The following is a 121,896-nucleotide window of genomic DNA, read 5'->3' as shown; positions in this document are numbered from 1 at the left end:
GGTGGAGTTGCAATCTACTGTAGAGATAGCCTGCAGAGCTCTATCATACTATCCAGGTCTGTGCCCAAACAGTTTGAGCTTCTACTTCTAAAAATCCACCTTTCCAGAAATAAGTCTCTCACTGTTGCCGCTTGCTACAGACCCCCTCAGCCCCCCAGCTGTGCCCTGGACACCATATGTGAATTGATTGCCCCCCATTTATCCTCAGAGTTCGTACTGCTTGGTGACCTAAATTGGGATATGCTTAACACCCGGCCATCCTACAATCTAAACTAGATGCCCTCAATCTCACACAAATTATCAACGAACCTACCAGGTACAACCCTAAATCCGTAAACATGGGTACCCTCATAGATATCATCCTGACTAACTTACCCTCTAAATACACCTCCGCTGTCTTCAACCAGGATCTCAGCGATCACTGCCTCATTGCCTGCGTCCGTAACGGGTCCGCGGTCAAACGACCACCCCTCATCACTGTCAAACGCTCCCTAAAACACTTCAGCGAGCAGGCCTTCCTAATTGACCTGGCCCAGGTATCCTGGATGGATATAGATCTCATTCTGTCAGTAGAGGATGCCTGGTTGTTCTTTAAAAGTAATTTCCTCTCAATCTTAAATAAACATGCCCCATTCAAAAAATACAGAACTAAGAACAGATATAGCCCCTGGTTCTCCTCAGACTTGACTGCCCTTGACCAGCACAAAAACATCCTGTGGCGTACTGCATTAGCATCAAATAGCCCCCGCGATATGCAACTTTTCAGGGAAGTTAGGAACCAATATACACAAGCAGTTAGGAAAGCAAAGGCTAACTTTTTCAAACAGAAATTTGCATCATGTAGCACTAACTCCAAAAGTTTTGGGACACTGTAAAGTCCATGGAGAATAAGAGCACTTCCTCCCAGCTGCCCACTGCACTGAGGCTAGGAAACACTATCACCACCGATAAATCTACAATAATCGAGAATTTCAACAAGCATTTTGCTACGGCTGGCCATGCTTTCCACCTGGCTACCACTACCCGGCCACCAGCTCTGCACCCTCCGCTGCAACTTGCCCATGCCCCCCCCGCTTCTCCTTCACACAAATCCAGACAGCTGATGTTCTGAAAGAGCTGCTAAATCTGGACCCCTACAAATCATCTGGGCTAGACAATCTGGACCCTTTCTTTCTAAAACTAGCCGCCGAAATTGTCACAACCCCTATTACTAGCCTGTTCAACCTCTCTTTCGTAACGTCTGAGATCCCCAGAGATTGGAAAGCTGCCGCTGTCATCCCCCTCTTCAAAGGGGGTGACACTCTAGATCCAAACTGTTACAGACCTATATCCATCCTGCCCTGCCTTTCGAACGTTTTTGAAAGCCAAGTTAACAAACAGATCACCGACCATTTCGAATCCCACCGTACCTTCTCCGCTATGCAATCCGGTTTCCGAGCTGGTCATGGGTGCACTTCAGCCACGCTCAAAGTCCTAAACGATATTATAACCGCGATCGATAATAGACAGTACTGTGCAGCCGTCTTCATCGACCTGGCCAAGGCTTTCGACTCTGTCAACCACCGCATTCTTATTGGCAGACTAAATAGCCTTGGTTTCTCAAATGACTGCCTCGCCTGGTTCACCAACTACTTCTCAGATAGAGTTCAATGTGTCAAATCGGAGGGCCTGTTGTCTGGACCTATGGCAGTCTCTATGGGGGTGCCACAGGGTTCAATTCTTGGGCTGACTCTTTTCTCCGTGTATATCAATGATGTCGCTCTTGCTGCTGGTGACTCTCAGATCCACCTCTACGCAGACGACACCATTTTGTATACATCTGGCCCTTCATTGGACACTGTGTTAACAAACCTCCAAACGAGCTTCAATGCCATACAACACTCCTTCAGTAGCCTCCAACTGCTCTTAAACACTAGTAAAACGAAATGCATGCTCTTCAATCGAACGCTGCTGGCACCCGCCCACCCGACTAGAATCACTACTCTCGACGGGTCTGACCTAGAGTATGTGGACAACTACAAATACCTAGGTGTCTGGTTAGACTGTAAACTCTCCTTCCAGACTCACATTAAGAAGCTCCAATCCAAAGTTAAATCTAGAATCGGTTTCCTATTTCGCAACAAAGCCTCCTTCACTCATGCTGCCAAACATGCCCTCGTAAAACTGACTATCCTACCGATCCTTGACTTCGGCGATGTCATTTACAAAATAGCCTCCAACACTTTACTCAGCAAATTGGATGTAGTCTATCACAGTGCCATCCGTTTTGTCTCCAAAGCCCCATATACTACCCACCACTGTGACCTGTACGCTCTTGTTGGCTGGTCCTCACTACATATTCGTCACCAAACCCACTGGCTCCAGGCCATCTATAAATCACTTCTAGGCAAATCCCCGCCTTATCTTAGCTCATTGGTCACCATAGCAACACCCACCCGTAGTATGCGCTCCAGCAGGTATATCTCACTGGTCATCCCCAAAGCCAACACCTCCTTTGGCCGCCATTCCATCCAGTTCTCTGCTGCCAATGACTGGAACAAATTACAAAAATCTCTGAAGCTGGAGACACTTATCTCCCTCACTAACTTTAAGCATCAGTTGTCAGAGCACCTTACCGATCACTGCACCTGTACACAGCCCATCTGAAATTAGCCCGCCCAACTACCTCATCCCTATATTGTTATTTATTTTGCTCATTTGCACCCCAGTATCTCTATTTGCACATCAATCATTCCAGTGTTAATACTAATTGTAATTATTTTGCACTATAGCCTATTTATTGCCTTACCTCCATAACTTGCTACATTTGCACACACTGTATATATATTTTGTTGTATTTTTGACTTTATGTTTAGTTTTACCCCATATGTAACTCTGTGTTGTTGTTTTTAATCGCACTGCTTTGCTTTATCTTGGCCAGGTCGCAGTTGTAAATGAGAACTTGTTCTCTACTGGCTTACCTGGTTAAATAAAGGTGAAATAAAAAAATAAGCATGCTGAAAGTCTGTTGTTAATTTGTTTACAGAGAAATAGCATTGTATTTGGTCAAACACCATTTTTTTCTGACAGTTTGTTAAGAGCTGGCAGCAAGCTCTTAGCAAGGTCTGCTGTTAGAACCAGTAAAGGCCGCTTTACCACTCTTGGGTAGCGAAATTACTTTGGCTTCCCTCCAGGCTTGAGGACAAAGACTTTCCTCTAGGCTCAGATTAAAGATATGACAGATAGGAGTGGCTATAGAGTCAGCTACCATCCTCAGTAGTTTTCCATCTAAGTTGTCAATGCCAGGAGGTTTGTCATTATTAATCGATACCAATAATTTTTCCACCTCTCACACTAACTTAAAAAAATTCAAACTTACAATGCTTTTCTTTCATTATTTGTTTTTTTTATGCATGAATACGATGGCTCACTGTTTGTTGTTGGCATTTCCTGCCTAAGTTTGCCCACTTTGCCAATGAAGTAATCATTAAAATAATTGGCAACATCAAATGGTTGTGATGAATAAGCCATCTGATTCGATGAAAGATGGAGTTGAATTTGTCTTTCTGCCCATAATTTCATTTAAAGTACTCCAAAGTTTTTTTTCTCCATCATCCATCATACAGTTTCTTCTTCTATTTTGTTGAGTTTAGTCACATAATTTCTCAATTTGCAGTAAATCAGCCAGTCAGATGTGCAGCCAGACTTATTAGCCACTCCTTTTGCCCCATCTCTTTCAACCATACAGTTTTTCAATTCCTCATCAATCCATGGACCCTTAACAGTTTTAACAGTCAGTTTCTTAACAGGTGCATGTTTATCAATAATTGGAAGAAGCAACTTCATAAATTCATCAAGTGCAGCGTCTGGATGCTCCTTATTAATCACATCAGACCAACAAATATTTTGAACATCATCCACATAAGAGTCACAGCTAAATATTTTGTATGATCTCTTATACACTATTTTAGGCCCAGCTTTTGGAACCTTGGCTTTCCTGGATATAGCCACTATATTGTGATCACTGCATCCAATGGGTACGGATACAGTAAAAATGTGATCGATACATGTGGATGATCTTGTTCCTGTAGTGTTTGTAAACACCCGGGTAGGTTGATTAATAACCTGAACCAGTTTACAGGCACTGGTTACAGAGAGAAGCTTCCTCTTGAGCAGACAGCTTGATGAAAACCAGTCAATATTCAAATCCCCAAGAAAGTAGACCTCTCTGTTTACATCACATACTCTATCAAGCATTTCACACATTATTTAGACACTGACTGTTAGCACTTGGTGGCCTATAGCAACAACCTAAAAGAAAAGGCTTTAGATGTACCAAGTGAACCTGCAACCACAACACTTCAATAACGCTTGACATAAGATCTTCTCTAAGCATTACAGGGATATGGCTATGAATATCTACAGCAACACCTCCCACATACAGTACCAGTCAAACGTTTGGACACACCTACTCATTCAAGGGTTTTTCTTTATTTTTACTATTTTCTACATTGTAGAATAATAGTGAAGACATCAAAACCAGATGGGATGGCGTATCGCTGCAGAATGCTGTGGTAGCCATGCTGGTTAAGTGTGCCTTGAATTCTAAATAAATCACTGACAATGTCACCAACAAAGGACCCCCACACCATCACACCTCCTCCTCCATACTTCACGGTGGGAACCACACATGCGGAGATCATCCGTTCATCTACTCTGCGTCTCACAAAGATACGGCAGTTGGAATCAAAAATCTCAAATTTGGACTCATCAGACTGAAGATCTCGTACAACGCTGTGTACTACTCCCTTCACAGAACAGCGCAAACTGGCTCTAACCAGAATAGAAAGAGGAGTGGGAGGCCCCGGTGTACAACGCTGTGTACTACTCCCTTCACAGAACAGCGCAAACTGGCTCTAACCAGAATAGAAAGAGGAGTGGGAGGCCCCGGTGTACAACGCTGTGTACTACTCCCTTCACAGAACAGCGCAAACTGGCTCTAACCAGAATAGAAAGAGGAGTGGGAGGCCCCGGTGTACAACGCTGTGTACTACTCCCTTCACAGAACAGCGCAAACTGGCTCTAACCAGAATAGAAAGAGGAGTGGGAGGCCCCGGTGTACAACTGAGCAACAGGACAAATCCATTAGTGTCTAGTTTGAGAAACAGACGCCTCACAGGTCCTCAACTGGCAGCTTCATTAAATAGTACCCGCAAAACACCTGAGGCGACTCCGGGATGCTGACCTTCTAGGCAGAGTTGCAAAGAAAAAGCCATATCTCAGACTGGCCAATAAAAAGAAAAGATTAAGATGGGCAGTCTGAGATATGGCTTTTTCTTTGCAACTCTGCCTAGAAGGTCAGCATCCCAGAGTCGCCTCTTCACTGTTGACGTTGAGACTGGTTCTAGTACTGTATTCATTGGAAATTGAAATAAAAAAACTACAAGAACACATGCCGTCAGGTTGAAATGGTTTATTAGTTAAGGAATATCAGCGTGTTACAAATGTGATACAGCACCTTCCAATGCTTCTAACCTCAAAAAAGAAAATCGAAGCCAAATGTCTGAAACCTTTTAAAACACCACAAGAAATAAAGAAAACAGCATCTCTACAATAGTGAATTAGTCAAAACGCATTAACAAAAGACTTGGTTAGAACAAGCACAGAAGCATGGTTGTGTGTGTGTGTGTGTGTGTGCTATGTTACTAAACTGGCACTGGTTTCATTTGATGACTCAGTTGTCATGTGCGTCCGCTACTTCCTCTATTGGTAAATCAGCAGTGTATAAAAATATAAAAAAAGGCCATCATTAAAGATTCGAAAAGCAATCCAGCTTTAGTTTAAATGACAAAGCCATGATGGGAGTTACTCTTTCTTTGAATAAGGCTTCAAACTGCAGATCTTTAAATATGTGTGAGTTAAAATGATAGTTCAAAATGAAAACAAATATTCAGAATCACTTTCTAAATCAAGTCAACCCAAAGTTTTCCAGTACCATCACCCATCCAGACCAGTAGGTCCAATGTAGTCTTGAGATGACCAGAACAGTAGCTTCTTCTCTGAAAACAATACACAAACCTTTCAACTCTAAAAAAAATAAAATAAACGAAATTGCACTAAAGTGTATTAAATGTTGGCATTCTTAAGACAAAAAGGAAACTATATACAGCACGAAAAATTTTGTATGCAAATGCTTAATGTTGCTTTCGGCAACCACCCCCCCCCAAATATTCCAGTCTTCACTGAAGAACCCCTGCCAAAATGATTCCCCTTCCTCCCACTCACGTACAGAACATCACAAAACACGATTACGTCACTAAGCCTGTTAGTTTGGGAACGGTAACCCCCCCTTCCCCACACTTGACCTCTGACCCTTAACCCTCAGGCGGAGGAGGAGAGGGCATCGGCGCAGTCGCTCCACTCATCCGTCTCGGGGTCGTAAACCTCCAGCGTGTTCAGGAAGTTGTTTCCGTCGAAGCCGCCCATGGCGCAGATGACATCACCCAGCACGGCCACGCCCGCATTGCTGCGTGCCACGGTCATGCTACCCAGCATCCTCCACTCGTTGCGGGCTGGGTCGTAGACCTCAACGCAGCGGAGGGCATGGGAGCCATCAAACCCACCAACCACGAAGAGCTTCCCTAGAGAGGGGAAGAGAAGGAGAAAGTGATAAGGAGAGAGAACGGTCAGCACAAATCTGAGTAACGATTTGGATATTTCTGCCAAATTCCGAGGTTGCAACCAAAGCAAACCGCATCCCCACCCCAGTGAACCCATTACCCTCTACATGGTAATCCCCTTGAGCCTTCCCCAGTTTAGAGCAGACAATAGAATCAGAAAGCTATTTCTATGGAGAAGTCTCTTACCAGAGTAGACGGCCACCCCAGCCCCCCTGCGGGCCACGTTCATGGGGGAGATGAGGGTCCAGGTGTTGTTCTCAGGGTTGTAGCGCTCCACTGTGTTCAGGCAGTTCCACGACTCGGCACCTCCAATCACGTACATGAAGTCCTCTAGCTCACACACCGCCGCCTGGTGCCTCCCTAGGGGAACAGAGTTAACACCACACATTCATCACTTTTCACATTCACTGGCCAACTCAAACCTGTTCCAGTTCTTCACTAAGACAGTACATGCAATTAATAATAAGCACCATTACTAAAGGGTTCCACCCTGGAGACAAGTCAAAGGAGCCCCTATTATCTGGAACCTTTTTGCTCAGTGTACACTATGAGAGATATAGGTACAGTCGGTGTGTAGCAGAGGAGGCTGGTGGGAGGAGCTTTAAGAGGATGGGCTCATTGTAATGGCCGGAATGGAATAATGGAACATTTGATGTGTTTGATACCATTCCATTTATTACAATGAGCCCGTCCTCCTAAAGCTCCTCCCACCAGCCTCCTCTGGTGTGTAGCATGTGTGTGGTATAGGTACTTACTGATGTTGAGGGGAGCACAGTTGTTCCAGGTCTTGGTGACAGGGTCAAAAGCGTCACAGTTCTTCAGGCCTTTCTGCCCACAGGGGTCCGACCCTCCCACCACAAACAGCTTGTTGTTCAACGAGCAGACACCTGCGTTGCAGCGGTTGGTCCGGAGCTCTGGCACCTGAGCCCATGTGTCAGTGTGCGGATCGTACGTCTCCCCACAGCTCAGCTCGTCCGAGTGGCCGTTGGAGCCGCCCATCACGTACAGCTGACCCTATGAGAGATGAGGAGACAGAGGGGCAGGTTTAAGTCAGACAGGCACCTGTCAATCCTATGAAATTAGGGTTCAAAGGTCAGGGTGTCGTACCATGAGCACTGCCATCTGGAAGCGAGCCCTGGGAGTCCGCATGGGAGCGGTGAAGGTCCAGCGGTCGTCTTTGGGGTCGTAACACTCCACCGTCCTCAGGCACTCCTCTCGGTTATACCCTCCTGGAGACAGAAAACACAAAGAGGACACCAGGTCAGAGTCTGGGCCTACAGAGCCCTTAATATGAGCCTCTAGCTCACAGCAGGTGACTGGGGTTATACTAGAGCTGGGACAATAAACCGAAAACTACCAAACACCAACACTGCCTTCCTCTTACCGAACCATTTTGCTTACATCTGTAATTTCCTGTGATTTTTCTACACAACGTTCCTGTAGATTGTTCTAAAACCACTATTTGGTCACTGTGCACACGGAGGAGGGAGCACAAGCATATATGAGCATTGCTCAAAATGCAATTGGAGAACAAATAACGTTTTCAAAACAACTACTATTGTTCTAGTTACAGAGAGGAGAGTCACAGATTTCTGTGAGTATACAATGTATTTCTCACCTATTAATATTGAGTTCATGGCACCACTTTACAACGAGAGTAGGCTGAAGTATGGTTTTATGCGCACGCGGAGCATTTGCAGTTAATAGGCCTACATCAAGTAGTCTAGCACTGGAAAGTTTTGGGGGGTTTGTATCATTTGATTTACACAACATGCCTACCACTTTGAAGATGCAAAATAATTTTTGGGTGAAACAAACAAGAAATAAGACAAAAAACTGAAAACTTGAGCGTGCATAACTATTCACCCCCCCCCCCCCAAAGTCAATACTTTGTAGAGCCACCTTTTGCAGCAGTTACAGCTGCAAGTCTCTGGTTATGGCTCTATAAGCTTGGCACATCTAGCCACTGGGATTTTTGCCCATTCTTCAAGGAAAAACTGCTCCAGCTCTTTCAAGTTGGATGGGTTCCGCTGGTGTACAACAATCTTTAAGTCATACCACAGATTCTCAATTGGATTGAGGTCTGGGCTTTGACTAGGCCATTTCAAGACATTTAAATGTTTCCCCTTAAACCACTCGAGTGTTGCTTTAGCAGTATGCTTAGGGTCATTGTCCTGCTGGAATGTGAACCTCCGCCCCAGTCTCAAATCTTTGGAAGACTGAAACAGGTTTCCCTCAAGAATTTCCCTGTTTTTAGCGCCATCCATCATTCCTTCAATTCTGACCAGTTTCCCAGTCCCTGCCGATGAAAAACATCCCAACAGCATGATGCTGCCACCACCATGCTTCACTGTGAGGATTGTGTTCTCGGGGTGATGAGAGGTGTTGGGTTTGCGCCAGACATTGCGTTTTCCTTGATGGCCAAAAAGCTCAATTTTTGTCTCATCTGACCAGAGTACCTTCTTCCATATGTTTGGGGAGTCTCCCACATGCCCTCCTTGCCTGGTCCGTGAGTTTTGGTGGGCGGCCCTCTCTTGGCAGGTTTGTTGTGGTGCCATACAGTGAGGGAAAAAAGTATTTGATCCCAATGACAAAGAAATGATCAGTCTATAATTTTAATGGTAGGTTTATTTGAACAGTGAGACAGAATAACAACAAAAAAATCCAGAAGAAAACGCATGTCAAAAATGTTATAAATTGATTTGCATTTTAAATTAGGGAAATAAGTATTTGACCCCCTCTCAAATCAAAAAGATTTCTGGCTCCCAGGTGTCTTTTATACAGGTAACGAGCTGATATTAGGAGCACACTCTTAAAGGGAGTGCTCCTAATCTCAGCTTGTTACCTGTATAAAAGACACCTGTCCACAGAAGCAATCAATCAATCATATTCCAAACTCTCCACCATGGCCAAGACCAAAGAGCTCTCCAAGGATGTCAGGGACAAGATTGTAGACCTACACAAGGCTGGAATGGGCAACAAGACCATCGCCAAGCAGCTTGGTGAGAAGGTGACAACAGTTGGTGCGATTATTCGCAAATGGAAGAAACAAAAGAACTGTCAATCTCCCTCGGCCTGGGGCTCCATGCAAGATCTCACCTCGTGGAGTTGCAATGATCATGAGAACGGTGAGGAATCAGCCCAGAACTACACGGGAGGATCTTGTCAATGATCTCAAGGCAGCTGGGACCATAGTCACCAAGAAAACAATTGGTAACACACTACGCCGTGAAGGACTGAAATCCTGCAGCGCCCGCAAGGTCCCCCTGCTCAAGAAAGCACATATACAGGCCCGTCTGAAGTTTGCCAATGAACATCTGAATGATTCAGAGGAGAACTGGGTGAAAGTGTTGTGGTCAGATGAGACCAAAATCGAGCTCTTTGGCATCAACTCAACTCGCCGTGTTTGGAGGAGGAGGAATGCTGCCTATGACCCCAAGAACACCATCCCCACCGTCAAACATGGAGGTGGAAACATTATGCTTTGGGGGTGTTTTTCTGCTAAGGGGACAGGACAACTTCACCGCATCAAAGGGACGATGGACAGGGCCATGTACTGTCAAATCTTGCGTGAGAACGTCCTTCCCTCAGCCAGGGCATTGAAAAATGGGTCGTGGATGGGTATTCCAGCATGACAATGACCCAAAACACACAGCCAAGGCAACAAAGGAGTGTCTCAAGAAGAAGCACATTAAGGTCCTGGAGTGGCCTAGCCAGTCTCCAGACCTTAATCCCATAGAAAATCTGTGGAGGGAGCTGAAGGTTCGAGTTGCCAAACGTCAGGGTCGAAACCTTAATGATTGGAGAAGATCTGCAAAGAGGAGTGGGACAAAATCCCTCCTGAGATGTGTGCAAACCTGGTGGCCAACTACAAGAAACGTCTGACCTCTGTGGTCCTCTGTAGCTCAGCTGGTAGAGCACGGCGCTTGAAACGCCAAGGTAGTGGGTTCGATCCCCGGGACCACCCATACACAAAAATGTATGCACGCATGACTGTAAGTCGCTTTGGATAAAAGCGTTTGCTAAATGGCATATTATTATTATATTATTGCCAACAAGGGTTTTGCCACCGAGTACTAAGTCATGTTTTGGAGAGGGGTCAAATACTTATTTCCCTCATTAAAATGCAAATCAATTTTTTGTTGTTGTTATTCTATCTCTCACTGTTCAATTTTTTACATTTTAGTCATTTAGCAGACGCTCTTATCCAGAGCGACTTACAGGAGCAATTAGGGTTAAGTGCCTTGCTCAAGGGCACGTCGACAGATTTTTCACCTAGTCGGCTCGGGGATTAGAACCAGCGACCTTTCGGTTACTGGCACAATGCTCTTAACCACTAAGCTACCTGCCGTTCAAATAAACCTACCATTAAAACTATAGACTGATAATTTCTTTGTCAGTGGGCAAACGTACAAAATCAGCAGGGGATCAAATACTTTTTTCCCCTCACTGTAATATATATACACACACACACACTGAGATCATGTGACAGATCATGTGACACTTAAATAAAGTTCACCTGTGTGCAATCTAACTAATTATGTGACTTCTGAAGGTAATTGGTTGCACCAGATCTTATTTAGGGGCTTCATAGCAAAAGGGGTGAATACATATGCACGCACCACTTTTCCGTTATTAGAATTTTTTGAAACAAGTTATTTTTTTCATTTCACTTCACCTATTGGGACTATTTTGTGTATGTCCATTACATGAAATCCAAATAAAAATCCATTTAAATTACAGGTTGTAATGCAACAAAATAGGAAAAACGCCAAGGGGGATGAATACTTTTGCAAGGCACTGTATAGCCTATAGGCCAATATGCACAAAGATGTCTGGAAATTATCTGAAGAGCCAAACAGAAAACTGATAATTCTGGATCCTATTTTGACAGGTTGCACATCAAAATATAAAATCATGCATTTCCTGGATAATGTTGAAATAGCTTAACTGTCCACATTATTATTTTTTTAAATCGTTGTATTTGTTGTTATCGAGCAAAATGTACATGTATCGCAAGTTTTTCTCCATATCGGCCACCTCTAGCAAAAAATTATTTATTGCAGATTTAGGGTTATCGCAGAAAAAGTGGTTAATGTATCGCGATATGGATTTCTGTCCATGTCGCCCAGCTCTAGGTTATAACCTCCTGGAGAGGGAACACAGAGGACACCAGGTCAGAGTCTGGACCTACTCAACCATCAGCTTTATTGATCATATACAGTGCGTTCTGAAAATATTCAGACCCCTTCCCCTTTTCCACTTTGTTACATTACAGCCTTATTCTAAAATGGATGGGAAAAAATGTTTCCCTCAATCTACACACAATACCCCATGATCACAAAACGAAAAACAGGTTTAATTTTTTTTGCCAATGTATTAAAAATAAAAAACAGAAACCCCTTATTTTTGTACGTTACAGCCTTATTCTAAAATAGAATAAATTATTTTTTCCCCTTAATCTACACACAATACCCCATAATGACAAGCGAAAACAGGTTTTTAGAATTGTTCTAAAGTATTCAGACCCTTTGCTACGAGACTTGAAATTGAGTTCAGGTGAATCCTGTTTCCATTGATCATCCTTGAGATGTTTCTACAACTTGATTGGAGTCCACCTGTGGTAAATTCAATTGATTGGACATGATTTGGAAAGGCACACACACCTTTCTATATAAAGGTCCCACAGTTGACAGTGCATGTCAGAGCAAAAACCAAGCCCAGAGGTCGAAGGAACTGTCCGTAGAGCTCCGAGACAGGATTGTGTCGAGGCACAGATCTAGGGAAGGGTACCAAAAACAATTCTGCAGCATTGGAAGGTCCCTAAGAACACAGTGGCCTCCATCATTCTTAAATGGAAGAAGTTTGGAACCACCAAGACTCTTCCTAGAGCTGGCCGCCCGGGAAAACTGAGTAGTCGGGGGAGAAGGGCCTTGGTCAGGGAGGTGACCAAGAACCCAATTGTCACTCTGACAGAGCTCCAGAGTTCCTCTGTGGAGATGGGAGAACCTTCCAGAAGGACAACCATCTCTGCAGCACTCCACCAATCAGGCCTTTATGGTAGAGTGGCCAGACGGAAGCCACTCCTCAGTAAAAGGCACATGACAGCTCGCTTGGAGTTTGCCAAAAGGCACCTAAAGGACCATGAGAAACAAGATTCTCTGGTCTGATGAAACCAAGATTGAACTCTTTGGCCTGAATGCCAAGCGTCACGTCTGGAGGAAACCTGGCACCATCCCTACGGTGAAGCATGGTGGTGGCAGCATCATGCTGTGGGGATATTTTTCAGCGTCAGGGACTGGGAGACTAGTCAGGATCGAGGGAAAGATGAACGGAGCAAAGTACAGAGAGATCCTTGATGAAAACCTGCTCCAGAGTGCTCAGGACCTCAGACTGGGGCGAAGGTTCACCTTCCAACAGGACAACGACACTAAGCACACAGCCAAGACAACGCAGGAGTGGCTTCGGGACAAGTCTCTGAATGTCCTTGAGTGGCCCAGCCAGAGCCTGGACTTGAACCCGATTTAACATCTTTGGAGAGACCTGAAAATAGCTGTGCAGCAATGCTCCTCACCCAACCAGAGGATCTGCAGAGAACAATGGGAGAAACTCTCCAAATACAGGTGTGCCACGCTTGTAGCGGCATACCCAAGAAGACTCAAGGATGTAATCGCTGCCAAAGGTGCTTCAACAAAGTACTGAGTAAAGGGTCTGAATACTTATGTTAATGTAATATCAGTTTTGTTTTTTTAAATACATTTGCAAACATTTATAAAAACCTGTTTTTGCTTTGTCATTATGGGGTATTGTTTGTAGATTGATGAGGGAAAAAAACAATTTAATCAATTTTAGAATAAGGCTGTAACGTAACAAAATGTGGAAAAAGTCAAGGGGTCTGAATACTTTCCGAATGCACTGTAGATGACAGTTGTGAGTGACAGGGCTGATTTGGAGGATCTGAGACTTGAGACTGGGGACCGGTCAGTGCCAGTCTCCAGATAGAGGCTCAGTGGCTGGTTAACTAACAGCTCTATCTTGCTGCAGAGATTGTATCTCAAATGAGAATAACCTGTATAAATAAATGTTAAATAGACAATGGTTAAAATCTCCGTACCTGCAGCGATGAGCCTGCCGTGCAGGGCGGCAGTGCCCAGGCCAGAGCGGGCGTAGTGCATGGCGGTCAGCGGGTGTTCCTCCAGCTCCTCAGGCTGGGCCTCGAAGCTCAGGCTCTTCATCAGACAGGGTGTGGCAGAGGGAGAGCTCTGGGGAGAGCAACGGCCATGCAGGAAGATCACACACAACACCCCATCCAGCACAGCCAGACACAGGTAGGTGTTGTCTGTGGAGAGAGAGGGAGGAGGGGGAGAGAGAGAGGGCAAGAGCCATGAGTGGAGAGGTGATGGTAATAACTAAAGCAAAAAACAAAAGTTATTATCTTAAACGTTATTATGCTATTCATACACATTATGTTATACACCCACTCCTTGACACCTAAGGCTTCAAACATCCAACACACACACTTACTGGTGGTCTTCTCTGAGGCGATATACTTCCACTCTCTCCTGTGGGGTGTGTTGGAGGTGGAGCCGGAGGGCGAGGTGCTGCCGGAGGAGCTGGAGCTCAGCGGTCTCTGGGTGTTGCTGTTCTCACGAGGGGGCTTCTTCTGCAACAGCACAACCAACGCAGCTACAGTACAGAAACCCAGCCAGAGGGAAGAGCCACTACATCCCCCACTGGCTACTACACCAGTTGGCTGCAGAGCACACACACTCCACAATCTGGCCTGAAATGGACTAATCCTGGCTTTGAACCTGCCTTGAACTACGCCCAAACAGTATTTTAGCAGTGCTGAGTAGTCCCCCAGAAACAGTTTAAACCAGTCTACAACCCATTTAAACCATCTAAACAAGCTGAAAGACAGCACAGACTTTGACCAACGAAGAAGCAGCTACATACTCAGACAAAACACACAAAAAAATGTAGCGATCATAACCCAATATCCAGTCTACAGACTGATCTGAGAACCAGTCTACTGTGCAAGCAGGTCTGTAGTAACCCCAGGTTTTACACACTAATTGGCTGCGCCCTTGTTGCCAGGCTACATAAGGTGGAGATGGGCCAGGTTGGGCCAAGCGACACAGAGTTAAACCCAGGTAGGCCCAGGATAGGGGCGGGGTGTGTACCTGCACAAACTGGATGTGGTCCTCTGCACCAACACCAAACACCCCATGTTCCTCAATGATGAGAGCGCCATCGAGCAGCTTGTGGTCGGCTGAATAGTACAGCGTTTGCACCTGCAAGACACACAGCGACACAACACCCATGTGGCAGGCTGTCTCCATGGCAACACACAGCAGCACCCTGGCAACACGGGAGGGAGGGGGAGGAGGACGGTGGGGGAGGGGGTTGGTTGGGTGAGGAGGGTCCAGGTTGACCAGTCGTCACCGGTAGGAGCCAAGGCTTCTTTATCAACATGGACACACAGTTGAAGGAACGCAGGTGGTTACAGTAAATGTAGGGGCAGTTGCTGCTCCTGTGCATCCCTCTCCCTCCCTAAGATCTAAAAAAGGAGGAGGGGGGAGTTGGTAAAGATGAAGCATCTGGAAACGTCTTCAGTCCCCATGATCTCAACGCTTGGAAAACACGCTCACGGTTGGCTGAGGAAGTTGGTCATTATAATTGCATGGAAAAAGGCACTGCAGCTTTCCGATGTAAATCCATGAGTTATGCGTACATAGTTGAAGGCAAAGCTTTTACATACATTATTGTTTCATACAAATAGTTAATAAATAAAACTTCAGAAAATAGAGATGTTTTCAAACAAAATTACAATGGGCATTGAGATAGTGTAGAATAGAATATGCTTGAGCAGAGAACCATTTCAAAAGCCTCTTTTCGGTTATGGCTAAAATGGCCGTCATTCTGCCCATGCCCACTTAAAGGACATATCTTAGTTCTTAAAATTGGTTAAAATTAAATGCAGTTCCAAAATAAGGGGTTTGGCTATAAATAATGAATGAGATGGCACGCCTCATTGAATAGTGAATTATGACGGGTGTACCGAGTATGTGAGGGGGGGGTCTTTTCAGTGGACATGGGTTTCTGTGAGTGGGTATGAGTTTCTGTGAGTGGACATGGGTTTCTGTGAGTGGACATGGGTTTCTGTGAGTGGGTATGGGTTTCTGTGAGTGGGTATGGGTTTCTGTGAGTGGACATGGGTTTCTGTGAGTGGACATGGGTTTCTGTGAGTGCTCTCCACTGGATGTCAGTGGAATGTAAGTCAATTAGGTTGTATGCATACTTTACAAAATGTAAATACACTACCGTTCAAAAGTTTGGGGTCACTTAGAAAATGGCCAGAAACAAAGAACCTTCTTCTGAAACTCGTCAGTCTATTCTTGTTCTGAGAAATGAAGGCTATTCCTTGCGAGAAATTGCCAAGACACTGAAGATCTCGTACAACGCTGTGTACTAGACGGACGAGTTTCAGAAGAAAGTTATTTTTTGTTTCTGGCCATGTTGAGCCTGTAATCAAACCCACAATTGCTGATGCTCCAGATACTCAACTAGTCTCAAGAAGGCCAGTTTTATTGCATCTTTAAATCAGCACAACAGTTTTCAGCTGTGCTAATATAATTGCAAAATAGTTTTCTAATGATCAATTAGCCTTTTCAAATGATAAACTTGGATTAGCAAACACAACGTGCCATTGGAACACAGGACTGATGGTTGCTGATAATGGGCCTCTGTACGCCTATGTAGATATTCAATTAAAAATCAGCTGTTTCAAGCTACAATAGCCATCCATTTACAACATTAACAATGTCTACACTGTATTTCTGATCAATTTGATGTTATTTTAATTTCTTTCAAAAACAAGGACATTTCTAAGTGACCCCAAACTTTTGAACGGTAGTGTATGTGTAAGTTAAGCAGGCCTGTGTGTGTGTAGACAGATGGGAGCTCAGTGTTGCTTTGGCTGTAGAGAGAGAGGGGAGAGAGGGGAGGGAGGGGAGAGAGGGGAGGGAGGGGAGAGAGGGGAGGGAGGGGAGAGAGGGGAGGAGGGGAGAGAGGGGAGAGAGGGGAGGGGCTGCTCCTATCCTCCCTCTGTTCTCCCTGTTTCTCCCTGACTCATTACCCTGGTGGCTCAGTCTTGGCTCTTCAGTCTGCTCTCCTGCTGCTGTTAATAAACCTGGAGGAGAGACAAATCAACGGGGAGGAACGGTCGTTAGTACCGGAGCGCTCGCCTGACACACACACACACACACACACACACACACACACACACACACACACACACACACCCACCTGCTACCTGCTCAGAAAGAAAAGGGCATCAGTGAGACAGAACAGAGTGAGGGACCTGCTCACATCTTTCAATGCAAAAGAGAATAAGACCAAAAGTCAAAACACTGTGGGTGGATCCAACTGATCACTAAAACAGAACAGCAACACAGCTCTGTCTCTGCTCACCTCTAGTTTGCAGTATGCCAGGTACACTGTACTGCAGAACTAAAACATTAGGAAAGAAAAGGAGAGAAAAAGAACAAAAAAGAACCACCACAGTCCTAACACAGCGTGCCATGACCTTGGGTTTGGAACAGTGCCTTAAGACGGCCGCATGCTTCCCAGCCGAAACAGTTCCTGCATATATTATGACAACATTTTGTGATGTTTTTGTCCGTGTTGGACTTCAGGAAAGGGTTTTTCAGGAAAGGTTTTTTTCAGGAAAGGTTTTTTTGGCTGTTCGGGCACCGAATTTCTCTCTCAAGACTAGCCGAAGTCCGTAGCCGAAGTCTACGTCCCCTCGTCGGCGATTGGTCAACAGTAGGGATTCTTCAATAAAGTGCCTGTTGTCATTTAACGAGAGACGACTACTCCTCATGCACATTCTTTCACTTGAGAAGTACTGCACCAAACATCCTAGTCAGATGCAAAATTGCGAAACGTCAAAATTCATGACAGTTTTCTTGAGTCATCTTCGATTAATTCTGACTATTTTGAGGAAGTGTATACTGGCTACAGCATCTCAAAATGGACAAACAGTACCATTGGCGTTTTTTTCTCGTTTTTCAAGTGAAGGTCTTTTAAAGGAGCACACTCGTTCAGTTCGACTAGCCGAGCTCGGCTAGGCGCCAGCCGAACTGAAGCATGCAGACGACTTGTTAAAGGAAAGCAAGAGAGAAGAGAGGGAAGGTGGGGAGGTAGCGAGGGATATGGGTTGGATGAGTGCAAGCTAAACTCCAGCTACAGTACTGACCTCCTCCATCAGTCTATCCAGTTGGCCTCCGTTCTCCCACAGACTGCGCTGGACCCAGTTGAGCACCTTGTTGTAGAGCTTGCCGTTGCTGGGCAGGCTCAGGCTGTCTTCCAGCATTACTTCTAACTGTAGGCACACAGACACAAGAGGTGGCAAATCAAAAAGAGGTTAGAAAAAGCCATCTAGGATCAACCCCATCTAGGATCAACCATGGCTAGGGTGTGCTTTGGTCATACCACAAATCACAAGAAACTGAATCATTATTAAACCATCATAGTCTAGCTGTCACAAAAAAGGGTTGTGTTTCACCTCAAACTAGAGACAAAGAAGACTATTAAATCAAAACCAGTAACTGGGAAATCCAAAGTACATTCTGCAGCACCAAAGGTAATACTGCCTAGGGATGTGACAGTCATGGAATTTTGAAAGACTGTTATTGGCCAGACAAATGCGGTCATCGCAATAACGGTTTTTGTTGTTTAAGACTGACATTTTCTCCTCTCCTCCTGGCTGCATGCGCCGCCATAGAAATAGAATAGATAGAACAGGAATCCCCATTCAAGTCAATGATGGCATAATGGGTGGACTGGCGGCCATTGCGAGTGTACAAATAGGAGCAAAGCAGGAAGTGTACCCATCAATATGTGCGGTGATTTGTTGATTAAACTCAACTGACATTACAAAAATACATTTCACTGCATCAGTTACCATCATTTGAATGAACATTCTACATTACCATGGAAATTATTGCATCACAATACCATTTCAGCCATTGTGTGTGTACTCATGAGTTAACCTGTCAAATCAGCAGGGTTAGAGGTTCCAAGCCGGTTTTATTAATTATATTTCTATGTGTGTTGCGGCTGCAGGGAAGGGGTGTTGCCTAGGCAACCGAAGACTTGTTTGCTACAACACCTTGCTTGTTTCAGCAAGGAGCAACAAAGTTCCATCATGTTGTTAAGAGTTCATGTTAGCGCAGAAATTGACTTAACCACAAGAATGCCCGGCCGTCCCTTTTTCAGTCAGCTTTTTTTTACATTTTTTTTTTTTTTTACATGTACGGTTATTTTATTTTCATGGCTGTCTTCATCCATAACCGTTGGTTACACGGTCATTGTGCCAGCCCTAATAATAATGCAACTAACTGTATTTGAAGGCCCTGAGTAACAAGTTGGGTTAAAGCCACATTAACCGATGCTCCATCACAGATAATCTAAATGAACGCATTTTGAGCCAGGATCAAATACTGTATCTGTGTAAATGCAAAAATGGGAGCTAATGATTTAGATATGAACGTCCACCAAGACATTCAATAATTGTTCAATGATTAATACATATTGGGCGAGATTCAGAGCAGGAACAGCTAACATTTCTACTAAGATTATTTATCCATGTTTGTCCTCCAACGGTCAATAGAGCAATCAGTTGATGCCTTCTAGGCAAGATAAAGACCAGTATAACTACTGCAGCGAGGCTGCTCAATAGAGCTGGGACGATAAACCAAAAATTACCGACACTCAGCGTTGGACATTAACCCCCGCAACCCGCCAGATACGGGTATATTTTGTCATTGGTGGGTAAGGAGGTCTATTTCTCCAGCCATGTTGGCGGGTGGTCATCCAAAGGCCACACGTAGAAGTTAGTCGAATTGATAAGAAAGGCTACTAAAGTGTGACTTTGTCCTTGTGTTTCTTGGCCAGTTATATCGTTTTGTTCACAACCTAACATTAGGTTGTTTTCAATGTTAGATTGAGTTTGCTGCAACGGTCTGCTACTAGGAAGACATCAGTCTGAGATTTATTTCATCACAGACAAGCGAGTGCCCAAGTTACCACGGTAACGGCCAGTCCCTTAAAGTGGCCGCTGAACATTTGTCTCACCTAATGATTGTGCTTGATTGAGCATGGATCACTCCTAAAAACTTTTATTCATTAACTTTTAGTAATTTCTTATCATTAAAACACTCAAATACTTGAATTGTTCTCCTAGATTTATTTGTGTGCTTCTACATTTCTACTTAGGAGCACATCATGTACTCCTTGTAAAACATGTCAGCGTAGAGCTCTGAACTATAATAATAAATAAGCTGTATCACACTCAGCCTTTTGTGGCAGGGCAGGACCTTTGTTTTGATGTGCCCGTGGAGCGGAGCAGAGCGCGCCATTTGCAGTGAATAGGCCTACATCAAGTAGCCTAGGCGTAGCGCTGGAAAGTTTCTGTATGACATTAACCATCATTTACTGATTGATTAATCAATTAGACTACATGGCTATCGAGCAACAATATCATATTTAGAGTTAGCAATCTAGCTAAGTGTTTTGAGTTCCCACTTCCTCAGGTGGTAAATAATATAGCCTATAGGCCAAAATGCAAAAAGACGTCTTCAAATTCTCTGAAGAGCAAAAAATAAATTGTATAATACTGGATCCTATTTTGACAGGTTGCACATCAAAATATCAAATAATGCATTCCCTGGATATGTTAGATGAAATAGCTTATTTAAAATAAAATAAAAATCATAGGCTACCATCTCAGTGGTCTTACTTCGCACTGAAAAAAATAAAATAATCTAGAGCCCTGCCGCTAATGTACAGTAACTGTCCAAAAAACATTTGTAGTTTATTTATTTAGTTTACAATTTATCGCTGATTTATTGTTATCACAAAAAAAAAAAAAAGTATATTTATCGCGCTATGGATTTTGGTTCATATTACCCAGCTTTACTGCTCAACCCAACATCATCATCTAGAATATCATACTCATTTTATGAGGCTTTGCCATGTAATAATCTAAAGAAAGCACAACGGCATAAGTTAAAAAGCTAAAAACACGGTGCTTGGATTAGTTACTCAAGACCTATGAAGTTAGCTACTGTACAGTACATTACTGTACAGGCTTTTCCCATGCTTTCTCAACCAATCCTCAGGGCCCACCACTGCTTCCATACATCTGATGTATCCCAACACCAGCACACCTGATTCTAATTAACAACAGCTTGCTGATTAGTTGACTAGTTTCAGGTTCCTGGAGTTAGAATGCATCACATACTGTACATGGACCGACAGGTGGGTCCTGTGGACTGGGTTAAGAAAGGTTGCAGTAGACCATCTCTCCACCCAGCGAGAGGGGCAGAAGCTGGACCCTGTGCCCAGGGAGGGCTCACCTTGAGGCGGGGGAGTTTGAGGAAGTCCTCCTGCTCGGAGACCTCCAGCAGGTGTTCCTGGATGTAGGCGTCGATCTTGGCCAGCATGCGGCCATCTCCCATGCAGCTGGCAAAGTTACGGAAGGAGATGGCGGTCTGGGAATCCATCTTAGACAGCAGGTAGTCGCCACAGATCTGACCAATCAGAGAGTAGATAAGTGTGAAACTGACCATTGGGACTGCATTAAAAACGTACAATATGGAGTATCAGTAGTTGAAACAAGAGAGAGATCCTACTTGCTTGACTCGTTCCATCTTGAGTCTTTTGGCTGCAGAGTAGACCTCCTTAACCAACGCCTTATCTGCCTTCAACCTGTAAGAAAGACAGACAGTGTAGTGGTCAGAGGTTTGAGGTCATGGTACTTACTGGGCAGTGTAGGCGTGGTTAGGGGGTTAAAGGTCATGGTACTTACTGGGCAGTGTAGGCATAGTGTAGTGGTCAGAGGTTTGAGGTCATGGTACTTACTGGGCAGTGTAGGTGCAGTTAGGGGGTCAGAGGTCATGGTACTTACTGGGCAGTGTAGGTGCAGTTAGGGTGTCAGAGGTCATGGTACTTACTGGGCAGTGTAGGTGCAGTTAGGGGGTCAGAGGTCATGGTACTTACTGGGCAGTGTAGGCATAGTGTAGTGGTCAGAGGTTTGAGGTCATGGTACTTACTGGGCAGTGTAGGTGCAGTTAGGGGGTCAGAGGTCATGGTACTTACTGGGCAGTGTAGGTGCAGTTAGGGGGTCAGAGGTCATGGTACTTACTGGGCAGTGTAGGTGCAGTTAGGGGGTCAGAGGTCATGAACTTACTGGGCAGTGTAGGCGTAGTTAGGGGATTAAAGGTCATGGTACTTACTGTGCAGTTAGGGGGTCAGAGGTCATGGTACTTACTGGGCAGTGTAGGCGTAGTTGAGCAGGATCTCCACAGCCTCTGGGTCCAGGTCTTCGAAGGTGACATGGGACACGCCGTGAGGCTCGATGTCGCTATTGAAGATCTCAAACAGATAAGGGCTACAGCAGGCCAGCACAGCACGGTGGGCCATCAACTCATGACCACACACCTACAGGAGGACAAAAGGTCAGGGGTTAGGGGTCAAACTATACAGGTCCTTCTTCAGAGGTTATATCAATAAAAAATAAACCCATTTTCAAAAGAGAAAGTGAGTGTCAGAGACAGAGACAGAGGGATAAGGGGAGGGCGGGGACTAGAGTTGGACGATGTAATCATTTGTCCTAATGTGATCATGTACCCATAAAACATTGTGATATATGACGCTATCGCCCCTATGCAACTGTGAGAAAGAATGCTGTTGAAGGCCTGGGCAGAGGCTAAGTGCAGGCAGCGGCAAATTTTTTGTGATATTATTTTCTGGTGGTGTCTGTCTGGTGCGCACATGATGGAGCAGTGACGGTCTGATGAGGAACAGGCTGTCTTAACATAGTGAGCTAGGTTATAGGACTACATCATGATGGAGCAGTGACGGTCTGATGAGGAACAGGCCGTCTTAACATAGTGAGCTAGGTTATAGGACTACATCATGATGGAGCAGTGACGGTCTGATGAGGAACAGGCTGTCTTAACATAGTGAGCTAGGTTATAGGACTACATCATGATGGAGCAGTGACGGTCTGATGAGGAACAGGCTGTCTTAACATAGTGAGCTAGGTTATAGGACTACATCATGATGGAGCAGTGACGGTCTGATGAGGAACAGGCTGTCTTAACATAGTGAGCTAGGTTATAGGACTACATCATGATGGAGCAGTGACGGTCTGATGAGGAACAGGCTGTCTTAACATAGTGAGCTAGGTTATAGGACTACATCATGATGGAGCAGTGACGGTCTGATGAGGAACAGGCCGTCTTAACATAGTGAGCTAGGTTATAGGACTACATCATGATGGAGCAGTGACGGTCTGATGAGGAACAGGCTGTCTTAACATAGTGAGCTAGGTTATAGGACTACATCATGATGGAGCAGTGACGGTCTGATGAGGAACAGGCCGTCTTAACATAGTGAGCTAGGTTATAGGACTACATCATGATGGAGCAGTGACGGTCTGATGAGGAACAGGCCGTCTTAACATAGTGAGCTAGGTTATAGGACTACATCATGATGGAGCAGTGACGGTCTGATGAGGAACAGGCCGTCTTAACATAGTGAGCTAGGTTATAGGACTACATCATGATGGAGCAGTGACGGTCTGATGAGGAACAGGCCGTCTTAACATAGTGAGCTAGGTTATAGGACTACATCATGATGGAGCAGTGACGGTCTGATGAGGAACAGGCCGTCTTAACATAGTGAGCTAGGTTATAGGACTACATCACGATGGAGCAGTGACGGTCTGATGAGGAACAGGCCGTCTTAACATAGTGAGCTAGGTTATAGGACTACATCATGATGGAGCAGTGACGGTCTGATGAGGAACAGGCCGTCTTAACATAGTGAGCTAGGTTATAGGACTACATCATGATGGAGCAGTGACGGTCTGATGAGGAACAGGCTGTCTTAACATAGTGAGCTAGGTTATAGGACTACATCATGATGGAGCAGTGACGGTCTGATGAGGAACAGGCTGTCTTAACATAGTGAGCTAGGTTATAGGCCTACATCATGGGCTGGATAGTAGCAGTCTATCGTCTTCACAACTTGATAATAATTGCTTTATTTGCCTCCTAAAATAAATAATATTGTTTGTTCTATCCCCCATAAAGCTGTGATTGAGAATAGCCTATGCTATAGACTTTCATTCTGGTTCATTTTGAAAGCCACAACAACACCGACAATACCTTCGTCTAGAATATTTACTTTTGAGATATATTTTTTATGTTAAATAAATTAAATCTTTTTTTCAGAATCTAGACATACTCCATATTTTAGAGCACACTATAAGGAGTACAGTAATCCCTCGTTTATCGCGGGGGTTACGTTCCGAAAATGACCCGCGATAAGTGAAATCCGCGAAATAGAAAACTTTTTTTTTTTTACAATTAGCAACTATTACATGTATACAAATACAGTGACTCACGTGTAGGCCGTTTCACTGCTCTTCAGACTGGGCCGCTGCATCCTGACTGCGCTCTGCAGTGTTCTCTTCTTCTGAAGCCCGCGTGCAGGTGTGTTTGTTCGGGGAGAAGAACATAGTGATAGGCAGCTGTTGTCGCTCTTTTTTCTTCTTTGCAAAAAGATCCTTGTACACCGACATGCCACCATCGATTACGTTGGAGAACTGTAACGAACGGCTCATCAAAGGGTCCCATTCCTCAGCTACTCGCTTAAGTTCAGTGGCCATTCGCACCATGGTTGCTAAGCGACCAAGCGTTAGTCCTTCCTCCTCATCTCTCGTGTCCTCTTCTCCCTCTTCTCTTTCATCGTCGCCCATCCGCAGGTGCTTTTGTCGGTCCAGGCCGTTTGCTCGACATTATGGGTTTAGGAGATGTTCGCAATTACAAGATAATTTGGCCAACTTAATGTAAATTTGCCAAGCTGTTTTATGTACGTACACATAACTGCACGAGACGACAAAATGATAGCACAATTCGTAGCATGTTTTGATACAAGAAGCGGGAGTGAGTTTTTAGCGAATCAGAATGCAGAGCACAATGCACCAAAAAAAAAAATATGCATTATGAAAATCCGCGAAATAGCGAATCCGCGATAAGTGAACCGCGAAGTGGCGAGGGATCACTGTATAATGACAACAACATGTCTGCATCATGTACGGTTCACAGATCATAGGGTCTTACAAGAGGCATGTATAGGTCTAAAAAGGGCCTAAAATAGCCACTTTCATCATGATTTTCAACAAAACAAAAAAATATATACAAATGTCAAAAGCACAACAAAACATACCTTCCTCCCAATTCAGTTTCTATGTGAGAATTGCCAGAACAATCTGAGATACCAAACATATGTGGGCCTTCTGGCATGGAATCGCCCAATAAGAGCAAGTGAGGGATTGAGAGAGAGGTTAGTAATGTGGCCCTGCCTCTCTCTCTCTCTCCGGAAGAAAAGTACTACAACACCATTTTGACATCAACAGGAAATAGGAGAGTAAATATTGAACTCCTGTCCAATGAGATTTTATCTTAATTACACCTTCTGAATTTTCTGTTTTCCTTTTACACATCACACTAGCTTGACTGACAGGGAAATATCTAGCTTTGAGGATGGTGGATTAACCTATAGGATCAAACATGTGATTGGCTTTAGGACAACCTGTTTTGCCTTTAGCGAAGGAGAACAAGTTGTCAAAACCTGGAATCTAAAAAAATACCTCTGCATGTCTCATCCTCCCACTCCCCCTCTCCCCCTCGTGTCACAGGTGCTCCTTTATTTTTCAAGTGAGCCCTGGCCAAGGAGGATGAAAAGAAAAAGGGGAGAGAGATCTTCACGTACCTGCAGTCTCACGTCACAGAACTGTCCGCTCTTTCTCAGGGCGTTCATTTTGGCCACAGTGGAATCCAGGAAAGTCTCATCTTCAAAGATCAGATAACCGTTAGGAATCATCTTCACTGTTTAAATGTTGGGGTTAGAGCCTGACGAGTGGGGGATGGAGGACGAGGGGAGGGGACATGAAAAAAAGATTAGTATCACAGTGACATCTACATTAATTTTTTTGTGACCAACTTTTTATTTTGTTTTGTCATTTTATTTTCCCCCAAAGCATGCCTCCCACCCCTTCCCATCCTGCAAGGTTGCCCATCAGTTCCCCTCCCACCCATCAATCCCCTGAGTCTCCCCTTACATTCCCCACCCGCCCTCCCACCACAACGACCAAGGAATTGTTCATAAAAAACTTGTTTGATTAATTCATGATCACAATGAGGATTTTGATTAGGCACATGCGCATTGTGTGTGTGTGTGTGTGTGTGTGTGTGAAATCTGCCTCATGCATTAGTAATAATTGCCTTACCTAATACAGAATGACGTAACACCGGGGAGTGCTACTGGTATCAGTAGAGAACAGGGGCCAATGGGAGAGAAGACAAAGTAGACCGAGACCACAAGGGAACCCAAGTCTTCTTTACCAGCGGAGGAGAGGGGGATGCCAGTCGTCCAGAGGGGTGTGAGCCGGAGGGAGGGGGGCAGCCGCACCGATGCAAACTATCAGGCTTGAAGCGACCGTAATCAAGTCCTCAGGATCCCGTTGGCTATAGAGTCAAACTTTTTCTGTGTTGGTCATGCATTATAACCTGGAGGAGAGAGAGGAGGGACGAGAGAGAGGAGAGGGACAAGAGAGGAGAGAGAACAAGAGGAGAGAAGAGAGAGGAGGGACAAGAGAGGAGAGAGAACAAGAGAGGAGAGACAGGAGGGACAAGAGAGGAGGGACGAGAATAAATTAGTCAACTAGATTACACCAAACTGCAGTGCACACAGATAGAGAAATAGAGAGATAGGATAGCACCACTGGTTTGAAACTAAACTAAAATTAAATTACTTAAAGTATGCTCAGAGCGCAAAGGTCTGAAGTCAACCCACGCGTTGAAACCGGCATCATGGCATGTCCAGCAGGCAGGCAGAGTGACCTGCCGCAGTCAAGCACCACTGACAGTCCAGTCACTAAAATAGTCACTCAGTAGCATTAAGCCCCTCCCTCCTTCTTTCCACTCCTTCAGTGTCCCCATCTCAAGTCTTTTCCAGGCATATGGCCTTTGTAGTAAGGCCTGCCCCTCTAATCCCTGCCCCCTCCACCACGTGCCAACCAGCCCAGCCCAGCCACCAGCGCCTAATCGGTCTCAAACTAACCCTCTTCCAAGCATACCCCAATGTCTTAAGACATGCCTTCACCCTGTTACAGCTCTCGAGTAGCTAGCACACCTCAGGATCCTCCCTCATCCAATCAAAATCCACCATTAAGGACACACCCACAAGACCACAACCCAAACCATTAACTGTCCTCCATTTTATGCAGGGGCTAAAATTAACTTTAGTCCACCAGCCAAAATATTTTTCCGGCATAATTACATAAAAAAACAGAAATGGAGGACCATGCTTTCTAATGTTTCTAAAACAAGAAATGTATTAGTAAGAAGTAATGTGGTATATTGCTAAATTTCATTCAATTTTTTTGTGACCTCAATCTTTTAATCAAAATGTTCAGCTGCCCCTTTAAGGGCGGGAGGTTACCTTGGTAACCAGGCCACTCGAGTCCTGTCAATGTGTGTCTGTGTGTGTGAGACTTGAGATCTGACTAGGGCTGGTCGCTATCAGTTGAAGCAGCAGACCCAAACTAAAGTTGAAACACAACAGAGCTTGTGAACAAAACAATTTACATAGCCAAGAAACACGAGGATCTCACTTTGTAGACTTTTGAGTAAATTATACCAACTTTAATGCCAGAAACAGTGCTTCCAAAAATGAATCCATCAGCACTTCATTCACTGCGCACAGCTCACTGCCAGGCAGCGTTTCAGCACGAGGTGGGATATAAGATTCCTATTTCTTTGTGCAATTAGCAGCCATGAAACAAAACAGCAGAAATACTTTGAAAACAGCTACTGCAGCATTTTTCTAACCCTAAGTCGCACATGTGCTCATTCTTGACTTCTGACCATTTCTATTCGCGAATATAATGCTGACTGTAGAGCCCTGCAAATTGACCACCCGCCAACGTGGCTGGTGAACTAGACATCTACCCGCATTTGACGGGTGTTAATTTCATGCCCTGATCTTATGGTATGCCTTTGCATTACAACAGCTATGCTATTGGGTGGAATGGAGACATACTCCTGAGTCAGACTACCAAGCCCTTCGTGAACACGGCTATGCTATTCCACCTCTCAGTATGAATTAAATCAAGGGTTTCTCAAACTCTGTCCTGGGTGTCCTAGGTGATAAATCACAGCAATTCCAACGGTTTTATCAGTGGAGACATGGAGGGAGAGGCAGTGTAGCAGCTGCTGCATGTTGAAACCCCACACAACAGCAGGAGAAGGGAGAACGGGGGACGGCCATGAGTTCTAGAGTACTCGAACGGACGTCAAAACTCGATCTTTAACCAGAGATCACTTTTTTTTTTTTTTATACTGTAATACTATTTGGTGGAATGTGCTTTGTGGCTGCCCGAAGGGGCAAATGAAATTGTCTTTAAGCTAACTTTAATTTGCTCTAGTGTTCCATTTCTACATGTGCATTTGCGGGGAACAACTAAAAGAAACCAAGCATCACAGTTCTTCTCCCTAAATTCCCTTTCCCCTCCATGTCCCATTCACTCAATTGCGTTCCGACCGCTCCCGACACAAACGCGTGCAGAGTGCACACACAAGCTACATTGCTTGCCAAATGACAACAGTTTTATCTCAAACTCAAAATGGACTGGTTGATTGAAGTAGAAAAATGTGTTACAACAACGAACTTCAGTTTTGGAATAATTGTGTCCAGTCAATGTTTTGGTTAGGCTACTTTGCTCCATATGGAATTGTTATTCCATTTAGAAAATTCCAAAGAACAGGCAAAATAAAGTACATCGAACATCTGTATATCAAAAAGACAGATTTTGGTTTGTAACCCTGATGTGACATAGCTTTCAACTCACCAAATTGAGCCCCGTTTCAAATGATCACTCTTTGAGAATAACTGTTCTACACTTAAGATATGCATCCCTTCGCACTGGCAACTTCTTTTCATTTGGAAAAAATATTCTGTTATATTTTATTCTGTTATATTACATCATGTTTTTTTACTATAAAATAGGTGTCTTGACTGTGATAAGGGCTCTGGAAATAAGAGCGACTGTCTGCTAAATTAATAAAGCAAGGTTATACCATTGCACAGCCATAGGCTTCTACAAGCAAGTGCCACTGCTGAGGTTACTGCCTTTTGACGATTGTGTTCCACTATATAAAATAACCAGTTGATATTACAGTTTCAATTAATTTATCTTAAATGGCACTTGCTTTTTTATTGACTGAATATACGCAGTGTACAAAACATTAGGAACACCCCCTTTTGCCCTCAGAACAGCCTCAATTCATCGGGGCATGGACTCTACAAGGTGTCGAAAGCGTTCAACAGGGATTCTGGCCCATGTTGACTCCAATACTTCCCACAGTTGTGTCAAGTTGGCTGGATGTCCTTTTGGTGGTGGACCATTCTTGATACACAGGAAAACTGTTGAGTGTGAAAAACCCAGCAGCGTTGCAGTTCTTGGCACACTCAAACCAGCGTGCCTGGCACCTACTCCCATACCCTGTTCAAAGGCACTTAAATATTTTGTCTTGCCCATTCACCCTCTGAATGGCACACACACATTACATTTACATTTTTACATTTTAGTCATTTAGCAGACGCTCTTATCCAGAGCGACTTACAGTTAGTGAATACATTTTTTTTTTTTTTACTGGCCCCCCGTGGGAATCGAACCCACAACCCTGGCGTTGCAAACGCCATGCTCTATCAACTGAGCTACATCCCTGCCAGCCATTCCCTCCCCTACCCTGGACGACACTGGGCCAATTGTGCGCCGCCCATGAGTCTCCCGGTCGCGGCCGGCTGCGACAGAGCCTGGATTCGAACCAGGATCTCTAGTGGCACAGTTAGCACTGCGATGCAGTGCCTTAGACCACTGCGCCACTCAGGAGACATAAGCCAACTGGAGACATAAGCCTTGAGCCAACTGTCTCAAGGCTTAAACATTCTTCTTTAACATGTCTCCTCACCTTCATCTACACTGATTGAAGTGTATTCAACAAGCAACATCAATAAGGCATCATAGCTTTCACCTGGATTCACCTGGTCAGTTTATGTCATGACAAGAGTTCCTAATGGTTTGTACACTCAGTGTATATGGGGCAATTTAGCAATTAGGATTTGTTATCTGTAATGGTTATGATAAATTAGGAATTGTTGCGCACTGTTGGCATAGGCCTAAAGATAAATGTGCAACAACAAAAAATCCCCAGTGCGGCCTTGTGTTTTAAAAATAGATTTTTTCCATTACTACTCAAAGAAAAATCATGTGAGTACTCGGAACAGTCAAATGCCCATCCTAGGAAGAACCAGTCACCATTCCAGGGAATCTGGATATGTGTGGGGTATGTGAGATCCATTAGGCAACATGGAACTGCCTTTGCTATTTTACTGGTGTGCATGCAATATTTTAGCCAACCTAATAACTGCAATATTATAGCCAACCTAACTGCAATGTTATAGCCAACCTAACTGCTGTCACTGGTGCTGACAACTATGTAGTAGGGGACACAAGTGGCGTTGAGTGTGTGTGTGTGTGTGTGTGTGTGTGTGTGTGTGTGTGTGTGTTGTGTTTCTGACTTTCCGCCTCGTCAGGAACCTCTTCACTCGCATTCTTAAAACCGCCATTAAGGCCATATGTGAAATACTTTTCTAAAGCTTTTTATTCCCCCCCCCCCCCGACATATTGCCCTCAGCTGGTTGTGTGTGAGAGACTTTCCTCCTCTCCAGGAACCACCACTTCAGTACAACAGCAGACAACAGTTGTATATAACACCAGTTATCAGTGAAGATGCACCATTGTTTCCCACTATCATGGCAGACTGAAGAAAAGCTTTAAAAGCCTTTGGATCTCCTCGGCGTTGTAGCCACAAGCCAGCCGTGGCCTTTGAGACGATAGCGCTTAAAACGATCACACTCGGGGGAATGGAATACTCCTTTATGTTAAACTCTGCTCTGGCTAGATGGATGCAGCTGAGCTGAGCTCCCAGTCTCTAATCTTAAACACCTGAGATTTATAGAAGTAGCCAGTCAGCCTTGGCGTGCATCCTATCCGTCTCTCCTATCACACTGGGCCGTCATTCAACAAAGCCGCCTTTGAGTGTAACTAAACCATAGGGAAAAAAACAGGCTTAATCTAGGGTTTCTTGGCAGCATGGTGGCAGAGCAGAGGTAGGTAAATGATAGATGATCGTACTGGGAAGACCTGGTTGGATCAGCTTCATGACCGTCGCCTGCCTGTGCGGTCCACTTGGAACACAGTCAGGTGATTACCAGCCGTATCTGCTAATCGCTAGCCGAGGGCCCTATGAAACGCGGACGGAATCACAGAATTCAGACATTAAAACAGAATTCAAAAATGTATTTAACTTAGTAGGAAATCAATAAAATTTATTGAACTTATTAGAACATTCATTAAAAAGGCCAAAGCGTGATTTTCCTGTGTTTTATATGTACACTACCGGTCAAACGTTTTAGAACACATACCGTATTTTCCGCACTATAAGGCGCACTTAAAAGCCTTTCATTTTCTCAAAAAACGACAGTGCGCCTTATAATCCGGAGCGCCTTATGTATGGATCAATTGGTTAATTGGTTGATCCATACTGGTTGTACACGGCGCTCAAGGTGCTCTGTCAAAATGTTTCAGTATGAAAAACCAATAAAAACAATTTAATAATAATGAAATGTTTCAGTACGACTGGTAAACTACAAAGCCGCACCACTTGCAGCATTACGGTAGCCAGTACACACCGGTATTGTGCTTACTCACAGTCCCACACCACTTGTGTGTGTATAAAGACCCCAAAATGGCACCTTTCAAGAGACACGCTTACGACGCAGAGTTCAAGCTCAAGGCTGTCGGTCATGCAGTAGAATATGGGAATAGAGCAGCAGCGAGAGAATTCAACATTAATGAATCAATGGTACGGAAATGGAGGAAGCAAGAAGATGACCTGCGCCAAGTAAAGAAGACTAAACAGAGTTTCCACGGGAACAAAGCGAGATGGCCACAGTTAGAGGACAAACTCGAACAGTGGGTTGTTGAACAGAGAGCAGCAAGTAGAAGCGTCTCTACAGTCACTATTCGAATGAAGGCAACAGCGCTAGCACGGGACATGACAATCGATGAATTTCGAGGCGGTCCTTCTTGGTGCTTTCGTTTTATGAAAAGACGTAATCTCTCCATCCGCACACGAACTACCGTCTCGCAGCAACTGCCAAAAGATTACCAAGAAAAGCTGGTCACTTTCCGCGCATACTGCAAAAATAAGATCACTGAAAAGAAGATCCGGCCAGAGCACATCACCAACATGGACAAGGTTCCACTCACCTTTGATATTCCCGTGAACCGCACTGTGGAGAAAACGGGGACCAGTACGGTGTCTGTACGTACCACAGGGAATGAGAAGTCATCCTTCACTGTAGTTCTCGCCTGCCAGGCTAATGGCCAGAAACTTCCACCCATGATTATTTTCAAGAGGAAGACCTTGCCAAAAGATAACTTTCCAGCCGGCGTCGTCATCAAAGCTAGCCCGAAGGGATGGATGGATGAGGAAAAGATGAGTGAGTGGCTGAGAGAAATTTACGTCAAGAGACCGGGTGGCTTTTTCCACACAGCTCCGTCCCTATTGATCTACGACTCAATGCGCGCCCATATCACCGATGCTGTCAAAAAAACAAGTGAAGCAAACTAATTGGAGCTTGCCGTCATTCCGGGTGGATTAACTAAAGAACTCCAGCCGCTAGATATTGGTGTCAACAGGGCGTTCAAAGCTAGACTGCGAGCTAAGTGGGAGCAGTGGATGACAGAAGGCGAACACACGTTCACCAAGACGGGGAGACAGCGCCGGGCGACTTACGCCACTATCTGCCAATGGATCGTGGATGCCTGGGCTGATATATCGGTCTCAACTGTGGTCAAAGCTTTCACGAAGGCAGGAATAATATCTGAACTGCCAGGCAACAGCAGCGACACTGACTCGGATAATGACGAGAGGGAGCCGGGCAGGTTGGATGCCGTAGTCGCCCAACTGTTCAATTCGGACACTGAAGAAGAAGAATTCGAGGGGTTCGTGGATGGGGAATGAACTGAAAAAGTGAGCTTTACGTGTTATATGTAACTGAACAATGTTGAGTTATGCACTAACGTTTGATTTAGTGGTATCAGACTGTTTCTTTTACTACGTGTTTACTGAATCAGGGAAAGGTTCCCCTCCACGTTTGGGAGAAGAGTGAGCAAGGCTGGGAGATATTGTTAATATGCACATTAACGTTTGAACAACATTACCATGGGAGTGAACGGAGTTGTCAGAACGCTTAATAAAGTTTGACTTTATCTGACTGTTTTGTTGACATTCCTTTTAGCACAGCGCCATCTAGTGGATGCATAACGCAACCCCAGTCAATTCGTTTGACTACAGTATCTTCTATTCTATGCGCCTTATAATCCGGTGCGCCCTATATATGAAAACAGTTCTAAAATAGGCCATTCATTGAAGGTGCGCCTTATAATCCGGTGCGCCTTATAGTGCGGAAAATACGGTACTCATTCAAGGGTTTTTCTTTATTTTTACTATTTTCTACATTGTAGAATAATAGTGAAGACATCAAAACTATGAAATAACACATATGGAATCATGTAGTAACCAAAAAAGTGTTAAACAAATCTAAATATATTTGAGATTCTTCAAAATGGCCACACTTTGCCTTGATGACAGCTTTGCACACTCCTGGCATTCTCTCAACCAGCTTCATGAGGTAGTCACCTGGAATGCATTTCAATTAACAGGTGTGCCTTCTTAAAAGTTAATTTGTGGAATTTCTTTCCTTCTTAATGCGTTTGAGCCAATCGGTTGTGTTGCGACAAGGTTGGGGCGGTATACAGAAGATAGCCCTATTTGGTAAAAGACCAAGTCCATATTATGGCAAGAACAGCTCAAATAAGCAAAGAGAAACGACAGTCCATCATTACATTAAGGTCAGTCAATACGGAACATTTCAAGAACTTTGAAAGTTTCTTAAAGTGCAGTCGCAAAAACCATCAAGCACTATGATGAAACTGGCTCTCATGAGGACCGCCACTGGAATGGAAGACCCAGAGTTACCTCTGCTGCAGAGGATAAGTTCATTAGAGTTACCAGCCCAAATAAATGCCAGTTTACAGACATCTCAACATCAACTGTTCAGAGGAGACTGCGTGAATCAGGCCTTCATGGTCGAATTGTTGCAAAGAAACCACTACTAAAGGACACCAATAATAAGAAGAGACTTGCTTGGGCCAAGAAACACGAGCAATGGACATTAGACCGGTGGATATTTGTCCTTTGATCTGGAGTCCAAATTGGAAATGTTTGGTTCCAACCGCCGTGTCTTTGTGAGACGGTGTGGGTGAACGGATGATCTCCGCATGTCTATTTCCCACCTTAAAGCATGGAGGAGGTGTTATGGTGTGGGGGTGATTTGCTGGTGACACGGTCTGTGATTTATTTCGAATTCAAGGCACACTTAACCAGCATGGCTACCACAGCATTCTGCAGAAATACACCATCCCATCTCGTTTGGGCTTAGTGGGACTATCATTTGTTTTTCAACAGGACAATGACCTAACACACCTCCAGGCTGTGTAAGGGCTATTTGACCAAGAAGGAGAGTGATGGCGTGCTGCATCAGATGACCTGGCCTCCACATTCCCCTGACCTCAACCAAATTGAGATGGTTTGGGATGAGTCGGTCCGCAGGGAAGGAAAAGCAGCCAACAAGTGCTCAGCATATGTGGGAACTCCTTCAAGCCTGTTGGAAAAGCATTCCAGGTGAAGCTGGTTGAGAGAATGCCAAGAGTGTGCAAAGCTGTCATCAAGGCAAAGGGTGGCTATTTGAAGAATCTCAAATATATTTTGATTTGTTTAACACTTTTTTGGTTACTACATGATTCCATATGCGTTATTTCATAGTTTTGATGTCTTCACTATTATTCTACAATGTAGAAAATAGTAAAAAAAGAAAAGAAAAACCCTTGAATGAGTAGGTGTTCTAAAACTTTTGACTGGTAGTGTATATTTCAGCACTATGAGGACGGAATAATAGAGTGAAAATTATCATGCCCTTTTAGTTTAAAAGTTGTTTTTTTAAAGAACACCTGAAATTTCAGCTTGTTTGATGGTGATAAAAACAGCTGCATTGGACCTTTCATTTGCCCAAGATTATCATAAAACATGAACAAAATGCATCAGTGATTCATATTTTCCTTAAACTTTCTTTAGAGGCAATGAACAGCACAGGAATGCCCTGTCTGTGTGTGTTCTGTTTGTCTACAACTTTGTGTAGCCGTTAGCGATTATGCTAATGTCATGACAACCATCTTCTGGTAGATGGAAAGGCTTTCCCGAAAACCGTCTCAATTAAATGTTAACTACAAAGTAGTCTACGCCTACCTGGCAGAATGAAATCATGATTATTTGCATCAATCCAGTGGCCATTTGTTTTGCAAACTCTGCAATCAAATGAGCGCTACAGAAACATTGCTAACCAAACAGTTTCTGGCTGGTGTGCAATTGAATTAAAGGGTAGCTACTCCCAGACCTCAAAAGTGGTCTCCTGGTGTGGTTTAAGCATTGATGTAGACTTAGAACTTCAAACTTTGTTTTTCTATTAAAACGTGTGATTTCGAGAGCGAAAACCTGAAAAACAAAACAGGGAAAAACTGAAATCTGGAAAAACTAAAATGGAGAAAACTGAATTTGGGAGAAAGCTAAATTGAATCAAGCAACAACAACAACAAAAAATAGTGATTTTATGATTGCGTGTTAGAGCTGGGACGATAAACTGACACAGACATTGCCTTCCTCTTACTGAATCATTTTGCGTAAGTCGGTAATTCGTGATTTTGCTACACAACGTTCCTGTAGATCGTTCGAAAACCATTATTTGGTCAACAGTAATAGGCATTATGTTGATATCTGCCTGTCCCCGTTTCGTTGTCTGCTGCTGTGTGAGAGAGCCACTCTCACGCCCTCTCCCCACCATGCACACGGAGGAGGGAGAGATGCATTCTGAGAAGCACAAGCATTGCTCAAAACGCAAATGTGGGAAAAATACAGTTTTCAAAGCAACTACCGTATTTTCCGCACTATAAGGCGCACCGGATTATAAGGCGCACCTTCAATGAATGGCCTATTTTAGAACTGTTTTCATATATAGGGCGCACCGGATTATAAGGCGCATAGAATAGAAGATACTGTAGTCAAACGAATTGACTGGGGTTGCGTTATGCATCCACTAGATGGAGCTGTGCTAAAAGGAATGTCAACAAAACAGTCAGATAAAGTCAAACTTTATTAAGCCGTTCTGACAACTCCGTTCACTCCCATGGTAATGTTGTTCAAACGTTAATGTGCATATTAACAATATCTCCCAGCCTTGCTCACTCTTCTCCCAAACGTGGAGGGGAACCTTTCCCTGATTCAGTAAACACGTAGTAAAAGAAACAGTCTGATACCACTAAATCAAACGTTAGTGCATAACTCAACATTGTTCAGTTACATATAACACGTAAAGCTCACTTTTTCAGTTCATTCCCCATCCACGAACCCCTCGAATTCTTCTTCTTCAGTGTCCGAATTGAACAGTTGGGCGACTACGGCATCCAACCTGCCCGGCTCCCTCTCGTCATTATCCGAGTCAGTGTCGCTGCTGTTGCCTGGCAGTTCAGATATTATTCCTGCCTTCGTGAAAGCTTTGACCACAGTTGAGACCGATATATCAGCCCAGGCATCCACGATCCATTGGCAGATAGTGGCGTAAGTCGCCCGGCGCTGTCTCCCCGTCTTGGTGAACGTGTGTTCGCCTTCTGTCATCCACTGCTCCCACTTAGCTCGCAGTCTAGCTTTGAACGCCCTGTTGACACCAATATCTAGCGGCTGGAGTTCTTTAGTTAATCCACCCGGAATGACGGCAAGCTCCGAATTAGTTTGCTTCACTTGTTTTTTGACAGCATCGGTGATATGGGCGCGCATTGAGTCGTAGATCAATAGGGACGGAGCTGTGTGGAAAAAGCCACCCGGTCTCTTGACGTAAATTTCTCTCAGCCACTCACTCATCTTTTCCTCATCCATCCATCCCTTCGGGCTAGCTTTGATGACGACGCCGGCTGGAAAGTTATCTTTTGGCAAGGTCTTCCTCTTGAAAATAATCATGGGTGGAAGTTTCTGGCCATTAGCCTGGCAGGCGAGAACTACAGTGAAGGATGACTTCTCATTCCCTGTGGTACGTACAGACACCGTACTGGTCCCCGTTTTCTCCACAGTGCGGTTCACGGGAATATCAAAGGTGAGTGGAACCTCGTCCATGTTGGTGATGTGCTCTGGCCGGATCTTCTTTTCAGTGATCTTATTTTTGCAGTATGCGCGGAAAGTGACCAGCTTTTCTTGGTAATCTTTTGGCAGTTGCTGCGAGACGGTAGTTCGTGTGCGGATGGAGAGATTACGTCTTTTCATAAAACGAAAGCACCAAGAAGGACCGCCTCGAAATTCATCGATTGTCATGTCCCCGTGCTAGCGCTGTTGCCTTCATTCGAATAGTGACTGTAGAGACGCTTCTACTTGCTGCTCTCTGTTCAACAACCCACTGTTCGAGTTTGTCCTCTAACTGTGGCCATCTCGCTTTGTTCCCGCGGGAAACTCTGTTTAGTCTTCTTTACTTGGCGCAGGTCATCTTCTTGCTTCCTCCATTTCCGTACCATTGATTCATTAATGTTGAATTCTCTCGCTGCTGCTCTATTCCCATATTCTACTGCATGACCGACAGCCTTGAGCTTGAACTCTGCGTCGTAAGCGTGTCTCTTGAAAGGTGCCATTTTGGGGTCTTTATACACACACAAGTGGTGTGGGACTGTGAGTAAGCACAATACCGGTGTGTACTGGCTACCGTAATGCTGCAAGTGGTGCGGCTTTGTAGTTTACCAGTCGTACTGAAACATTTCATTATTATTAAATTGTTTTTATTGGTTTTTCATACTGAAACATTTTGACAGAGCACCTTGAGCGCCGTGTACAACCAGTATGGATCAACCAATTAACCAATTGATCCATACATAAGGCGCTCCGGATTATAAGGCGCACTGTCGTTTTTTGAGAAAATGAAAGGCTTTTAAGTGCGCCTTATAGTGCGGAAAATACGGTACTATTGTTCTAGTTACAGAGAGGAGAGTCACATCTTTATATAATGTATTGAATGTATTTCTCACTTCTTAATATTGTTTTCATGGCACCAATTTACAACGAGAGTAGGCTGTAGTATGGTTTGGATGCGCCCGTAGAGCGGAGCAGAGCGCGCCATTTGCAGTGAATAGGCCTACATCAAGTAGCCTAGGCGTAGCGCTGGAAAGTTTTTGTAGGACAACATTTACTGATATATGATAAATTAGCATACATGGCTTATAGCAACAATATCATATTTAGAGTTAGCAATCTAGGTAAGTGTTTTGAGTTCCCACTTCCTCAGGTGGTAAATAATATAGCCTATAGGCCAATATGCAAAAAGAAATCAATCATGCATTACCTGGATATGTTAGCTGAAATAGCTTACTTTTTTAATCATATGCAACCATCTCTGTGGTCTTACTTAGCACTGAAAAAATATAATTGTCTAGATGATCTCCGCATGTGTGGTTCCCAACGTGAAGCATGGAGGAAGAGGAGTGATGGTGTGGGAGTGATTTGCTGGTGACACTGTCTGTGATTTATTTCGAATTCAAGGGATACTTAACCAGCATGGCTACCACAGCATTCTGCAGCAATACGCCATCCCATCTGGTTTGTGTTTAGTGGGACTATCATTTGTTTTTCAACAGGACAATGACCCAACACACCTCCAGGCTGTGTAAGGGATATTTGATCAAGAAGGAGAGTGATGGAGTGCTGCATCAGATGACCTGGCCTCCACAATCACCCGACCTCAACCCAAATGAGATGGTTTGGGATGAGTTGGACCGCAGAGTGAAGCAACCAACAAGTGCTCAGCATATGTGGGAACTCCTTCAAGACTGTTGGAAAAGCATTCCAGGTGAAGCTGGTTGAGAGAATGCAAAGCTGTCATCAAGGCAAAGGGTGGCTATTTGAAGAATCTAAAATGTAAAATATATTTTGATTTGTTTAACACTTTTTGTTATTTCATAGTTGATGTCTTCACTATTATTCTAAAGAAAATAATAAAAATTAAGAAAAACCCTTGAATGAGTAGGTGTGACAGGTACTGTATATACAGTGCATTCGGAAAGTATTCAGACCCCTTGACTTTTTCCACATTTTGTTACGTTACAGCCTTGTTCTAAAATGGATGTAAAAAAAAAAACAAATCCTCATCAATCTACACACAATACCCCGTAATGTCAAAGCGAAAACAGGTTTTTAGTCAATCTTGCAAATTTAGAGTCCACCTGTGGTAAATTCAATTGAATTTACGACAGGTGGACGCCAATCAAGTTGTAGAAACATCTCAAGGATGATCAATGGAAACAGGATGCACCTGAGCTCAATTATCGAGTCTCATAGCAAAAGGGTCTGAATATTTATGTAAATAAGGTATTTCTGTTTTTTTTTTTTTTTTATAAATTTGCTAAAATGTCAAAAAACCTGTTTTCACCTTGTCATTATTGGGTAATTGTGTGTAGATTGATGAGGATTCTTTTTTTGTAATCAATTTTAGAATACGTAACAAAATGTGGAAACGGGGAAGGTGTCTCAATACTTTCCGAATGCACTGTATACATACACACACATTGACACAAACTGTCTTTCCCTAGCCCTTGAAATGAAGGTGCTTCAACAAAGTACTGAGTAAAGGGTCTGAATATCTATGTAAATGTAATATTTCAGTTTCTTATATTTAAAAAAATAAAACACTTTTTTTTTTTTGGCTTTGTCATTATTTGGTAAACAATTGAATCCATTTAAAAATAAGGCTGTAATGTAAGAACATTTGGAAATGCACTGTATGTCAAAATGGCACGTTCTGTTTTGTAGTAAAAGAGAGAAGATGAGGGTTTCCAATGACATCGGTGTGCATCATGTGACTTCAACCAATTCGGAGTAGGTATTGCCGACTGATGTCATTGGAAACACTCATCTTCCTTTATCTTTATTACTACAAAACATAGAAAAGCGCGCCATTTCCACATATGGCTTGTCGGGAGTATAGGAGGAGGAAGAAAGGAAACTATGAAAAATGCATTGCATTGCTGTGGAAAAGAACAGCATGTCACATGACTTACACCAGACTGAGGCACGGTCTACATCTGGTGTGTTCTGGTGTGTCTCCCGCCCACTGTGTGTGTGTGTTAGGCTGGTGGATGTGCCATAGCTTGCATGCAGAATGAAGTTACAAGAGTGGGCCAGACTGGTTATAAAATGGAATGTGTGTGTAACTGTGTGTATGTCCGTGCCTGAGCATGTTAGCAACAGTTGAATCAAGGGTCTGTTTGTATGCCAGTGTACAGTATGCAGTGTGTGTTGGGGGTCAGTGAGGCCACAGCCCCCCGTCTGTACAGATGTGGGTCGGTCGGCCCACTAAGAGTTGTGCAACATCTGGCAGGAAACTCCTTCTGAATGCACCACTGCCTCTCTGCTCCTTTAGGTTCCTTTCCTGACCCGTCCATTCACTCCCCCGCCCTCTGACTCCTCCCTCTTCTTCTTTCTATCCCCTGCCTGCCTCATTCTCCTAAATCCCTCTATACCTCTCTTCTCCACCTCGCTCTCTGCTCCTTCCACAGCTCTCCACCTTTCTTTCCCAATCACAGGGACACAGGATTTTCATTCCTAACTAAACCATCACTCCCCGGATTCCGATAATCATTCTGAACGGGTGGGGGTGGGTATAGACCACAAACAATTCAGCATGCCAACCCTGTTAGTCTGTCTACATTTCAGGGGTTGATTATGTGTGAATGATAAGCAAAATTGTCTAACCCTGTTCCTTCACTTTAATAATCTGCTTTAACCTTTAAGATCAGGTGGCCGGAGTAGAATAAATAGAGAGTGTAGAGACTAGAGGAAATATACATTAATAAGAGTAGATGCTGGTAAGCACGTTCACATTAATTAGACCGTTCGTTTAGAGAAATCAGAGCAGTCAAGAGGACGACTTGATCACAACAGGCCAAATCTTTGGGAAGAGAAGGAGGGTGTCGATGAGCGAGACAGACCGGGGGAGATCGAGAGAGAGATGAAGCGATAGTAAGATTGAGGTATAGACAGGCTAAGAAAAATATGCATATTATCAGACAGGTAGAGAAACAGGCAGGGGAGGAAAAAATGAGACACTGCCATAGAGGGTTACTCGTTTTCTAAACGTTTTTTCTCTAGGTTTCCATTTGACTGTTTAAATCACAATGGTGCAGAAAACAGACAACAATCAGAGGTCCCCAGAATGCTAGAGCCAGCCCACAGTGGAACAGAATGACATCCCGAGCAGTAGGCTAGTACAGCAGATTGCCACGCCCAAGCTTTCACATTCTAGTATTTCCACCCATTATATAAAATTACAAATACAGCAAGCCCCCTGTAGCTCAGTTGGTAGAGCATGGCGCTTGCAACGCCAGGTTTGTGGGTTCGTTTCCCACAGGGGGCCAGTATGAAAATTTATGCACTCACTAACTGTAAGTCGCTCTGGATAAGAGCGTCTGCTAAAATGTAAAAAAAAAAAAAAAAGCTACGCCGGGATGTAAAAATCACAATCATTGAGGTTCTATTTTCACAGAAACCAGAGCATTGGATATCATGGATGTCATGAGGATACTTGGACCACCTATTGAGATGTGCCTTTTGTTAAGTAAATGAGGTGCTAGAGAGGCTGGAGTATCTTTAAGACCAGGCAACACACCCTCATAGGGGGGAAAAAATGGCCCTTAATTATATCACAATAACATTTTCCCAGTTGAACATAGACACAAATATAAAACTTTTTTGTATTACAAAGTTGCTGAAATATTTTATAAAAAAATATGCAAATAAGGTGATATGTCATTAAATATGCACATATTTGCATATCACGTAAATCCATTTCTGGACACTGGATGAAGTCAGCCTAATTATTTTGGTTTCATTTTGTTAAGACACTCCAAGACCGGACTTGTCCATAGCAGATTGCGGATAAAAACTTTTTTTTTCATCTTTCTATCTGTAAAATACTAAAGACATGTATGTAAAATGCATTTTTAGCGCATTTTTCCAAATAAAATGTTATCTAGAATGTTTTTTTTTTTTTTTATTTATAAAATATATCAACAATTCCCTCTGGGCAAGTCTGGAGAACATATCTAAGGATAACCACACAAAATGTGGTGAATGCAGATGCTTCTGAAGCTGAGAAATATGAGTTGGTGTGTGGGACGAGTCTGACTTTTGGGAGTACACTGAATTTAGACATATGCCCATTTAGACCCACTCACCATCTTTAAAGTAAGTTACTAAATATAGTCGACTTTGTAACACTATGAAATAGGCTTTTAAATGATGTGTAATTTAATGTAGTGAGCTTTGAAATTATTGATGTATGTCCATTTTAAAGTGGTTAAAATTCATTAAAATGTTGATGACAGTAGTATGATAAACTAAAGAAAATATACATTTTCATCAAGTTTGACATTTTTAAGCTTGCTTTTTGGAAATACTCATTGAATGGACCAAACTACCAACAAATCTAAAAATGGATAGGTAAATGCACACATTTATTTTAAAGGAAAAATCCACCCAAACCCACTCATTTCTTTAATTTACAGTGTTAAATAACACTACTATGTGAGAACAATATTTTTTTGTGAACAAATTTTTCATTTTTCCATTATAATAAGGTTGGTAGCAACATGGAAAATCGTTGCAGCTCAAGTCGACTACAAAATCCACAATGCAATGCTCTCTCTATAGGTTGGCTGGCTAGGTAGCTAGCTAGCAAACATAGCTACACACAATTATACGAAAGACAATATTAGCATGTCACATAGGTAGTTAGCTGTAAAATCGCCTAAACAAACTTCCCTATCAATTTAGGAGTCTACAATCTCACCATGTTCAACCTGCAGATCGATGCACCTCACAGAGGGGAGTCTAACATTCGCAACAGCAGACATACTTTTGAGGAGATGGGAAACGTTGCCCATTCTACGTCAATGGGCCACACAGTGCATTCTGGGACAAGGAGCACTCTCCTAAAAGGAGTGAATGGGAGTCTATTGGGCGCTAGCTCAAAAATCCAACATTTTCACGAATTTCGTTAAAAGAAGTACAACATTACATTTCCGAGATGCGAGATAATTAACTTGCTACCTGTAATATCGTAACATTACGTACTTTCGAGGAAAATAGGCAATTTTCTCCACATATACACCGACTTTGAGAAGGGATTGCGTGACGATTAGCTTAGCAACCGCGTGACGAACCATGACATCGTGAACGCGATTGGTCGACAGTCTGCTGGGTGGGGCGGTATACATTCCTTCATTGGATTCCTATCTCCTTTCTATAATATCTCTGGCAACAGCACCATGCAATGCACCCTGGCCTAAAGAAGCAGACAATTAGGAGGTAGGAATATCGCTAAAAATATTATCAATGGCTCATTCGAGAGAAGACATACTCCCGAAGTTATGACATCGGCCAGTATTGAAATCGGACTATTTTTTTAAAAATATATATATTTTCGCGATCTAAAAGTCGTTTTCCTATTAACTTCCAGTGTAGCGAGAGCGCCTTTATCACAGTTCCACGTCATACCGGCCGGATTTCTGCCTGCTTGAACCGCAATATCTCAGATACACATGAAAACATGACATGACCCAGGGAATCGATAGAACATCACTCAGAGATGCACAAAAACAATATAACATTCAAAAAGGGTGACCCTTTCCTTTAAATAATGCCAAGAGTAACACGGAAGAAAATAGTGGTACAATGTATCAATCTCGAAAAGGACTAATTGTACCCATGTGTTGCCTTGCTGCTAACCCAGTCTGTGGGCAGTACCAGCGAGTGTAACAACCGCCCCTCGGAGATGATAGGTCAAACACCCATTCTGAAGCAGTTCTATTGGCTGGCTCAACCAGTCTGTCACTGAGCATAGTCTGGGCGCGCGTATAACGTACAGTAGAGCATTCTTGCATCATTGTGCCCGCCATAGAGAGAGCTGACCACAGCCCCCGGCGCTGTGACTAGCCTATGTCTTTGTCTACCGTTCCCCTACTGTCAGAATGTAGGTCAGTGGAGCCAAAATCTCATCAGCTTGACTTTACACTACTAACTATGCACACAAAAAAACTAAGACGAGGCGATTGCTGTGTATTACAAAATAGGAAAACGGAACGATACTAGCTAACATTAGCTATTTTGTGGTAGGTCTGCCTGGGAAACTTGCCAGAGGTCTGCTGACACCCCCCGCCAGCCAGTGAGAACATGTCTGGAAAAGCGACTTCACAAATCAATATGACATGTTTTTCACTATAAAGTACAGATTGTCTTTCTAGCAAAAACCTACTAACAATTGGTATGCGGTGCAGCATAATGTCCACTGATTTATTTGTGATAAATTGTCCTTGCACTAACCGCTGTGTAGCCAACGACAAGCTCGTGTACATCCATTCCGCGTACTCCCGCTACAAGGCGGGAAGACGCAATGTAACAACAACGTAACAACCGTCGACGATTCAAGTTAAAACATCTATAGTTCAGTAAAAACTCTATTCTAGATCTAGAACAACGACCTCACAGAGGTCAGCGTATAAAACCAAACAAACCACCTCGTTTGGTCAAGTTGAAATGTTTGCATTTAAACTAACCCTTTACCTAACCGTAACCTAATTATTCTAACCTGCTACGTTAATTCGCCTAACCTGTTGCGTAAATTCTCCTAACCTGCTATAAAAGGTAAAATCTGACGTTAATTTTACTAAAGCTGGATCCTTACTAGCCATGTCCACGTCGTTAGCAACCATTTCCTCCAGTAGCTTACGTACACGATGTAGCCTACAATGACAATACGCTAGCTAAATTTTGCAGACATAAAAGCTTACCTGGGGCTTTTGACAGCAGATGGTGATAGACATATTTAATGTAAATTCAGAGTTGTCTGTGTGGGTACGGCGAATACGATGCGGTTGGCACGGTTCAGTTTTCTGTCAGGCTCCGTCCCTCTCGATCTCCAATGTGACTGAAGCACAGACACGTCTGAAAGAGCAGCGTCGGGGTGGCTCTAGCGGGTTCAAAAAAACACTGATAAATGCCACGCTGCCTGTGACGTAGCAACGTCTAGGCCTGCCTGCGAAAAAGTACGTACCACCAGCCGGGGCGGGAAGTGGTTGTGTAATGAATAGAGGTCTATGCTGTTATAACTACACTTGGGATAATTCATTTTTAAAACAGGCCTACATTTCTTCAGCTTCTTCTGTATCTGCTGGACAAGTATAGTTTCATTGAATCAGCTTACTTTGGACTTTGATTAAGTCATAGGACATACTGCTACTGATTTGGACTGATTATGACTGGTTTGATAGCAGGCTTATTGTTTGCCTAATAAATCAGACTGTTATACCAATTCTTGGTATACTGTCAAACAAAGCACTGCAAAAACTTGGAAAGCTTACTTACAAGCCAGATTGTTGAATAATAATACATTTGAACTTACACTAGGGGGTTGTATGTGCAGTAGGTTGTTCAGCTGGTCAGATTTTAGACAAAATACCGTCTTGTGCACGTGCGTAGGTCATGAGCAAATATCTTGATTGCCACACACCGAGACCAGCGTTTTGAAGTTGGTTTAATAATACTTTTCTGTGGAAATGTTGTCTCAAATTTAGACCAGTTGAAGGATCAACCAGACAGACAATCAGCAGAGTATGTTCAATTATATTTTGATTCAACATTCGTGAAAGACAAGGGTCGAGTTCCCCCCCCCCCAATGTAAGTGTGTTACAGCATCGCCACACCGGGACTAGCCAACTGATGATGATTAGCCGTGTATACTGACTAGATATAGACTAGGGTCGCTAGGCCTACCGATATTCTGCCTGAGCCCGACTCCTATGAGTACCTAGTTGTTCCACTCCTGATGAGGCATCATGAGATGCTAGGAGATCCTGTCCCTGAGTGGCCGCTATCCCATACAGACGTCATCAACAGGGAGGGAGGGAGGCAGCCCTTCAGATAGATTCCTGCATGGCTGCTAAGACCTTATACTAGTCTACTGTACTTTACAATGATTAGATCAGATTAAGGGATCACAAACTGTAGCCACATGAGCCTCATGCTAGTTAGCCTGTGTCAGCCCTATGGTGTTCTGTAACCTGCCTCGTCCCGCCCACTGATTCAGTGACAGTAACGGCACAATAGAGTTGAGCCAAAGCCCTGCTGTAGAAGAGCTCTGCCGGTCCGTTGTAGTTAGAACCAGGGGGCTAACCTACGCCGGTCCTTTGTAGTTAGAACCAGGGGGCTAACCTAACAACCAAGCCCAGGGGGGCAGTCAACACACAGATCAAATTTGTCAACACAGTGCTGTATGGTGCCTGAGTGGGATGAATCAAGGGATCACTGCAGAACAGAACAGTGGTGGTGCTGGCTGGTATTTACACATGGAGACATTGTCATTGTCACGCTGTCTGTTACCAACGAAGGGAGATGTCACATTCCTGGCTGAGTGAGAGCCCATAGTGTATTAAACAGGGTGTTATTCTGGACTCAGCCAATGTGTTTGATTTGGACATGCTCTTTACAGGGGCTTTGAAATGGAGGACCTGTTGCTAGGCAGTCTGCTCAGCATTCTTTGTTTATCGCTGACAAACAATGTCCGCCTGCATCAGATTTCACCTGGTTCCTTACCCTTTTGTGTGTATGCATAATGTCCTGACTTTGGTAGGGAGAGACACACTTGACATTTACAAGACAGAAGACCCGAACTCATCGTCAAGGATGCTAACAGCAAAACAAAACAAACCTGCCACACAATCATCATTGAGAACGTGTATATTTAGATTTTCTTAGTCATTTCAAAGGTTTGAATGTGGTTTGAAATTAAGAACCATATACAGTACCAGTCAAAAGTTTGGACACACCTACTCATACCAGGGTTTTTCTTTATTTTTACTATTTTCTACATTGTAGAATAATAGTGAAGACATCAAAACTATGAAATAACACATATGGAATCATATAGTAACCAAAAAAGTGTTAAACAAATAAAAATATATTTTATATTTGAGATTCTTCTGAGTAGCCACCCTTTGCCTTGATGACAGCTTTGCACACTCTTGGCATTCTCTCAACCAGCTTCACCTGTAATGCTTTTCCAACAGTCTTGAAGGAGTTCCCACATATGCTGAGCACTTGTTGGCTGCCTTTCCTTCACTCTGCGATCCAACTAATCCCAAACCATCTCAATTGGGTTGAGGTCGGGTGATTGTGGAGGGCAGGCCATCTGATGCAGCACTCCATCACTCTCCTTCTTGGTCAAATAGCCCTTACACAGCCTGGAGCTGTGTTGGGTCATTGTCCTGTTGAAAAACAAATGATAGTCCCACTAAACGCAAACCAGATGGGATGGCGTATTGCTGCAGAATGCTGTGGTAGCCATGCTGGTTAAGTGTGCCTTGAATTCTAAATAAATCACAGACAGTGTCACCAGCCAAACACCATCACACCTCCTCCTCCTCCATGCTTCAAGGTGGGAACCACACATGCAGAGATCATCCGTTCACCTACTCTGCGTCTCACAAAGACACAGGGGTTGGAACCAAACATTTCAAATTTGGACTCATCAGACCAAAGGAAAGATTTAAACCAGTCTAATGTCCATGTCCATTGCTCATGTTTCTTGGCCCAAGCAAGTCTCTTCTTCTTATTGGTGTCCTTTAGTAGTGGTTTATTTGCAGAAATTCGACCATGAAGGCCTGATTCACGCAGTCTCCTCTGAACAGTTGATGTTGAGATGTGTCTGTTACTTGAACTCTGTGAAGCATTTATTTGGGCTACAATCTGAGGTGCAGTTAACTCTAATGAACTTATCCTCTGCAGCTGAGGTAACTCTGGGTCTTCCTTTCCTGTAGCGGGCCTCATGAGAGCCAGTTTCATCATAGCGCTTGATGGTTTTTGCGACTGCACTTGAAGAAACTTTCAAAGTTCTTGACATTTTCTGGGTTGACTGACCTTCATGTCTTAAAGTAATGATGGACTGCCATTTCTCTTTGCTTATTTGAGCATAATATGGACTTGGTCTTTTACCAAATAGGGCTCTCTTCTGTATACCACCCCTACCTAGTCACAACACAACTGATTGGCTCAAACGCATTAAGAAGGAAAGAAATTCCACAAATTAACTTTTAAGAAGGCACACCTGTTAATTGTGGTCCTCTGTAGCTCAATTGGTAGAGCATGGCGCTTGTAACGCCAGGGTAGTGAGTTCGATCCCCGGGACCACCCATACGTAAAAATGTATGCACACATGACTGTAAGTTGCTTTGGATAAAAGCGTCTGCTAAATGGCTTATTATATTATTATTATTTTATATTATAATTGAAATGCATTACAGGAGACTAGCTCATGAAGCTGGTTGAGAGAATGCCAAGAGTGTGCAAAGTTGTCATCAAGGCAAGGGGTGGCTATTTGAAGAATCTAAAATATAAAATACATTTTGATTTGTTTAACACTTTTTGGGTTACTACATGATTCCATATGTGTTATTTCATAGTTTTGATGTCTTCACTATTATTCTACAATATAGAAAATAGTAAAAATAAAGAAAAACCCTGGAATGAGTAGGTGTGTCCAAACTTTTGACTGGTAATGTATATACTGAACAAAAATTTAAACGCAACATACAGTTCATAGCAGGAAATCAGTCAATGGAAATTAATTCATTAGGCCCTAATCTATGGACTTCACATGACTGGGCCTGGGAGAGCATAGGCTCACCCACTGGGGAGCCAGGCCCAGTCATGTGAAATCCATAGATTAGGGCCTAATGAATTAATTTCCATTGACTGATTTCCTTCTATGAACTGCATGTTGCGTTTACATTTTTGAAAGCCAATCAGAATATTTTTATTCGCACAAAAGGGCTTTATTACAGACAGAAGTACTCCTCAGCACCTCTGCTCCCCCTCTTCAGATGATCCTGCAGGTGAAAAAGCTCCCTCAACTTGAGACATCTGTGGCATTGTGTTGTGTGACATAACTGCGCATTTTAGAGTGGCCTTTTATTGTCCCCAGCACAAGGTGCACCTGTGTAATTATCATGCTGTTTAATCAGCTTCTTGATATGTCACACTTGTCAGGTGGACGGATTATCTTGGCAAAGGTGAAATGCTCACTAACAGGGATGTAAACAAATTTTAGCACAACATTTGAGAGAAATAAGCTTTATGTGTGTGTGGAAAATTTCTGGGATCTTTTATTTCAGCTCATCTAAAATGGGACCAACACTTTAAATGTTGCATTTATATACAGTGCCTTCGGAAAGTATTCAGACCCCTTTACTTTTTCCACATTTGTGACTCGTTTCAGGAAACTAGGCGTATGTTGTGGGTCACTACTTCACTGGAGAGCCATTTGAACGTAAACTTTTTTTGTGGTCCTCTGTAGCTCAACTGGTAGAGCACGGCGCTTGTAACGCCAAGGTAGTGGGTTCGAGCCCCGGGACCACCCATACACAAAATGTATGCACGCATGACTGTAAGTCGCTTTGGATAAAAGCGTCTGCTAAATGGCATATTATTATTATTATTAAAAATCAAAATGCGTTTTTTGGCAGAAATGACTTCTGGAACATGCAAACTTTAATGTGCCTTAATAACAAACTTGTATGCCATCTGTAAATACGAATACACATTTTAAATTATGAGCCTAGTTGGTTTAGCCACAGAAAAATACATTAACCTTCCCGCTAGCCATGATTGGCTGAGATAATGAGTGGGCTGGACATGCCGAGAGATGAGTTTGGATTGGTCTGCCATATAGCACGCTTCTGTCTATTTGAGCTGGTCAGTATGTGTAGGTAATCCTGTCTTAACGCGGCTTTAAAAAAAATGTATTGCATAGTAGTTCTGTATAAGTGTTGCTCTCCACTTTCTGGAGGACCGAGTGTTGAAATCAGTGGAATTAGAGTATGATAGCTAAGGAGATGGAGAAAACACCTGTCTCCGGATTATATCTTCAAACTAAGGGCAACCATGGCATCCGTGACAGGGAGATGCGTCCATCCATGATGTATACGGGTAAGATAGTCTAGCTAGCTACATTTTCAGATATTACACGTTTCTAATTTTGAAAGAAAGTTGTTTCATTTCAAGTTAAAGTGTACTGTTAGCTAGCTAGCTAACGTTAGCTGGCTGGCTCGCTAGCTAACGTTACATGTATGATCTTATTATTTGTATCTCAGAGCAGTTTGCTTTACTAGTTATAGCCTAATGTTAGCTAGCTAACATTGAACCTGGTTGGTTAGCTACCTGCAGATTCATGCAGGGTAGTAACGTCATGAGTTGGGATTATGGTTAATTGTTTACCTAGCTAGCTAGCTACATGTCTTAAGAAAAGACTCCACTATGCAAGTAACCATTTCAATAGAATGTCACTGCGACAACTGTTGATAGACGTAGCTGGTTATCTGGCTATCTACTCCGATTTCAGAGTGTGCCAGAGCGCAGAATAACGGCCACATTTACGAACGCCCAACACCCGTTGAATATGGCCGGTGTCAGTAAACGTAGGCAAAAAAGCGTAAATTGTTGCCAGCAGCACAGTTGCAGTCACCAACACTCTGGATAACATAAAAACAGCCTAACCAGCTCTGCTAGGGCGAGTAATGGTCAGTGAGCTGTTCTCTCATTTGTGTATGGAAGTAGCTAGCAAAATAGCCAACGTTAGCCAGTTAGCATGGGTGCTTGACTGCTGTTTTTAGTACAGAACACTCGGATCAACCCTTAAAGAGATGGGTGGGGCTAAAGCTTAAGAGGGTGGGAACGATGCTGAATGGGTGTAGAGAAAGAAGAGCTCTCCAGTAGGTACCAAAACATTCAAAGGACAGTGTCACCAGCGAAGCACCCCCACACCATAACACCTCCTCCTCCATGCTTTACGGTGGGAACTACACATGCGGAGATCATCCGTTCACCCACACTGCGTCTCACAAAGACACAGCGGTTGGAACCAAAAATCTCCAATTTGGACTCCAGACCAAAGGACAAACTTCCATTCCTGTGGCGGTCCTCATGAGAGCCAGTTTCATCATAGCGCGTTTTTTGTGACTGCACTTGAAGAAACGTTCAAAGTTCTTGACATTTTCAGTATTGACTGACCTTCATGTCTTAAAGTAATGATGGACTCGTTTCTCTTTGCTTATTTGAGCTGTTCTTGCCATAATATGGACTTGGTCTTTTACTAAATAGGGCTGTCTTCTGTATACCCCCCTTCCTTGTCACAACACAACTGATTGGCTTAAACACATTAAGAAGGAAAGAAATTCCACAAATAAACTTTTAAGAAGGCACTCCTATTAATTGAAATGCATTCCAGGTGACTACCTCATGAAGCTGGTTGAGAGAATGCCAAGAGTGTGCAAAGCTGTCATCAAGGCAAAGGGTGGCTATTTTAAGAATCTCAAATATATATATATTTTTGATTTGTTTAACACTTTTTTGGTTACTACATGATTCCATGTGTTATTTCATAGTTTTGATGTCTTCACTATTATTCTACAATGTAAAAATAGTAACAATAAAGAAAAACCCTTGAATGAATAGGTGTGTCCAAAATATATATACTCCTAAGGTGAGTGTGTCATTACTTGCAAATAACTTGATTCCTTTGCCGCCTTAAAAATTCCCCTCGCAGCAGATCAAAAGTACTGCTACAGCAGAGGACACTTGTCAAGTTGTGATGGAGGTGAATGAGGTTCCCTTGGCAGCACTCTGTGTCCCCAGAGAGAGGCTGAGTGCCAGTGGTGACATCACGTGGGCTCAGTCAGAGAGACGTGTGCTGAACAGGCCCAGCCAGCAGCCTCCGCTTGAATCAGTCTCAGAACCACTATAAGCACTATTCACTTTCTCCTGCATAAGTGCGTGTGCACACGCACACCTAATCCTATCCTTCAGCCATAGGTTAAATTACAACCCCCCCTTTAGACTGCCTGTAGCACAAGCAAGCACTGCAGCTCCCCTCCTCTCTCTCCGCCAGCCACGCCAGGTCTCAGTGCTCAGCGGCCCCCAAGATGTTTAGTGGGGCTTCATATATGAGCCTTGACCAGAGCAGTATGAATATTTCAGCTATGTCACGTTCTGGCTCTGGCACGTGGCAGGTGCTGATGGCTTCTGCCGTTTTCTGATCAAGACGCGCTGCAGCGGAAGACAAACTCTGATCTGAACACTGAAGCACGGTGGTGGGCAGCCTGGCCCTGGACGCAACATGTGTCTGGGCATTTAATCAATACATTCTGAGGGTGGTGGGCCTTTCAATCAAGTTGTGAGTCACTAAGTCACTAATTGAATCACAAAGTTCTCATCTCTAGTGATAGCATGCTGCTGCTCTATCAATCACCCTTGCAAAGTATATTGCATTATGCAAAATGTTTTTTTCCAACTGGTAATATAAAAATAATATTAATAATACAAATAAATAGCAAACATTATAGGGCACTACACAGCATGCATTGAAATATAATGTTGTGCTGTATCCCAACCCTTACATCACAGGAGGTTTGTGGCACCTTAATTGGGGAGATTGGGCTTGTGGCAATGGCTGGAGCGGACTCTTTGAAATGGTATCAAATACATCAAATACATGGTTTCCATGTGTTTGATGCCATTCCATTCACTCCGTTCCAGAAAGGCTGCTGAGGGAAGAACTGGTAAAGAAGCTTACTTGACGATGAGTTTTGTGATATCCTTCTCCCCAAAAAATCATGTTAAACTATCTGCGACACAAAACAATTATTGATTCCTTTCAGGCGGGAAAAACCGCTGGCCTCGATGGTATTCCATCATAAAATATTCATACTTATTCCACAGTTTGTTGTGTTTCAGCCTGAATTCAAAATAGTTCTTTTTCTTCCTCACCCATCTACACACAATACCCCATAATGACAATATGAAAACATGTTTTTAGAAATGTTAGCACATTTATTGAAAATGAAATACAGAAATATCTCATTTACATAAGTATTCACACCCCTGACTCAATACTTTTTTAGAAGCAGCGATTACAGCTGTGAGTCTTTCTGGTTAAGTCTCTAAGAGCTTTGCACACCTGGATTGTTAAACATTTGACCAATATTATTTTCAAAATTCTTCAAGCACTGTCAAATTGGTATTTGATCATTGCTCGACAACCATTTTCAGGTCTTGCCATAGATTTTCAAGTAGATTTAAGTCAAAACTGCAACTTGGCCACTCAGGAACATTCACTGTCTTCTTGGTAAGGAACTCCAGTGTAGATTTGGTCTTGTCTTTTAGGTTATTGTCCTGCTGAAAGGTGAATTCATCTCCCAGTGTCTGGTGGAAAGCAGACTGAACCAGGTTTTCCTCTAGGATTTTGCCTGTGCTTAGCTCCATTACTTAAATGTTTTATCCTGAAAAACTCCCCAGTCCATAACGATGACAAGCATACCCATAACATGATGCAGCCACCACCATGCTTGAAAATATGGATAGTGGTACTCAGTAATGTGTTGTATTGGATTTGCCCCAAACGTAACACTTTGTATTCAGGAGAAAAAGTTAATTGCTTTGCCACATTTTTTGCGGTATTATTTTAGTGCCTTGTTGACAACAGGATGCATGTTTTGATTTAATCCATTTTAAATTCAGGCTGTAACACAACAAAATATGGAAAAAGTCAAGCGGTGTAAATACTTTCTGAAGGTACTGTATATCAAACTTTTTATGAACTACTGAAAGATCCATTACTATCATGTTTTAATATTTGTATATAAATGGCAAACTTTCGGACACACAAAAAGAGGGACTGATCTCTCTCCTACTGAAGCAGGAGCCGGGGGGCAGCACAAGGGCTCAGTATCTTTTAAAAAATTTGAGGCCCCTCACCCTTCAATGTTGCAATGCAAAATTATTTGCAAAATCTATTGTTCATAGATTTAAAAAGGTCCTACCAGACATTATTCATCACGATCAGAAGTGATTCTTAAAATGAAGATATATTGGAGACATTAGACAACTACTAGAAATAATAGAAAAATATAAGAATACAGGGAAACCAGTTATAATCTTTATAGCAGATTTTGCGAAAGGCTTCAATACATTACGCCTAGAATCTGTTTATAAGTGGCTGGATTTGTTTAACTTTGGAGAATCTCATAAGATAGGTAAAAGTTATGGACAACAATACTTTATGTAAAATAATAAATAACTTCTCTGAGAACTTTTAATTGGCAAGAGGAGTTAAACAAGGTTGCCCTCTGTCACCATACTTATTTATTATGGCCATCAAACTGTTAGCTATAAAAATCAGATCTAATGATAACATTAAGGGGCAATTTCTGGGAGGATTAGAGACAAAAGTATCAATGTATGCTGATGATTCAAGTTTTCTCTTGTCCTCAATCTTCAATATTGAGGGGCCATATTCTCTGGTCTAAAACCAAACAATGATAAGTGTACTATATTATAGATTGGGTCTCTAAAAGACACAAACTTTAAATTGCCATGTGGTCTCCCAATTAAATGGGTGAATGGTGAAGTTGATATGCTTGGTGTACATATCCCGGAAAAGTTGAGCAATCTTGCAACTATTAACTTTGATAGAAAACTTAGCAAAATAGATAGGATCTTGAAACTGTGGAGAGGGAAACACCTGTCCATCTACAGGAGACTTACACTGATTCATTCTCTAATGATATCGCAGTTTCCCAAACGCTGTCCTCGGGACCCCTAACATTACAAAGCAGATTCAAATTATCAAAGCTTGATGATTAGTTGAATATTTGAACCAGCTGTGCAGTGTTTGGGCAAAAAACAAAACGTGCACCCATTGGGGTCCCGAGGACTGAATTTGGGAAACCTTCTACTGACTCCAGGAGAACCCTTTTTCAAGTCATGCGAGAAAAATATTGCATTTTATTTGGAATGGCAAACCAGATCAAGTTAAATGGGCATATTTATATAATGAACATGAGTTTGGAGGGTTAAAACTATGAGGCATTAAACATCTCTCTTAAAGCCTCCATTATACCAAAATTATATTGAAATCCAAACTGGTTTTCCAGCAGGCTACTAAGAGAGGCCAATGTTCAGAAGGGGGCTTTTTGTTGTTATACAGCTTAAAACCAACAATTTCTGGTGAATTGACAACGGAACTCCGATTAAAGTGTCCGCTTTTTTTACAATTCCAATTTCATCTTCCAGAAGAGACAGAACAAATATTACTGCAAATAATATGGCTAAACTCCAATGTACCAATTTTCTTGGAAAAAATGTATAAGTAAAGTATATTGTGTACGAATGACATTGTAAGTAAAGACTGTCCAATAATGTCACACAAGCAATTAACAAAGGTCTGTGGAGATGTATGCTTAATACAAAAGTACAGTGAGGGAAAAAAGTATTTGATCCTCTGCTGATTTTGTACGTTTGCCCACTGACAAAGACATGATCAGTCTATAATTTTAATGGTAGGTTTATTTGAACAGTGAGAGACAGAATAACAACAACAAAAATCCAGAAAAACGCATGTCAAAAATGTTATAAATTGATTTGCATTTTAATGAGGGAAATAAGTATTTGACCCCTCTGCAAAACATTACTTAGTACTTGGTGGCAAAACCCTTGTTGGCAATCACAGAGGTCAGATGTTTCTTGTAGTTGGCCACCAGGTTTTCTCACATCTCAGGAAGGATTTTGTTCCACTCCTCTTTGCAGATCTTCTCCAAGTCATTAAGGTTTCGAGGCTGACGTTTGGCAACTCGAACCTTCAGCTCCCTCCATAGATTTTATATGGGATTAAGGTCTGGAGACTGGCTAGGCCACTCCAGGACCTTAATGTGCTTCTTCTTGAGACACTCCTTTGTTGCCTTGGCCGTGTGGTCATTGTCATGCTGGAAAACCCATCCACGACCCATTTTCAATGCCCTGGCTGAGGGAAGGAGGTTCTCACCCAAGATTTGATGGTACATGGCCCCGTCCATCATCCCTTTGATGTGGTGAAGTTGTCCTGTCCCCTTAGCATCAAAACACCCCCAAAGCATAATGTTTCCACCTCCATGTTTGACGGTGGGGATGGTGTTCTTGGGGTCATAGGCAGCATTCCTCCTCCTCCAAACACGGCGAGTTGAGTTGATGCCAAAGAGCTCCATTTTGGTCTCATCTGACCACAACACTTTCACCCAGTTCTCCTCTGAATCATTCAGATGTTCATTGGCAAACTTCAGACGGGCATGTATATGTGCTTTCTTGAGCAGGGGGACCTTGCGGGCGCTGCAGGATTTCAGTCCTTCACGGCGTAGTGTGTTACCAATTGCTTTCTTGGTGACTATGGTCCCAGTTGCCTTGAGATCATTGACAAGATCCTCCCGTGTAGTTCTGGGCTGATTCCTCACCGTTCTCATGATCATTGCAACTCTTGCATGGAGCCCCAGGCCGAGGGAGATTGACAGTTCTTTTGTGTTTCTTCCATTTGCGAATAATCGCACCAACTGTTGTCACCTTCTCACCAAGCTGCTTGGCGATGGTCTTGTTGCCCATTCCAGCCTTGTATAGGTCTACAATCTTGTCCCTGACATCCTTGGAGAGCTCTTTGGTCTTGGCCATGGTGGAGAGTTTGGAATCTGATTGATTGATTGCTTCTGTGGACAGGTGTCTTTTATACAGGTAACAAGCTGAGATTAGGAGCACTCCCTTTAAGAGTGTGCTCCTAATCTCAGCTTGTAACCTGTATAAAAGACACCTGGGAGCCAGAAATCTTTCTGATTGAGAGGGGGTCAAATACTTATTTCCCTCATTAAAATGCAAATCAATTTATAACATTTTTGACATGTGTTTTTCTGGATTATTTTGTTGTTATTCTGTCTCTCACTGTTCAAATAAACCTACCATTAAAATGATAGACTGATCATTTCTTTGTCAGTGGGCAAACGTACAAAATCAGCAGGGGATCAAATACTTTTTTCCCTCACTGTATATGGGGCATTGAACAGTATGTCTTGTGCAGACTGCCACTAGGAAACATAATCCACAGATCATCTATTTCAGCATTGTCCTTCAGTGGCTTGTTTTTACATTTACATCTTTGTAATTTAGCAGACACTCTTATCCAGAGCGATTTACAGAAGGGAGTGCATACATTTTTGTACTGGTCCCCCGTGCGAATCGAACCCACAAACCCTTGCGTTGCAGGCACCATGCTCTACCAACTGAGCCACGCATGGCTTTTTGAGTCAGGCCCAGGAGTGGTTGTGAAGTCATAATGTCTGTGTTCAGCTGGATTTACAAACAGTACTGTTAGGAGATCTGAAAACCATGATCAATCAATGGGAAATAGGGTTACACTCTTAGGTAAAGTATTTGTTTTTAAGGCAATCTTGGTAGAATTAGTACAAATAGAGAGGTTCAAGACCCTCGTAAGAATTCACAGTAAAATAGAAGGATGTGTTGCAAAAGGAAACAGTAAAATGGTAGTGTACTGGGAAAGTTGGGTTAGTCTGGTGACATCAGGGTTGGAATTAAGATTAGAGTGTACCGTATTTAGTAGTAATTTGTTTTAAAGAACCAGAATGAGCTAATGTATTCTAGAACTGGACAGGTTTTTTTAACTGGTTTGTGCCTGGAGCATTGGAATGGAATATGAGAACGGTGTCATAAGAGTCACATGGTGTTCTGATAAGGAGCTGATAAACTGTGACAAACTCTCTCACTCATGGCTAATGCATCGTATGACCTTGTGGGTTTGTGTATCTTTCTCTGTTCATTGCTCCAGAGTAGGAATGACGTGCTTTTAAAAGTGTTAAAATTGTGTTTGTTGAAATGCTAGGGTCCAGAGGGTCAGAGAGATAACATTTGAGGTATTTTAGTCCAAGAGGTGCTGCCAGGTCATAGGGATTTTTCTCAATTGTATAGTACCTTATGCCAACTTTGAACCCAATAGATCTGACAGGTGGAAGTTTTATATAGGACTCTATGCCATTGAAGCACTGTACCGTTAGAGTTAATAGATCCAAACTGAAAACATTGTGTCCACTCCAATGAACCAAAGTCTTGCGAAAACTATGTTTTTTTAGGCAAAATAACCATTTACCATTTTGCAGACATAATAATCATTCAATAAAATAAATTATTGAACATTCATGTTTATCCTATCCTATCCTATTCTCTGCCCTGGTGATACAATCAGCAGCGACAGTGGAACACAATTAGAATGTGTCTGTTAACTGGCTAGTCAAACTGTGTCCGTGGCGTGTTCATTAATTTAACAGTGTCCATATTAATGGTGTAGCTGTTGGACAGTTTGAACCATTGTGACTGTCACAGAAGTCTCGGACTCTTCATCCGTCCACTTTTATATTTTGTAAAATATTTTAGATCACTTAAAAAAAAACATTATTTAAAAGTAATGCTTGATCTTCTATAGTCCTAAAAGTCGTGTCAAAAGTCAGTATGACTGAGAGCCATGATGACAGTATGATGACAGATACCAGTTTGTTCCTGAATCCAGTGTTCCTCTTTCATAGCTGGTTCTTTGTATTGGGACCTCCCTTCCTTTCCACTGAAGTAAATATTAGATTTCCTAGCAAGGCTGGTCTTTCAGGTTTCTGTTTAAATACACTCATCCTCACCACGCACATTCCTTATTTTCTTCAGTGCCCAGTTGGAACGAACGGTCTTCCAAACTCATACAATTCTAAGCTCACAATCAAGTTGTATGCCTAATGATGACTGTATTAATATTTACCAAGCATCTCACTTACCAGTGAAGCTGGAGTGGAGTGTGCCTGCCTCACCGCCTGAGTGACTGAGAGGTGAATGGGTTTTACAGTGGAACTTAAAAGTGGAACTGTGAATGGGGTGGGGGTGTCAAAGACCTCCCCTAACCCCCCTGACCTGAGATACTGTGTAGACTATCAGCCTGCTAGACTAGTCCTCCATGAAGCTGTAATCAGATCTTATATTGTCTTTTCCAGGTATTGGGTAAAGTTTATAGACAAATCTATAGACTTAGGACATATCGATAGTCCATTTCGATTGGTAGCAGGGGTCAGGGAAGAGTTGACGTTGTGTCTATCGGTTCACCTGTGTATTTATGCCCTCACTTCCCTGTGTTCCCTTGCTCAGTTTTCTCTGCTAGTTTCTATATGTCCAGCAGTACTACTCAGTGTCTGATCAGAGATCTATGTACAGGTACTTGAGAATTGTTCTCCCTGTTTCATTATTTGTTTCAGTCTTAGGTAGTATTTCGTATTTTGGCTGTCAGCTGGTTTGGATACTTATTTGCTCCGCCTTTCTTTTATCATGATAAGTCCGTTATTTTGTATTTTGGCTTCGGGATCACCAGTAAAGATCCTTGTTTCACCATCTCTGCCTACTGCCTACTGTATATCCTGCACCGCACCTGGGTCACACCTCACCCCAACCCTTACAGGGTATACTACAAAGCAGGATCAAGGAGTTAGCCAGCTAACTAGCCTAAATATTCTGAAATACATGTTTTAATTTTTTAGAAAGATAAACTTGAAATGGGCATTCTCTAATTGACTCAACAACCAAAAACGCATATCTAAGTTTAGCTTTCTTAATGAACCGGAAAATCCACAATTATTTCTGGCTATTTATCAAAGTTAGCTGGCTAACTTATTGATCTGGAGGGGTATACTACAGTGCCTTCAGAAATTATTCCCCTTTACTTATTCCACCTTTTGTTGTGTTACAGCCTGAATTCAAAATTGATTACATTATTTTTTTTTAATCTACACACAATACCCCATAATGACTAAGTTAATTATTATTTATTTGCACATTTATTGAATATGAAATACAGAAATATCTAATTTACCTAAGTATTCACACCCCTGAGTTAATACATGTTAAAATCACCTTTGGCAGCGACTACAGCTGTGAGTCTTTCTGGGTTCACCCCCCTTGGCATTTTCCTATTTTGTTGCCTTACAACCTGGAATTCAAATGGATTTTTTCGGGGGTTTGTATTATTAGATTTACACAACATGCCTACCACTTTGAAGATACAAAATATTTTTTATTATGAAACAAACAAGAAATAAGACACAAAAAAATAGAAAACTTGAGCATGCATAACTATTCACCCACCCAAAGTCAATACTTTGTAGAGCCACCTTTTGCAGCAATTACAGCTGCAAGTATCTTGGGGTATGTCTCTATACGCTTGGCACATCTAGCCACTGGGATTTTTGCCAATTCTTCAAGGCAAAACTGCTCCAGCTCCTTCAAGTTGGATAGGTTCCGCTGGTGTACAGCAATCTTTAAGTCACACCACAGATTCCCAATTTGATTGAGGTCTGGGTTTTGACTAGGCCATTCCAAGACATTTAAATGTTTCCCCTTAAACCACTCAAGTGTTGCTTTAGCAGTATGCTTAGGGTCATTGTCCTGCTGGAAGGTGAACCTCTGTCCTAGTCTCAAATCTCTGGAAGACTGAAACAGGTTTCCCTCAAGAATTTCCCTGTATTTAGCTCCATCCATCACTCCTTCAATTCTGACCAGTTTCCCAGTCCCTGCCGATGAAAAACATCCCCACAGCATGATGCTGCCACCACCATGCTTCACTGTGGGGATGGTGTTCTCGGGGTGATGAGAGGTGTTGGGTTTGCGCCAGACATAGCGTTTTCCTTGATGGCCAAAAAGCTCAATTTGAGTCTCATCTGACCAGAGTACCTTCTTCCATATGTTTGGGGAGTCTCCCACATGGCTTTTGGCGAACACCAAACGTGTTTGCTTATTTTTTTCTTTAAGCAATGGCTTTTTTCTGGCCTCTCTTCCGTAAAGCCCAGCTCTGTGGAGTGTATGGCTTAAAGTGGTCCTATGGACAGATACTCCAATCTCCGCTGTGGAGCTTTGCAGCTCCTTCAGGGTTATCTTTGGTCTCTTTGTTGCCTCTCTGATTAATGCCCTCCTTGCCTGGTCCGTGAGTTTTGGTGGGCGGCCCTCTCTTGGCAGGTTTGTTGTGGTGCCATATTCTTTCCATTTTTTATAATGGATTTAATGGTGCTCCGTGGGATGTTCAAAGTTTCTGATATTTTTTTATAACCCAACCCTGAAATGTACCTCTCCACAATTTGTCCTTGACCTGTTTGGAGAGCTCCTTGGTCTTCATGCGGCTGCTTGCTTGGTGGTGCCCCTTGCTTAGTGGTGTTGCAGACTCTGGGGCCTTTCAGAACAAGTGTATACAGTTGAAGTCGGAAGTTTACAAACACTTAGGTTGGAGTCATTAAAACTCGTTTTTCAACCACTCCACAAATTTCTTGTTAACAAACTATAGTTTTGGCAAGTTGGTTAGGACATATACTTTGTGCATGACACAAGTAATTTTTCCAACAATTGTTTACAGACAGATTATTTCACTTATAATTCACTGTATCACAATTCCAGTGGGTCAGAAGTTTACATACACTAAGTTGACTGTGCCTTTAAACAACTTGGAAAATTCCAGAAAATGATGTCATTGCTTTAGAAGCTTCTGATAGGCTAATTGACATCATTTGAGTCAATTGGAGGTGTACCTGTGGATGTATTTCAAGGCCTACCTTCAAACTCAGTGCCTCTTTGCTTGACATCATGCGAATATCAAAAGAAATCAGCCAAGACCTCAGAAAAAAATTTGTAGACCTCCACAAGTCTGGATCATCCTTGGGAGCAATTCTTCAAGGTTATTCCTCTGTTAACCATGGTTACCTGCAAGGAAACACGTGCCGTCATCATTGCTTTGCACAAAAAGGGCTTCACAGGCAAGGACATTGCTGCTAGTAAGATTGCACCTAAATCAACCATTTATCGGATCATCAAGAACTTCAAGGAGAGAGGGTCAATTGTTGTGATGAAGGCATCAGGGCGCCCAAGAAAGTCCAGCAAGCGCCAAGATCGTCTCCTAAAGTTGATTCAGCTGCGGGATTGGGGCACCACAAGTGCAGAGCTTGCTCAGGAATGGCAGCAGGTGTGAGTGCATCTGCACGCATAGTGAGGCGAAGACTTTTGGAGGATGGCCTGGTGTCAAGAAGGGCAGCAAAGAAGCCACTTCTCCCCAGGAAAAACATCAGGGACAGACTGATATTCTGCAAAAGGTACAGGGATTGGACTGCTGAGGACTGGGGTAAAGTCATTTTCTCTGATGAATCCCATATCCGATTGTTTGGGGCATCCGGAAAACACCTTGTCCGGAGAAGACAAGGTGAGCACTACCATCAGTCCTGTGTCATGCCAACAGTAAAGCATCCTGAGACCATTCATGTATGGGGTTGCTTCTCAGCCAAGGGAGGGGGCTCACTCACAATCTTGCCTAAGAACACAGCCATGAATAAAGAATGGTACCAACACATCCTCCGACAGCAACTTCTCCCAATCATCCAAGAACAGTTTGGTGACGACCAATGCCTTTTCCAGCATGATGGAGCACCTTGCCATAAGGCAAAAGTGATAACTAAGTGGCTCGGGGAACAAAACATAGACATTTTGGGTCCATGGCCAGGAAACTCCCCAGACCTTAATCCCATTGAGAACTTGTGGTCGATCCTCAAGAGGCGGGTGGACAAACAAAAACCCACAAATTCTGACAAACTCCAAGCATTGATTATGCAAGAATGGGCTGCCATCAGTCAGTATGTGGCCCAGAAGTTAATTGACAGCATGCAAGGGCTGATTGCAGAGGTCTTGAAAAAGAAGGGTCAACACTGCAAATATTGACTCTTTGCATAAACTTAATGTAATTGTCAATAAAAGCCTTTGACACTTATGGAATGCTTGTAATTATACTTCAGTATACCATAGTAACATCTGACAAAAATATCTCATAACACTGAAGCAGCAAACTTTGTGAAGACCAATGCTTGTGTCATTCTCAAAACTTTTGACCACGACTGTAAACTAATAAAATCATAGTTGTATTTTGATTATTTAAAACCTTTTAATCAAATCAAATCAAATTTTATTGGCCACATGTGCCAAATACAACCGGTGCAGACATTACAGTGAAATGCTTACTTACAGCCCTTAACCAACAGTGCATTTATTTTTAATAAAAAAGTACAATAAAACAACAACAGAAAAGTGTTGAGAAAAAAAGAGCAGAAGTAAAATAAAATAACAGTAGGGAGGCTATATATACAGGGGGGGTACCGGTGCAGAGTCAATGTGTGGGGGCATCTGCTAGTTGAGGTAGTTGAAGTAATATGTACATGTGGGTAGAGTTAAAGTGACTATGCATAAATAATTAACAGAGTAGCAACAGCGTAAAAAGATGGGGTGGGGGGGCAGTGCAAATAGTCCGGGTAGCCATGATTAGCTGTTCAGGAGTCTTATGGCTTGGTGGTAGAAGCTGTTGAGAAGTCTTTTGGACCTAGACTTGGCACTCCGGTATCGCTTGCCGTGCGGTAGCAGAGAGAACAGTCTATGACTAGTGTGGCTGGAGTCTTTGACAATTTTGAGGGCCTTCCTCTGACACCGCCTGGTATAGAGGTCCTGGATGGCAGGAAGCTTGGCCCCAGTGATGTACGGGGCCGTACGCACTACCCTCTGTAGTGCCTTGCGGTCGGAGGCCAAGCAGTTGCCATACCAGGCGGTGATGCAACCAGTCAGGATGCTCTCGATGGTGCAGCTGTAGAATTTTTTGAGGATCTGAGGACCCATGCCAAATCTTTTCAGTCTCCTGAGGGGGAATAGGCTTTGTCGTGCCCTCTTCACGACTGTCTTGGTGTGTTTGAACCATGATAGTTCGTTGGTGATGTGGACACCAAGGAACTTGAAGCTCTCAACCTGTTCCACTACAGCCCCGTCGATGAGAATGGGGGCGTGCTCAGTCCTCTTTTTTTTCCTGTAGTCCACAATCATCTCCTTTGTCTTGGTCACGTTGAGGGAGAGGTTGTAATCCTGGCACCACACGGCCAGGTCCCTTTTACTGCAGTGGGCTAAATCAGGGTCACACAGTGTTTCTTGGTAGTCTTAAACAAATCTATTTTGAAACAAAAGTTACTGGAGGAGTGGCGGAGAGAGTTCTGGGCATATTCTGCCCATGGCAAGAACACTGACCACTCCCCCAGGCTGGTCCTGGCAGTAGGACCGCAGGAACCTACCCACGTCCTGATTTACCCGTTCCACCTGCCCATTACTCTCGGGGTGGAACCCAGAGGTCAGGCTGACCGAGACCCCCAGACGTTCCATGAATGCCTTCCAGACCTTGGACGTGAACTGGGGACCTTGGTCAGACACTATATCCTCTGGTACCCCGTAGTGCCGGAAGACGTGAGTAAACAGGGCCTCCGCAGTCTGCAGGGCCGTGGGGAGACCGGGCAGAGGAAGGAGGCGGCAGGACTTTGAGAAGCGGTCCACAACGACCAGGATGGTGGTGTTACCTTGGGAGAGGGGAAGATCAGTCAGAAAATCAATACTAAGGTGAGACCATGGTCGTTGTGGAACTGGTAACGGTTGTAGCTTACCCGCTGGGAGGTGCCTAGGTGCCTTACTCTGGGCGCACACCGAGCAGGAGGAGACGTACACCCTCACGTCCTTAGCCAAGGTAGGCCACCAGTACTTTCTGCTCAGGCAGCGCACTGTACGACCGATACCTGGGTGACCAGAGGAGGGTGACGTGTGTGCCCAGAAGATCAGACGATCACGGATAAGAGCAGGCACGAACTGCAGCCCAGCTGGACACTGCGGTGGAGATGGATCTGTGCGTAATGCCTGCTCTATATATGCGTCCATCGCCCATACTACCGGCGCCACAATGCGGGAGGCCGGGAGTATGGGGGTGTGGTCTCTGGGCCTCTCCTCTGTGTCATACAGCCGGGACAGTGCGTCTGCCTTCACGTTCTTCGTACCCGGAATGTATGACAATGTAAAATAAAACCGGGTGAAGAATAGGGCCCACCTGGCTTGGCGAGGATTCAGCCTCCTCGCTGCCCGAATGTACTCCAGGTTACGGTGGTCCGTCCAGACGAGGAAAGGGTGTTCCGCCCCTTCGAGCCAATGCCTCCACACGGTCAAAGCTCGGACAACAGCCAACAGCTCCCGATCACCAACGTCGTAGTTCTGCTCCGCCGGGCTGAGCTTCTTCGAGAAGAAGGCACAGGGGCGGAGCTTGGGTGGCGTGCCCGAGCGTTGGGATAGGACAGCGCCCATCCCTACCTCGGACGCATCCACCTCCACTTCAAACGGTAGTGATGGATCGGGGTGGGCTAGTACCGGAGCTGAGGTGAACAGACCCCACAGTCTCCTGAAGGCCAGATCCGCCCCAGCAGACCAGCGGAGCCGGGACGGCCCACACGTCAACAGGGATGTGATGGGAGCTGCGACCTTGCCAAAGCCCCGGATAAACCTTCAATAGTAGTTGGCAAAGCCAAGGAATCGCTGCACCTCCTTAACCGTGGTTGGAGTCGGCCAATTACGCATGGCTGAAATGCGATCTCCCTCCATCTCCACCCCTGAGTTGGAAATGTGGTATCCAAGGAAGGAGAAACAGGTGCTGGAAAAACATACACTTCTCTGCCTTAGCATAAAGGTCATTCTCCAACAGTCGGGCCAGCACCTTGCGAACCAGGGACACATGCTCAGTGCGAGTAGTGGAATACACCAGGATGTCATCAATGTAGACCACTACACCGCGACCAAGCATGTCCCGAAACACCTCGTTCACAAAGGACTGGAAAACTGAGGGAGCATTCATCAAACCATAGGGCGTTACCAGGTACTCATAATGCCCCGTGGTTGTGCTGAATGCTGTCTTCCACTCATCTCCCTCTCGGATACGCACAAGGTTGTACGCACTCCTGAGATCCAATTTGGTGAAGAAGCGCGCCCCATGCATCGATTCAACCACTGAAGGAATGAGGGGGAGAGTATAACTAAATCTGATTGTCTCCCTATTCAGTGGTCGATAATCAATGCATGGGCGCAAAGAAGAAACTTGAGGAGGCGAGTGAAGTGGAGGGATGTATATACCCCTGACGCAGGGACTCGGTGACATATGTCTCCATAGCCACCGTTTCCGCCTGTGACAGGGGGTATACACAGTGAGGGAAAAAAGTATTTGATCCCCTGCTGATTTTGTACGTTTGCCCACTGACAAAGAAATTATCAGTCTATCATTTTAATGCTAGGTTTATTTGAACAGTGAGAGACAGAATAACAACAAAAAAATCCAGAAAAACGCATGTCAAAAATGTTATAAATTGATTTGCATTTTAATGTGGGAATTAAGTATTTGACCCCCTCTCAATCAGAAAGATTTCTGGCTCCCAGGTGTCTTTTATACAGGTAATGAGCTGAGATTAGGAGCACACTCTTAAAGAGAGTGCTCCTAATCTCAGCTTGTTACCTGTATAAAAGACACCTGTCCACAGAAGCAATCAATCAATCAGATTCCAAACTCTCCACCGTGGCCAAGACCAAAGAGATCTCCAAGGATGTCAGGGACAAGATTGTAGACCTACACAAGGCTGGAATGGGCTACAAGACCATCGCCAAGCAGCTTGGTGAGAAGGCGACAACAGCGATTATTCGCAAATGGAAGAAACACAAAAGAACTGTCAATCTCTCTCGGCCTGGGGCTCCATGCAAGATCTCACCTCGTGGAGTTGCAATGATCATGAGAATGGTGAGGAATCAGCCCAGAACTACACAGGAGGATCTTGTCAATGATCTCAAGGCAGCTGGGACCATAGTCACCAAGAAAACAATTGGTAACACACTACGCCGTGAAGGACTGAAATCCTGCAGCGCCTGCAAGGTCCCCCTGCTCAAGAAAGCACATTTACATGCCCGTCTGAAGTTTGCCAATGAACATCTGAATGATTCAGAGGTGTGTTTGGAGGAGGAGGAATGATGCCTACGATCCCAAGAACACCATCCCCACCGTCAAACATGGAGGTGGAACCATTATGCTTTGTGGGTGTTTTTCTGCTAAGGGGACAGAACAACTTCACCGCATCAAAGGGGCGATGGACGGAGCCATGTACCGTCAAATCTTGGGTGAGAACCTCCTTCCCTCAGCCAGGGCATTGAAAATGGGTCGTGGATGGGTATTTCAGCATGACAATGACCACACGGCCAAGGCAACAAAGGAGTGTCTCAAGAAGAAGCACATTAAGGTCCTGGAGTGGCCTAGCCAGTCTCCAGACCTTAATCCCATATAAAATCTATGGAGGGAGCTGAAGGTTCGAGTTCCAAACGTCAGCCTCGAAACCTTAATGACTTGGAGAAGATCTGCAAAGAGGAGTGGGACAAAATCCCTCCTGAGATGTGTGCAAACCTGGTGGCCAACTACAAGAAACGTCTGACCTCTGTGATTGCCAACAAGGGTTTTGCCACCAAGTACTAAGTAATGTTTTGCAGAGGGGTCAAATACTTATTCCCCTCATTAAAATGCAAATCAATTTATAACATTTTTGACATGCGTTTTTCTGGATTTTTTGTTGTTATTCTGTCTCACACTGTTCAAATAAACCTACCATTAAAATTATAGACTGATCATTTCTTTGTCAGTGGGCAAACGTACAAAATCAGCAGGGGATCAAATACTTTTTTCCCTCACTGTATGACTCCTGGGAGGTACAGCGTCTACCCTGAGGTTTATCACGCAATCCCCCGCCCAGTGAGGTGGTAACTTAGTCGCCTGCGTTTTAGAGAACGCTTGCGCCAGATCACGGTATTCGTGGGGAATGCTCACGGTGGAGGTACTATCTGGACTTTCCACTGTGGTTGCACCAACGGAACCATCTAGACACCTACCCTGACACTCACGCGACCACCCCGTGAGATCCCTCTGCGGCCATGAAAAGGTGGGGTTGTGGAGTGCTAACCAAGGGATACCTAATACCACAGGGAAAGCAGGAGATTCAATAATCAAATAAATCACCTGCTCAAAATGATTCTCCTGGGTGATCATGGTGACTGGTATAGTGACTTCCGTAACAAATCCGGACCCTAATGGTCGACTATCGAGTGCTCTGAGGGGACGTGGAATGGAGAGGGGAACCAATGAAATGCCTTGATGGCGTGCGAATGCCCTATCCATAAAGTTCCCAGCTGTGCCTGAATCGACTAGCGCCTTACACTGAGGAACTACCATGTGATCGGGAAAGTGGATGGGTAGGGTACAGTGTGCAGCAGAGGGCTCTGAACAAGTGTGGGTGTTCGATACCTGGGGTGATGCGTGAGTGCCCTGCCTGCCGCCTCCAGGCCCAAAAGAACGTTGACTACGACGTGTGGTGGATTGTCCCTTCGTGCCACCAGAGTGGCACTGTCGCTGTCCTCCTCCGCTCTCTTGGCCGGCGGCTCCACCCAGCTCCATCGACTCGAGGTCCGAGTCTTCCGGGGTGGAAACGGGCAGACCCCTACCAGGACATCCTCTGGCTGCCAGCAGGTTGTCCAACCGAATGGCCATGTCCACCAGTTTATCGAAGGACAACATGGTGTCCCGGCAGGCTATCTCCCGTCGGACGTCCTCCTGCAGATGGCACCGAAAATGGTCGATCAGGGCCCGCTCGTTCCACTCGGACCCCGCTGCCAGCGTCCGGAACTCCAACGCGAAGTCCTGTGCGGTCCTCGTCCCCTGCCTCAGGTTGACCAGTCGCTCACCCGCCTTTCGACCCTCGGGCGGGTGGTCGAATACCGCCCGAAAGAGGCGAGAGAACTCCCTGTAGTCCTCCAACGCGGCTCCTCCTTCGTTCCACACCGCGTTGGCCCACTCCAGGGCTTTCCCACAGAGGCAGGAAACGAGGACAGACACCTTCTCCCGCTCCGATGGTGCCAGCCTGATGCTGGCGAAGTAAAGCTCCAATTGGAGGAGGAATCCCTGGCACAGCGCCGCTGTCCCCTCAAACGCCCGTGGTCGGGATATCTGGATCCCTCCTGGTGCTGGGGTGTAGGTGGCTGGATCCGGTTGGCCAGCTGGTCTTGACAGATCGGGTCTGCTCCTCTCCAGGCGTTGGACGACCTGAAGAACCCGATCCATCGCTTCCCCCAAGCTGGCCAGCATCGTGGAGTGCTCCTGGACCTGTGCCACGACTCCAGGCGCTCTTCTCCCGCTGACTCCATAGCGGGTGGGTGATTCTGTGATGCGTGTGATAGAAGGAGTCAGGCGCAGGAGAGTAATACGCATCCAAAGAGTTTATTCCGTCGATAAACAGTTGTGCAAGCATGCGACAACAAAACTCAGGCACAGGGGAAATATCTACCCTGGCAACAACAAGGTAAGGGTAGCTCAACCGAGCTACACACAGCTCACTACAAACAATCACCCACACAGACAAGGAAGCAGAGGGAACACTTATACAATGACTAATTGGGGATAAGGACCAGGTGTGTGTGATTAATTAGACAAGACAAGTGGAGTGATGATAAATGGATCGGCAGCAGCTAGTAAGCCGGTGACGACGAACGCCGAAACCTGCCCGAACAAGGAGGGGAGGCAGCCTCGGCGGAAGTCGTGACATATACACCTTACACACATGGTTATGGGCTTTACACCTGTACCATGTCAGAGTTTAAATGTATTACATTTTGAGTTGGACTGAAATAGGTGCTGGTACTCAATTTGGGTGCCGGTATTGTTTATATTTAGGTGCAGGAGCTCCACAATACTTTTGGGCTAATATTCAATATTTTGCGCACGGGAGGTATAAAAGGCATATGCAAGCAAGAATGTGGTAGAAATGAGCCTGTTTGTAAGGGGGTTATATAAACATTGGCAAAAAAAAATTTACAGGCAAAATACCGTAAATCTAATGTGAAAGCAGTATATGAGGAACAAGAGCTCAAGCAGTAGAACATATGAGGTGCCGGTACTTAGCTCCAGTGAGCTCCTGCCCAAGTCAAGCTCTGTGTATTGGCCATTGAGAGACTTTGAAGCCGCTGGTTTAATGTTTACATATCTTGCATTACTCATCTCATATGTATATACTGTATTCTATACTATTCTACTGTATCTTAGTCCATGCCACTCTGACATCTCTCGTCCATATATATATATATATATATTCTTAATTCATTCCTTACTTAGATTTGTGTGTATTGGGTATATGTTGTGAAATTGTTAGATATTACTTGTTAGATATTACTGCACTGTCGGAGCTAGAAGCACAAGCATTTTGCTACACCCGCAATAACATCTGCTAAACACGTGTATGTGACCAATAACATTTTATTTGATTTGGTTGGCCATATTGGCACTTCCCAGTAGTAGCATTCCTCCACAGGAATGAATGGAATTCTACAGTATTTCAATTAAATGTTTCAAGGACAAAATTACATGTATTTGGCTAACAATATAATTTAAAAGTATGCATTAATGTGTCTGTAATATAATAAATGTGGCAAAAACTAATGTAGACATTAATAAATGCATTTCTATAGCTTCCGAAATATGTTTTACAATGGTGGAGGAGGGCCAAGATGGAGGCATGATCACTTCAATACAGCGCCCCCAATCAGTCATATATCAGCGTCCCCCCCCCCACCCCTAAAGATTAGTTGACTAATTGAATCAGGTGTTCCAGTTTAGTTTTTTAGTTTTTTTTTATGTCTTGGGGGGCCTAGGAGTGGGTTGGGAAACCCTGAGTGTGTATATAAATCATTGTGTTAAAGTGCTTTTGAAGTCAGAACAATTATTCAACCAATACCATTTTATCTAGCTTGATAAGATTGCTTAACATTCACAAATGGTCAGACTAACTACATTATCCATATTGATAGCCTAAAGGTCGTAGTTGTCAAAAACTGATTTGTTGTCATCTTTTGGTTGAAAAGGTCAAAGGTCTGAAACTCGGCAACTCGGGAAATAACCTTTTCTCTGAGTTTCCTTTCTTGTAATTCCAACTTGAACGGTCATTCAAGTGAAATTTCCTACTGGGAACTAGGAGCGTCCAAAAACTCTGATAGCATGTGAATGTGGCATATTTCATAATATGCCCTTAAAGAGCGATTGTCCCCTAAAAAGCAACTAGTTTTGAAAATGTGCAGTGATGGGGAAGCTACTCTGAAAATATAGTTAACCAAGCTACCAATTACTTCACACTGGAAGAAGTGAAGATACACAAAAGCTACCCTTAAGAAAAATATAGTTTCCCAGGCTACCAATTACTTCACACTGAAAGCAGTGAAGCTACACAAAAGCTACCCTTAAGAAAAATATAGTTTACCAAGCTACCAATTACTTCACACTGAAAGAAATCAAATCAAATCAAATTTTATTTGCCACATGCGCCGAATACAACAGGTGTTGACATTACCGTGAAATGCTTACTTACAGCCCTTAACCAACAATGCATTTATTTCTTAATAAAAAGTAAAATAAAACAACAACAAAAAAGTGTTGAGAAAAAAAGAGCAGAAGTTAAGCTACACTAAAGCTACCCTTAAGAAAAATATAGTTTACTTAACTAAAGTTACTCTGAAAAAGTACTGTAGTTCACTATCCAAACTACTTTGTGAATAAATATAATATCTGAAATGCTATAGAATACAAATTGAAAGAACATATCAGTCTGTTGTCAGATGTTAACACAATGTGTAATTTATCCTATTAAACACAATAACTATGTTTCAAGTCAGATTAACGCAGGTCTGATAACAAAAAAGTACATTATTGCCTACTTCACCCATGTTTTCCTTAATTTTTGCAAAAAAAAGTTGTGTGTAGTTCCAGTAGTTAGCTACACCGCTGCATGGCAAGAAAATAATGAACTACTGAAAACAGTACCAAAATTGGAATTTAGTTGAACTACCACCAAGCTACTGCAAACTGTAGTTAAATTACTAGTTGAACTACATGTCGTTCACTACTTCCCAACACTGCCTATCTGGCATCGATATGAGTCAGAATAATTTATTCAAGTGTCAATATTGACAACAAAGTGTAAATAGGATACTTTTAGTTCGAATCTGAGATTTGCGAGATGATAGGGAAGAATATAGGGTCACGGAATGAAGGGTACTTTAACAGTTTTCCTTGGGTTGGGTTTATTTCAATCCTGCCCACGTGCCCACAGCTGATAGCACCCAAGTAATCATCAATTTGGAGCGCAGCTGCATGTGACCAGATCGTAATGCCCATGGTCAATTTGGTTTGACATTCAATGTTCTTATGGGGCTAGTTAGGGACCATCAGTAAATGTACACAATGTACAGGGGACAATATTTTAAAACGTCAACAGCTCCAAATTTCAATGACTTAAAAACCTCAAACCAACTATAAATTGTAGAAATTCATATACAAATATTGAAAGCATTTAATGAGACTACTAAACGATGTGCAACATGAAAATATTGTAATTTATTGACGTCCCTAACTAGCCCCTTAGGCTATCCAATGTCAGACCAACTTGACCCCCCTATTATCATAACCTGTTATGTAAACAAACCATCTTTGCTGACAAATCATCAGTATCACACAACCGGCCTTGGCCTGCCTCCCAGGCAAGAGCCGAGTACCTGTTTTGGCCGACAGTGATGTCGGATGAAAACAAAAGTGACGTAGGTTAAGCACGTGGAGTAATGAAAAGGAATCTGTGTTTTTACATGTAAAAGTGATTGCTTTTGATTAAAATGTGTTAAGTCTTTCCAATGAAAAGTAGTTTGAAAATTCAAACATATATTTAATGGAAAACATTTCTGAAAGATGCATCATGCTGCCTTGTTGACAACATGATCGAGCAGTGCTCCTCCCTCAATGCCAGAGCCCAGTGCACCCCGGTTCAGTTTAATCAAAATCCCTCAATGTCACTGAGAGTCACCACAATCTTTCCTTTGTGATACCTCAAACTGTCGTGATTACCAGCTGAGATAAACTTTTATGAGTAGATTTTAATCCTGGCTCAGAGTGTCTTAACCATAATCATCCTTAATAATTGTTAGTCTTAAAGCTAGAATGCTTGGTTGCTACATCCATTGTTGGACTTATAAATTAATGATATACAGTATACCCGTTGATTCTTGAAGAATATAACTTATACATGTTTCATGAGCTTAGTTCAACTGTCATACCTCATCAGAACACAAAATATAATCTTCATTTACTCCAGTGTTTGTAAGCAATGTAAATGTAAACAAACACTGTATAGACTCAAAACATGGTTAGAACTATAATTTTTATATCATGGATGGTCAGTCCTTGCATCCAACGCTCTGTCTACGAATTTGAGAGTGGTTACCTTTCTCCAGGCCCATCCCTCAGCTTTTTTACTAAAACAGAGGCGTGTGTCTGCTTTGGCATTGTTTCAATGAAGGGTTCCAGCTTTTAAACAGGTTTTAACAGGATTCCCAGGATCTTTTCTGAGAGGCTTTGTGAGTACAGGCCCTGATGTGAAAACTGTTTAAACGTTTACCCAACAGGCTACATACGGGCTACCCAACTCTCTTTCTTACACACACATAGTAGGGGTGTGATTTCCTTGAGTGATTCTCGGAAAGGGTCAGAGTTCATCCCCTAAGATTTGGCCACGTGCAGAGAGAAAACATGTTATGAATGATCATCCCCCAGCCCAGTCTCCAATAATACTAATCATCATCAGCCCATTGGTTCAATGTTCCCGCTGAACTGCACACGGGCGCGGAGCCCACAGAGAGAAGCACTCAACTTTCTAGAGTTTTCCGTGTTAGTTAACACAGTCAATGTTTCCCTTAACTGTGGCAATTGTGATTGAATCAATGCAATATTAGCCACTTTCAATGCAACATACCGAAACAAAACGAACTATGCAAGACCTTTTGTTGTAGGCAGAACGCATTGGAGGAGGATTCTATTGGGCAAGACTCAGCCCTACTCTACACAGACTTGTGCGGGATAACCAATCAGAGCTGCAGTAGGCCTACAGTGCATTCGGAAAGTATTCAGACCCCTTGACTTTTTCCACATTTTGTTACATTACAGCCTTATTCAAAAATTGATTCAAAAAATAAATAACATTCTCATCAATCTACACACAATATCCCATAATGACAAAGCAAAAACAGGTTTTTATAAATGTTAGCACATTTATTATAAATAAAAAACAGAAATGCCTTATTTACATAAGTATTCAGATCCTTTGCTATGACACTCGAAATTGAGCTCAGGTGCATCCTGTTTCCATTGATCATCCTTGAGATGTTTCTACAACTTGATTGGAGTCCACCTGTGGTAAATTCAATTGATTGGACATGATTTGGAAAGGCACACACCTGTCTATATAAGGTCCCACAGTTGACAGTGCATGTCAGAGCAAAACCAAGCCATGAGGTCCAAGGAATAGTCCGTAGAGCTCAGAGACATGTTGAATGGCGCCGGAGAAGATGGCTGCCGTTTTACAGCCTTCTAACCAATTGTACTATTATGTGTGTTTTTTTAGCGTTATTTGTAATTTATTCTATACATAATGTTTCTGCCACCGTCTCTTATGACCAAAAATAGATTCTGGATATCAGAACAGCGATTTCTCACCTCGTATTGGACAAAGATTTTTTCTTCAACGAGTCGGACGCAAAGTATATTCTACAGACACCCGACAAGGCCCAAATCCCGTCATTCGCATGAGAAAGAGATGGAGATATCGTGGACGTAGGTCGGGGTGCCTTGTAAGGATCCGACAGCGAGCGAGTAAACTGCCTCTTCCATTACATTTTACATTTTAGTCATTTAACAGACGCTCTTATCCAGAGCGACTTACATGAGCAATTAGGGTTAAGTGCCTTGCTTAAGGGCACATCGACAGATTTTTCACCTAATCGGCTCGGGGATTAGAACCAGCGACCTTTCGGTTACTGGCACAACGCTCTTACCCACTAAGCTACCTTCCATCAATCCTATTAGCCAATGTTCAATCATTTGAAAATAAATTGGACGACCTAAGATTAAGGTTATCCTACCAACGGGACATTAAAAACTGTAATATCTTTTGTTTCATCGAGTCGTTGCTGAACGACGACATGGATAACATACAGCCGGTGGGATATACGCTACATCGGCAGGATAGAACGGCTGACTCCGGTAAGACAAGGGATGGCGGTCTGTGTATATTTGTAAACAAAACCTGGTGCATAAAATCTAATACTAAGGAAGTCTCTAGGTTTTGCTCGCCTGAGGTAGAGTATCTCATGATAAGCTGTAGACCACACTATTTACTATTATATTTTTCGTAGCTGTCTATTCACAACCACAGACGGATGTTGGCACTAAGATTGCACTCAATGAGCTGTATAAGGCCATAAGTAAACAGGAAAACGCTCATCCAGAGGCAGCGCTCCTAGTGGCTGGGGACTTTAATGCAGGGAAACTTAAATTCGTTCTACCATCATTTCTACCAGCATGTTAAATGTGCAACCAGAGGGGAAAAAAACTCTAGACCACCTTTACTCCACACACAGAGACACATACAAAGCTCTCCCTCGCCCTCCATTTGGCAAATCTGACCAAAACTCTATCCTCCTGATTCCTGCTTATAAGCAAAAACTAAAGCAGGAAGCACCAGTGACTCGGTTAATAAGGAAGTGGTCAGATGACACAGATGCTAAGTTACAGGACTGTTTTGCTAACACAGACTGGAATATGTTCTGGGATTCTTCCGATAGCATTGAGGAGTACACCACATCAGTCACTGGCTTCATCAATAAATGCATCGATGACGTCGTCCCCACAGTGACCGTACGTACATACCCCAACCAGAAGCCGTGGATTACAGGCAACATCCGTACTGAGCTAAAGGGTAGAGCTGTCACTTTCAAGGAGCGGGACTCTAACCCGGATACTTATAAGAAATCCCGCTATGCCCTCCGACAAACCATCAAACAGACAAAGAGTCAATACAGGACTAAGATTGAATCGTACTACACCGGCTCTGACGCTCGTCGGATGTGGCAGGGCTTGCAAACTATTACAGACTACAAAGGGAAGCACAGCCGCGAGCTGCCCAGTGACACAAGCCTACCAGATGAGCTAAATCACTTCTATGCTCGCTTCGAGGTAAGCAACACTGAAGCATGCATGAGAGCATCAGCTGTTCCGGATGACTATGTGATCACGCTCTCCGTAGCCGATGTGAGTAAGACTTTTAAGCAGGTCAACATTCACAAGGCCGCAGGGCCAGACGGATTACCAGGATGTGTACTCAACTGGCAAGTGTCTTCACTGACATCTTCAACATGTCCCTGACTGAGTCTGTAATACCAACATGTTTCAAGCAGACCACCATAGTCCCTGTGCCCAAGAACACTAAGATAACCAGCTTAAATGACTACCGACCTGTAGCACTCACGTCTGTAGCCATGAAGTGCTTTGAAAGGCTGGTCATGGCTCACATCAACACCATTATCCCAGAAACTCTAGACCCACTCCAATTTGCATACCAGCCCAACAGATCCACAGATAATGCAATCTCTATTGCACTCCACACTGCCCTTTCCCACCTGGATAAGAGGAACACCTACGTGAAAATGCTATTCATTGACTACAGCTCAGCGTTCAACACCATAGTGCCCTCAAAGCTCATCACTAAGCTAAGGACCATGGGACTAAACACCTCCCTCTGCAACTGGATCCTGGACTTCCTTCCTGCCGCGCCCAGGTGGTAAGGGTAGGTAACAACACGTCTGCCACGCTGATCCTCAACACGGGGGTCCCTCAGGGCTGCGTGCTCAGTCCCCTCCTGTACTCCCTGTTCACCTATGACTGCATGGCCAGGCACGACTCCAACACCATCATTAAGTTTGCCGACGACACAACAGTGGTAGGCCTGATCACCGACAACGATGAGACAGCCTATAGGGAGGAGGTCAGAGACCTGGCCGTGTGGTGCCAGGATAACAACCTCTCCATCAACGTGATCAAGACAAAGGAGATGATTGTGGACTACAGGAAAAAAAAGAGGACTGAGCACGCCCCCATTCTCATTGATGGGGCTGTAGTAGAACAGGTTGAGAGCTTCTAGTTCATTGGTGTCCTTATCACCAACAAACTATCATGGTCCAAACACCAAGACAGTCGTGAAGAGGGCACGACAAAGCCTATTCCCCCTCAGGAGACTGAAAATATTTGGCATGGGTCCTCAGATCCTCAAAAAGTTCTACAGCTGCACCATCGAGAGCATCCTGACTGGTTGCATCACTGCCTGGTATGGCAACTGCTCGGCCTCCGACCGCAAGGCACTACAGCGGGTAGTGCGTACAGCCCAGTACATCACTGGGTTCAAGCTTCCTGCCATCCAGGACCTCTATACCAGGCGGTGTCAGAGGAAGGCCCTAAAAATGGTCAAAGACTCCAGCCACCCTAGTCATAGACTGTTCTCTCTGCTACCGCACGGCAAGCGGTACCGGAGCGCCAAGTCTAGGTCCAAAAGGCTTCTTAACAGCTTCTACCATAAGACTCCTGAACAGCTAATCATGGCTACCCGGACTATTTGCATTGCCCCCCCACCCCACCCCACCCCAACCCCCTCTTTTACACTGCTGCTACTCTGTTTATTATCTATGCATAGTCACTTTAACTCTACCCACACGTACATATTACCTCAATTACCTCGACTAACCGGTGCCCCCGCACATTGACCGGTACCCCCTGTATATAGCCTCCCTACTGTTATTTTATTTGACTTCTGCTCTTTAATTATTTGCTATTTTTTATTTTTTACTTATCTATTTTTTACTTAACACTTTTGTTTATTTTCTTAAAAACTGCATTGTTGGTTAAGGGCTTGTAAGTAAGCATTTCACTGTAGTCTACACCTGTTGTATTCGGCGCATGTGGCAAATACAATACAATTTGATTTGATTTGACAGGATTGTGTCGAGGCACAAACCTGTGGAAGGGTACCAAAACATTTCTGCAGTACTGAAGGTCCCCAAGAACACAGTGGCCGTCATCATTCTTAAATGGAAGAAGTTTGGAACCACCAAGACTCTTCCTAGAGCTGGCAGCCTGGCCAAACTGAGCAATCGGGGGAGAAGGGCCTTGGTCAGGGATGTGCCCAAGAACCCGAGGGTCACTCTGACAAAGCTCCAGAGTTCCTCTGTGGAGATGGGAGAACCTTCCAGATGAACAACCATCTCTACAGCACTCCACCAATCAGGCCTTTATGGCACCAACCCTACGGTGAAGCATGGTGGTGGCAGTGTCATGCTGTGGGGATGTTTTTCAGCAGCAGGGACTGGGAGACTAGTCAGGATCGAGGGGAAAAATGAACGGTGCAAAGTACAGAGAGATCCTTGAAGAAACCTGCTCCAGAGCGCTCAGGATCTCAGACTGGGGCCAGGGTTCACCTTCCAACAGGACAATGACCCTAAGCACACAACCAAGACAACGCAGGAGTGGCTTTGGGACAAGTCTCTGAATGTCCTTGAGTGGCCCAGCCAGAGCCAGGACTTGAACCTGATGGAAGATCTCTGGAGAGACCTGAAAATAGCTGTGCAGCGACGCTCCCCATCCAACCTGACAGCGCTTGAGAGGATCTGCAGAGAAGAATGGGAGAAACGTCCCAAATACAGGTGTGCCAAGCTTGTAGCGTCATACCCAAGAAGACTCAAGGCTGTAATTGCTGCCAAAGGTGCTTCAACAAAGTACTGAGTAAAGGGTCTGAATACTTATGTAAATGTGATATTTCAGTTTTTCATTTTCAATAAATTTGCTAAAAATTCTAAAAACATGTTTTCACTTTGTCATTATAGGGTATTGTGTGGTGGTGAGAAAAAAAGTATATTTAAAACACTTTGAATTCAGGCTGAAACACAACACAATGTGGAATAAATAAAGGGGTATGAATCTTTTCTGAAGGCATATATATATATATGTATATACAGGTAACTGCCAAAATACTTGAGTAAATGAGGGATACAAAGTATATTGAAAGCAGGTGCTTCCACAAAGGTGTAGTTCCTGAGTTAATTAAGCAACTAACATCCCATCATGCTTAGGGTCATGTATAAAAATGGCTACATGGCTAGAAGAAGAGATCTCAGTGACTTTGAAAGAGGGGTCTCAAAGGAGCATAGATGGTTTAAAGTGTGTGTGTGTCTGTGTGTGTGTGTGTGTCAGTCAACAGATCTCAACCCAGTTATTGAAGCTGTTCTGGTGGCTCGTGGTGGCCCAATGTCCTGTTAAGACATTATGTTGGTGTTTCCTTTATTTTGACAGTTACCTGTACTTTTCCACAAAAGAGTGATTCACATGCAGGCTAATAATTCCCTCGGTACAATCAGAGGTCAACCAACTGAAACTCTAGCAAGAGGTAATGGTGCAATAGCATTCCTCTGGTGTTGACCCTGTGGCTGAGGTTAACTCTAAAACAGGTGGTTCAGAAATATGACCCAGATTCATACATTAGCCCAAGGCCACAGTTTAACACACATACACACACACAGACACGCACACACACACATACACACACACATACACACACATACATACAGAGAAAGAGGGGGTGGAGGAGGGGTCTGTGTGTCAGAAATAGGGTCAATAAAGAGTTAAACTTTGAACCAGTGTGTGCCACCACATCACCACTAAAATTTCACCTTGAGCCCAGAAAGCCCCTCCGGCCTTGGGCAGAGCCTCCCTCCTCTCCCCCCTGCTACTCCAGAACTGCTCATGTATGCATTATGAGGTGAGGGATGTGGAAGTCAAAAGGTCATTTGACTATGCATTGACGTGAGATTACTTCAGGACAGTTTAGGCCACTTTACAAGTGCTGTGACTTCAGCCTAGATGACTGCCGACGCTGCATGTTCAAGTCCCTGGATCAATGAAACACACCAGTGGACCATGTCTGTGTTTGAATTCGCACCCTGTGATGGCACACGACCTGCTCTGCCTTGTGTACTGATTCTGTTACGTACTATTACATAATCCCTGTATGGCCGTTACCAGTTATCTGTGTAATTCGATAAGTTATTTCCTTCAGTTTGTGCATTTATTTATTTTATTTATTTAGAGTGTTTGTTATTTTTTGTTGCTGACATAGATAAAGTTCTCGAAGCTCCACTCTTGCACGTCCGTGTTCTATAGGAGGCTCGCTCACGGTTGCTCGAGAAGCGCGCACCCCTTTTTCTCGGGTTCTGTGCAAAAAAAATATTTTGTGGGGATCAATTTTTGTTTAATGAGATCTCTTTTACCCTATTGAAAATGGTCACTGGTTTAATTGAGACAGCCCTGTGAATATTATGAGATCTTATGGTAGTCTGCTTCTAGACGTTTATAGCCTTCAGATGGTAAAGGAGGCTTCAACCAGTTAGGCCGACTTGGTTATGTGCACCCCTACTTGTTGGGGCAATGGTTTTGCCCAGCGATTGGCTCAAGGTATTTCTACCATGTTTTGCCGGTTTTCTTCAATGTTTAATGTTTAATGTTTCCAAACTCCAGTCCTCGAGTACCCCCAACAGTACATATTTTTGTTGTGGCCCAGGAACAAGCACACCTGATTCTATACTGAACAAAAATATAAACGCAACTTCAAATCAAATCAACTTTTATTGGTCACATACACGTGTTTAGCAGATGTTATTGCGGGTGTAGCGAAATGCTTGTGTTTCTAGCTCCGACAGTGCAGTAATATTGAACAATTTCACAACATATACCCAATACACACAAATCTAAGTAATGCAATGGAATTAAGAATATATAAATAAATATATGGACGAGCAATGTCAGAGTGGCATAGACCAAGGTACAGTAGAATATTATAGAATAGAATGCAGTATATACATATGAGATGAGTAATGCAAGATATGTAAACATTATTAAAGTGGCCAGTGATTTCTAATCTATGTATATAGGCAGCAGCCTCTAATGTGCTAGTGAAGGCTATTTAACAGTCTGATGGCCTTGAGATAGAAGCTGTTTTTCAGTCTCTCGGTCCCAGCTTTGATGCACCTGTACTGACCTCGCCTTCTGGATGATAGTGGGGTGAACAGGCAGTGGCTCGGGTGGTTGTTGTCCTTGATTATCTTTTTGGCCTTCCTGTGACATCGGGTGCTGTAGGTGTCCTGGAGGGCTGGTAGTTTGCCCCCGGTGATGCATTGGGCAGACCGCACCACCCTCTGGAGAGCCCTGCGGTTGCGAGCGGTGCAGTTGCCGTACCAGGCGGTGATACAGTCCGACAGGATGCTCTCAATTGTGCATCTGTAAAGGTTTGTGAGGGTTTTAGGTGCCAAGCCACATTTCTTCAGCCTCCTGAGGTTGAAGAGGTGCTGTTGCGCCTTCTTCACCATACTGTCTGTGTGGGTGGACCATTTCAGTTTGTCAGTGATGTGTGCGCCGAGGAACTTGAAGGTTTCCACCTTCTCCACTGTGTTCCTGTCGATGTGGATAGGGGGGTGCTCCCTCTGCTGTTTCCTGAAGTCCACGATCATCTTCTTTGTTTTGTTGACGTTGAGTGAGAGGTTATTTTCCTGGCACCACACTCCCAGAGCCCTCACCTCCTCCCTGTAGGCTGTCTCGTCATTGTTGGTAATCAAGCCTACTACTGTTGTGTCGTCCGCAAACTTAATGATTGAGTTGGAGGCGTGCTTGGCCACGCAGTCATGGGTGAACAAGGAGTACAGGAGGGGGCTGAGCACGTACCCTTGTGGGGCCCCAGTGTTGAGGATCAGCGAAGTGGAGGTGTTGTTTCCTACGTTCACCACCTGGGGGCGGCCCGTCAGGAAGTCCAGGACCCAGTTGCACAGGGCGGGGTTCAGACCCAGGGCCTCGAGCTTAATGATGAGCTTGGAGGGTACTATGGTGTTGAATGCTGAGCTATAGTCAATGAACAGCATTCTTACTTCATGTTGGTGCTAGCAAGCAGGCTAGATAGTGCTAGGTATCAACATCCAATCCAGTAAGGGCTTGAAACTATAGTGAGCTTCGCGATGTCGCAGAGTATTTTCATAAAGTTCACCAATTGAAACGATACTAGCGCGCACCGCTAACTAGCTAGCCATTTTACACCGGTTACATATTCACGACCTCAGACAGCTCTGCCACGGTTCATGTTAACATGGCTAGACCTATAGTAGTGTCACGGATGCCGCCGAGGCTGCTCCTCCTCCTTGCTCGGGCAGGCTTCGGCGTTCGTCGTCCCCGGAGTACTAGCTACTACCGCTTGATGTTTTCGATGTTTGTTTTGTCATGTCTAGTTGGTGCACCTGTTTCATATTCTGTATTGATTATGTCACCTATAAGTTCCCCTGTGTTATGTTTGCATTTGTATGTTATTGTCCGCTTGTCTTTAATGCATTGGTTCGGTACCTTGGCTATTCGTGTTGATTACGCACTCCGCGTATTTGTTCGCCTCTTGTGTTTTGAGGCCGTTTATTTTTGTGCGTATAGAGTTTATTAGTAAAGTCGTCTTGACTTATCCTCTGTGTCCTGCGCTTGACTTCACCACCGCATCCACATCAGCATTACTGACAAGTAGCTGGTGTGTGAGGGGTGATAGGACAAGCTTATGTAGGAAGTACTTGGTGATATTTGCACACCGCTGCTGCTGCTCAGTATTCAAAACTTCACCTGCCCTTGGACAGGGCCTCCCAATGATGTGTGCTTCCTGGGTTAGGATTAGTGGTGAGACAACAGAGATGGCCCATTTAGAAATCGGATGGTGGGATTTTAGTTTACAAAACATGAGACACAGAAGCTACTGATAACAAGTGTGTTAAGTTTATGGTCATTTGAAGTATTTGGATTCACTGACCATGAATAAGTGCTGTTTGGTATTTGTCTTTCTTTCTGCGCTATTCTATTATACCGGCGCTGTTCATTGGAACAAACTACCACAGCAACTCAAAGCCATGCCGACCATAACTTCACTTCAGAAGAATGTCAAAAGCTGGCTAATGATTGAGCAATAGAAGAAAGAAAATGTCTGAATGTAATGTATCTGTATCGATGCATCTGTATCGATGCATCTGTATCGATGCATCTGTATCGATGTATCTGTATCGATGCGTCTGTGTCGATGTAATGCGTCTGTGTCGATGTAATGCGTCTGTGTCGATGTAATGCGTCTGTGTCAATGTAATGCGTCTGTGTCGATGTAATGCGTCTGTGTCGATGTAATGCGTCTGTGTCGATGTAATGCGTCTGTGTCGATGTAATGCGTCTGTGTCGATGTAATGCGTCTGTGTCGATGTAATGCGTCTGTGTCGATGTAATGCGTCTGTGTCGATGTAATGCGTCTGTGTCGATGTAATGCGTCTGTGTCGATGTAATGTGTTTGATCTAAGTAGCCTAACATTGTAATGTTTTTACACCATGGAATGTAGGAACCACAATGGAAATAAGTCTCTGACTTTATTGTGATAATCCTGTCACATTATTAAAATGTGTGTACGTGTTTTTTTATTTTTACTGGCAAATAAAATCAATCAATCAATCAATTCAACCCACAAAAGTTTAATGGATAATTAAAGCCTTCTAATCTATGTTATTAAATGGCTCATGATAAGAAAGAGAGAGTGTGTGTGTGTGTGTGTGTGTGTGTGTGTGTGTATTTCTGTATGTTTGTGCATGTTTATAGGGGGTGACAGCTGAATGTGCAGATGACAAATCATTGATACTCCTTGTGGAGCAGCCATGGAACAAAGCCATAAAACAAGCCAGTGTGTTCAGGCCAGGTTAGGTTTATAAGGTTATAGACTGATGAGAGAATACATTTCAGTTGAATATTACACTGGCAAGAGAACAGAAGGTGAAGTGTTCTGACCTAAAAACAACAGAATGGACCAAGGTGAAGTGTTCTGACCTAAAAACAACAGAACGGACCAAGGTGAAGTGTTCTGACCTAAAAACAACAGAACAGATAGACTAGATGCGCAACGTTTTGTTGTCGACAACAACAACAAAAACAGAGACCCCATGGCAGTATTGGTCTCTGAGCTTCTTCCATGCTCCTTGACATCATAAAGCAATTGTTTACATGGTGTCTTCTGTGCCAGAAGTAGATGACAGAATAAGACGACAGGTTTCGGACGGTGACTTTGGTTTGACATATTTAGGCTGTCATGTTGGTTTGGTGCTATTTTTGTTAGGACACCAGTCGTATTAGGCCATGGCAGACCATAATATTTACCTTATGAAAAGATTAAGATAAAATAACCATAATCTCTGCTGCTCTAAATATAGTGGAAATATACAAAACAAGTCTGTGAGACTTTCAGAGGTCAATGATAAACCTCCATTGAGACTTTCAGAGGTCAATGATAAATCTCCATTGAGACTTTCAGAGGTCAATGATAAATCTCCATTGAGACTTGATAGAAAAGTGTTCTTGTTCAGTCTGTCTGTATATTGTCCTCTGTCGTTCTTTTATTGTGGTTAAAACAACCACTTCACCTCCAGGTATTTGGTCATCTTTTGACCTTATGAAAAAGATCCCATTCTATTTTGATCCTAAACAGACTGAGGTCAGTAAAATAAAGTTGAGGAGATGATACTGTCTCTGGCGGATCTAAGAAGCCCATTGTGTAGTCTGAGAATCAGAAATCAGAAAAAATGGTATTGTCCACGTAATGTGAAAAATTCTAAAGCTGCAATAATGAAGTAGGATGCCATTGTATTGTCTGGTCTACAGGTGCCACAGCATGGTGGGTTCTGCTCCAACTTCCTCCCAACCTTCTCACCTCATGTCCTACACTGGCTGTAAGCCTCAGGCCCTGCAGTCTATGGTGCTGACAAACAGGTGCGTGTGTGTGTGTGAATGTGTATGTGTGTGTGTGTGTATGTTTGAATACACAAGGATTACTCCTTGCTCGGAATGGTCAGTCCACAAAACCCAGACATTCCTGGTCCTCATGCTGAGAGAGAGAGAGGGAGAGAGAATGAGAGAGAGAGAAGCTGAACATTCCTGAAGAGGCAGATACAGTTGTAGTGAGCAGGGGAGAGAAAGTACGAGTGAGGTTTAGTAGACAGGTAAGAAGTCAATTAAGAAGACAGTGAGCGACAGATTCACAGAGCCAGAAAAACAGAATAGACCGCAGCAGTGAGACACGGTAATAGGAAGAATAGACCGCAGCAGTGAGACACGGTAATAGGAAGGGAAGGGGGGAAATGGGAGTGAAAGAGAAAGATGATGACAGAGAGAGGGACAGAAACACAGACACACAGAGAGGAGAGAGGGACAGAAAGACAGACACACAGAGAGGAGAGAGGGACAGAAAGACAGACACACAGAGAGGAGAGAGGGACAGAAATACAGACACCCAGAGAGGAGAGAGGGACAGAAAGACAGATACACAGAGAGGAGAGAGGGACAGAAAGACAGATACACAGAGAGGAGAGAGGGACAGAAAGACAGATACACAGAGAGGAGAGAGGGACAGAAAGACAGACACACAGAGAGGAGAGAGGGACAGAAAGACAGATACACAGAGAGGAGAGAGGGACAGAAAGACAGATACACAGAGAGGAGAGAGGGACAGAAAGACAGATACACAGAGAGGAGAGAGGGACAGAAAGACAGACACACAGAGAGGAGAGAGGGACAGTAAGACAGATAAGGTGAGAGGAGAGAGGGACAGAAAGACAGATACACAGAGAGGAGAGAGGGACAGAAAGACAGACACACAGAGAGGAGAGAGGTACATAAAGACAGACACACAGAGAGGAGAGAGGGACAGAAAGACAGACACACAGAGAGGAGAGAGGGACAGAAAGACAGACACACAGAGAGGAGAGAGGGACAGAAAGAGCGAGATAAAGGTGAGGCTCAGTAGACTGGCTTTTGTCTCATCTGGTCTTTCAGTGGTGCATCACATGCCTCTCCTCTCGCTCGTTCTCTCTCTCTCTCTCTCTCTCTCTCTCTCTCTCTCTCTCTCTCTCTCTCTCTCTCTCTCTCTCTCTCTCTCTCTCTCTCTCTCTCTCTCTCTCTCTCTCTCTCTCTCTCTCTCTCTCTCTCTCTCTCTCTCAGCAGCACAGCTACAGAATACTGAAACATCTAGAGCAGAAATACAGCCCTCACTGTGATTTATTTATGGGCCAAGGCCACCAAGGCCACCAAGGCCACCAAGGCCACCAAGGCCACCAAGGCCACCAAGGCCACCAAGGCCACCAAGGCCACCAGGCTCAATCTGTAACAACATGTAATAGAATGATGAATCTACTGAGCTCACAATGATGAATCTGCTGTGCTAACAATAACACAACACATTTAACTGGATCTGTATACTGTTGTGTTCTACTTTCTCTGAATGTACACTACCGGTCAAAAGTTTTAGAACAGGGTTTTTCTTTATTTTTACTATTTTCTACATTGTAGAATAATAGTGAAGACATTAAAACCATGAAAAACACATATGGAATCATGTAGTAACCAAAAAAGTATTAAACAAATCAAAATATATTTTATATTTGAGATTCTTCAAATAGCCACCCTTTGCTTTGATGACAGCTTTGCACGCTCTTGGCATTCTCTCAACCAGCTTCATGAGGTAGTCACCTGGAATGCATTTTAATTAACAGGTGTGCCTTCTTAAAAGTTAATTTGTGTAATTTCTTTCCTTCTTAATGCGTTTGAGCCAATCAGTTGTGTATACAGAAGATAGCCCTATTTGATAAAATACCAAGTCCATATTATGGCAAGAACAGTTCAAATAAGCGAAGAGAAACAACAGTCCATCATTACTTTAAGACATGAAGGTCAGTCAATACGGAAAAAGTAATGATGGATTGTCGTTTCTCTTTGCTTATTTGAGCTGTTCTTGCCATAATAATCTTGCCATAATTGGTGTAATAGGTGTTCTAAAACTTTTGACCGGTAGTGTATACAGAATGTACAATATCACTGTGCGTGTGGTCACGTTTAACTCAGTTGGTGGAGCATGGCGCTTGCAAAGCTAGGGTTGTGGGTTCGATTCCCACGAGGAACAGTACAAAAAAAGTATGAAAATGTCTGCACTCACTACTGTAATTCTCTCTGGATAAGAGCGTCTGCTAAATGACTAAAATGTAAATGTGCGAATATAAACTAAGCAAAAAAAGAAACGTCTTCTCACAGTCAACTGTGTTTATTTTCAGCAAACGTGTAAATATTTGTATGAACATAACAAGATTCAACAACTGAGACATAAACTGAACAAGTTCCACAAACATGTGACTAACAGAAATTGAATAATGTGTCCCTGAACAAAGGGGGGGTCAAAATCAAAAGTAACAGTCAGTATCTGGTGTGGCCACCAGCTGCATTAAGTACTGTAGTGCATCTCCTCCTCATGGACTGCACCAGATTTTCCAGTTCTTGCTGTGAGATGTTACCCCACTCTTCCACCAAGGCACCTGCAAGTTCCTGGACATTTCTGGGGGGAATGGCCCTAGCCCTCACCCTCCGATCCAACAGGTCCCAGATGTGCTTTATGGGATTGAGATCCGGGCTCTTTGCTGGCCATGGCAAAACACTGACATTCCTGTCTTGCAGGAAATCACGCACAGAACGAGCAGTATGGCTGGTGGCATTGTCATGCTGGAGGGTCATGTCAGGATGAGCCTGCAGGAAGGGTACCACATGAGGGAGGAGGATGTCTTCCCTGTAACGCACAGCGTTGAGATTGCCTGCAATGACAACAAGCTCAGTCCGATGATGCTGTGACACACCGCCCCAGACCATGACGGACCCTCCACCTCCAAATCGATCCCGCTCCAGAGTACAGGCCTTGGTGTAACGCTAATTCCTTCGACGATAAACGTGAATCCGACCATCACCCCTGGTGAGACAAAACTGCGACTCGTCAGTGAAGAGCACTTTTTGCCAGTCCTGTCTGGTCCAGCGATGGTGGGTTTGTGCCCATAGGCGACGTTGTTGCCGGTGATGTCTGGTGAGGACCTGCCTTACAACAGGCCTACAGGCCCTCAGTCCAGCCTCTCTCAGCCTATTGCGGACAGTCTGAGCACTGATGGAGGGATTGTGCGTTCCTGGTGTAACTCGGGCAGTTGTTGTTGCAATCCTTTACCTGTCCTGTAGGTGTGATGTTCGGATGTACCGATCCTGTGCAGGTGTTGTTACACGTGGTCTGCCACTGCGAGGCCGATCAGCTGTCCATCCTGTCTCCCTGTAGCGCTGTCTAAGGCGTCTCACAGTAATTTATTGCCCTGGCCACATCTGCAGTCCTCATGCCTCCTTGCAGCATGCCTAAGGCACGTTCACGCAGATCAGCAGGGACCCTGGGCATCTTTCTTTTGGTGTTTTTCAGAGTCAGTAGAAAGACCTCTTTAGTGTCCTAAGTTTTCATACCTGTGACCTTAATTGCCTACCGTCTGTAAGCTGTTAGTGTCTTAACGACCGTTCCACAGGTGCATGTTCATTAATTGTTTATGGTTCATTGAACAAGCATGGGAAACAGTGTTTAAACCCTTTACAATGAAGATCTGTGAAGTTATTTGGATTTTTTTACGAATTATCTTTGAAAGACAGGGTCCTGAAAAAGGGACGTTTCTTTTTTTGCTGAGTTTAGTATTGGAGAAATAGAGATTTCTTCAAAGGCCATGGAAGCTGTCCCCCTCCTTCACCAACATCAGCAGGATTTAACGTCACACAGACAGACACAGTATGATTAAGGCTACCTGTGGTGACCTTGTCACTCGTCATGTGTACAGTTGCCAGAAAGGAAGGAAACTGCTTAGTGATTTCACCATGAGGCCAATTGTGATTTTAAAACTGTTACAGAGTTTAATGGTTATGATATAGTTACTCCAAAATGCTAGCCTAAATGACAGGGTGAAAAGAAGGAAGCCTGTACAGAATACAAATATTCCAAAACATCCATCCTGTTTGCAACAAGGCACTTAAGTAATACTGCAGAAAATGTGGCAAAGCAATTAACATTTTGTCCAGAATACAAAGTGTTAAGTTTGGGGCAAATCCAACAGAACACATCACTGAGTACCACTCTTCATATTTTCAAGCATGGTGGTGGCTGCATCATATTATGGGTATGCTTGTCATCGGCAAGGACTGGGGAGTTAAAAAATAAATAAAAATAAACAGAATAGAGCTAAGCACAGGCAAAATCCTAGAGGAAAACCTGTTTCAGTCTGCTTTCCAACAGACACTGGGAGACAAATTAACCTTTCAACAGGACAATAACCTAAAACACAAGGCCAAATATACACTTGAGTTGCTTACTAAGACAACATTGAATGTTCCTGAGTGGCCTAGTTACAGTTTTGACTTAAATCGGCTTGAAAATCTATGGCAAGACTCGAAAATGGATTTCTAGCAACGACTTGACAGAGCTTGAATATTTTTTTTAAGAATTTTTCTTCCACTTTGACATTACAGAGTATTTTGTGTAGATCGTTGACCAAAAATGACAATTAAATCCATTTTAATCCCACTTTGTAACACAACAACATTTGGAAAACTTCAAGTGTTGTGAATACTTTGGAAAGGCACTGTAAATCCTCACTCCCCATTCCTAGTCCCTAGGTTGCACCGTCTCCATGGTGAAGAATATCAATGCCCTGAGCAGCTTGTGTCCCCTGTCGCCATGTAAACAGAGTGAGGCTCTGAATATGAATTCTTCACTACGGATGGCTGTTCTGCGTCGTTTACTCTTAACCTTGTTTAGCATAATTATCAAATGCTAATGAGTGCTGTGGGGTAACGGTGGGTTGTTTAGTCACATCACAGGGTGTTCCGTGTGTGTGTGTGTGTGTGTGTGTGACTTGTGAAAGTCAGAGGAAAGGGTTTGTTTTTCCAGGGGTCCTACAGGCAAGGAAGTAGTTGCATGTAGGCTGGCGGTTAGAGCGTTGGGCCAGTAAACGAAAGGTCGATAGTTAAAATCCCCGAGTCGACAAGGTGAAACATTTTTCGATGTGCCCTTGAGCAAGGCACTTAACCCTAATTCCTCCAGGGTTGCAGTTGATAATGGCTGACCATGGCTGTGACCATGCTTTCAGGTGAAGTTAAGGTATATGCAAACAAACACCTGCACATAATACCACACTTCTACATGAAAAAGGACAAATAGAAACACTCATTCTTATTTAGTGGCCAGGCCAGAGGGGAGAGGGTAGGACATGGTAATATGTACAGTATGCTAGTGAAGACATGTCACCTGAGGAAAGGTTCTTTCTGTGTTTCTAGAGGAACCGACCTGTTAATATAAGACTGGTCTGTTTGGTCTGGGTGTTTGCTTTTGGTGCTGGTTTTATTTTATGAAGACGAAACATAATCTAGTGCTGTAACTGGACAGATCTCTCCAAAACAACACCAATGCCAAAACAAACTGACAAAGCTATAGTATTTCAGATTACTCTTCCCCTCCCTAATCAACTCTTCTAATCCATGTATTCCACTCCTAACCACTTTCAACTAAACTGAACAAAAATATAAACACAACATGTAAAGTGTTGGTCCCATTTTTAATGAGCTGAAATAAAAGATCCCAAACATTTTCCATACCCACAAAAAGCTTATTTATCTTAAATGTTGTGCACAAATTTTTGTTTTTCATTTGTTTTCATCCCTGTTAGTGAGCATTTCTCTTTTGCCAAGATAATCCATCCACCTGACAGGTGTGGCTGATCAAGAAGCTGATTGAACAGCATGATCATTACACAGGTGAACCTTGTGCTGGGGACAATAAAAGGACACTCTAAAATGTGCAGTTTTGTCACACAACACAATGCCACAGATGTCTCAAGTTTCGAGGGTGCGTGCAATTGACATGCTGGCTGCAGGAATGTCCAACAGAGCTGTTACCATAGGCTGCCTCCAACGTTATTTTAGAGAATTAGACAGTACATTCAACCGCCGTCACAACTGCAGACCACGTGTAACCACGCCAGCCCAGGACCTCCACATCCGGCGTATTTCTGTCTGTAATAAACCCATTTTGTTGGCTGGGCCTGGCTCCCCTGTGGGTGGACCTGGCTCCCAAGTGGGTGGGCCTATGCCCACCCAGGCCCACCCATGGCTGCGCCCCTGCCCAGTCATATGAAATCCATAGATTAGGGCCTAATGAATTTATTTGAATTTATTGATTTCCTTCTAGGAACTGTAACTCAGTAGAGTCTTTGAAATTGTTTCATGTTTTGTTTATATTTCTGTTCAGTATAGTTTGAATAGGGTTCATGAATACATGGCATATGAACATAAAAAATAATCAATTTAGGGGAGTGCTACTGTGCTTTGTGTAACTCAATAAGGCATCTGAGAGGTCTGAGTGATGGTGAGTCTCTGGGGTCCTGACCAGGCTGTCATCGCCCTGTAGTTATCATGATGAGATCATGATGAGGTCACAGGCCTGTTGAAGTGTGAGAGGCAGAGAGCAGCATCATCACCTGCTAAAACTGGAACTAGAAAAATACCCTCAAGTCAGAATAGAACACTAGACAGGAAGCTTTGTCACAGGTTGATGTCATTCAGACCTGTTTTATGATACAACAGTTAAATATCACTAAAACATAATATTAATAAAATATTACTAAAGCTGTGAGGTTAATCTTGTATGTACAGAATTTGATATTGATATTTGACCCTGTTTGGATCACTTCCTCATCTAGTCGCAGGCTGACAAAGACAATCATGTTAACAAATGAAATGCTTGTCCGAGATCTGTTATACTAGATGTTAATTTGCTATTTTTTATCTTCTAATTCAGCCTGATCTCTCTCTCTGCCCTGTTATGTAAAAGACTGATTAACATGAGTTTGTCTTCTTCCTTAAGACCAGAGGGAGTAAGGATATACTGATTTACAGTATTGTACAATGTGTTGCTATAAGAATGTCAGCTGTGTTGTACAATGTGTTGCTATAAGAATGTCAACTGTGTTGTACAATGTGTTGCTATAAGAATGTCAGCTGTGTTGTACAATGTGTTGCTATAAGAATGTCAGCTGTGTTGTACAATGTGTTGCTATAAGAATGTCAGCTGTGTTGTACAATGTGTTGCTATAAGAATGTCAGCTGTGTTGTACAATGTGTTGCTATAAGAATGTCAACTGTGTTGTACAATGTGTTGCTATAAGAATGTCAGCTGTGTTGTACAATGTGTTGCTGTAAGAATGTCAACTGTGTTATATGTTCAGCTTCCGTGTTGATTTGTAGAGGGCAGCTACCCCCCGGTTGGAAACATTCCATTTTCTGTTTAGAATTCCGCAGAAGAACATTCCGGAGTAGTGGAAGAGCAAGACCCTGGGAAGCGGAAGGTTGTCACCTTGGCCTTGGCACTGCTGTCCGGCTCAGGGTCAGGGCTTGGGAACCTGCGGTGTCAGGAGCTCCTGTGGGATCACAACCGGGAATATTATGAGAAAAGGTGACTATCATCTCCCAGACATCCTATGCTTATATTTTTCTGCCATTTAACACTTTGTATCCCCAATCCCACTAGGTTTTCTCAGTGTGTGTCCCTCCCCCTTTCCCTTTACTATTTACACTCCATCCCCACATCCTGCTGCATCACTCTTTCCTTTCATTGTATCCCTCCATCCCACAGGTTCCACTTTACACATTCCCACAGGAGACTGCTGACCTGCCACTGACCCCTCTGACAAATAACATCAATCTGACAATTATATCAGCAGATGGAAGGAAGAAAAGAAGGATGTATTTATAGATGTATGGGTTTGGGATGCTTGGTGTGGTTACACTCCTTACTTCTCTATGTACCACAAAGCAGACATCCAGATGGGCAGACACATCACTCAGTTTCAGCAACACATCAGGGCACCTGAGCTGAGTGTGTGTTGGGGGCAGGCAGGGAGGGAGGGGTTGGGGGCATGCAGGGAGGGGGTTGCGGGCAGACAGGGTGCGTGGAGGTTGGGGGCAGGCAGGGTGGGTGGGGGGTTGGGGGCAGGCAGGGTGGGTGGGTGGGGGTTGGGGGCAAGCAGGTAGGGGTTGGGTGCAGGCAGGGCGGGTGGGTGGGGGTTGGGGGCAGGCAGGGTGGGTGGGTTGGGGTTGGGGGCAGGCATGGTGGGTGGGTGGATGGGGGTTGGGGGCAGGCTGGGTGGGTGGAGCAGTAATTTCAGTGACCCAAATTCCCCTCAGTCAGCCTAGACCAGAGGGACATCATAGGGATGTTCCACTGACACATTTTGGGGGTATATACAGTTGTGCCCAAATATATTGGCACCCTTGCACTTTTCTTAAATAATTCCCTATTTCTTCTAAAATGACTCACAAAAAAAAAGACGCTTTCGGAGCGCACCTCATTTTTAGTTTTTCAACAGAACCAATTTTAATCAAGAATATAAAGTAGCATGGACATAATGAATGTAATACTTGGTTGCACAGCCTTTGGCCAAGATAACTGTTGACAAATGCTTTTTGTAGCCCTCAGTGAGCTTGCTGCACCTTTCTACTGGCAATTTGGCCCACTTTTCAGAAGCAAATTGCTCTAATTCTTCAGTGTTTGAGGGTTTGCCCTCCACCAACTGCTGTTTCAGATCTCGCTATAGGTATTGTATGTGATTTAGATTTTGGCTGGCTACTCCAGAACAGTGTAGGATTTCTTGAACCATTCCTGGGTGCCTTTTGATGTGTGTTTTGGGTGATTGTCCTGCTGGAAGACCCACAACCTTCAATGGAGACCCAGTTTTTGGACACTGGTTTGAACATTGGACTCCAAATCACCTTGATAATCTGTTGATTTCATGATGCCTTGCGCACATTCAAGGCCCCCAGTATGCTACTAGAGGCAGCCCCCATGTTTGATTGTAAGTCGCTCTGGATAAGAGCGTCTGCTAAATGACTAAAATGTAAACGTAATTGTAGGGAGGGTGTCTTTACATTGAATGCTTAATTTGGTCGTCGGTAAACACAGCGCTTATCTGTGTTGCCAAAGAGCTCTAATTTTGTTTTATTGGTCCACAGAACATTTTTCCCAGGATTGCTATGTTTACCAACGACCAAATGAAGCATTCAAAGAAAACAACACCCTCCGTAGGGTAGGTTCGATAGTTTTGTGGCAACGCTTTGCTGCCTCCGGTACTGGGGACCTTGAACGTGTGCAAGACATCATGGAAACTCTCATAAACGTTTTCCTATCCATGCCAAACAATGCGTGCTGGCTGAATGCTTTTTTACACACACACACACACACATACACACACACACACACACACACACGCACACACACACACACACACACACACACACACACACACGTCATTACCGGGACTCGGGACCCACAGTAGGGAGAGGAGGAATGTGCAAACGGTACAGAACAATGGAGCGAGAGAATGAGAACAGTAAGGGAGGCTGGGAGGGACAATAACAGAGCCGTTCTTTAAATCTGGTATTGGGTGGGATTCAGATGGCAGCTGGACAGCATTCCTACAGACCTCATTAGAGTGGCAGTTAGTATGTGTGTGTATCTCTCTCTCTCTCTCTCAATTTCAATTCAATTTAAGGGGCTCTATTGGCATGGGAAACATATGTTTACATTGCCAAAGCAAGTGAAATAGATAATAAACAGAAGTGAAATAAACAATAAAAAATTAACAGTAAACATTACAAGAAAGACATTTCAAATGTCATATTTCTATATACGGTGTTCTCTCTGTCTATCATCTTTACACAATTTCTCCCTCAATCTGTATCACTCTTCCATCTCTCTGCTCTTTCTGTCTCTCCATCCACCTGTCTCTCCATCCACCTTTCTCACATTTTCTGTGCCCCTTGCCCCCCCTCTCTTTGTACCTCTCTCTCCCTTCCTCTCTCTGCGTGTACCTCTCTCTCCCTCCCTCTCTCTGCATGTACCTCTCTCTCCCTCCTTCTCTCTGCGTGTACCTCTTTCTCCCACCCTTTCTGCGTGTACCTCTCTCTCCCTGCGTGTACCTCTCTCCCTCCCTCTCTCTGTGTGTACCTCTCTCTCCCTGCGTGTACCTCTCTCCCTCCCTCTCTCTGCGTGTACCTCTCTCTCCCTCCCTCTCCCTGCGTGTACCTCTCTCTCCCTCCCTCTCTCTGTGTGTACCTCTCTCTCCCTGCGTGTACCTCTCTCCCTCCCTCTCTCTGCGTGTACCTCTCTCTCTCTCCCTCTCCCTGCGTGTACCTCTCTCTCCCTCCCTCTCTCTGCGTGTACCTCTCTCTCCCTCCCTCTCCCTGCGTGTACCTCTCTCTCCCTCCCTCTCTCTGCGTGTACCTCTCTCTCCCTCCCTCCCTCTCTCTGCTTGTACCTCTTTCTCCCTCCCTCTCTCTGCGTGTACCTCTCTCTCCCTCCCTCCCTCTCTCTGTGTGTACCTCTCTCTCCCTCCCTCCCTCTCTGTGTGTGTACCTCTCTCTCCCTGCGTGTACCTCTCTCTCCCTCCCTCTCTCTGCGTGTACCTCTCTCTCCCTCCCTCTCTCTGCGTGTACCTCTCTCTCCCTCCCTCCCTCTCTGTGTGTACCTCCCTCTCTCTGGGTGTACCTCTCTCTCCTTCCCTCTCTCTACGTGTACCTCCCTATCTCTGCGTGTACATCTCTCTCCCTCCCTCTCTCTCCCTCCCTCTCTCTACGTGTACCTCCCTATCTCTGCGTGTACATCTCTCTCCCTCCCTCTCTCTACGTGTACCTCCCTATCTCTGCGTGTACATCTCTCTCCCTCCCTCTCTCTGCGTGTACCTCCCTATCTCTGCGTGTACCTCCCTCTCTCTGCGTGTACCTCCCTATCTCTGCGTGTACATCTCTCTCCCTCCCTCTCTCTGCGTGTACCTCCCTATCTCTGCGTGTACCTCCCTCTCTCTGCGTGTACCTCTCTCTCCCTCCCTCTCTCTGCGTGTACCTATCTCTCCCTGCATCTCTCGGTGTTCCACTTGTTTCTCATTATTTACAAACAATCCCCCTCATAAAGAGGGTCTAGGGGACAAAGGAAATACCACATTCATCATTTCAGCCCATGCTCACTGTGTGTGTGTGTGTGTGTGTGTGTGTGTGTGTGTGTGTGTGTGTGTGTGTGTGAATGTGTGTGTGTGTGTGAGTGTGTGTGAGTGAGTGAGTGAGTGTGTGTGTGAGTTTGTAAGCCTGCGTATGTGTGTAGAGAGAAAGAGAGCGAGAGGCTGCTGGTGTGAGTGTGATCGGCTGGCCTGGTGAGCCATGCCGGGACATACAGTGGGGAAAAAAAGTATTTAGTCAGCCACCAATTGTGCAAGTTCTCCCACTTAAAAAGATGAGAGAGGCCTGTAATTTTCATCATAGGTAAACGTCAACTATGACAGACAAAATGAGAAAAAAAATTCCAGAAAATCACATTGTAGGATTTTTTATGAATTTATTGGCATATGATGGTGGAAAATAAGTATTTGGTCAATAACAAAAGTTTCTCAATACTTTGGTATGTACCCTTTGTTGGCAATGACACAGGTCAAACGTTTTCTGTAAGTCTTCACAAGGTTTTCACACACTGTTGCTGGTATTTTGGCCCATTCCTCCATGCAGATCTCCTCTAGAGCAGTGATGTTTTGGGGCTGTCGCTGGGCAACACAGACTTTCAACTCCCTCCAAAGATTTTCTATGGGGTTTAGATCTGGAGACTGGCTAGGCCACTCCAGGACCTTGAAATGCTTCTTACGAAGCCACTCCTTCGTTGCCCGGGCGGTGTGTTTGGGATCATTGTCATGCTGAAAGACCCAGCCACGTTTCATCTTCAATGCCCTTGCTGATGGAAGGAGGGTTTCACTCAAAATCTCACGATACATGGCCCCATTCATTCTTTCCTTTACACGGATCAGTCGTCCTGGTCCCTTTGCAGAAAAACAGCCCCAAAGCATGATGTTTCCAACCCCATGCTTCACAGTAGGTATGGTGTTCTTTGGATGCAACTCAGCATTCTTTGTCCTCCAAACATGACGAGTTGAGTTTTTACCAAAAAGTTATATTTTGGTTTCATCTGACCATATGACATTCTCCCAATCCTCTTCTGGATCATCCAAATGCACTTCAGACGGGCCTGGACATGTACTGGCTTAAGCAAGGGGACACGTCTCGCACTGCAGGATTTGAGTCCCTGGCGGCGTAGTGTGTTACTGATGGTAGGCTTTGTTACTTTGGTCCCAGCTCTCTGCAGGTCATTCACTAGGTCCCCCCGTGTGGTTCTGGGATTTTTGCTCACCGTTCTTGTGATCATTTTGACTCCACGGGGTGAGATCTTGCGTGGAGCCCCAGATCGAGGGAGATTATCAGTGGTCTTGTATGTCTTCCATTTCCTAATAATTGCTCCCACAGTTGATTTCTTCAAACCAAGCTGCTTACCTATTGCAGATTCAGTCTTCCCAGCCTGGTGCAGGTCTACAATTTTGTTTTTGGTGTCCTTTGACAGCTCTTTGGTCTTGGCCATTGTGGAGTTTGGAGTGTGACTGTTTGAGGTTGTGGACAGGTGTCTTTTATACTGATAACAAGTTCAAACAGGTGCCATTAATACAGGTAATGAGTGGAGGACAGAGGAGCCTCTTAAAGAAGAAGTTACAGGTCTGTGAGAGCCAGAAATCTTGCTTGTTTGTAGGTGACCAAATACTTATTTTCCACCATAATTTGCAAATAAATTCATTAAAAATCCTACAATGGGATTTTCTGGATTTTTTTTTCTCAATTTGTCTGTCATAGTTGACGTGTACCTATGATGAAAATTACAGGCCTCTCTCATCTTTTTAAGTGGGAGAACTTGCACAATTGGTGGCTGACTAAATACTTTTTTCCCCCACTGTACATCTTTTTTGATGGGTAGATGAAATGGTGTATAATCCCTAGGATTAGGGGTATTGAGTAACACAGGGACCTGGGCTTCTAATTTGCACTGGCAGCTGGAGGGCTGGACCAATGGATCATGTGTCGCTTGTTTGGGAGACAGTCAGGGGGTCTCGTGTGTGTTTGTGTGTGTCTCAGTCATGCCTGGCTGTCACATGAGGCTGAGGTCATCATCAGGCAATTACTGCTTGATGACTAGACTGAATGGCCACAGTGTTAACAGTGTTACCAACACAAACACATACTGATACTCAGACCCAAGCAACTGTACATCAGTGTCGAGAGAGAGAGAGAGAGAGAGAGAGAGAGAGAGAGAGAGAGAGAGAGAGAGAGAGATAGAGATAGAGAGATAGAGATAGAGATAGAGATAGAGATAGAGATAGAGATAGAGATAGAGATAGAGAGAGAGAGAGAGAGAGAGAGAGAGAGAGAGAGAGAGAGAGAGAGGGAGAATTACTACTCATCACTACTAATTGGGATGTTTCACTACTGGTGAACACTACATATCTCCTATTCAAATCACTACAGAACTCTCCCTTAATGACTACTGTGTAACTATTGAGCTTTTGGGTATCTACTACTTAAAACATTTTACATGTACATTTTAGTCATTTAGCAGACGCTCTTATCCAGAGCGACTTACAGTTAGTGAGTGCATACATTTTCATACCTACACATACCTACACAATTCCTACATGTTCACTATTTAATTCCTACGTAATGCCTACACATTATTGCTGTGTGCCTACTCAATCCCTATTGAATTATTGTGGGCATTTCTTTGTGTACAGTTGTGGTCAAAAGTTTTGAGAATGACACAAATACTAATTTTCACAAAGTCTGCTGCCTCAGTTTTGATGATGGCAATTTGCGTATACTCCAGAATGTCATGAAGAGTGATCAGATGAATTGCAATTAATTGCAAAGTCCCTCTTTGCCATGAAAATGAACTTAATCCCCCAAAAACATTTCCACTGCATTTCAGCCCTGCCACAAAAGGACCAGCTGCCATCATGTCAGTGATTCTCTCGTTAACACAGGTGAGAGTGTTGACGAGGACAAGGCTGGAGATCACTCTGTCATGCTGATTGAGTTAGAATAACAGACTGGAAGCTTTAAAAGGAGGGTGGTGTTAGAAATCATTGTTCTTCCTCGGTTAACCATGGTTACCTGCAAGGAAACACGTGCCGTCATCATTGCTTTGCACAAAAAGGGCTTCAAAGGCAAGGATATTGCTGCTAGTAAGATTGCACCTAAATCAACCATTTATCGGATCATCAAGAACTTCAAGGAGCTCAGGAATGGCAGCAGGCAGGTGTGAGTGCATCTGCACGCACAGTGAGGCGAAGACTTTTGGAGGATGGCCTGGTGTCAAGAAGGGCAGCAAAGAAGCCACTTCTCTCCAGGAAAAACATCAGGGACAGACTGATATTCTGCAAAAGGTACAGGGATTGGACTGCTGAGGACTGGGGTAAAGTCATTTTCTCTGATGAATCCCCTTTCCGATTGTTTGGGGCATCCGGAAAACACCTTGTCCGGAGAAGACAAGGTGAGCGCTACCATCAGTCCTGTGTCATGCATCCTGAGACCATTCATGTGTGGGGTCGCTTCTCAGCCAAGGGAGTGGGCTCACTCACAATTTTGCCTAAGAACACAGCCATGAATAAAGAATGGTACCAACACATCCTCCGAGAGCAACTTCTCCCAACCATCCAAGAACAGTTTGGTGATGACCAATGCCTTTTCCAGCATGATGGAGCACCTTGCCATAAGGTAAAAGTGATAACTAAGTGGCTTGGGGAACAAAACATCGACATTTTGGGTCCATGGCCAGGAAACTCCCCAGACCTTAATCCCATTGAGAACTATGGTCGATCCCCAAGAGGCAGGTGGACAAATTCAAGAGGCAGGTGGACAAACAAAAACCCACAAATTCTGACAAACTCCAAGCATTGATTATACAAGAATGGGCTGTCATCAGTCAGGATGTGGCCCAGAAGTTAATTGACAGCATGCCAGGGCAGATTGCAGAGGTCTTGAAAAAGAAGGGTCAACACTGCAAATATTGACTCTTTGCATAAACTGAATGTAATTGTCAATAAAAGCCTTTGACACTTATGGAATGCTTGTAATTATACTTCAGTATACCATAGTAACATCTGACAAAAATATCTCATAACACTTAAGCAGCGAACTTTGTGAAGACCAATACTTGCGTCATTCTCAAAACTTTTGACCACGACTGTAGTGTTGTCACTACTGATCACTACTGAATCGCTCCTGATCCTTTTTCATTTCCTACATAAACCCTTTTGAATTACTATTGAAAACTGACACATTTACTACTGTTTGCCTATTCAAAATCACTATTGACATCTTGTTTCACTACTGCAGCGTTTCCAAAACTAGGGGTCGCGGCCCCATATGGGGTCACCTGATTTGAAAATGGGGTCGCAAGATAAATAATCGTGTTTAGTTCATAGAACTGGGGTTACTTTGAGCTTTGTTGGAATACAATCACCCCGAGCCCTTCTTTGGTCAATTAGGGGTTTGTTGAAAAATTGAAAACCTTTTGTAAATAGAGAATGGGAAGCTAAAGGTATTTATGGACTCGGATTTGTTTGATGACAACAATATGAGACCATTTGAACAACTCAGAAATGAATTCAATCTATCCAATAAATGTTTCCTACTCTACTTACAAATAAGGTCACATTTTTCAAAATGTGTGGGAGAGAAGATCTACCCTCCAAAGTCTACTGAATTGGAAAAGTTTCAAGTTCTAATAACCCAACAATGCAAAAATCAAAATGAAAAAAAAAAACATGAGAAATAAGAACAAATATGAAGAACACAATAAATAAGTAAGCATACTATATACTAAGCATACTATATAGTACTATAAGCCTGTGTGGCTCAGTTGGTAGAGCATGGCGCTTGCAATGCCAGTGTTGTGGGTTTGATTCCCACGAGGGACCAGTACAAAAATGTATGGACTCACTGCTGTAAGTTGCTCTGCATAAGAGCGTCTGCTAAATGATGTAAATATACAAGTTCAGAAAACAAACTTATTGAAATGTTTGTCCAAAAGACACATAGCTAGTCAACTTGATAAAATCCTTAATAACTCCAGATCTTCTGTATGCCAAGGTGTAGAATTATGCTGGGAGAATGATTTGGGTGTACACCTCTCTCCTAAAACATACAGAAGATAGCCCTATTTGGTAAAAGACCAAGTCCATATTATGGCAAGAACAGCTCAAATAAGCAAAGAGAAACAACAGTCCATCATTATTTTAAGACATGAAGGTCAGTCAGTACGGAAAATGTCAAGAACTTTGAAAGTTTCTTAAAGTGCTGTCGCAAAAACCATCAAGTGCTATGATGAAACTGGCTCTCATGAGGACCGCTGGTAGTGTGCATGTGTATTTGTGAGTACTCATGTACATGCTTGAACATGTAGAGTCAATCTTAGGAAACACACATCTTCTTCCCTTCCTTCCCATATTCTAGGATGTTAATATTACTGTATGTGATGATCTATGAGAATGTATGAATTGCTTTTTTTTGTAAGGTGACATATTTATTGAATTTGTTGACAATAGAGCTGGAGAGAAAAATAAACCCCAAAAAAATCTATGTAAAAGAAATTGAAATTGAACGGGGGTTTTGTGAGTAACCTCCGGTAGCCGCTAGATGCGGTTGTAATAAACAGCTGTTTCTGTTTTCTTTCTACAAATGTGGCTCTATGTTTTGAACCGTTTAAGCTACAAAATATTATGACCCCATCACTGAAAGATAATACTCTAAGGAACACATACACTACCAGTCAAAACTTTGGACACACCTACTCATTCAAGGGTTTTTCTTTATTTTTACTATTTTTTACATTGTAGAATAATAGTGAAGACATCAAAACTATGACATAACCATATGAAATAATGTAGTAACCAAAAAAGTGTTAAATAAATCAAAATATATTTTATATATAGATTCTTCAAATAGCCACCCTTTGCCTTGATTGATTTGTAACAGACTCAAGCTAGCATGACGAAAACAGAGGATACATAGCTACATTTCAATGGGGCTAGCAAACAGCTAGGCTAAACACAATACCGTTTTGGCTAGCAATCTTTTTGATCTGGTAAAAGTTATATAAATGGCTAAACAACAACATGAAAGTATTCATAAAACATCGAGGAAAGTGAAGCTTACACATCGTGCCAGCATATGAGCTATGAAAGACAGGATGACGAAGGATGGAAGATGATCACATTCGGGATAGTCAAAAACAGTAGCTAGCTAACAGCATCCAAATTCTTCCTGCTTTTTCTTCTTCTGCGGTCGCGAAAAGCCGGTGTAGTCTGGCTGTAGTGTTGTGACTACTTACAGTGCATTCGGAAAGTATTCAGACCCCTTGACTTTTTCCACATTTTGTTACGTTACAGCCTTATTCTAAAATGGATTAAATTGTTTTTTTTCTTCCCCTCATCAATCTACACACTATACCCCATAATGACAAAGCAAAAACAGGTTTTTATAAATGTATTTATTAAAACATTTTTTTTTTTTTATATGACATTTACATAAGTATTCAGACCCTTTACTCAGCACTTTGTTGAAGCACCTTTGGCAGTGATCACAGTCTTGAGTCTTCTTGGGTATGACGCTACAAGCTTGGCACTCCTGTATTTGGGGAGTTTCTCACATTCTTCTTGGCAGATCCTCTCAAGCACTGTCAGGTTGTATGGGGAGCGTCGCTGCACAGCTATTTTCAGGTCTCTCCAGAGATGTTCGATCGGGTTCAAGTCCAGGCTCTGGCTGGGCAACTCAAGCACATTCAGAGACTTGTCCCGAAGCCACTCCTGCATTGTCTTGGCTGTGTGCTTAGGGTCATTGTCCTGTTGGAAGGTGAACCTTTGCCCCAGTCTGAGGTCCTGAGCGCTCTGGAGCAGGTTTTCATCAAGGATCTCTCTGTACTTTGCTCCGTTCATCTTTCCCTCTATCCTGAATAGTCTCCCAGTCCCTGGCACTGAAAAACATTCCCACAGCATGATGCTTCCACCACCATGCTTCACAGTAGGGATGGTGCCAGGTTTCCTCCAGACGTGACGCTTGGCATTCAGGCCAAAGAGTTCAATATTGGTTTCATCAGACCAGAGAATATTGTTTCTCATGGTCTAAGAGTCTTTAGGTGCCTTTTGTCAATCTCCAAGCGGGCTGTCATGTGCCTTTTACTGAGGAGTCGCTTCCGTCTGGCCACTCTACCATAAAGGCCTGATTGGTGTAGTGCTGCAGAGATGGTAGTCCTTCTGGGAAGTTCTCACATCTCCATAGAGGAACTCTGGAGCTCTGTCAGAGTGACCATCGGGTTCTTGGTCACCTCCTTGACCAAGGCCCTTCTCCCCCGATTGCTCAGTTTGGCCGTGCGGCCAGCTCTAGGAAGAGTATTGGTGGTTCCAAACTTCTTCCATTTAAGAATGATGGAGGCCACTGTGTCCTTGGGGACCTTTAATGCTGCAGAAATGTTTTGGTACCCTTCCCCAGATCTGTGCCTCCACACAATCCTGTCTCGGAGCTCTACAGACAACACCTTTGACCTCATGGCTTGGTTTTTGCTCTGACAACTGTGGGACCTTATATAGACAGGTGTGTGCATTTCCAAATCATGTCCAATCAATTGAATTTACCACAGGTGGACTCCAATCAAGTTGTAGAAACATCTCAAGGATGATCAATGGAAGCAGGGTGCACCTGAGCTAAATTCGAGTCTCATAGCAAAGGGTCTGAATACTTATGTAAATAAGGTTTATTTTTTTATTTTTTTATATACATTTGCAAAAATTTCTAAAAACCTGTTTTCGCTTTGTCATTATGGGGTATTGTGTGTAGATTGATGAGAGAAAAAGTAATTTAATCCATTTTAGATTTTAACGTAACAAAATGCGGAAAAGGTCAAGGGGTCTGAAAACTTTCTGAATGCACTGTATTTACTACCAACATCAAGTAGTACAAATCTCTACCTGAGTTTTAGGAACACAAGCATTTTGCTACACCTGCAATAACATCTGCTAAATATGTGTATGCGACCAATAAAATTGTATTTTATTTGTACTCTACTTGTGTATCTTGAGTAGTGCAGAAACAACACATTCACTACAAGTCTCAACATAGTCACTACTGCACGAATGGGTTTTGTGTAGTAATTCAGTAGTACTTTTTCATGAGGGCAGGCGACTGTGAGTAGGTGAGTATTTCTTGGCCTTGCCTGACATATGAAACGGAAGCAGGCTACTTATTGTTCATTTTCTCTGCTTCTCTTCCGGTTTCCATTCCTTCACCCCTTTTGTGCTGTTTTTGGCCCCAGTCGAGTAGTCTATACATTTGGTGTCTAAAACAACATTTGTGTGACTTAGAACTGCATGTGCATTACGGTTCATCACCTATGAAAAGGGACGTTGTGCAATCCAAGGCTTGGAGAGTTTGTTTATTTGGTTTGGATCACCAATTTTCTGATGCAACCACCTTCTGGCACGCCTCACCATGACAAACCACCAGACCAGAGCCAGAGCCAGTCTGACTGCCTCTTACACAGGCCTGGCTCTGTCCAGGATGGCTTAGTGAGAAAGTGCAAAAGTCTCCACTTGAAGTATGCCAAAGACAAGCACTGAGAGTGAACTGGAATAAGCCAAGATAGTTAAAGTTATACTGTAGGATAAGGTAAACCCTTTTAGTGGCATCTAATAGCTTGCCATGGCTTAGTGATGTGGTGGATTGACTGATTTATATTTTTTTTATTTTTGATTTCACCTTTATTTAACCAGGTAAGCCAGTTGAGAACAAGTTCTCATTTACAACTGCGACCTGGCCAAGATAAAGCAAAGCAGTGCGATAAAAACAACAACACAGAGTTACATATGGGGTAAAACAAAACATAAAGTCAAAAATACAACAGAAAAATATATATACAGTGTGTGCAAATGTAGCAAGTTATGGAGGTAAGGCAATAAATAGGCTATAGTGCAAAATAATTACAATTAGTATTAATGGCTGAGACATTGACATCTCTTGGCTCTCTCCTAGTTTTGACGACCATCCAGCATTTCTTCAGAAGAATTGCACTGAAATTCACCTCATGTCACGGAGTCATTGTTAAACATTTACAGTATGTCAGAAAATAACAAACTTAGCTGTCTGGAATAAACATGTTCTCTCTCTCTCTCTCTCTCTCTCTCTCTCTCTCTCTCTCTCTCTCTCTCTCTCTCTCTCTCTCTCTCTCTCTCTCTCTCTCTTCCTCTCTCTCTCTCTATCTCTCTCTCTCTCTCTCTCTCTCTCTCTCTCTCTCTCTCTCCCTCTGTGTAATTAAGAAATTGCTTGAATTACCCACTGTCTTGTTTAATATAGAATATAGTATACCTGGTTGTTGTTCTGCTTGGATGCTTTCCATAGCAGGTGTTACGTCATGCCGTGTATACAGCACATTTGCATTTTTCAAAGTTTGTTTATTATGCAAAATGGTTGTTCACAGGCAGTGGCTCTAACATTATTTGAATGCATGTGTCTGGGTTTGTGTGGTTTGTGCTCTTATTTTAATCTTTCCATGAGGTTCTATGTGGTCCTCTGTAGCTCAATTGGTGGAGCATGGCGCTTGTAACGCCAGGGTAGTGGGTTCGATCCCCGGTACCACCCATACGTAAAATGTATGCATACATGACTGTGAGTCGCTTTGGATGAAAGCGTCTGCTAAATGGCATATTATTATTATTATGTCCGAACAGTGCAGTCAGCAGAATAAATGGTGAACTGGCTCCCCCTGGTGTCCATACATCGGAACCCCTATTAGACTTTGACCCATCATGGTCAATACATAGGCATTGGTTGCCCATGTCTAGATGCATTTGATGAAATCCTATATATGTTTGTGAAAATGTTATGATCCTTTTTATTGCTCTCTATTAGGGTGTGTGTGAAAAGGAGTGAGTTCTTGTCGGTGGGAAAAGCGCTGCTTCCTCCATGCAGTCAGTCGTCAGATAAAAGCAGACATCTACAGTGGGGAAAAAAAGTATTTAGTCAGCCACCAATTGTGCAAGTTCTCCCACTTAAAAAGATGAGAGAGGCCTGTAATTTTCATCATAGGTACACGTCAACTATGACAGACAAAATGAGAAAAGAAAATCCAGAAAATCACATTGTAGGATTTTTAATGAATTTATTTGCAAATTATGGTGGAAAATAAGTATTTGGTCAATAACAAAAGTTTCTCAATATTTTGTTATATACCCTTTGTTGGCAATGACACAGGTCAAACGTTTTCTGTAAGTCTTCACAAGGTTTTCACACACTGTTGCTGGTATTTTGGCCCATTCCTCCATGCAGATCTCCCTCTAGAGCAGTGATGTTTTGGGGCTGTCGCTAGGCAACACAGACTTTCAACTCCCTCCAAAGATTTTCTATGGGGTTGAGATCTGGAGACTTGCTAGGCCACTCCAGGACCTTGAAATGCTTCTTACGAAGCCACTCCTTCGTTGCCCGGGCGGTGTGTTTGGGATCATTGTCATGCTGAAAGACCCAGCCACATTTCATCTTCAATGCCCTTGCTGATGGAAGGAGGTTTTCACTCAAAATCTCACGATACATGGCCCCATTCATTCTTTCCTTTACACAGATCAGTCGTCCTGGTCCCTTTGCAGAAAAACAGCCCCAAAACATGATGTTTCCACCCCCATGCTTCACAGTAGGTATGGTGTTCTTTGGATGCAACTCAGCATTCTTTGTCCTCCAAACACGACGAGTTGAGTTTTTACCAAAAAGTTCTATTTTGGTTTCATCTGACCATATGACATTCTCCCAATCCTCTTCTGGATCATCCAAATGCACTCTAGCAAACTTCAGATGGGCCTGGACATGTACTGGCTTAAGCAGGGGGGACACGTCTGGCACTGCAGGATTTGAGTCCCTGGCGGCGTAGTGTGTTACTGATGGTAGGCTTTGTTACTTTGGTCCCAGCTCTCTGCAGGTCATTCACTAGGTCCCCCGTGTGGTTCTGGGATTTTTGCTCACCGTTCTTGTGATCATTTTGACCCCACAGGGTGAGATCTTGCGTGGAGCCCCAGATCGAGGGAGATTATCAGTGGTCTTGTATGTCTTCCATTTCCTAATAATTGCTCCCACAGTTGATTTCTTCAAACCAAGCTGCTTACCTATTGCAGATTCAGTCTTCCCAACCTGGTGCAGGTCTACAATTTTGTTTCTGGTGTCCTTTGACAGCTCTTTGGTCTTGGCCATAGTGGAGTTTGGAGTGTGACTGTTTGAGGTTGTGGACAGGTGTCTTTTATACTGATAACAAGTTCAAACAGGTGCCATTAATACAGGTAACGAATGGAGGACAGAGGAGCCTCTTAAAGAAGAAGTTACAGGTCTGTGAGAGCCAGAAATCTTGCTTGTTTGTAGGTGACCAAATACTTATTTTCCACCATAATTTGCAAATAAATTCATAAAAAATCCTACAATGTGATTTTCTGGATTTTTTTTCCTCATTTTGTCTGTCATAGTTGACGTGTACCTATGATGAAATTTACAGGCCTCTCTCATCTTTTTAAGTGGGAGAACATGCACAATTGGTGGCTGACTAAATACTTTTTCCCCCCACTGTATCTGCAGACATCTCCAACCCCAGCTGGTAATCTGTGATCTCCTCAGAGCCTGAGAAAAACCACACATCAGGATTTTTGTAATGTTCATTTGTTTTATGTGCCATTAATCAACATTCATATCATATCATAAACAATTGCCAGTAGCAATACTGCACATCTCAACAGCATCTTGTGAAGGTTTGCTGTGGGGCAGCAGAGGAAAACAAATGTAGCACAACTAAAGAATCCCTCATAGTCCTACTATATCCCGCTGAATCCCTCAGTCTTCACAGAGGAAGCGGGTCATTATGTGTAACTACCTTAAAGCTTCAGACTGACTCAGACTGCTTTGTACTATCACGTTAAGCCCCAGGTCAAGATTTCATTTAGTTCTGTGGGTTCAGTGTGGGGAGAATAGTCTGGGATAGTAGAAGCAGAGCGGAAATTATCCCTGGAATGTGTGGCTATAGATTGAGCCCTTGTTTAAACATGGGGTTAGAAGACACAGTTAATCTACTAATTACATTTGTTTCAGTCTGTATTCTGGCTAAGTGAAATATACATTGTACAGCAATAAAAGTTTTTTAAAATATGTTCAGCTGAAGATCAACTAGTCAATGTATTGAGGCTATGGATGGCCCTTTGCACAACATGTATCCTAAAGACTGACTAGGCCTGTGCAAGTAACTGGGTCTCCTTTACCATTTTAATGAAACACTCTGTCTGTCCGTGGCAGCTCACTGTGCTGTGAAATTAGCCTTATCAAGTTGTCTATCTCCCTCCCCTCCTCCAGTCTCTCCTCCCTTCCTCCCTCCCTCCCCCCTCCTTCAGTCTCTCCTCCCTCCCTTCCTCCCTCCCTCCCCCCTCCTCCAGTCTCTCCTCCCTCCCTCCCTCCCTCCCTCCCTCCCTCCCTCCCTTCCTCCTCCCTCCCTCCCTCCCTCCCTCCCTCCCTCCCTCCTCCCTCCCTCCCTCCCCCCCCTCCTCCAGTCTCTCCTCCCTCCCTCCCTCCCTTCCTCCCTCCCTCCCTCCCTCCTCCCTCCCCCCTCCTCCAGTCTCTCCTCCCTCCCTCCCTCCCTTCCTCCCTCCCTCCCTCCTCCCTCCCTCCCTCCCTCCCCCCTCCTCCAGTCTCTCCTCCCTCCCTCCCTCCCTCCCTCCCTCCCCCCTCCTCCAGTCTCTCCTCCCTCCCTCCCTCCCTCCCTCCCCACTCCTCCAGTCTCTCCTCCCTCCCTCCCTCCCCCTCCTCCAGTATCCCCTCCCTCCCTCCCTCCCCTCCTCCAGTCTCTCCTCCTCCCTTCCTTGCCACTCCACTGCCCCAGTAAATCCCCGGGGCTCTAATTTAAGCCACTTATCCATGTCTTACAATGTGTACAACATACCTCCCTGGCCCTGTGGCACCTTCCTTCCCACATACCACCACCTGTCCCCACATACTGCCGTTGGCCTGACACTTCCTGGACAGACAGACAGGAAGACAGGCAGACAGACAGATAGATATACAGACAGACAGACCGAAAGACAGACTTGTCTCTGTGCTGGAGATCGTGTCTGACAAACAGGGGTGAGGGGTTAACTCCAAGAGCTCTGTTGTGATGACCCTAAACTGGCCTGGTAGGCTAAATATAGTAACATTGAATGTATAGATAAAGAGCTACGAGTCCAAATTGTTAAGTATTTCCTGTCTTCAGCTCTAGATGGCGTTAGTGGAGCAAGTAGCCTAAAAATAAAACAGGATTGGTATGTCACTTCATTGCCTATTGGTCTGAATAAGAAACATTTAAGGAACATTCTGTAATTTCTATAGCCTGACCCCGCCACTTTGTTTGGCAAGCTGAGGAAGTGGATGGGGGGAATTTTAATTAGATTGTGAGAACAGTGGGGGTACATCAAAATATGCTCAGTTGTGATGACATTCATGCAATGTTTAAGTTAGGTTGCACAGGACATTCTTATAATGTTGTAAGAATGTTGACAGAACACCTGGTCTAAGTTCTTTAAAGGTTCCCAGAGCACGCAATATACATTTTACCTTGCTTTGGAGGTCCTCACAACATTTCAGGAACATTTAAGTTTTAGCTAATATTACCACAACATTCTCAGCATGCAAATTTGTAGCTCCTTAAAGCACAACACAGCAGATTGGAATACAGCCCATTATGTTCCTCTCCAGGACTGTGTTGGAGTTGATCTAGAAACACATGGTATATGATTTCATTCATAGGACATTTGAACAGCGTTTAATCATATAAACACAACCATATTTTTCAGACTTTATATGTCGACAATCTGCACGTGTGAGGTTTGAACCTGCAATGTTTGGTTCCCAAGCCAAGTCTTCTATCCTCTACACCTCCAGGGAAGCTCTCTTGCAGCTTCTTTTGTCAGTATATAGTCATGGCAGTATGGTCAATCAGGAATTCCATTCTTCCTTTTAAGTCTTCTTAGACGGAACTAACCCAGGGATATACTGGTCACTGGGTTATTCATCATCACTTTAACCATCCTCTGTATATGCTGTGTACTTCTGGGCCCATATTTACAAGGTACTCAAGACTATGAGTCTCTGATCACTTTTGCTTTTCAGATCATGAAAAATAAGATGGGGGACCATATCAAGCGTCAATGTTCTGGGAACTTGCACAAAACCAATTTTGGTTTGCTGGGAAAACATTACTGGTACATTGTGTTATTACATTACCTGGAAACCTAATGAGAACGTTTGGGGAATGTTCTTTGGTGGTTGTTACAGATGTTGTGCACAACATTTTAGTGAATGTTAGGAGAACATTCCAAGGTTAATTCATTTAAAACATTCTAAAAAATATATTTTGTTGTCCCCCCAAAAAATATTTGAATGTTTTTCTGATGTTATCATCCTAATTAGAACTTAATGGAAATCTTAGCTAATGTTCTGGCTTGCTGGGAGGCCAATGAAGAGACAGATTGTACAATATTAGGAGGAATGTATAGATAAATAGTATACGCTACAGTAGGCTACTAAATAAACTTTCCAGTGGCACTGACTCACCCAATGATGAAGATGAAGCCTGGGCTATTCACCGGTGATGGACAATGTGCTTGTGCCAATAACCAATCTCAAGATAAACTACTTTGAAAAACAGTGCTGTTTGCTCAGAATTACTCAAAGGTTGTTGAGATTTTTTCTTTTCTTCTACAGACAGATCAGTCTTCTCTTTTCAGCAGTAGGCATTTCCTTCCTAAACTGTACGTTCTTGCAATTGCATTTTGAAAGGCAAACTGACAGCCACAACCAACCATAGAAATGCTTTATAATCCATAGATAGCAGTTCCCATTCAAGTCAGGACTGACAGCCATTGCTAGTGTACCCATGAGTTTAACAGTCAAATTGCCAGGGTTAGAGCTTCCAAAACACTTATGTGGATTATACTGTATGTCTATGGCCACAGCAACAATCTGTTATATATTTGGCATGTGTGCTGCCCAAATTGTGGCCTTCCCAACTGGAGGCTAAGTGCATATGATAAAACTGAATCCACAGCTATTTTTTTTGAAGCTATTGATCCGCTGTGGCTAAATTATGCTCTCTGGTGAAGTATTTTGAATGATTTTATTTATCTATGTTCAGACAGGAGTAAAATAATTTTTTGAAAAATAATTTTTTATTTAATTTTGGCAAAATTATTGCAATTTATCAGGGGATGCTGGAGCACTTCCAGCACTCCTACTTCCCGCAGTTATGCCTACATGAAGTTGAAATTACAGTTTAAAAAAAACATATTTCGAAACAATAGTCTACATTGTTAGTTTACAAAGGATCCAATGACAATGAAAACATGTTATGATAGTCTTACTGCTCACAAGGCATTCATAAGCTGCTTGTAGCCTACATGTATACATACTATTGTGGTATCAATTCCTTTTCTTTCTGTTGGCCACAGTACTTTTTCCATGTAGGCCTACTATTTCAATATGAAACAAATGTGTTTCTCCATACATGTCTTGTATAATTCAAGTATAGCCTACTGCTATGTTTTAATGCACAGGGCCCCATCCCAGGCAGGACTCCCAAAACCCGCTGCTCCAATCAGAAGGCAGCTATTCTGTAAGGAGTCAATTTGCCTTGAGCCTTTCTTCTCCTGAGAAGCTTTGAGAAGGGGACTTGCAGAGTTTGGATAAGAGCTCCCGACACGGCAGCAGAGCTGAGCTCCTTCATAACTTCATAGGAAGAGTGTGAGAAGCTCAGAAGGTCCACCAGAGCGGCGGAGGTGACGCGCGCTGAATCAGAACATTGAAGGGCGCGAGAGCATCTTTGACAGCATCTAAAGTTTTCCACCGCTTTTCTCCTTTTTTATTTATTTAAGGAAAACAATATTGGCTTTTTCATCACTATCTTGTTACTGTTTTTAGGGAGCCAATGTCTCTCCCTTTACCTCGAGATTCATCCTGAGTTTCTGAGCGGAGACAAAAACTATTAGAACTTTGTTGGCGACGCGTCATAGACCGTTCGGTCTGAAAATGGGCATCAAGCGTGTGCCATTGTTGCTTGTGCAGGTACTTCTCCTGGCGGCTGTGTCCTCCGGGCAGAACACGGGGACCGAAGGGACAAAAGAGGAGATCCCAGAGGGAGCGTCCACCCTGGCGTTCGTCTTTGATGTCACCGGCTCCATGTACGATGATCTCGTGCAGGTTATTGAGGGGGCATCCAAGATTTTGGAGATGTCGCAGAGTAGAACAAAGAGACCCCTCTACAACTATGCATTGGTTCCCTTCCACGACCCGGGTAAGAAAAGCAGGGTTGATCTGCAATCATTAATAAATGTAATATAAATAAGAATGATTTATGATATGTACATGAAAAAACATGCCCTCTCTGTCTCATCATCTGAATCACACCTTTATCTTTGCAACAGTTTTTTTTTTCTGCAACAAAGTATTTGCAATTCTCTGCTATTGTAAGTGGTAGAATACAGATGTTTTGTATGGGCAAGTCTAGCCTACATGAACAGATCTTATTTGGAACAAAAGCAGACCTCATCGTCAGAAACGTGAGAAATGTAATAGTTTACCCACACTCTGGGCTCTGAATGCGTAATGTCTTCACACCTCAGCGTAGTCCGCATCCGGGCATTGTCTCCCTGTCTCCGCATGCAGATGTTCAGCTCCGCAGTCACTATCATTAGCATTCCGTTTGAGTTAGTGTGTTTAGGGCTATTACCTTTCAGGCACAACATCATACTGTAATGTGGTAGCCTACCTTGTATTTACTGTGAAAAGTGTAGAAATTAGACAAGGAAGAGGCCAGTGTCATGTTGTTAGATGTATAGATCCAAGTGGACAGGGCATTGAACTCTGCACACACTCTTCACACCAACTAATTGCCTATATGACATATCCATATATATTAGACACTTTTTGGGGGATCCAACGCTGCATGAGGTTTTATTTGGCCAAAAACAGAGGGAAAAGTGTGTAGCATATGTTTGAGTCTGTAATTACGAGCTGTGGATAGGGAGGAGAGCTGTGGATAGGGAGAACCATTCACTCATCTACTTGGTACATCGTCAACAAAAGCCATTGTCAGGGACTTGTGTTGTTTGCGGGGCCTGTTGGGGCCTAGGGGGGCCTGGGGGGCCTCGGTCAACAACACAGTGGCCAGCAAACAGTCCATAGCGCGATGGGATGCTGCGAGAGTGCCGAAATAAGCGCCGGGTGAGAGCTTGTTAAAGACAGAAAGGGAGAGAGAGGAAGAGAGAGATAGAGAGAAAGGGAGAAGTGAGAAGGAAAAGAGAAAGGCAGAGAGGGAGCATTTCGTTTTCCAGAACTCTAATACACCAAACCTGGATCTGACATAGAGATTGTTTCTGGACCCTCTGTGCCAAATAGATTTTCCATCCTGCTGTCCTCTGAGAGCACAGGAATGTCTTTCAAGATGCACATGCACAATATCTGGTTATCGTTTCAGAGCATCATCATCATACTGTTACTAAACCAACCAACTGACAGAGAGGAGAGAGAGAGAGAGAGAGAGAGAGAGAGAGAGAGAGAGAGAGAGAGAGAGAGAGAGAGAGAGAGAGAGAGAGAGAGAGATAGAGAGAGGAGAGAGAGAGCAGGGATTCGTGGTGACTCAGAGCAGTATTCCAGATGTGCGTTGCTCCTATGCTTAAATCAGCATGTCAAATTCTTTAAGCATTTTTGTATAACGCCTCAATCGAGCCTCTGTGCCATGAAAAATAAATAGTTGAAAGTGAGGTATGCACAGAATATACAAGTATTCCAAATGACTGATTCAATTAGTGCACGCTTTTGAAGAACAAGTAAACCTCTGGTCCTTTCCCATACGACTGATGAAGTATGATGTAGCCATAAAATAACATATTCTCCATTAGGTTGTATAGCCAGGTTTGGGTAAGTTACTTTTTAAATGTAATCTGTTACAGTTACTAATTACCTGTCCAAAAAATAATCAGTAACGTAACTTTTGGATTACCCAAACTCAGTAAAGTAATCAGATTACTTTTGGATTACTTTCCCCTTGCGCCTATTTTCAATGCTTTATTGAATGTCATTGAGAAAACAGAAAGGTGTCATAATGTACAGTACCAGTCAAAAGTTCAAGGGTTTTTCTTTATTTTTTACTATTTTTTACATTGTAGAATAATAGTGAAGACATCAAAACTATGGAATAACACATATGGAATCATGTAGTAACCAAAAAAGTGTTAAACAAATCAAAATATATTTTATATTTGAGATTCTTCAAATAGCCAACCTTTGCCTTGATGACAGCTTTGCACACTCTTGGCATTCTCTCAACCAGCTTCACCTGGAGTGCTTTTCCAACAGTCTTGAAGGAGTATATGATGAGCACTTGTTGGCTGCTTTTCCTTCACTCTGCCGTCCAACTCATCCCAAACCATCTCAATTGGGTTGAGGTCGGGGGATTGTGGAGGTCAGGTCATCTGATGCACCACTCCATTACTCTCCTTCTTGGTAAAATAGCCCTTACACAGCCTGGAGGTGTGTTGGGTCATTGTCCTGTTGAAAAACAAATGAGAGTCCCATTAAGCCCAAACCAGATGGGATGGCGTATCGCTGCAGAATGCTGTGGTAGCCATGCTGGTTAAGTGTGCCTTGAATTCTAAATAAATCACAGACAGTGTCACCAGCAAATCACCCCCACACCAGAACACCTCCTCCTCCATGCTTTACGGTGGGAAATAGACATGCAGAGATCATCCGTTCACCCACACCGCGTCTCACAAAGACATGGCGGTTGGAACCAAACATTTCCAATTTGGACTCCAGACCAAATTTCCACCGGTCTAATGTCCATTGCTCATGTTTCATGGCCCAAGCAGGTCTCTTCTTATTTGTGTCCTTTAGTAGTGGTTTCTTTGCAGCAATTCGACCATGAAGACCTGATTCACACAGTTCCTCTGAACAGTTGATGTTGAGATGTGTCTGTGACTTGAACTCTGTGAATCATTTATTTGGGCTGCAATTTCTGAGGCTGGTAACTCTAATGAACATATTTACATTTACGTCATTTAGCAGACGCTCTTATCCAGAGCGTCTTACAGTTAGTGAGTGCATACATTTTCATACTGGCCCCTGTGGGAATCAAACAAACCTGGCATTGCAAGCGCCATGCTCTACCAACTGAGCTACACAGAAGCTCTGCAGAAGAGGTAACTCTGGGTCTTCCATTCCTGTGGCGGTCCTCATGAGAGGCAGTTTCATCATAGCGCTTGATGGTTTTTGCGACTGCACTTGAAGAAACTTTCAAAGTTCTTGAAATGTTCCTTATTGACTGACCTTTGTGTCTTAAAGTAATGATGGACTGTCGTTTCTCTTTGCTTATTTGAGCTGTTCTTGCCATAATATGGACTTGGTCTTTTACCAAATAGGGCTATCTTCTGTATACCACCCTACCTTATCACAACACAACTGATTGGCTCAAACGCATTAAGAAGGAAAGAAATTCCACAAATTAACCTTTAAGAAGGCACACCTGTTAATTGAAATGCATTCCAGGTGACTACCTCATGAAGCTGGTTGAGAGAATGCCAAGAGTGTGCAAAGCTGTCATCAAGGCAAAGGGTGGCTATTTGAAGAATATCAAATATAAAATAAATTTTGATTTGTTTAACACTTTTTTGGTTACTACATGATTCCATATGTGTTATTCCATAGTTTTGATGTCTTCACTATTATTCTACAATGTAAAAAATAGTAAAAATAAAGAAAAACCCTTGAATGAGTAGGTGTGTCAAACTTTTGACTGGTAGTGTATATTTTTTTCTCGCAAACATCCTTTCAGAATTGAAAAGTTATCCAATAATTAATCATCTAGTTTTTCAAAAGTCATCAGTTATTCCCCAACCCTGTGTATGGGCTAGTACAGACTGTACCATATACAGTGTAAACCAGTTGTATTGTTAAAGTAAGCCTATACTAACAAGGTTTCTAGGGAATATTTGGGGCGGCAGGTAGCTTAGTGGTTAAGAGCGTTGTGCCAGTAACTGAAAGGGTTTTTCACTAGGTGAAAAATCTGTCGATGTGCCCTTGAGCAAGGCACTTAACCCTAATTGCTCCTGTAAGTCGCTCTGGATAAGAGCGTCTGCTAAATGACTAAAAATGTAAATATTTGTGGCTATTTCTGAGCACACAGAGAGAGAGAGTTTCCTGACTATTGTGTGCCGGGGGCCTAGGGGGAGGGGAGAATAAGATCAAAAAGTATTGGGACAGTGACACATTTTTGTCTCTGTACTCCAGCATTTTGGATTTTAAATGATACAATGACTATGAGGTTAAAGTGCACTGTCAGCTTTAACTTGAGGGTATTTTCATCCATATTTGGTGAACCGTTTAGAAATTACAGCACTTTCTGTACATAGTCCCCCCAATTTAGGGGACCAAAAGTGTTGGGACAAATTCACTTATATGTGTATTCAAGTATTCAATGTTGGATGCATTTGCTGTTTGTTTCGTTTCAGATTATGTCGTGCCCAATAGAAATTAATAGTAAATAATGTATTGTGTCATTTTGGAGTCACTTTTATGTAAATAAGAATAGAATATGTTTCTAAACACTTCTACATTAATGTGGATTCTACCATGATTACAGATCACAGGAGGTTGGTGGCACCTTAATTGGGGAGGACGGTCTTGTGGTAATGGCTGGAGCGGAATAGGTGGAATTGTATCAAATACTTAATGCCATTCCATTTGCTCCATTCCAGCCATTATTATGAGCCGTCCTCCCCTCAGCAACCTCCACTGTTACGGATTTTTTAAAACATTTTAGTCATTTAGCAGACGCTCTTATCCAGAGCGACTTACAGTTAGTGAGTGCATACATTTTCATACTGGCCCCCCGTGGGAAACGAACCCACAACTCTGGTGTTGCAAGCACCATGCTCTACCAACTGAGCTACACAGGGCCTGAATCGTGAATAATGATGAGTGAGAAAGTTTTTTTTTTGGGAGGGGGGTGGGTGGTATGATATTTGTTTGTCTGTAACTTTTCAAATCACTTCAAGTCCTGGAGTACAGAGCCAAAACAACAACACATTTGTACTGTCCCAATACTTTTGGAGCTGACTGAATGTCCTTCACTGCCTACGTAGACGCCCACAGTGCAGCAGTGGCGTATGCCGTAAAACCTAAGCCATACTTGTGTTTGACATTTCATCCCCATCCTACTGAAGAGGCACAGCTTTGTTTTTAAAGGGGTTTTATTCTGAAGTTGTTCCAGGTGGATGTGCATACATTTTCTCTGTTTTCCATTCTGCTCGCTGATAAGGAAGTGCCTCCTGTTTGATTTGGCTGTCTTTGAATCGGAGGCCAGAGCCCCCCCACTATTTACAGTGCAATCTGCCACAGTAAACATGGACCTGGAGGGTGTGGGGGGGGGGGGGGGTGCTGGGATATTGGGGTCAAATTTGTGTGGGAAGAACACTCAAGAAGCCCCCCTTTACTCCACCCTGGAGAGAGAGAGAGAGAGAGAGAGAGAGAGAGAGAGAGAGAGAGAGAGAGAGAGAGAGAGAGAGAGAGAGAGAGAGAGGGAGATGTTGTTTTGTGTCTTCTCACTTTTGTTTATTGTTTATTTCACTTGCTTTGGCAATGTAAACACGTTTCCCATGCCAATAATGCCCTTTGAATTGAATTGAGAGGGAGAGAGAGAGCGAGAGAGACAGAGAGAGGGAGAGAGAGAGAGAGAGAGAGAGAGAGAGAGAGAGAGAGAGAGAGAGGGAGAAAGAGAGAGAGAGGAAGAGAGCGAGAGAGACGGACAGAGAGACAGGGAGACACAGAGCATACTTCTCAAGTCATTTGACTGAAGCAGAGGGGTTGTGTTTATATAAGCCTTAGGAAAGAGCTGTTTCCATTGTTAGAATGCTGCTGAAACAGTACAGTGGCGGAAGGCTTGTGTCGGAGGTTCATTGTAGCATTACCACTTTGACACTTCCACTCTGGCAGTGGACTCTTTCAAAACAAGGTGCCAATGAGGCTCACTTACAGTGATAAGGAGGAAACATACACAGCATACGGAACAGGAACAGGACATTCCTGTGTGTGTGTGTGTGTGTGTGTGTGTGAGTGTGTGTTAGGTGTTGTGATGATCAACTGTTGAAATCTAATTAGCCAACTTCAAGCAGGCTCCTGTGCACTACTTTTGACCAGGCTATTCCCTATAGTTCACTAGGTTTTACCAGGGCCCTTTTGACCAGAGCTCTATGGGCCTTGATCAAAAGTAGTGCACTATAATGTGAACAGGGTGCAGCCCCTGTGTTGCCTGTAGTCAGGGACTGGACCGCTGCTCTGAGGCTGCTGGCTGCCTGTGGAATCATCAGAGAGGTGATGACGGTGTAGCTCTTAGTCCCTCAGAAGATCAAAGAGCATCAGCCGGTGTTGGGGACTCCTTTGTAAAGTAGTATCTTTGTAAAGTAGTATATTTGTAAAGTAGTATATTTGTAAAGTATTATATTTGTAAAGTAGTATCTTTGTAAAGTAGTATATTTGTAAAGTATTATCTTTGTAAAGTATTATATTTGTAGTCTTATATTTGTAAAGTAGTATCTTTGTAAAGTAGTATCTTTGTAAAGTAGTATCTTTGTAAAGTATAATCTTTGTAAAGTAGTATCCATCCCTTTTTTTCTCGTGTTTTAGTTTTCTCTCTTTTTCCTTTTTTGAGTGGCAGCATTTTCTGTCTGAAAACCGCCCCGCCCGTGTGAGATTACAAGGATCTTTGCATGTTGCTGGACAGAGTCAATAATGATGCCATTAAGCAGGAATTCCGAGGTGAGGGGGTTGAAAATGGTAGTGAGGCAGTCGAGGAGGAGCGTGGCAGAGGACAGTTCACCTCTCCTGTTTCATCTTTGTAACGACCTGCCTGGAATATGAAAATAGCCTTTAATTTTTAGGAGTGCTTGACTCGTGCACCTTTTTTCTCCGTGCCTCAGGGGTTGAGCGCAATAGTTTAAAACGCCACTTAGCGTCTTTGTAGTTTTCCTACAGGGGTTCCCCCCTGGGCTTTCATCTGGGAAAGTTTAGAATACCTCAGGGCTTGTTTGGAAGCACTTCTAAACATCACCTCCATTTGTGTTACTATTTCAGCAGTTTTGAGACAGAGAGCTGTAGTCTAGATAGGTTTACAATGTTTAATGTCACTGTGGAACATGCAGACTGCAGTTTGTTGTGTTTTCTACATAAACCAGCCATGTCTCCATCCTCAGTTCTGTTTTCTCCTTCAACCTGGGCTGCATACTCTCGGGCTGTGCCCCAAATGGAACCATATTCCGTAGTCCACTACTTTTGACCAGAGCTCTATGGGCCCTAGTTAAAAGCAATGCACTTCATAGGTTATATTGTGCCATTTGGGACACAAGCCTCTGTCTCATCTGGAGCTTCTGAGAGTTGGTCTGTCCTGATTGTGACCTGAGGGGGCGGTGACTCCACTCTCTGTCAGTCTGTCTGTGCTCTCTGCTTTGTAATGATTGGATAATGTGATATCGTCTGACCTCTGGTGACCGGCGCAGGTTTGTGAGGTCACAGCCTCCCTCAGGTCACTGTCTGTGTGCCTGTGTGTGAAAGAAGGCCTGAACTTGATACGGTGGTGCCAGCCGAGTGGAGTAACTGGGTCTAGGATGGAGGGATGGGAGAAGAGGGGATGTATCCATGTATGGCAGTGATTTTAAAGGTTCTTGTAGAGGGAGAAAATAGAGATTAAACAGGTAGAGACATTTAGCTACACAATGATGCTCTGCTTACAGGGAAGTTGATTACAGGTTGATTACAGGTTGATAACATGTTTAGCAGGCTTACTGGACCCCAATGTTGGAAAATAATTTCCTTCTAACCATTTTAGCCACTTCCAGCCACTTTCAGCTCCTGAGGGGTTTTTCGGCTGTTCGGGCACACCATTCTTTTTCTGGAGTCAAGCCGAAGTTCAGAGCCGAAGTCTACGCCCCTTCATCTATGATTGGTCAACAGTAGGCATTCTTCAATAAGTCTTTGTTGCCATTCAACGAGAGACGACTCGTTTTCATGCAGATTCTTTCATTGAGAAATACCGCACCAAACATCTTAGTTAGATGTAAAATTGCACGACTAAGATCTCCTCTGGAAAAACGTCAAAATTAATGACAGATTTCTTGAGTTATCTTAGATTAATTCTGATTATTTTGACGAAATGTATACTGGCTACGGGGCATCAAAATAGACAAACAGGACTATTGCCGCTTTTTTCTCGTTTTTCAAGTGAAGGTCTTTTAAAGGAGTACGCGAGCACACTCTTTTGGTTCGGCTAGCTGAGTTTGGCTAATCGCCAGCCGAACTGAAGCAAGCATGACGCCTTTAGCCAGGTCTCCCTTGTGAAAGAGGTCTACTGACCTTAGTGGGAGAACCTGCTTAAATAAAGTGTATTCAAACAAACAAAAAGCAGAATAATCAACCTATGAAACATAGTAGCTGTTGTTTCACCCCTCTTGGTTCAGTGCTCAGAGTGTTCAGTGGGTTTCATCCTTAACCTGTTACTATCATTGGGTTAATCCAGGTACACCCAAACAGCTGTGTGATTGTGTGATTTAGATGTGACAAGGTGGGCTTGAAAGTGAACCGTTGAACGTGACGTCAGAGGAATCCAACCCTTGAACTCTGCCCTTCTTTTGACCGATGTACAGTATGTTTACGAAACATGGATTGTGTTGCATAAAGGCATGTTTTGCTGCTTATCTGAGGGCTCGAGTTATGTCCTGTGAACCTGCTATGAGGTCAGTTGTGTTAGTTTACTGTCTTGGCTTGACATGCCTGCGCTGCTGAAAAAGACAGCATACAGTATACCAGATCATTGTGTTAGGACACTTTGATGCTGATATGCTGGTGACCAATTTATGCTGGTATGCTGGTAACGCTGGTTTGCTGGTGACCAGTTTATGCTGGTGACCAGCATACCAGCAATAGCTGGTCACCAGTGTACCAGCATTTGCTGGTCACCAGAAAAACCAGCATCAAAGTGCTTAATTATTTAAGACAATCAATTACAAATATCATAAGGCCTTACTTTGAGGGCCTAGTTTTTCCCTAATACAGTGGCCACATCAGGCCTGCAAGTCACATTAGGCTGGCTTGCAAAGTGATGTTTAACTTCTATTGGAATCCAGCCAGAGTAAGTGTCAGAATGACTGCCAGGGTTAGAAAAATGAATAAAAAAGACTACCTAAACCATCTAAACGGGAACAACCATTTCAGCGGATTTCATTTGGGTGCAAGAAGTCCAACTAAGATTGGATTAGTTTAGCAAAATGTATGTTATTTCTTTTTGTGTAGCATAAGATTTATGAATCAATCAATGTACATGCAAAAACACAGATATTGAAACAAACAATAGAACTGCAATAGAGCATGCTGAGAAATATAATGATGGCCGTGGTTTTGCCAACTAGACCATGTTGGTTAGAAGGCGGCCGGTAGCCTAGTGATTAGAGAGGTGAGGCACCAACTGGAGCATTGCCAGTTCGAATCCAGGGTCTGACTGGAAAAAAAAATCTGGCAGGATGTGAGCTGGCAACTGGAGGTGTGCTTGTATAAAAACCTAGGTGCCCTTGAGCAAGACACTTAACCCCCCACAACGGCTCCACGGGCTCGCAGTGTGGCAGCTCTCCGAAAAGTAACTCTATGTTTGTGTGTCTTTTGGAGGGGTTGGGTTAAAAGCAGAAGTCACATTTCGGTTGGACCTTGTGTGCAATTGACCAATGAAGTGATCTTAATCTTCAGCTGGACCAGTTTTGTCACCAGCAGACGAGCTAGTGGGCCAGTCTAACTAGCTAGACCATGCTAGTCAGACCAGCATCAGACCATCATAGACCAGCTTGAAATTTATGCTGGCCTAATCAGTTTTTCCCCCCAGCAGTTTGCAGTAAGCACGCTGCACTGTACTCTGTCTGATGACCATAGATAGGACAGTGGTTGCTACAGGAAGGAGGACTGTTATTTCTTCTCCCTGTTGGAAAATGGATGAATGATTAAACAATTTAATGAATTGTAGCATGGATTCTCTGGTCTAGGCCATCCCCTTAGACCTTGGCAATGCCACAGAATGAGAAGAGGCATCTAGCTGCCAAGCACTGTGGTACTCAACTCAACCCTTAAAACATGAGAGCTGTTGCCAGTCAGTCAGCATGCAGA

General features: G+C 43.6%; 2 protein-coding genes across 5 annotated transcripts in view; one reads left to right on the top strand and one right to left on the bottom strand.

The window, feature by feature from the left end:
• Window positions 1-5,437: 5,437 nt before the first annotated feature.
• Window positions 5,438-58,761, bottom strand: ivns1abpa (influenza virus NS1A binding protein a). Of its 4 annotated transcripts, none has more exons than XM_041840518.2 (14): window positions 58,741-58,761; window positions 26,026-26,305; window positions 25,509-25,648; window positions 21,997-22,166; window positions 21,359-21,434; window positions 21,083-21,256; window positions 17,920-18,045; window positions 14,843-14,953; window positions 14,184-14,322; window positions 13,774-13,998; window positions 7,767-7,888; window positions 7,415-7,673; window positions 6,846-7,019; window positions 5,438-6,620 (listed from the first exon to the last, which is right to left on the bottom strand). In XM_041840518.2, the coding sequence occupies exons 3-14, from the start codon at window positions 25,617-25,619 to the stop codon at window positions 6,361-6,363; spliced, it is 1,947 nt and encodes a 648-aa protein (XP_041696452.1). In that variant the 5' UTR covers window positions 25,620-25,648; window positions 26,026-26,305; window positions 58,741-58,761; the 3' UTR covers window positions 5,438-6,360. The 4 variants fall into 4 exon arrangements, with proteins under 4 accessions (XP_041696452.1, XP_041696449.1, XP_041696450.1 ...); XM_041840515.2 differs by lacking the exon at window positions 58,741-58,761 and adding an exon at window positions 44,857-45,044; XM_041840516.2 differs by lacking the exon at window positions 58,741-58,761 and adding an exon at window positions 26,551-26,574.
• A 52,655-nt stretch (window positions 58,762-111,416) lies between these two features.
• hmcn1 (hemicentin 1) overlaps window positions 111,417-121,896 on the top strand; it is a 213,524-nt gene continuing 203,044 nt past the window's right edge. The window contains exon 1 of the mRNA XM_041838786.2: window positions 111,417-111,991. Within this exon, the coding sequence (XP_041694720.2) occupies window positions 111,727-111,991 (265 nt within the window). The 5' untranslated portion in view covers window positions 111,417-111,726. The remainder of the gene's footprint in view (window positions 111,992-121,896) is intronic.

This window comes from Coregonus clupeaformis, chromosome 20 (genome assembly GCF_020615455.1).
Source record: "Coregonus clupeaformis isolate EN_2021a chromosome 20, ASM2061545v1, whole genome shotgun sequence".
In the NCBI taxonomy this organism is placed as follows: domain Eukaryota; kingdom Metazoa; phylum Chordata; class Actinopteri; order Salmoniformes; family Salmonidae; genus Coregonus; species Coregonus clupeaformis.
This window is presented reverse-complemented; position numbering and strand designations above follow the sequence as displayed.

Coding starts and splice junctions, on each gene's coding strand:
- ivns1abpa (XM_041840518.2), bottom strand. CDS start 25,619: ATGATTCCTAACGGTTATCTGATCTTTGAAGATGAGACTTTCCTGGAT. Junction 21,257..21,358: donor AGATGGAACGAGTCAAGCAA/GTAGGATCTCTC, acceptor CTGATTGGTCAG/ATCTGTGGCGACTACCTGCT. Junction 7,889..13,773: donor CGGCAGGCTCATCGCTGCAG/GTACGGAGATTT, acceptor TTCTGTCTCCAG/GAGGGTATAACCGAGAGGAG.